The 138,411-nt window shown below is 44.0% G+C and overlaps 11 protein-coding genes and 2 pseudogenes across 22 annotated transcripts in view; 3 read left to right on the forward strand and 10 right to left on the reverse strand.

The window, feature by feature from the left end:
* Positions 1 to 1,652: 1,652 nt before the first annotated feature.
* Aoc3 (amine oxidase copper containing 3) lies at positions 1,653 to 9,295 on the reverse strand. Its single transcript, XM_027947110.2, has 4 exons — positions 7,210 to 9,295; positions 4,806 to 5,091; positions 4,281 to 4,410; positions 1,653 to 3,567 (listed from the first exon to the last, which is right to left on the reverse strand). Exons 1-4 carry the CDS (start codon positions 8,807 to 8,809, stop codon positions 3,292 to 3,294), a joined length of 2,292 nt encoding a protein of 763 aa, XP_027802911.2. The 5' UTR covers positions 8,810 to 9,295; the 3' UTR covers positions 1,653 to 3,291.
* A 159-nt stretch (positions 9,296 to 9,454) lies between these two features.
* Aoc2 (amine oxidase copper containing 2) lies at positions 9,455 to 15,888 on the reverse strand. Of its 2 annotated transcripts, none has more exons than XM_071603423.1 (4): positions 14,013 to 15,888; positions 10,729 to 11,014; positions 10,391 to 10,520; positions 9,455 to 10,107 (listed from the first exon to the last, which is right to left on the reverse strand). In XM_071603423.1, the coding sequence occupies exons 1-4, from the start codon at positions 14,641 to 14,643 to the stop codon at positions 9,841 to 9,843; spliced, it is 1,314 nt and encodes a 437-aa protein (XP_071459524.1). In that variant the 5' UTR covers positions 14,644 to 15,888; the 3' UTR covers positions 9,455 to 9,840. The 2 variants fall into 2 exon arrangements, with proteins under 2 accessions (XP_071459524.1, XP_027802913.1); XM_027947112.2 differs by having other exon boundaries at positions 13,056 to 15,888.
* A 106-nt stretch (positions 15,889 to 15,994) lies between these two features.
* Psme3 (proteasome activator subunit 3) lies at positions 15,995 to 22,389 on the reverse strand. The gene is made up of 11 exons (XM_027947146.2): positions 22,108 to 22,389; positions 21,377 to 21,409; positions 21,189 to 21,251; positions 20,894 to 20,998; positions 19,994 to 20,042; positions 19,285 to 19,397; positions 18,991 to 19,059; positions 18,792 to 18,859; positions 18,639 to 18,693; positions 18,435 to 18,521; positions 15,995 to 17,735 (listed from the first exon to the last, which is right to left on the reverse strand). The coding sequence occupies exons 1-11, from the start codon at positions 22,147 to 22,149 to the stop codon at positions 17,655 to 17,657; spliced, it is 765 nt and encodes a 254-aa protein (XP_027802947.1). The 5' UTR covers positions 22,150 to 22,389; the 3' UTR covers positions 15,995 to 17,654.
* A 9,804-nt stretch (positions 22,390 to 32,193) lies between these two features.
* Positions 32,194 to 34,801, reverse strand: LOC114101910 (exonuclease V-like; annotated as a pseudogene).
* Becn1 (beclin 1) lies at positions 34,558 to 47,590 on the forward strand. 2 transcript variants are annotated; one of them, XM_027947123.2, is made up of 12 exons: positions 34,558 to 34,683; positions 34,943 to 35,071; positions 38,845 to 38,912; positions 40,212 to 40,270; positions 41,180 to 41,270; positions 41,377 to 41,513; positions 41,658 to 41,852; positions 42,928 to 43,074; positions 44,319 to 44,468; positions 45,437 to 45,497; positions 45,945 to 46,087; positions 46,798 to 47,590. In XM_027947123.2, the coding sequence occupies exons 2-12, from the start codon at positions 34,945 to 34,947 to the stop codon at positions 46,964 to 46,966; spliced, it is 1,347 nt and encodes a 448-aa protein (XP_027802924.1). In that variant the 5' UTR covers positions 34,558 to 34,683; positions 34,943 to 34,944; the 3' UTR covers positions 46,967 to 47,590. The 2 variants fall into 2 exon arrangements, with proteins under 2 accessions (XP_027802924.1, XP_034491092.1); XM_034635201.2 differs by lacking the exon at positions 34,558 to 34,683 and having other exon boundaries at positions 34,978 to 35,504.
* An 816-nt stretch (positions 47,591 to 48,406) lies between these two features.
* Positions 48,407 to 56,312, reverse strand: Cntd1 (cyclin N-terminal domain containing 1). The gene is made up of 7 exons (XM_027947138.2): positions 55,871 to 56,312; positions 52,197 to 52,272; positions 51,605 to 51,779; positions 50,507 to 50,669; positions 49,894 to 50,038; positions 49,167 to 49,263; positions 48,407 to 48,577 (listed from the first exon to the last, which is right to left on the reverse strand). The coding sequence occupies exons 1-7, from the start codon at positions 56,037 to 56,039 to the stop codon at positions 48,407 to 48,409; spliced, it is 996 nt and encodes a 331-aa protein (XP_027802939.1). The 5' UTR covers positions 56,040 to 56,312.
* Positions 56,313 to 56,394: 82 nt separating this feature from the next.
* Coa3 (cytochrome c oxidase assembly factor 3) lies at positions 56,395 to 57,277 on the forward strand. The gene is made up of 2 exons (XM_027947165.2): positions 56,395 to 56,644; positions 56,911 to 57,277. The coding sequence occupies exons 1-2, from the start codon at positions 56,431 to 56,433 to the stop codon at positions 57,015 to 57,017; spliced, it is 321 nt and encodes a 106-aa protein (XP_027802966.1). The 5' UTR covers positions 56,395 to 56,430; the 3' UTR covers positions 57,018 to 57,277.
* A 693-nt stretch (positions 57,278 to 57,970) lies between these two features.
* Wnk4 (WNK lysine deficient protein kinase 4) lies at positions 57,971 to 73,023 on the reverse strand. 2 transcript variants are annotated; one of them, XM_071603418.1, is made up of 19 exons: positions 72,335 to 73,023; positions 70,771 to 70,943; positions 69,632 to 69,852; positions 69,185 to 69,342; positions 68,529 to 68,617; positions 68,235 to 68,451; positions 66,298 to 66,562; positions 65,937 to 66,058; positions 65,651 to 65,709; positions 65,435 to 65,552; positions 65,060 to 65,176; positions 60,964 to 61,101; positions 60,334 to 60,388; positions 59,639 to 60,237; positions 59,499 to 59,559; positions 59,001 to 59,409; positions 58,715 to 58,914; positions 58,451 to 58,548; positions 57,971 to 58,343 (listed from the first exon to the last, which is right to left on the reverse strand). In XM_071603418.1, the coding sequence occupies exons 1-19, from the start codon at positions 72,947 to 72,949 to the stop codon at positions 58,341 to 58,343; spliced, it is 3,717 nt and encodes a 1,238-aa protein (XP_071459519.1). In that variant the 5' UTR covers positions 72,950 to 73,023; the 3' UTR covers positions 57,971 to 58,340. The 2 variants fall into 2 exon arrangements, with proteins under 2 accessions (XP_071459519.1, XP_027802894.2); XM_027947093.2 differs by having other exon boundaries at positions 59,639 to 60,240.
* A 1,039-nt stretch (positions 73,024 to 74,062) lies between these two features.
* Positions 74,063 to 79,559, reverse strand: Vps25 (vacuolar protein sorting 25 homolog). Its single transcript, XM_027947263.2, has 6 exons — positions 79,467 to 79,559; positions 79,108 to 79,253; positions 78,144 to 78,197; positions 77,575 to 77,663; positions 76,715 to 76,790; positions 74,063 to 74,687 (listed from the first exon to the last, which is right to left on the reverse strand). The coding sequence occupies exons 1-6, from the start codon at positions 79,517 to 79,519 to the stop codon at positions 74,575 to 74,577; spliced, it is 531 nt and encodes a 176-aa protein (XP_027803064.1). The 5' UTR covers positions 79,520 to 79,559; the 3' UTR covers positions 74,063 to 74,574.
* Positions 79,560 to 83,828: 4,269 nt separating this feature from the next.
* Ramp2 (receptor activity modifying protein 2) lies at positions 83,829 to 85,672 on the reverse strand. The gene is made up of 4 exons (XM_027947270.2): positions 85,480 to 85,672; positions 84,956 to 85,021; positions 84,373 to 84,481; positions 83,829 to 84,255 (listed from the first exon to the last, which is right to left on the reverse strand). The coding sequence occupies exons 1-4, from the start codon at positions 85,580 to 85,582 to the stop codon at positions 84,000 to 84,002; spliced, it is 534 nt and encodes a 177-aa protein (XP_027803071.1). The 5' UTR covers positions 85,583 to 85,672; the 3' UTR covers positions 83,829 to 83,999.
* Positions 85,673 to 98,898: 13,226 nt separating this feature from the next.
* Positions 98,899 to 133,871, forward strand: Ezh1 (enhancer of zeste 1 polycomb repressive complex 2 subunit). 9 transcript variants are annotated; one of them, XM_027947013.2, is made up of 23 exons: positions 98,912 to 98,964; positions 99,557 to 99,742; positions 100,335 to 100,593; positions 107,744 to 107,838; positions 108,844 to 108,971; positions 109,286 to 109,414; positions 111,013 to 111,132; positions 112,706 to 112,826; positions 114,928 to 115,104; positions 116,411 to 116,513; positions 117,142 to 117,305; positions 117,665 to 117,756; positions 122,549 to 122,729; positions 123,557 to 123,753; positions 125,087 to 125,178; positions 126,102 to 126,142; positions 126,727 to 126,852; positions 128,250 to 128,428; positions 129,013 to 129,108; positions 129,526 to 129,607; positions 130,529 to 130,609; positions 131,300 to 131,384; positions 131,614 to 133,871. In XM_027947013.2, the coding sequence occupies exons 5-23, from the start codon at positions 108,855 to 108,857 to the stop codon at positions 131,672 to 131,674; spliced, it is 2,244 nt and encodes a 747-aa protein (XP_027802814.1). In that variant the 5' UTR covers positions 98,912 to 98,964; positions 99,557 to 99,742; positions 100,335 to 100,593; positions 107,744 to 107,838; positions 108,844 to 108,854; the 3' UTR covers positions 131,675 to 133,871. The 9 variants fall into 9 exon arrangements, with proteins under 9 accessions (XP_071459475.1, XP_027802816.1, XP_027802814.1 ...); XM_071603371.1 differs by having other exon boundaries at positions 107,744 to 107,834; XM_071603373.1 differs by lacking the exon at positions 98,912 to 98,964 and adding an exon at positions 99,006 to 99,027 and having other exon boundaries at positions 107,744 to 107,834.
* On the reverse strand, positions 119,976 to 120,084 carry LOC114102056 (U5 spliceosomal RNA; annotated as a pseudogene).
* The window catches only part of Cntnap1 (contactin associated protein 1), a 17,990-nt gene continuing 13,111 nt past the window's right edge, over positions 133,533 to 138,411 (reverse strand). The window contains exons 21-24 of the mRNA XM_027947011.2: positions 137,032 to 137,125; positions 136,608 to 136,853; positions 136,472 to 136,519; positions 133,533 to 135,488 (exon numbers count right to left, since the gene is read on the reverse strand). Coding sequence (XP_027802812.1) covers positions 135,208 to 135,488; positions 136,472 to 136,519; positions 136,608 to 136,853; positions 137,032 to 137,125 — 669 coding nt within the window. The 3' untranslated portion in view covers positions 133,533 to 135,207. The remainder of the gene's footprint in view (positions 135,489 to 136,471; positions 136,520 to 136,607; positions 136,854 to 137,031; positions 137,126 to 138,411) is intronic.

A 138,411-nucleotide genomic window follows, 5' to 3' on the forward strand; every position in this document is an offset into this window, starting at 1 on the left:
ATCAATATAGACATCTTGGGAGTTGGGGATATAGCTCAGTTGGTAGAACTGAGGCTTGCCTCACATGCACAAGGCAATGGATTTAATCCCCAGCACCACACACACACACACACACACACACACACACACACACACATACACATACACCCCACACAATAGATAGGTAAATATCACATCCCTCAGGAAGCCTCCTCCAGCCCCCCAAGACTGGGTTAGGAGCCCTGCTATGGTCTTTTTCCATCCCTGATTGTAATTGTACCTGTTGCCCCTGAGGGTGGCAGTTGCCTCTATTCACTAGCACATTCTAGTGCTGCTCACATGGCCTGGCATTTGGAAGGTGCTCCATAAACCTTCACTGAATGCATGAAGTGATACTTCCTGACATTTGCCATTGGAGCCCTTCCTAGTGGTTCCCAAAGGAGAGGCAGGTGGGCACATGTTATTTTCCTCACAAGGGCTGCCTGTGTCTACATTCTTGAAGAAGTCCCAGTCATTTCCTTTGGCTTGGTGGCATGATTTCCTTCAATCCCTCATGACATCAATCCTCAGTCACTTCTCACTGCTAAACCCAATTTATAAGCCTGAAGACAAGACTCCAGACAACTTTGATGGTCTATGGAAGAGCTTGGATTGGGATGGGAGGCTGGAGTTTGACCTTGCAGTCCTCCTGACCTGAACTGGGATGATGTTCTAATAATGTGGAGGTCCATTCTGCTTCCCCTCATTGGGTTTCTGGGGCAGGTGTAATCATTTCTGTGGTGAGATGTATAGGGACACAACCAGTCGTGTTTTCAAATAAAATCACATGAGCACTCACACACATTCACACACACCACCACCACACACCAGCACTCCCACTCTTTGGCAGAGATGGGTTTCAAGGAAATGAGTCTCAAGTGGACATGATGGTGGTGGGCAGCATTCCTTTGTTCCTGTTCCCTCCAGCATCCACCATGGTACAACAAGCCATAAGAAGGAACAGTGAGGGAGTAGAAGCAAAAGGAGAATAGAGTCTCCTTTTGTTTAGAGTCTTCAGGTCAGAGGAACAGGGAGTAATGAAGTCAGCAAAGTAACAACTGGCCACATATCCCATTTTCTCCTCCATGTCATCTCAGTGTCTCCTTGTCCTTCCCTGTCCCCAACCAGGCCACATGATGAATGAAGCCATCCATTGTTGGCCTTCTGTTTCATACTGAAGTCTTCATTCATGTTCTTTGGAAACTACTTTCTCTGCAGCTGACTGACTTCCTGTTCCATTGACCTAAGGGATGGCCTGGACTTGGGGGAGAACAGACCCAAGTGTACAAAAGCTTTGGTGGTGTCCCAGCTCCCAGAACATGATCTCCCTCTGGTCAGAAGCTGAGTAGCATTCAAAACTGTTTCTTGCATTTTATCTCCTGACCTTTCCTGGGCTTCCAGCAAACAGAAGCCCCCCTACTCTATTCCTTCTCATTGCCCTCTCCTCTCAAAGGCAGATGGAGAAGGGTGGGTAGTTGACTGAAAATTAAAATTTGGGCAAAGAAAGTACTAGATGCCATACTCACTTCTCTGATTCTCAAACACTTGAAAATTGGGCCTACCCCTTCACTTTATTCTCCCCCTGACCACCTATCTCTTCCCCAAAAGCCTGTCAGTAAAGGAAAAAAGTCATCTTCCATTTGAGCCAATTTACTTATTTTTCCGAGGTAATACAGTTACATGGTTTGAAATTCAAAATGTACAGAAAGGTATATAGTGCTAAGTCCCCTCCCAAGCCTGCCCCCTCCCCAGAGGTAATCAGTGTTACTCATTTCTCTTAAATATGCGTACATAAGCAAATATGTATTTATATTCTCATCCTTTCAAAAACAAACAGGAAGTGTACACTATACATATTCCTGTGCTTTTCCTTTTTTACTTGAAGATTATTTATTATTAATATCTAAAGACACATGATTTTTTAGCTGGATAGTATTGCACTATAAGATTGCATCAAGTGCCAGGTGGGATGACACATGCCTGCAATCCCAGCTGCTGGGAGGCTGAGGCAGAAGGATCACAAGTTCAAAGCCAGCCTCAACACAATGAGACCCTGTCTCAAAATAAAAAACAAAGGGCTGGGGATGTGGCTCAGTGGTTAAGCACCCCTGGTACCAAAAAAAAAAAAAAAAAAAAAAAAAACCTGCAAGTATTGTTTTGACCAATTACCTAGGGAGGAATGTTTCTAATCTCTTGATATTACTGTACCCATCCCATCCCAGTCCAAACCCCAGGAGGGACAAACAGATCCCTCCAGGTCAGGCTCCTCCCCATTAGAGTCCCCAGCTCATTAACATGTCTGCACATGACTGGACAGTCCTGGCCTGAGGGTGGGGTTCCCAGGGTTTCTTGCATCTTGGTCACACACAACCCTGAGACAAGATAACCATTCTTCATTACCCAAAACCACCTGCAATGCTAGGTTGAGTTGCTGCTCACACTATGAACATTCTCATCAAGAGAGTACAGGGCCAGCAGATGAAATGGGCAGAGAGAACTTTCCAGAAACACATCCTGCTCCAGATCAGAAGTGGGGGCAACTCCTACTCCTGATATGTGACAGACAGGGATTATCCTCTTCAATGATTTGTCCCATTGCATCTTTGAGACTTCCACAAACTCAGGACCAGAAGAGACTGTAGTTGAGAAACGAGGACTAGAAAACATGGGGGCTAGGATAGAGGGAAAATCACTCAGGACTTGAGGGGAAATTCCAAAACACAAAAGCAGGCAGGCACTCAAGAAGGAGGTAGTGGGTAAGAGGGGGTAAGGATGAGAGAAGGAAGGGACTTGGATAGAGGGAATGTGGGCAAAGGGTCCCTTCTAGCTCATCTGTGGACATGCAGGACTGATGGGCATCCTGCCCTGGGATCTCTAGGGAATTATTTCCATTGCAGAGTCCTTGGAAATCGTCTAAAAATATTTGGAAATAAAAGATTTTTTTTTTTTTTTTTAAAGAGAGAAGCATTTGAAGAAAAGCATAGCTATTACTCCAGCCCCCTGGCTGGGTCATTCCTCCTCTCCCTAAGGTAGGAACTCAGCACAGCTGGGACCAACCAAGCCCAGTGTTCTTATGTCAGGCATCTCAGGATCACAATGCTCCAGGAGGAGGAGGCAAAGGAGGACAGTGGAAGAGAGAGGACCTTGACAGATACATCAGGGGTATAAGGAAGGAGAAGAAGGAAACAGACTGCCCTGCCCAGTGTCCAGTTGCTGCCCCAGCCATCCTAACCTGACTCAGCCTCTGGTCAGACTGGCCATCCCAGGAACCAACTAGTTGTAAGAGAAGCCCCCATGGGAGAAGGCAGGGAGGTCAGGGGCACAGGCAGCAGCCTGGGACAGGCAAGCCAGGGGGTTGATCCCACAGTCCCCAGCATCCTGGTCCTCCCGGAAGTAGACTGAGTCAGCAGAGTAGAAGGAAGGGTCCTCATCAAAGAAGTTGTAGGGTCGGAGGAAGAAGCCCACTCCATTCCCCACAGTCACCGTGTTGGGAATATCCTCTGCATGTGGGATGTGCAGAAAACCAGCTGTCACCCAGGCCACCAAGTCCTATCAGGGGGAGAAGAAAGAGGATCATGAGGTCAGGCTTTGCTAGGGATATGCCCTACCTCCCCCAGTGGCCCTTCAGGGAAGGCTTCAGCTCACCAACCCATGGTTCTTGAACCTTTAAATATTTTCCCTTCTGACCCCAAAGTCAAAGCATGAAGAGTCAATTTCATAGTGGACTGTACCTGGCCTGCACCCTCCATCTCTGATGCTTCCTATCCCTCTGCCCTCTGCCTACCAACCCGAAAGCTACTTCAGCTGCTCTCCCTACCCCCCAATTCTCTGAGGTTTCCCAAATTATAACTCAAGCCAGAAGGATTGAATGAGGGAAGAGCAGGGCTTGAGAAGCAGAAGCAGGCTGCCATGGAGACTCTTTAATAGTCAAGGAAGGAATGGAACAAGCTCAAAGTGCAGAGCTGTGGTCTTCTCTATTAATTTCCAGCCCTGCTTGAGTCTTGAGGCTTGAAAAGGACTCAGTCCATGAATTCAAGTGCTGTAGGGTTTGGAGGACAGGCCCTGCTCCTCACCCAACTGATGCATATGACTTCCCAGCTCAGGAAGGTTCTCAAGAGAAAAGGATCAGGTCCACTAAAGTGCAGAAAGCAGGTGTCCGCTCCACCTGAGATCCCGTGGTTTTCAGGGACTCTCCCAAGAGAAGGTGAGACTCATCCTTGTACCTCCATCCCTCTGATATCCCGCCCCCCAAGTCAGCTCACCTCTCCAGCAATGGTCTCATTGTTGATGAAATCATTGAAATCCACAGTGGGAGCCCAAGGGTCATTTTGATTAAAGATGCTGGTGCTACTGGGCTCCTCCTCCTTCCGCTGGGTCACCGCCAGATGGTACCTAGAGGGGGACTGCTCAGGACTCCATGGTCACTAACCCCATTCTGCTGCCTGATCATGATAAAAGGAATCTGGGTGCTCAGACTTCAGCTTCTTCCTGTCATTCACATACCAACTCAGGACTGCGGAATTCCTGATGTCATCCTAGAGGGTTCCATCTTCCTGTTGGTCACCCTGCCATTTTACTGCATGGTCCCTCCCCCATCCAAAACAGGAATAAGTCTTCACTTCTCAGTTTTAGTCTTCCAAAGAGAAATGAGCCCCATTGGGCACACTGATAGCTAAGAAATGCTGAGATCTCATCTCAACGTGAGTACAGTCCCAACTGATACTAGTGTCCCTCCAATGCTTCCCTCCCACTCTCACCTCCTGCAGCCCTGACAGCCCACCACTCACCTCTCCCAACTGAAGGCTCTCTCCATGGAGCTGTTCTGGGGCAGTGGCTCCCCTGCAAAACTAAGTATCTGGATGCGGTAGCCTCGTGGGTGACCCCACTTGTTGCTGTGGTTGCTGGCCAGGTACAGGTAGCGGGGAGTGGCCCCTCCCAGGGGGAAAGCAGCCTGTTCCTCTGTTTCCAGCAGCTTTCGGGTCACCTGCATTCTCTGTACCTGGTGTTCAGGATGCCAGGGCACAGTCGTGGGGACAAAGGCCATGTCTTCAGCCCAGACCCAGTTCTCCAGTCCTGTGTGGGGTGGGTGAGGGTGGAAGGCTGATCATGTAGTTGCCCTGGTCCCTCTGGAGTCCTCCCCCACCTGGATTCAGAGGGGGGTCAAAGAGCATCCCAGGACAGAGTGTGGCCTCTGTTTCCTTTCCCTCTGAGACAACCCCAACCTGCCAGTCGAAGATGTTGATCTCTAATTAAAATATTTTTTCAATATTTCATTCATTTTCCTTTCAGCATTCTTATTATTATTATAAGTTGTAGATGGACACAATACCTTTATTTTATTTATTTATATGTGGTGGTGCTGAGGATTGAACCCAGGGCTTCACACATCCTAGGCAAATGCTTCACCACTGAGGCACCACTCCAGCCCCTTTCAACATTTTTTTTTTGGTACTGGGAATTGAACTCAGGGGCACTCAACCACTGAGCCACATCCCCAGAGGTATTCTGTATTTTATTTAGAGACAGGGTCTCACTGAATTGCTTAGTGCCTTGAAGTTTCTGAGGCTGGTTTTGAACTTGAGATTCTTCTGTCTCAGCCTCCCAACTGCTGGGATTACAAGCATGCCTGGTCTTTTCAACATTCTTCAGCAGACAGGACTGTGCTTGCCCCTGGGGACAGAGATGAATGAAACACCATCCTAACCCTACTGTTGTCCCAGGGGACAAAGACAGGAAATCACTGCCTACCCTATAATGGGAGAGGGGCACGGGTGAGGCAGAGTCAGGGTTACAGGAATATAGGTGCAGGCAGTGATATGGCCCCTCTGGGGCAAATTTTCTGCCTAGCCTGAAGGGATGTTACCAAAAGAAATGACATGGAGGGTCATTCTAGGCATGAACAAAGCCTAAGCCAAAATCAAGAAGACTAACTATAACCTGTTTGCTCAGGCACAGGGAGGATGTGGGTGTGGCTGTGGTCAAGCAGGGCAGGTTGGAGCTCCTCCAAGAGGGGATGACCCTCGTAGTTTGTTCTGTAGCTGATGTCCTGCAGAGGCTGGGTAAGTTGGGAGCTATGTAAATTGCAGGCTGGCACGGGTGGCCCTCTTGGCACAGAGTGGACCCTGGATCTGAGAGCATCAAGAGGGGAGGCAGCAGAGAGAGGGCTGACATCTATAGGGGTTACCAGTGAGGGTTCTGAGATATTGCAGAGGCAGAGCAGGGGAAAAAACAGTGATAATGAACTAAAGGAGGGAAGTGAAAAGACAAAGACAGAAATTTCAAGAAATCATGTAGCCTTGACTCTGACCAACTTCAGGAAATTCCTGGAATTCTCCACAGTATTCATTCTACCTCTCACATTGAGGTTAATTGTGGCCAGAATGAGTAATAGAAAATCAGGAAAGAGGAGGACACATCTCCCAGGAAATGTACAACCTAGGTTGTTCCATGATGGTCTCCTTGTGCCAGGGACTCAGCAGCATGCAAACAGATCCTCTAACATACCAGCACTATGGTCCAGACACAGAGAAATGAGCCGGAAAACCAAGAGCTGCCTCCCTGAAGTGGGGCCCACATAAGTGCATAGGAGATAATAGGGAACAGACCCTGGCTCCATCCTGACTTAGCCATTTCTCAATATTTTCTTTCTTTCTTTTTTTTTTTTTCTTTTACTGCAATACTGGGGGATTGAACCCAGGGCACTTTACCATTAAGCTGTATTACCAGCCCTTTTATTTTATTTTCAATAAATTTCATTTTATTAAACTACTGAGGGTCTTGTTGGCCTTGAAATTGGGATACTTCTGTTTCAGCCTTTGTGGCATATGCCACAGAGCTCAGATGTTTATTTTTTGAGACAGGATCTCTCTAAGGTGCTCTGGCTGGCCTCAAACTTGCTATCTTTTTACTTCAGTCCCCCATGTCTCTTGGATCATTGGCATGCAGCATAGCACCCAGCTGATTCCCAAGATTTTCTAACGGGGTCACATGGAGGAAAGCTGGCAGTTGAGCTCCCAGCCAGCAAGCTAAGATCCAAATAAAATTCAACAGCCAGCTTTCTCCCATACAGCCAAAAGGGAACCATGAAAATCAAAATTCTTTCTTTACTGCATAACCTACAAAAAAATCCCAAACAAATGGAACTCTTCAGTCCTTCTTGCACAATCCTTGTTCCCCATCAAGATGTCTTACCTGCCACATCCAGATCCACCTTGAAGTGGGCACTGTGGGTGTGAACCGTGCCTAGCGTGTGTTCCCCAACTCGGTTCCCATACTTTTGGGCAGCACCAAAGAGGAACGAAGAGCTGATGTAGCCCGTGGCATGGACTTTGACTTCTATGGCCCCGTTGGGGTGGAAGATCATATCCCACACATAGTCATAGTTGAGCAAGGTAGAAACAGATCTGAAGACCAGCACTGTCTCCGCAAGGCCCCCAAAATAGTAGGAGTTGAAATCTGAGTGATGTCGCCGCAGGGGGAGGCCCTGATTCTGTTCAAACACACAAAAGGCATCATGTATTGTCTTGGGGGTCTGGGACTCCAAAAGGAAGTGCCAGTCCACATATGTGGCCAGGTAGGGGCAGTCCACCCCACGCATCAAGGGTGTGGAGTACTTGCCAATGCCAAAGCTACCATCCATATAGCGGGTCAACATTGCAGCTGGGGAATTTCCACCATAGATGGCCACGGCCTCCTGGACGCTGACTTCATAGGCCACCCTCTCCCCTTGGAAACGGATGTCAAAGATCCTCGGGCCACTGAAAGCTCCAAGGCCAAAGGAGAAAGTCCACATTGAGGAGGCCACTTGATTCCCCTGGACACTGAAGCGGGGACCCTGGGGATGGAACTGCAGAGGTGGAGACAGACCAGGGGGCACTGGGGACTTCAGGGACCAGGACCCACCTGTGCCATTGTCTGGGATTACCACCACATTCACCAGGCCAGCCTCAAATTGGTCCTCTAGCTGGGCCAGACTCTCATAGTAGCGGCCTTGATAGAATACCTTCTGGATGGTCCAGTGGGCAGGGTTCAGGGCCTTGTGGTCCACCAGCAGCTCCAACCCCACAGGGTGCAGGAAAAATCCAGCCCCTGAGAGGTTGTAGTAGAGGCCAAACCAGGTGGCCCGGTCCCCTGATTGTAGACCACGGGGAGCCGTGGTCATTGTCACCAAGTTTTTTCTCTGAATTTTGTAGAAGCAGCAGTGGTGAAGGAGTCCCTTAGCCTGGGGCAGTTCTCTGTTGAAGATCATCTGGTCTATGTCCAGGTATTCTCGGATCAGCACAGGGCGTCGGTGGTAGGGCAGGGGGCCCCCATGACGCTCCACAGTCACATCCCGCATGTAGGAGGGGTGAGGCAGTGGCCCCACCACCAGCTCACTTACATTGGGCTGGGATTGTCCACCAAAGAAGATGATGGCCAGTGCTTCTCGGGCAGGTGGCGGGCCCCCTCTGTCCAAGTGGGTCAAGGCAGCAGCCTTGGGGGGCAGCTGCAGCTCCACTGAGAAGACACAGTTGTCTGAGGGGCGAGCCTGGGCTGCATCCACCAGCCCTGGCCCCAGCTTCTGGGCCAGAAAACTCATCACAGCTGTCAGCTCCTCTGGGCTCAGGTCTGCAAACAGTTGGCTCTGGGCAGGGTGTGTCCAGGGCTGGGCACTTGGAGATACAGAGGGGCAATGGGGAAGTTGGCTAGGTTCAGTCCCATCTCCACCCCTGCCAGCTAGTAGGACACAAACCAAGGCAAAGATGGTGATGATGGCCAGAGCGAGGAGCACCAGGGTGGTCTTCTGGTTCATTGTCCCTTGAGATGGGGCAGGATTCTACCAGTGTGAATCTGTATATTCTCAGGCAAGCATGAGAGGGGCTCTCTTGGCTGCTGGACCAGGGGCTCCGGGACTCTGGCTGCAGTTCCTGGTAGTCAGCTGCTTAGGCTGAAGGCTGCCGAAGAGGAGGAGGCAGGCAGGGTGGGGCGGGGGGAGGGGCACACCAGAGTTGGGGGGCGGTCTCAGCAGGCTGCAGCAATTTCCACAGACCTTACATGGCTTTGTTTTCCAGGCTCCAAATCAGACTCTGCTCTGTAGGTCAGGGTTGGAGTTGGGGAAAGCTGGTGCTGGCGGAAGGGGGAAAAAAGAGCTTGTGCAGAAAAATCCACCACCAGCAAAGAGGTGGGTCTGCCCAGCAGTCCCTGGGCCTCTCAGCCCGGTTTCTTCTATAAGCCCCACCTTCTCTGGGCCAGATGTTCTCTTTCCTGTAACTGGGAACTATTGTTCTCCTCCCAAGCAAACCCTTATCTCCAGCCTCCTCAGCTTCCCAAGCAGCATTCCTTGGCCAGGTCTACCCCCCTTGCACTCTCTCCTCCATTGCTAATTTCATTGGCATGAGTCCTCAGTATTCCTTAGAGGACTCTACACACTTAAAAAGTCAAACAGAACAAACTCAAGTGAAATTCTTATAAGACTTTTTATTATCAATTACACATAACAACCATTCCTTTTTAATACACATGCATAAAGGAATGCCTGGTATGATGCAAACATCAGCTAATTCTGAGTGGTGGGATTTGTGGTGTTTTTGCTTGAATATTTCAAAATTGTTTTTATAAATTTGTCATTTACAAAATGAGCAGAAAGTAAGAATTAACCAAAGTGACACATGGAGATTTTATAGCTTGGGAGGAGGATATTCCCTAAGGAGTACGGAGGGTAAAGAGTCTGAGGAGCAATGTGATAAAAACACAGGGAACTGAAGGGGGAATGGAGAAGGCAAGTGTCTCTCATCAGATGCTGCTCCCTACCCCTACCCCCTATGTTCCCCCCTACTCTCAGATCTAGAAACCTTGATAAGAAAAAAGGGGAAGGTCTGGGATACAGGCTGCCAAGTTGGGGGTGCAGGCCACAGGGTTGATACTGCAGAGCCCAGCATCCTGGCCCCTCTCAAAGTAGACACTGCCAGGGGAGAAGATGGAGGGGTCCTCATCAAAGAAGTTATGAGGTTGGAGCAAGAAGCCAACTCTGTTCCCCAAAGTCACCGTATTGGGGACATCCTCAGCATGGGGAATGTGCAGGAAGCTGGCTGTAACCCAAGCCACCAGATCCTGCAGGAAAAAGGAAGAGCTGGAGGATTTTGGAGGCAAAACCCAAAGAACCACCCCTCAGTCACAACTCCCTCAGGCTGTTTTATGCCTCTGCCCAGCAGCTGGAAAGTGGGCAGTGTCCCATGACTAATCTCACCCTAGGAGGGATGACCCATTCGGTCAACAGAGAACCCCTTGCCCCCAAATCAGAAATAGAAACCATTCCCTCTAACCTATGGCTAGAGGCTGGGCAGCCAAGATGCAGGCATAGAGGAGCAGCCCTCCTGAACCTACAGCTACCAACCTCTCCTAAGAGGGTTTCGTTGTTGATGAAGTCAGCGAAGACAATTGAGGGTGTCCAGATGTCAGACTGGAAATAGATGCTGCTGCTCTGCGATTCCTTCTCCTTCCTCTGGGTCACCACAAGCTGGTATCTGACCAGGAATTGTCATAGGAAGGTGGTGTTGGAAAATATCAAGAGCCATTACTAGCCCACAAGTCCTTTGGATCACATTCTGAGAGTCCATTTCCCACCCCATTTCTACTTGGATCTGAGGGCAGGTCCAGGGATAAATGGTAAGCCATGGGTAGTGAGTTAGGGCCAGTCCTTCCCTACCACCCACTGTCCAGGGCCCTCCTCACCTCCCCCAGCTGAGGGCCCTCTCCATGCTGCTCTCCAGGGGCATGTGTATGCCAGGGGGGCTGTGGATCTGGATTCGGTATCCACGCTGGTGACCCCAGGCATTAGTCTGGTTGCTGGCCAGGTAAAGGTAGCGGGGAAGGGGGCTTCCCCAGGAAAATGCTGCCAAATCCTCCCTTCTCAGGACCTGCCGTGTCAGTTGTGGCCGCTGCAGCTGGTGCTCTGGGCTCCAGGGGACTGCAACAGGTTTAAACACCACGTCTTCTGCTACCACCCAGTTTTTCAGCCCTGTCAGGGTGAGGGAAGGGAAAGGAGTTCTACACCAAGTAAGGTGGTTTGGACAGGCCCATCTTCCCCACAATGCTAACTGCACTGGCCTGACATCAGAGAGTACCACCCTGTGCTAGCACAGTGTTACCCCACCTTCTTCTAACTTGCCCTGTCCAGTAGGATAACCACTATTCTCATGTGGCTTTTTAAATTGAAAATTCAGTTCCTTGGATGCAGTGGCCGCATTTACTTTGTTTGGTAGCCACATATGGCTAGCAGCTCTTATATATAATGACAGCACAGATACAAACATTTCCAGCATCGCAGAAAGTTCCATTAGCATTTGCCCACCAGCAGATCTTATACCAATATTTGCTTCTCTGATTCTTTCTGAATCTCTACCCTAGGCATAATCAAAGCAGTTTTATTGCTATTTTTCCAATAAATGGAAAAACACATGCAACTGGGTAGTAACATTCTTTTAACTATGAAAGGAATCTGTCTTGGAGAAACTAGTTAGGAAAACTCAATCCCCTCCCACAGTCCCAGATCTCCAAGCTCTGTGACTGCTTTCTACCAGCAAGGTAGGGAAAGCTTCCAATCATTTTCAAAATCAGCAGATTTGTAACTCTTTCTTTTTCCTTGCAGTACTAGGGATGGAATTTAGGGGCGCTCTACCACACCAAGCTACATCCATGGCTCTTGTTATTTTTTGACAGTCTCACTCAGTTGCCCAGGCTAGCCTTGACTTATGATCCTCCTGCCTCAGCCTCCCAAGTTACTTGGATTATAGACATGAGCCACCATGCCCGGCCAGATTTGTCTTGTTTGGGAGTGCCTTGGAATTCTATTGCACCCACAGCCTGCATTGCCCAAAGCAGTATTTGATCACTCTCTCTTCAGGTTGAGACTGTTAGTTCCTTTAAATGTGACCTATGGAAGGTACCTGACAGTGAGGCACTCCACTGGGGCTAGCACCTCTGCCAGCTGCAGTTCTGTGCTGGCACCTAACTACCAACTTCTGGTCCCACAGCAGCAACCTGGGCTGCACACACTAGCAACTCAACATTAACATTACCTGACTTGACTTCCCAAAATAAGCCTCTTTAATGCCAAAAACACTGAAGTGAAACTTCCAATTGGAAAAGTCATAGTCCAATTATGTCAGAGTAATCTAGCTAATATGATTATTTCAGATGTGTTTTGGCTTGAGTTTTTCCTCCGCCCACCCCTCCACAAACTCAAGCACAAGCCTATATGCATGCAGGGTACAGATTTTGTACATAGGAGGCTAATGTTTCACAAGAAATACTTAGTTATACTGCATTATTCTTGAGCAGACACTTCCTGCCCCATCCTCCTTAATTTCCCCAACTATAAAATGAGGAGGGGCTGGTGGATATCTAATTTTCTTTCTGGGTCTAAGTCTGTGATTTGACAAGTTTGCTTTCTGTCCTTGAAAGATCTGTCAAGAGCAGCAAGTCTTCTTTAAGAATTCCTTTATACACTTGCAGCAAGCCTATCACATATCTGACTCATCTCTGGAAAGTTAGTTCATTGTGATCACAGGTATGGGGCAGCCCTCCCCACAAGGCCAGTTAGCACTGTGGAGAAACCCCTAGTATGAGACCCTGTCCTCCAAGCCCCAGGTTGCTTTCTGCCTATGCTCAACTCTGCCCTCCCCACCCCCACTCACTCTCAGGATTACTGAGCAAGTAGCAAAGTGCATAACTCCAGCCCCATCCAAACTGACAGGGCTAATTCACTCTCCTAAGGTGTCACCCAAGGCTAAAGCAGCCAGACAATACATTTAAACTAGTTTCACAACTGCTGCTGGTCCTGGAGGTTGGGGCTGGGTGGAAGAACCCTTTACACCTTTGGCCAGATACCCAGAAGCCCAGACATGGACTAGCTGACTACACAGTCCAGGTTCTCCCCTTCCATAATCACTGTGGAGTTGGCATAGTTGCCTTGCTGTTCACAAGACCTCAGCTTAACCTAAGGGATTCCCTCCCCTCCCCTAACCCCACCCCTCAATTTTCACACCCTGAATACTCACCTGCCACATCCAGGTCCAGCTTGAAGTGGAAGGCGTGCGTGTGCACCGCCCCCAGCACCCGTTCCCCTACACGATTACCAAAGAGGAGGCTCTCTGCTCCTCCACTCAGGAAAGCTGTGTTGACATAGCCTGTGGCATGGACCCGCCCTTCAAGCGCCCCATTTGGGTGCAACACAAAGTCCCAAATGTAGTCATAGTTACCCACAGATGACACAGACCTGACCACAAGGGCTGAGCTGGCCAAACCACCATAGAAATGACTCTCAATGTAATTGTGGTGCCTTCGAAGAGGTAGTCCCTGAACCTCCTCAAATACACACACTGCCCCTGGGAGCAGCTGGACTGTCCCTTTGCCTGCTAATATATGGATGTCCACCATTGTGGCTTGATAGGGGCAGTCCACACCCCGTACTAAGCCTCGGCTGTTACGGCCAAGTCCATAGCTGCTATCCAAATATCGGGTCATCATTGTCTTGGGTGAGTCAGCACCATAGACAGACAGGCACTCCTGGACACTGACTTCATAGGCCACTCGCTCACCCTTGAACCGAACATCAAAAATCCTTATGCCACTAAACACCCCATGGCCAAAGCTCAATGTCCAGAGGGGGGATACCACCAAGTTCCCTTGTACATTGTACTGAGAACCCTGGTGTGAGAAATGAAGAGGTGGAAGAGGGCCCAGGGTGATTCGGGACCTGAGGGATGAAGACCCATTTGGTGTGGGTAGAGGCACTCTAACCACTTCTAGCCGGCCAGCTTTAAACTCCCATTCTAATTGGCCCAAGTCTGCATAGTAGTGCCCAAGGTAGAAGACCTGCTGGACAGTCCAGCGGGCAGGGTCCAGGGCACTGTGATCCAACAGTATTTCCAGCCCCACAGGGTGAAGGAAAATACCAAGACCTGAGACATTATGGTAGAGGGCAATCCAGGTAGCCCGGTCCCCTGAGCGCAAACCTCTAGGGGAGGAATGTAGAGGTGCCAAAGTGGAGCCATTGTAGTTCAGGACAGAAGCCAGGAAGACAGGTGCCTTGGGTAGTTCCACCTCTTTCAAATGCCTCCATGTCTGTACCAATTCAGATCTCAGCATGGGACGTCGGTGATAGGGCAGTGGACCACCATGACGCTCCACAGTCACATCCCGCATGTAGGAGGGGTGAGGCAGTGGCCCCACCACCAGTTCACTCACATTGGGCTGGGGTTGTCCACCAAAGAAGATGATGGCCAGTGCTTCTCGGGCAGGTGGCGGGCCCCCTCTGTCCAAGTGGGTCAAGGCAGCAGCCTTGGGGGGCAGCTGCAGCTCCACTGAGAAGACACAGTTGTCTGAGGAGCGAGCCTGGGCTGCATCCACCAGCCCTGGCCCCAGCTTCTGGGCCAGAAAACTCATCACAGCTGTCAGCTCCTCTGGGCTCAGGTCTGCAAACAGCTGGCTCTGGGCAGGGTGTGTCCAGGGCTGGGCACTGGGATATACGGAGGGACAGCGAGGATGCTGGCTGGAACCACCTTGCCTGGTCAACAAGATGTAGGCCAGAGCGAAGATGGTAACAAGGGACAGCACCAGGAATACCAGAACCACCTTGAGCTTCATGGTAGATGCTGAAAACTAAAATCAGAATCCTACCAGCAGCTCCTTCCAGTTCCTGACATCAAGTCAGTGTTTATATTCAGTAGGATGGATACGAATGGAGAAAACTCCACCCTGTGGGTTGGACAGGAAATGTCTAACCTGATTTGCATAATTTTGTTCCAATTTTCTGCCCTGTGGTTTGGCTTTTTCCTTGTCCCTGAACTCCTACTAGTAGCAGTAAGTATCAACCACTGATTCCCATCACTTAGACCAGTTGAGAATGCATCTGGACTAATGATACGAAACTTCACCTTCCACCCAGAATAGGTCTGAGAAGAAAGCAAATCTCTGGTGCCTAATTCAGTTCTGCATATCACATATATAGGCAACCAAACCATTTTTTTTTTTTTTTAACTTTATGCCAGGCACTAGACTGCACTATACTCCAGTAGCTCCAGGATATACTGCCCCGTTCAGCAGTAAGCACTCAGTTCTGCCTGTGACCTAATGGCAATCCCCTCATTTAGCTTCAGGCTTCTTCTATCTAATCAGTGAGAAAGGAGGAGAGGTTGAGGGCCTGGCCTTTGTATTCAGATTCCAGCTTCCTAAGCTGTGTGATCTTAGGGGAGAGACTTAAATTCTGAGTCCTCACCTATACAGAAGGCATACAGAAGGCATAAAACTACCCAATAGATTCTTAAAGATTAAATGTGATCCTGCACATCAAGTGCTTACCAACCCAACACAGGGTAGGTAGTCAAAAAATTGCTGGCTATTGGTACTAATCTGTGAAAGAGAACAGAGTAGATGTACTTTCATTGTTTAAGACCTTAAAACTCTTTACAGAAACAATGGGATCATTGGAAACCATAAAGCTACTTGCAAGATGAGGAAACTTTATTTCAGAGGGAAATAAGAGTCCTAAGCAGCCCTCCAAGTAATTTTAAAACCAAGACCAGAATCTCCTCAACAATTTAAGACATTATTCAGAGAGGAGAATTAATATAAGGTAAAGAAAATGACTGAGGATATTCCTTGACCACATCATTCCCCACATGGAACTATAGCAGCCTCTACTGGCAGCTCATGGGAAGGAAGGAACTAGGATCTTGTGCAGGTAGGACAAAAGGCAGCTAAGGTTTGGGAAGAGCTAACTTTCACATAATTTCAAAATGAACACAAAAGAAGGACCCACCCGTCCCTCTTGGTGGGCATGTCTCAGTCTTTCCACTAACCTAGAAAAAGAGGCAGCTCAGTTGGCAAAAGGACACACAATAGCATGGCTGGAGGTGTTGTGGAGGCAGGTGTCCGAATATGCATGCATGAACCAGTATGTCCCTTGCCACTAGAGCATGGCACCAGGGTCTCCAGCTTTAGAAAGAGGTCAAAGTACCTGTATTTTTAATAATTTCTTGACATGGTAAAAGAATTTTACATTACAATCCAAGGGTAGTAAGGTGAGGAGGCAGCAGAACAATTGAACAAAAAGGGAAACTGAGAAACACATGGTGGGAGGAGGGAAGGGTTTTAGTTGGAAAGGATGCAGGGGTACGGGTAGGTAAGGGCACTGCCCAACTAAAATGCAATTGGTTTGTTACTGAACACTATTCATGGGAAGACAGCATCCCGGCTCCTTTTCTACAGAATACTGGGAGTAAAAATGATGCATCCCAGATGGATATGATTGGGGTTGGAAGACAGAGACAGGGAAGAATAAAATTCAGAAATAGACACTGAGAGTCACTGGCAGACTGACACAGATATCAACTCTCATTAGCAGGAAAATAAAAGCTGGGGGAAAACGGGGGTTAACAAAAAAAGCTGTAACAATAAATGATATCTCTGGAAGGTTCAAGAGAGGCAACTGACTCTTCTATGGTTTTGACTTGCCTGGCGTATTCCCACACGCACACATATATACATCATATGTATGTGCACACACACACATATACACACAAATGACTGCTTTCCCCAGAAGCACAATACTATAAATAAGAGAAATATTTCCCAAAGGAGCAGCAGCGTCTAGACCTCACAGTTGCAGACACCCCACCCCAATGTACAACTGGCCTGGGAAAAGGCAATCATGAGTCAAAGGACCAGCCATTTCATAACACCAGAAGGACCAAGTCAGAGAAGAACAGGCCTAACCCAGCCCTTTGATCTCCACTCTTAGTTCTCCTCCAACTCACCCTGGGCACCAAGCAGCAACAATATCAGGAGGGAGGATGGCTCCAGGACTTTTCCCTGGGTATATGACAACTAATACAACTATCACCTCCTGAAAGGGGTGTGTGTGAAAGGGACTACAGAGGAAGAGGAAGGTATGCAAGGTACTGGAGTAAGAAGGTGTGTGTGCAAATCCATATGTGTGTGTACAACACGTATATACATGTGTATGTGAAACCCCCAGTTATAAAACATCTGAGGGTGTTAAGGATATTGAAGGCCTAAGATGTTGTTTGTCACGATTAGGTTCAAGGTGGGATGTGAATAAAAGGGAAACCCTAGGTTATCACCAGGGCAACTGTGGCAGGGAGAATTCAATGTCCCACAGATGCAAGACACACCATCTAGCCTTACAACAGGAAGAGAGGAGATGGTTCCCCCCACACACACACACTTCAGTTCCTAAAAAAACCACCTAGCATTCTCCCTATAGTTCCCTCAGCTTCTAACCAATCAATCAAAAGGAAGAGAACACAAAGTCTGACAAGCAGAGTGCGAAAGGGGAGAGAGAAAACACAAGTGTTCTTGTGCCAATATCCTGTAAGCACAAACCTGGGAGTTCTCCAGAAATTAGGACAAGCTGGGTGTAGGGTACTAGGGAAGGACAGAAGAGTTCCTGAGGCCTGAAAAAAGAGGTAAACACATCACGGAACTAGATGAGAGTTTCATTAGATTCTAACTAAAAACAGAGAGGTGTGATTACTATTTCCAGCCAGTTTCCCCATCACGATAGTCATGTAACAAACCAAGGCAATGTCGGTCTTGAGCCAGACTCACAGAGTCCCCTGGCCCTGGCCCTGGCCTCAGTACAGTGTCTCTGCATTGCTACTCCGGGGCCGTTTGATCTTCTCGATATTTTTCAGGATCATGTCATGTAGAGTGACCTGGGAGAAGAGGGATCAGGGAATCACACATCTGTTCAACCCTTACCTCACCAAGAAAATGAAATACTGCCACAAATCCCCAAGCTATCATTCATGTCATCCCAGTCCCACTCACTGAAACTGCATTCAGATTGGCTGTACTACCTCTCTTAAATCACTCAAGTGGGTCTGACTGAGCATTGCCCCAGAGTCTAAATGTACGATATCCCTTATTTTAACAACTTATTTTTGTATAGTAGATATTAAATCCCCTTTTAGAGATAAAGAAACTGAAGTCAAGCTTGAACAAGGCAGAAGTCACATATCATAAATGGAATTTGGTCCTAAACCTAGGTCTTTCTGACTCTAAGACTCATATCTAACCATTACACTATATTTCATATACACACCCACCTAGATAGAAAGGAGATACCCAGGTAGACCCCCCTCGATGATTTTATGTTCCTAGCACCCCTTCATGAGCAGAATTTGTTCTACAGTTTTGTTTTTTGTTTTGAGATGGGGTCTTGCTGTTATTTAGGCTATCCTTCAACTCACCATTCTCCTGCCTCAAGAGTCCTGAGTGGCTCAGATTACATGCACATGCTACTGCATCTGGCTGTTTTATTTATTTTACCACCAACCCTCAGAAAGTTTTAAGAAAACTCTCAAAAGAAGTAGAAGTCAAGGCAACTTCAGGCAAGAACCAAAGTTACTCACATATTGATTCCTCAGCTCTGATATGATAAGCCGAAGACTGATGTATTCTTTCTCATCAATCTCTGTCACGGTGCGGCGATAGTCCTCCTATGAGGAGAGGCAGAGAAAAAGGCTAGTCCCCAAGATCTGACTGTTCAGATAGCTCATTCCCAGTAATGTCACTCCTCCTTATCCTGCCTCCACCCTTTGGCCACAAACACTTACCACATGGGGATATTTAGCTATTTTAGAAACCAATTTGGCTCTTGTAATATAATATCTGGAAGGAGAAAGAAGAGGAAGAAGCTGCAGGAGATCCTGAATAGTGCCTACCACCTCACCACCGCAAGTTATTGGGCCAAGCATAAGCAGCCCTACCTAGAAATCTGGTCCAGATAAGATGCAGCTTCACTCTCAACAGTTCTTAATTCTGCAACTGTCTCCTCCTGGGGAAAAGCAAACAAAAATAAGTGAGTCAAAAGCCACTTCCATGTTACTATACAGCAATCCCAAAGAGAAAATAGATAAAACAGGGGAGATGACGTATCTCCCCAACCTTGTAATATAAGCATCTTACCTGAATGGACACACCAAAGTTGTTCCCATCTTCTATCCTGGGAATCAGGAGCTGTACCCACATTTTGACCTGGAAATTGCGAGATCAAAACATACATATGACGACTTTGGCCTTTTCTGCTGAAGCCCCGAAGCCCATGATTCATGATGCTGGAGCTAGATGCTAGGGACACAGGACTCAGGATTACCTAGTCTGCCAACCCCTACACATGCCTCCAACCCTGCATCCATCAGTTTTCACAGTTCAAGTGGAACTATTTAAGGCCAGCCCACAGGTCACTAGCCCCAGCCTTACCGTGTTACATTTCTCAATCAGCAGCCGGATCTCAGGTTTCACTTTCTCAATTATGTCCACCAGCTGCTGGTTGCTTTTTAGCATCCCATTGGGCATCACAAACACCTTTGTTCCTGGCAGAGATAGGAAGGTCAAATGATTAGGGTGGGAGGAAAACCTCAGCATCCTCTACCTTTTTCTCTTCTTCCCTGCACTCGTGAGATGCTATGACCACTCCTTTTTATCTGTCACAGTCCTACCACAATACCACTATCAGAATAAGAGAGAGACGCATGCATTAATAGATGAATAGCTAAAGTATGCCAAAAGCTTTTCAGAATAAGGAAATTTTAAAAAGAAAGGAAAAAAAAAAAGTATATATATATATATATATATATATATTTGTGTGTGTGTGTGTGTATATATATATATATATATATATATAATCAGCAATTATAATTAAATGAGAAAAAAAAACCCAGAACTGGAATTTCCACAAAAAATCTGAGATGTGGAGTTTCAATTTCTAATTGTTCTCTCTTGGCAATCCACACTAAATCGAATACTCTGTTTTTTGGAAAACCAAGTTTAGAGCATTAAATAATGGCTACGTTTGGAGGACTGGTGACTACTCGATGAGAAATAAAATCAGATCTTGCTTCCTGGCTGAAGACTAGATCCATCCTATTTCTCAGGGCTGCTGTTGAGCTGGGGTAGAGGCAGCTCTTACCTTGGAACGCCTCTTCACACTCATCCAACCTTCGCTTCTTATAAGTGGGCTGAGGAACAAAAAGGCAGGAATTAGCCTGCCTTCAACACTGACATGCCCATCACAAGATACCCTTTAAGCAAGTTTACTCCCTTCCTCAATCCCATAGATTGTCTTTTAATCTCTGCATAAATTCCCAAGTACATATAAGGCTTTCAGAAAAGGTTCTTGCCACAAAGCAATCAAGGGAGAGGGAAGATGATAAAGTACAGGAAAAATAAACTAATCAAGGCATGGTGAAAATAATCAAAGAAATATGCACAAATCTGCTGGTTCTACAAATAAAGACAATATTCAATCAACAAACATGTAATTAGCACCTGCTATGTACCAGGAACAATACTAGGAGTTGAGAATACAAAGTGGAGACAGTTCCTGACTTCCAGATGTGCAAGGTCTATCAATCAGACAGTGATGCAAGCAAAAAACAATACAACTTCATTGGTATTATAACAGAATGTGGACATATGACTGATGAGGACTAGGTGCTAAAGATGCACAGCAAAGACAGGGCCTGTACTTATATAGTAAGAATTTCTCATCCCATAACAAGACTCAAGACATTGAAAAGAGGTATGAAAAGTCTTGTTTAGAGCCATGGAAAAAGGCAGGCAACCTGGGGTTAATCCTATTTGAAACTCGCTCAAACACTAAAAGTAGCAATAACATATTCACCTCATGTTATAAGTGAGAATCAGGGGTTAAAAGGAATATACTGAACCATCATGTCTATAACACTCAAGAATCCTAGTCCTCATATCTGATTCCCATTGTCTTCTATGTACATCTTCAAGTTACCAGGAAATAGAGGATCAAGAACCTACTGCTTAAGAACACAAAGATAAATAGTAAGACACTTACACCATCCAGTCCATCATGGCTATTCGTGAGAAGAATGGGATCAGGGACTGGGAGATTCATGTCCGAGTGGATCTGAGTTAGGTCATGGATGTTTAGGATTGGTTCCTAAAAGAGAGACACCAACCCCAAAAACCATATTAGTTTTTTCAAGCTGAACAAAGAAATACTTCATTTGAAGGTCAAGGAATGAAGTGCTTTACAGTACAAAACAAAGCAGAATCAACACAATTTGTCACTTATCAGAAAGATCAGGACCCCAAAAATGGGGAATTTAAGAAAGAAAAAGGTCTCTCACCTTCAAAAAACTATCAAGTTCTAATAACTTCTTTGGGAAAAAATTTGCCACCAAGTCTTCTGCCTAGATGAGGGGAAATACAGCTGAATTAATAATTGTGGGAAGGTCTCTCTCTCTCTACAGATCTCTCTTCTCTGGGAAATTACCAACTATTAATCAACATTCATTTTTCTATTTATTTCACTTACCTCACTTGTGATCCGCTCCCTGAAAGAATCAACCTAAAATTAACAAAGAGAGTTACTCAGTAGGAGCAATTCAGTACCTGGGCAAAAGAGGTAAAGGCAGGATGGGAAATCCCAAACCCAGCCGTCTCCCCCACCTTGAAATTGTAATGAGAAGGTGAGAGGCCCCCAGACTGCAGATACTTTATTTTTTTGAGGATCCATTTCTCCATCTCAGGAGAGGGAAAGTCGGGGCTTGAGGGCACCCGTTTGTGTCCTCTCCTCTCCCCTTCCTCCCTCCCTCCTCCCTGTGTCTGAAGCTGTTTGAATTTGATTAAGCAGACAAAAGACAGGTAGATAGAGGGATGTGAGCTCACAAACGTGCCAACTCCCACCCAGGCCTGGCCTATACACGAGCCAGGCGGGCCTCCAAGGGCAGGGTCAGCAGCAGCGTCTGGGGGCGGGGACGTTGCTGGGCTGAGGGACTTCCAGCTGTCACTGGCCTAAAGTACTGAGTCCAACTCGCGTCCGCGGAGGTCTCCTCCGGACTCTCCAATACCATACGCAGTACAGAAAGCCACCCAATGTTATCCTTTTCCCCATGCCATCTCCGGGAGTGGGGGGCTGGGCTGAACAGAGCGGAAGCTCAGAGCTGATGTCCCCAGGGAGACAAAGACGCCATGGAGAGTGGGGAGCTGTTCAGGCTACTGCGGGTTCGAAGCCGGGGGTAAGAAGTGCCGGACCGGTGCGGCTACCTTGAGCTTCACTTCCTGATCCACTTTCAGCAACGAGGCCATGGCCGGGCCGGGCCGTGTCCGCTCCGCTGGAGACCGGAGGCGCTGTGGGCTCCGGGGAGGGGGCCAGAGGGACCTGAGGAATCTCGGCAGCCCTCGGGACCCCGCCGCCCTCTCTGGCTTTCTCACTACTCGCTCGTACCCTCCCTCCGTGCCGGCCGTACGTCCGGCGGCCCGCCTGCTGCCTGCTGCCTGCTCGCTCCCTCGCTCGCCCTCCCGGCTTTCGCCGCTCACGCCGGAAGTTACGTCACAGCCAATCGCCGAGACTCCTGCGAGGATGTGCACGTGCTCCGCGCAGCCTCTCTGACACTTAGCTCGGTGTGCTCCTGGGGTAGCTCGTCTTACCCGGGCTCCTGTGCTGAGTAGTACTGAAATAAAAAGGAGGGTGGGAGGGGTGGAGGGGTTACTGAGTGCCCAAGAGATTTAGGAATGTTTGACCCTTCATTGGCCCGGAACTCGCCTTCACCAAAGGGACCTTCTGAGCCGCTGCGGACCGGGGAACTACGCTGTCGCGCCCCAGTGACGTAAACCCAAGGAAGCCGGCCGCCTAGGTTCTGAGTTCAGGGGTCTAGTCCGCTACCTTCTCCCTTGGGCCAAGGCTTAAGTATTTAGGCTAGAGCTAAGTTCCGTTTTTTTCAGGTTTCCTGGTATAATTCTGCGCCAGTTATTGTTACAGACTTCCAGACCTCAAAGATCAACAACCTGATAGGTGAATTTATGCCCAGAGCAGGGTAGGGTTTGTCCAAGGCAACACAGCGTTTCCAGTATACTCTGGACCACGACCTAGATCTCCTGACTTCTAGGACAAAGAGGTATCCGTTTTCCTAGTAGAAGACTACCTCTTCGTTCACCAGTCATTCAGTATATATCTTAAGATTGGTTATTTCACTCAAAAAAATGGGCCCAAATTCTGTGCTAGGCTCTGGAATAGCCCTGTCCCAGAGCCAAGAAATATGTGAGTTCCATATGTAGGTTAAACTCTCTTAGTAGCCACATTTCCTTTCAAAAATGAAGGTGAAATTAATTTTTGCTATATGTTTAGTAGTTTATACAAGTAAGTCAGCCTTCTGTGTCTGTGGGTTTCAAACCACAGGGTTCAACCAACTGGATGGAAAACATTCAGAAAAAAAAAGTTGCATATATATAGACATTTTTTTCTTGTTTTTGTTCCCTAAGTAATACATTTAAACAATTATTTACATAACATTTACATTGTATTAAGTATTATAAGTAATCTATGGGTGATTTAAAACATAAAGGAGGATGTGGGTAGGTTGTATGCTAATACTATGCCAATTTCTAAAAAGGACTTGCACATCAGATTTTGTTATCTGCAGGGGTCCTGGGATTAATCCCCTGGGGATACTAAGGGGAAAGAATATATTATCATTTCAACATGTAATCGATATGAAAAAATAATGCAATATTACACATTTCTTTTCTCATACCAAGACTTTGAAATCTGGTATATATTTTACCATCTCAATATAGAGGTGCCACTGGTACTCAAGAGCCACGTGTTTAGTGCCCCCTCTATTGAACAGAAGAAATTGAAGATAAACAAGATTTTCAAGGTCTCTGATTTCATGGGGTTTATTATTTCAATATTTCCTGACTCCAGAAATTAAGCCAACAGCATAATTAGAAATTTTGATGAATGTTAGGAAACAAATGGATAACAGACAATACCAGGGATCTGTTTTAGATAGAATGACCAAGGAAGTCCTCTGATGAAGTGAAAATTAAGCTGAGAGCTAAAGGATATAAAGAAGTTAGCTTGGGAAGAGTGAGAAGAGCCTTCACAGGAACAGGCAAATAGGGAAAGGAAGAAGTTGAAGTAAGTGAAGTAGTGAGCTGGGGGTGTTGGAGAAGGTTGTTAGGAAACAATTTGGATTAAGTGCAAAGATTGGTCATTAGGTTTACGTTTTGCAGTCACTCTTGTTGCTGAACATTTATCCTGGGCTGCTATTGGTACTAAAGGCTAGGGAAAATGAAGGAATAGTCAGTTAATTGAAAAAATGCATAAGAAACACTGACTATGGCCTTTGGAATCAGAGTGAACTGTCTTCAAATCCCACGTCAGGTCCTTACTAACTGGAATCTTGGGCAAATTACTGAAATACTGAGACTTAATTTTTTCTTCTGTAAAGTAGAATTTTAATAATTATTGATAAGTAATTAATGATATGTAATTTTGTAGGGTTGTTGTGTGTATTAAAAATTACATATGTGAAACAACTAGCACATTGCCTAGACACAGTGAAGGCACCAGAAAAAATAATAGCCATTGTTAGATAAGTGATCTAGTGCTCAGCATGAAGAGGTTGTTACTTAAGCTGTAGTAGTGTTTTTTATTCCTGTTTTCAAGCTCAAAGTCCTTTTCCACTTATTCCTGGCCATAGCCCATACTATCCATCTGGCTTATTATTAACATCTAGTAATTTTGCCCCTTTTCATCTGCTTTTTGTTAACATGCCCATAGTAATTTTTGAGATCTGATCTGAAAATTCAAGAATTCTTTCCCAAATTAACTTCATCCTATTTTAAATATGCCATTATCCTACATTTCTTTTAGAATTTATAACTTCAACTTGCAAAATTAACATGTTTGTGCTTATATTCTCAAATAATCATTTTTTGTCTCCTTCAAGTAGGTTGTAAGAAGACATATACATTGTTTATTTCCCTTCTTCCTTCCCTATCCAAGTTTAATATAATATTCCACCAGTGTGCTTATTCATTGAGTGAACAACTGGAGGGTATCATTATATTTAATAAGCACTACTTGTCAGAGTGCTTATAACTCACACGTAATCACTGATGACTGGTTTCTTTTTAAATTCTTGTCCACAGATCTCAAGTGAAAGCACAATACTGCCTGACCTCCTACTCTATGCTCCTGACAAATTTTCTCTTCCATACCTTAAAAGGTCATTATACTTTCTCCCAGAACCTCCAGTATTCCTTCCCATTTGCCTTGAATTTATGGTCTTGGCTCATTCTTCGTTGAGAAGAAAAACACAAATGAGAAGTTTTTTTTTTTTTTTTAATATTTTTTATTTTTTAGTTATCGGCGGACACAACATCTTTGTTTGTATGTGGTGCCGAGGATCGAACCCGGGCCGCACGCATGCCAGGCTTGCGCGCTACCGCTTGAGCCACATCCCCAGCCCAAATGAGAAGTTTTTTATTCCCTCCCACCATCATATCTACCAACCTGCAAGTACTTTCTGCTTTTCTTCTTTTTTCATTGATGGAAACATCACTCTCAACAAAACCCCTCTTTCATTTGGCTTTTTATCTCATCCCTTTTTACTTTTCTAGGTCTGCACCTCAGTGATTGCCCCCTTTCTATATCACATTTGCCTTTTTTACTATATCATTTTCAAACCTAACCTAATAGTGCCCATCTTTTTAAAATTATTTATTTGTTTATTTATTTTTTATAGTAGAATGCATTTTGACATATTGTACACAAATAGAACATAACTTCATTCCTCTAGCTGTACATGGTAAAGAGTCGGTCCAGTAGTTTAACTATACTTGTATATAGTGTAATAATGTCTGTCTCATTCTACCATAGGTAGGGCCTCACTAAGTGACCTAGGACCTCCCTAAATTTCTGAGACTGGCCTCAAACTTGTATTCCTCCTGCCTCAGCCTCCCATGTGACTGGGATAACAGGCATGAGCCACTGCACCCAGCTCCTCTACTTCTTAGCGGTGGCATGCTCCAGGACTCGAGTCTTATGTTCGAGTCCTCTCGAACATCTCGAACTCTTCTCTCCTCACACTTTCTTTCTCCTTAACAGTAATTTGTATGCTGATGGTCCCAAATTTATATCACCAGTCTGAACTCCAACTGTCTATTTGACATCTCTACTTGTATACTTAATAGGTATCTCAGAATTAACATGAGCAAACTAGAATTCTTTACTCATCTACACACTTGTTATTTTCCTGTTTTTCTACATCTCAGTAACTGACATAAATATCCACCTATTTGTTCAAACCAAAATCCTAACAGTCAGCCTGATTGCTCTGTTTCCCTCATCCTCCCATAATCAATTCATTAGCAGGTCCTGTTAGAACTTGTATACCTATATAGTATATATTGTATGAGTATACTTTTCTCTATTTCCTCACTTGTTATCCCAATTATAGCTACTGTGATTGTATGCTAGGACTATTACAATAGGCTTCTATCTGGTCTCTCCATTTCCACTCTTGCCATCTCTCCAACTACCATTCTGTTATTACCATTCTGTATATAGTATTATCTTTTAATATGTCAACCACAGATATGGCACTATCTGTTCAAGCTGAAATATATATCTGTGATCCAGAAATCTCAACTTTAGGGAATATACCCAACAGAAATTAATGAATATATTCACCAAGGCACACAATGCTCCAACTAGAAACTACCCAAATGCTCCTCATAGGAAGATAGATAATTACACACACACACACACACACACACACACACACACATATATATATACATATAAGTATATATTTTATTTTTATTTGTAGGTGGACACAATACCTTTATTTTTATGTGGTACTGAGGCTCGAACCCAGTGCCTCATGCATGCTAGGCAAGCACTTTACCACTGAACCACAACCTCCATACCAATAATTACCTTTTAATATAGTTACACAGCAGAATACTGCAAAGTATTGAGAAAGGATGAACTAAAATCATCTGATGGGTGAATTTCATGAACATAATACTGAGTGAAAGAAACCAGAAATGAAAGAGTACATAATGTATGATTCCATTTACATGAAGTTCAAGTGAATCTGTTGTCAGAATTGAGGGTGTTAGTTACCCTTGGGGTAGGTACCAACTAAAAGGGGTATAGGGAAGGGGAGTTGAGTACCAGAGAGTTTTTTTTTTTGAAAAATTCATTTTTATACACTTAGGATTTGCGTATTTTTCTCTATGTATTTTATCCTTAAGTAGATAGCTTTTTTAATATTTATTTTCTAGTTGTAGTTGAACACAATACCTTCATTTTATGTGGTGCCAAAGATCGAACCTGGGGCTTCCCACGTGCTAAGCACGTGCTCTACCACTGAGCCACAACCCCAGCCCCAAGTAAATAGTTTTTTAAGAAGCCAGCCAGATCATGTCTCCTTCCTATGTATTACCTGAAATGGGTTTCCCAGACAACAAAGCCCTTTCTCAATTTCCCAGTTTAAGTAGTTCCACTCACCCTTGCCTTTATTTATTCTCTGTCACATCATTCTTTTTTATTTACATCCTACCTACTATATTAGTTTGCTAGTGCCACTAGGAAAGAATCTGTTCCAGACCTGTTTACTAGCTTCTGGTAGCTTGGTTCAAGATGACCCTGTGTCTCTTCACTTCATCTTCCCTCTGTATATGTCTGTGTCTGTCTAGGTTGTCCATTTTAATAAGGATATCAATCATGTTTTAGGGATTATTTAGCCTAATGAACTCAAGAACTTGATCATTTGCAAAGACTCTATTTCCAAATAAGGTCATATTCAACATTGTGTCAGCACCCACCGTTATCTGAAATGATCTTACTCTCTCCTCTAGAATATAAACTATTATAGCAGTTTACTAGTGTGTCCTCAAAGGTGTAGAATACTGACTGGCACATAGTGGGAACCTAAATATTTATCAATATTTATCAAATATATTTATCAATATTTTATAAATCAATGAACTAGGATATGTTGATTATTCACAATCCCATAAGCACTATATATAGCAACTATCATATACTTTCCAAATATCAGGGACAGGGCATTTACTATGTGCTAGGCATTGCTCTTTGCTTCACATGTATCAGCTCATTTCATTATTACACTACACCCTATAATATAAACTACTGTATAATATTCTTATTTTGTAAATTATAAAACATAGAAGAGAGCAGTTCTTTCTTTTCTCCCCCCCCCCCGCCCGCCCCGGTGTTGGAGGTTGAACCCAGGGCCTCATGCAAGCTAGGCAAGCACTCTACCACTGAGCCACATCCCCAGTCCTGGAGCAGTTGAATAACTTGCTCAAAGTCACAGGTTTTGTATATAGCAAAGATAGGTTTTGAACCCAGGAAGTCTGGGCATCCAAACCCTCATTTGTAAACCTACCTCTCCAGAAGTCCAATAATTCTCTAAGCCTTTCTGAAATAGTGTTAGTGACAGCCATGCAAGAAGAAATCTAAGACTGAATCAGCCACATCAGGCCTAGGTGAAAATTCTTATGATTCCACTCATCTCCTCTAGAGGGGGTCTCATGCTGAAAGATCCAAGAGGAAGAAAGATTGTAAAAAGTCTAGTTAGCAAGACCAGGAGAAAATTAACCTAGTTTCACATGTCATATCATTAGAAGGACAATATATATTTAAAATAATAGGAAAGACACATCTGGAAATGGGAATAACTTTGTAAGTCTCCAAGAAAAATAGACAGATTTGACTTTATAAAATTTTTAACCTTTTGCTACATCTGGATAATACCTTAGCTAAACCATTTATGAAAATTGCTAAAATTTTTTTGAGAAAAATATTAGGAATCCAGTATATGGGCTGGAAATGTAACTCAGTTGGTAGAGTGCTTGCCTAGCATGTGTGAAGTTCTAGATTCAACACCCACCCACCCCCCACACACACACACATCCAAGAGATAAAGTGAAAAATGCAAACAGATGGTTCATAAAAGAGGAACTACAACAGGCAAACATCTGGCAAAATTTTCAGCCTTACCAATAACCAACAATGCCAACTAAAACAGAGAAGTGTATTTTTGTTTTGTTTTGTTTCCCAAAATATGATGCCAAATAATGTCAAAGCATCATGAAACAGACTCCCTCAAGCATTTCTGGAGGCAGAATATAATTATCTGTAATAACTTTTTGCCAGTGTTAACCAAATGACATAGAATAGCCACATTTTAAGTCATTATTACCAATTTTGAAGCTCTTTAATAAAGAAACATTCATCTCTTCATTGTGGCATTATCGTAATCACCAAAATTTGAAGCAAAAAAAAATTTCAGCAATAAAGAAATACATTAAAGTGGCATATGTGAAGTAATATAATGCAGCCATGAGAATGTTAATGACGAAAACTAAAAGCAGGGTATAGCCTGAAGTGTAACTCAGTGGTAGAGTGTGTTTAGCATGTATAACATCCTGGATTCGATCTCCAACATCACAAAAACCAAAAGAACAACAAAGCCACAAATAAACATGCACACAATGACTATAATCAAAAGGAAAAATAACAAGTGGTAACAAAGATGTAGAAAAAAAGGAACCCTCATACACTGCTTGGTGGAGATACACGACGGTGCAGTCATTTTGGAAGATAGTCTGGCAGTTCTTCAAAAGGTTAAATGTAGAATTACCATACAACCCAGCAATTCCACTATAGATATATACCCAATAGAAATGAAAACATATTCCATATAAAAAATTTGTACACAAATGTTCACAGCAGCATTATTCATAATAGCCCCAAAGTGGAAACAACCCAAATATCAACTAAGGAGTGGATAAATAAAATATGGTCTGCCACACAATTAAACATTATTTGGACATAAAAAGGAATAAGTGCTGATAAATGGTACAACATGGATGAATTTTGAAAAAGTTATTCTAAATAAAACTAGTCACAAGACATTATTAATTGTAAGATTTTGTCTTTATGAAATGTCTACAAAAAAGACAAAATCTATAGAGACAGAAAGTAGAGTAGGAGTTGCCTAGAACTGAGTGATCTGGAACAAAATGGGGAGTAACTGCTAACATGTCTGAGGTCTTTTGAGAGGAAAATGAAAATGTTCTAAAACTGATGGTTACGATGGTTGCACAACTCCATGAATATACTAAAAACCTTTCAAGTCAGGTGCAATGGTGCAGGCCTGTAGTCCCAATGTCTTTGGAGACTGAGGCAAGAGAATCATAATTTCAAGGCCAGGCTCTGCAACTTAGTGAGACCCTGTCTCAAAAAAATAAAAAGGACTGGGGATGTAGCTCAGAGGTAAAGCACCCCTGGGTTCAATCCCCAGTACTGTAAAAACAAAAACAATAAACATTCAAGTATACACTCTGAATGGGTGAATTGTATATTATGTGAATTATATCTTAATAAAGCTATTTAAAGGAAGTTAAAGGGAAATTTATTTTTATTAACATAATTGTCACACAAAACAAGTGGAAAAGGACAGACAAAAAGACCATATATCATATGATTCCATTACAAGGAAATGTTTGAAAAAGGCAAATTTATTTTGAGAAAAATATTAGGAATCCAGTATATGGGCTGGAAATGTAACTCAGTTGGTAGAGTGCTTGCCTAGCATGTGTGAAGTTCTAGATTCAACACCCACCCACCCCCCACACACACACACACATCCAAGAGATAAAGTGAAAAATGCAAACAGATGGTTCATAAAAGAGGAACTACAACAGGCAAACATCTGGCAAAATTTTCAGCCTTACCAATAACCAACAATGCCAACTAAAACAGAGAAGTGTATTTTTGTTTATTTAGTTGTAGATGAACACACAGTATCTTTATTTATTTTTATGTGGTGCTGAGGATTGAACTCAGTGTCTCCCTTCCACTTAGGAGGCAAGCACTTTACCTGAGCTACAGCCTCAGCCCCTGAAAAAGGCAAATTTATAGGGATAGAAAGTAAATTAGAGGTGGCCTCAGGCTGGAGTAAGAATGAGGATTACCTATAAATTTCCCAGAGAGTGTCAGGAAGTATTCTAAAATTGGATTTTAGTAATAGTAGCACAACTCAGTAAAGTTATTAGAGATCATTAAACTTTACAGTTAAAATGGGTGATTTTAATAAGTTCCTTTGGTTGAGACCCAGACTCATTCGCAAAGAAAGCCATATCCTTTCTCTCCTCTCCTTGCTCATCCTCTAGCCACACCAGTCTCCTCACTATTCCTCAATCAGACACCCTTTGTCCTTAGGGCCTTTGCTCTTGCTGTTCTCTTGGCCTAGAATGCTCTTCCTTCAGATATATACAGAATTTCTTCCTCATTGTCTTCATTTAAATCTCTTTCTTCATGAGACTTTCCTTGAACACCTTCCTAAAATCATACGCCAGCCTCAACCTACACACATTCTTAAATCTCCTTTCCCTAGTTATTTTTCTCCTTAGTAATTTTCTTTTTTATTTTATTTTGAGACAGAGTCTTGCTAAGTTGCTTAGGGCCTGGCTAATTTGCAGAGGCTGGCCTTGAACTTGGAATCCTCCTTCTCAGCCTCCCCAGTTGCTGGGATTACAGGCATGTGTCACCACGCCTGGCTCTTAGTAATTTTAATTATATGACAACATACTATATTTGTAGTTCTTCTTTCCCAGTAGGACAAAGCTCTGAATGTATTGATAGTTTTCTGTTGTTAGTTGTTGTATATTCAATGCCTAGAACAGTTCTTAGCACATAGTAAGCCCTTAATAAATTTATTGAGTGAATAAACAATATTTCATAGACTTCTTTCCATATAAGTTTACTTCATTCTTGGGCTGGGGTTGTGGCTCAGTGGTAGAGCGCTCGTCTAGCATGTGTGAGGCCCTGGGTTCGATCCTCAACACCACATAAAAATAAATAAATAAACAAAATAAAGGTATTGTATCTAACCAAAAAATAAATATTAAAAAGAAAAAAGTTTACTTCATTCTTTTTAATGGCTACATAGTTTCTTCTCCTTCTTCTTCTTTTTTTGGACAGCATTTCCATTTATTTTATAATGTAAAATATAGAACTTTGAGAAAACAATAAGATTTATTAGAACCTAAAGAGTTTTCTTAGGAAAGTAATGCTTGCTGAAGGTATTGCCTTTGCTCCAGCCATGATAAGCATCTTTACTCTTGGCAATCCTTGTCAAAGCTCAGAGACAGTAACTCCAGATCTCTCCTACTCAGCTGTGAACCTTGGTCCTGGACTGAATGTGATTAGAGGTTGTAGAAATATTAAAAAATAAGAACAATATCCATGAAAGCCATGCTCAGAAGCCAGTCCTCTTTTCTTCAGGAAAACATTTTTTCTATTCATTTGGCTTTTTTGGCTTGAGGTTCCAGTGTGGAGCTGAGCACTCCACTGCCCTTCCTCCACTCACAAATGTCTGCATAGTTGCATGTACGGCACTTCCAAGCCTCTTCCACATCAACCCCTTGAAGCTCTCGGTGGCCCATCCAGTAAGCCATATAATGCTGTACCTTGTCTCTTGTCTCCTTCTCTTCAAAGGCTTCAATCTCTGTACCTAATGCAGTGGCAGTCTCTTGATGGATATATTCAATCTTTAGAATATCAATAACTGGGAGGTCAGATAGTGTGATACACAAGAAGACCAGTTCCATGAGGTCACCCGAAGACTTCACAGAAAAGCCTCCCTGCCAGGCATGCAGCAGCACTGAAGGCCCCAGTGGCTTGTCTGGACACAATTTTGTGTGGTGGATTAGGATCTCAGGGGTTACTTTCCCTTGCACCATGCATCAAAGATAAATTTGTATAGCCTAACTTGAAAACAGTCTTTCTTATTTCTGAGCTTCCAGAGGGAGTATGGGGCGCTTACATGTCTTGAGTTCAGCCAGATCCAGTTCCCCTTTGGCTGTATAATGGCTGCATAGTTTCTACTGAATTAATAATTCCATAATTTGTTTGAACAATTCCTTATTACTGAAGGACATTCAGTAGTGAAATTTCTTGTATAATGAGTCAGCCCTTCAACTTAGGAGTCGACCAACCACTGACTTAAAATATTTTTTCAATTGCACCTGTACTGAACATATACAGACTTTTCCCTTATCACTATTCACTATCTAGTATAACAACTGTTTACATAGCACTTACTTGTATTAGTTATTGTAAGTATTCTAGAGATGATTTAACAAATACAGGGGGATGTGCATAGATTATAAGCAAATACTATGCCATGTTATATAAGGGACTTGAGCATCCATAGATTTTGGTATGTGAAGGGGATATTGGAATCAATTCCCTGCAACACTGAGGGACAATTATATATATTTGGGCACTCATCTATTCATTATAAAAAATTCGTAGAAAGAGATTTTGTGAGTCAAAGACTATGAACAAAATTTCAATAAATATTCCCAAATTGATCTCCAAAAAGATTACACTAATTTACACTCCTAGTCAATATTATTCAAGAGTTCCTCAATCTGTCATCCACACTAGATGTTATCAACTGGTTTAGTCTTTACCAATCTCATTAGAAATGTTAGCTCACCTATAATTTAATTTTCATCAATTTAGTTAAAAGTGAAATGAGATATATTTTTAATCAAACATTTGTATTTCTATGAGTTGCTTTTATTGGTATTTTAATTGATAGATCAGAGTTCTGGATATTAGGGAAAATCACCTTCTATCTTATAAGCTCCAACTATTTTTCACATTTTTCTTCCATAAATTTTGTTTACAATGCCTCAGATAGTTGGTCAACTCTTAATTTTCAAGGAGTGAAATAAATATTTTCCTTTTTGGATTCTGATTTCATACCATGCTTAAACAGACCTTTCCTATTCCAAGATTTTATATATATATTTTTTCCACTCATGCTTTCACTTGATGCCTTTAAACTTTTTCTTTCTTTCCTTTTTTCCTTCTGTTTCTTTTTTTTTTAATTGTAAGTGATGCTGGGATTGAACTCAGGACCTCCTGCATGCTACAAAGCACAAACTCTATCACTGAGCTACACCCCCAACCCCAAATATTTATTCTTCATTAAAATTTGTAGTAAACTTGAAATTTATTTTGGTGTAAACAGTACAATAGAAGATTCAGATCCTGCCTGGATCCCAACTGGCCAGACTTGGCCACAGGCCTGCATAAGAAATAAGCTAACTATGTGAAAGGTTACATCAATTTCATGCAATTGCATTAATTAAAAGTTGCATTAATTTCATGCAATTCTATCAAACAGGAAGACATTGCTTATTTCCTGCATGGGCAAGCAATGGTTTCCAATCGGCCGGATCCAGGCATGTCCCGTCACTTGGCTACTAGTACAACTCCACTCATTTATTAAATAGTTCATTCCTCACTGATTCTAAATACCACTTTTATCACATAATTCTCCATATATTTGATCTAAATTTGAACTCATTGATCCATCTATTCCTGCACCAAGACAAAATATTTTAATTTTTCTGTTTTGTTTGAATGAACGTGGGAGTGACAAATCTTTAGAGAATAGAATGAGAAAACAGTAGACCCTCCTCATTCTCTTCAACCCAGGGTTTCCCTTCCCCTGCATCCTAGTTACACCTGCCTATGCCGGCTGCTCTTCCCGGCTCAGCCTCTGGAGGCCGCAGCCGGGAGGGTAAGTCTGCGAACCAGGACCTTCCACGGTCTTGGCGTCACATCCGGTCTCTAGCGGAAGTCTTCTGCTGGCGGACCAGGAAGTAGCTGCAGACTGGGCGATGGGAGTTCAGGAGGCCTCGCTCCGGACGGGACCCGATGCTACTGTGCCCCCGCGGTAGAGCAGACCTGGGCGGCAAGCTCCGGGTCCCGAGGTGAAGAGCTGTGGGGATGACCTGGGACCTTAGAGAGGAGCCTGAGAACCCTTACGGCCTCTTTCCTGATCCTGGCCTCTAAATTGCCTTTGCCAGGCTGCCCCAGAAGCAGGTCCATTTGATATACCGCTCCTCAGAGAACGGCGCGGACCAGGATTTTACCCCCTCATCACCGTCACCAAGGCTGAGGGTAGCCCCGGGCTGGAGGTTCAAGGGCGCCGATTCTGCCTTAACAACAATCTCCTCTCCACCGCCGCAGGGATGGAGGGATCTAAGACGTCTAGCAGCACCATGCAGGTGAGCTTCGTGTGCCAGCGCTGCAGCCAGCCTCTGAAACTGGACACGAGCTTCAAGATCCTGGACCGTGTTACCATCCAAGAGCTCACAGGTCAGCAAGACCGTGGAAAGAGGGTGGTCAAGAACGTGAAAAGTGGGCAACTTTGGAGACATAGGTCTTGTGGTGACAATCTGTAGACTGCCTTAGTCTCGCCACGTGAATCTAGGAAAGTCACATCATCTCTCATCTCTCTGGCTCCCTGTTTTCTCATCGGGAACATAAAAGAGTTCTGACGTTGTGTGCTTTCTGAAACAAAACAAAGGTCCTTATTTTTCTGCTCCTGCTGTCTCAGAGTAAAGGAATATGTATATATAATAATAAATGGCATTTGTTGAGTACTTACTCTACATCTAGCGCATTACATGTATTGCTTCACTTATTCCCTTCTGCAACCCTGTGGAGAAGTACCATCATTGCATCATTTTACAGGTGAAGAACTGAGGCTTAGAGAGGTTAAAGTGACTTCCCCGAAGTCCAACACCTGGTAAGTGGATAAATAGAGACTCAAAGTCCCAAAAAGCGAGATGAAGTTAGAGGAGACTTAATAGGCAGTTTAAGCTCATGGGCCCGGAGTCACACTGCTTGTGTTTCAATCCTGGCTGTCATGCACTGAAAGACTCTGTTGCAGGTTTTTTTCCACTAGTACTGGAGATTGAACCCAGAGGCACTTTACCACTGAGCTACATCTCCAGCCCTTTTTCTTTTAAGAGGGTCTCAGTAAATTATCTACGCTGGCTTGTAACTTGCAGTCCTCAACTTCCCCAATTTGGGATTACAGGCATGTGCCACTGTGCCTGACTTTGCAAGTTATTTTACCTCTCTAAACCTTGGGCTTTTTTTTATCTTTAAAATGTAAAACAGCCTCATAAGTTAGTTGTAAAGCTCATACATGACAAAGCACATAAGTACTTAGGAATATGCAAAGCAAGTAGTACTCAATAAATGTTAGATATTATTATTACCTCATTTCTCTATTTTGCCAAGTTTTCCTGACTGGGCTCAAACTTGTGATCTTCCTCCCTCAGCCTAGGAGGAGCTGAGGAGCTGAGTCTCAGTAACTACAGGCTTGAGACACTGGATCCTGATCTATACCTCCTCTCACCTCCCATCTGTCTCTTAATATGTTTTTAACACTTTTTAAAAGTTTAATTGTGTGTTGAAATGTACAAATCTTAGCTCTGTGTGTTTGTAAGAGTATGTTGGGTACTAAGGATTCTACTGAAAACCTGTAGCATGCTAGGCAAGCATATTACCACTGAATTTCACCCTCAGCCCTCCAACTTTTTAAAATTTGGTACTAGAGATTAAATCCAGAGGCACTTGACCACTAAGCTACATTCACAGTCCTTTTTATTTTGAGACAGATTCTTACTAAGTTGTTGAGAGTCTCACTAGGTTTCCAAGCTGGCCTTGAATTTGTAATCCATCTGCCTCAGCCTCCCAAATCACTGGTATTATAGGCGAGTACCATCATACCCGGCTTCCTAGCCCTTTTAATATTTTATTTTGAGACAAGGTCTCATTAAATTACGCAGACTAGCCTCAGTCTTCCTATCCTCCCTCCTCCCAAGTAGCTGGATTTATAAACATGGACCACCAAGCCTGGTTGTTTTATTTTGGTGTTTTTTATTGTTGTTGGTTTTTTTGTGTGTTTGTGTGTGTATGTGTGTGAGTGTGTGTGTGTGTGTTGCTGGGAATTGAATCCAGGGCCTTGTTCATGCAAGGCAAGCACTATACGAACTGAACTATATCCCCAGCCCTATTGTTTTTTTGATTATGGGGATCAAACCCAGATCTAATGCATTGTATGTTTTACCACTGAGCTACACCTCCAGCATCTACATTTTTATTTATTTATTTATTTATTTATTAGTTATAGATGAACATAATACCTTTATTTAATTTATTTATTTTTACATGGTGCTAAGGATCGAACCCAGTGCTAGGCAAGCCTCACATGTGCTAGACAAGCGCTCTACCACTGAGCTACAGCCCTTTACCTACATTTTTTTTTCAAAACATGGTGTCATTTTTTTAAATACCTTTATTTTGTTTGTTTGTTTGTTTATTTATTTTATTTATTTTTATGTGGTGTTCAGTATTGAACCCAGTGCCTCATGTGTGCTAGGCAAAAGCACTCTACCACTGAGCCATAACCCCAGCCCCCTTTACTTACATTTTTTAATTGATATATTTATGTGGTGCCATGTGTTGTTTCAGTGTGTGTGTGTGTGTGTGTGTATATATATATATATATATATATATATGTATATATATATATATATATATGTATATATATATATATATATATATGTATATATATATATATATATATATATATATGTATATATATATATATATAGTGTAATGTTCAAATCAGGAAAAGCATGTCTGTCTTCATCAATGTTTATCATTTTTTTAAACATTTATTTTTTATTTATTTTAAGGGTGTTTTTTCTTTTTATTTGCAGGAGGAGTTGAAACAAATTTTAAGGGTTTTTTAAACATTTATTTTTTAGTTGTAGGTGGACATAGTACCTTTATTTTATTTTTGTGTAGTGCTGAGGATTTAACCCAGTGCCTCACACATGCTAGGCAAGTGCTCTACCTCCGAGCCACAACCCCAGTCCAATATTTATCATTTTTTGTGGCAAAAAATATTCAAAATTGTTTCTTCTAACTTTTTTGAGATATAAAGTACATTATTGTTATCTACCATCACTGCACTGTGTGATAGAACCCCAGGACTTATTTCTCCTATCTAACTGTAACTTAGTTCCTATTGGCTAACCCTTCCTCATCTCTCCAGCTACCTCCCCTCTACTCTTCCCCAGTCTCTAGTAACCACCATTCTTCTCTCAACTTCTATGGAATCAAATTTTTTAGATACCACATATAAGTGAAAACATGCAGTATTTGTCTTTCTGTGTCTGGTTATTTCATTTAACATAATGTCCTCCAGTTACCTTCATGTTGTCACAAATAATAGGATCTCATTCTTTTTTTATGACTTAATAGGATTCTGTTGTGTGTATATTAGCTGTACATTTTTTACAAATGGATACACTTATGTAATTCTGATCATTACGATGTGGAAAGATTTTATCTTCTCAGAAAGTTCCCACATGTTCCTTTGTTCCTTCCCTGTTATTCTAGGGGAAAGGGAATATTACCTTTTTTTTTTTTTCCCAGTACTGGGGATTGAACCCAGGGACGCTCTACCCCTTCTACCACTGAGCCACATCCCAGCTCTTTTTATTTTTTATTTTGAGACAGGATCTCACTGAGTTGCTGAAGACCTTGATAATTTGCTGAGGCTGGCCTCAAACTTACAGTTCTCTTGCCTCAACCTCCCAAGTTACTGGGATTATAGGTGTGTGTCACTGCAGGCAGCAAGGATGTTAACTTTTATGATAGAAAATTTCAAATTGCTATGTATCCATCACCTAGTTTCAACAATTGTCAACACATATTTAATCATGTTTCATCTACAGCCCCATCCATTCCTCCCCACCTTGAATTATCTTGAAGCATATTCCTAACATACAAAAGTTATACATATTTCTGTAAGTATTTTTGAAAAATAAGGACTCTTTTTAAAAAATAATCATGATACCCATTACCCTTTAAAATTTTAACATTTCTTTGATCTGATTTAATGAGGAGATGGGGAAAGACATTCTTCTGTGTGTAAATAGTAACTTTAAGAAAAAAAATTAAGGGTGGGGGTAATGATGAGGATATTTTAGATTCTTTGCCCATACTTCCCTAATCCCTCCAGCTTTGATAAGACGTTTCTGACTCAGAATTTTCCTTGTTCTTAGCTCCATTACTTGCCACAGCCCAGGCAAAACCAGGAGACACCCAGGAGGAAGAGGCTAACTCAGGAGAGGTAACAGATGTGCCTTCTCCCCTGTCTTCCTCATACAATAAATATGCTTAGTGGGAGATTTGATATGAAAGTACAGGCTGGATTCCTGCAGGGTACTTGTGCTATAAGAGCTCCCAGACTTTGAGGGTTAACGAAGAGTCTGGTTAACAAGAGATGATATACATGATTAGGCCACTGCAGATCATTGAAGGTATCAAAGTACTCCTAAGGTCATAGGGTTACTGAATAAGGCATCCATTAAAAAGTAGGATTAAAAGTTACTAAGGTGATATATAGGTCATTCCAGGGCATTCCTGGTTTGCGTCTGTTGTTCTAGTTAGTTTTTCACATCTACTTCTCCCATTCATAAAGGTACCTTGGTTTAGACAGTGAATTATATGATTACCCTAGACAGAAAGGATTATCAGTGTTAGAGAATATTTAATTTTTAAACTCTGACAGTGCTGGTGATAATTTGCATTGCCAAAGGCAGATGTTATGAGATTTTTTTTTTTTTTAAGTACAAGTCATTTATTTGGAGGCAGATCCCAGGAAACTCTGGTAGGAAGCAAGGATGTGAAATGGGAAGTAAAAGAAACCAAGGAAAGGGATATGGTCAAGCCAGTAACACCTGTGGGTACTTTGAATTCCATCCTGTGAGATGGTGTTAAACACATATCTGAGACTTATCCTGCCTGAGTAACAAGAGGGCTGTAGTGTCCACCCACTGTTACCAGTGTGTGAGGGCAGGCTGACCTCAGGTGGGATGAAGGATTTTAATTCTGGCTAAGACCTTTTGCAGACAGTGCAGGGGCAGGAAGGGGACAGATAAAGCTTTCAGCAAAGAGGCACATGGGACTGGCAGTTGAAGTTAGCAGACGTCATATAAGATTTTGATCACATAAGTGGTATGAATATATAAATTATCCACTTTGTCTTTGCTGAGAAATTTCATTGCAGTCAGATCTGGCTTTTTCCTTGTACCATGATTTAGGGCATTTTCTCCCCTACCCCTGATTGATAAGTGTTGAGAAAATGCAAAATTAACCATAAATAAAGTATAGCATAGCTAGAAAATGCTGCCCCCCCACCCCCCCACACACACACAAAAGCTGTCAAATGGACATGGGGCTTGTTTTCCTTTCATAGTTCATAAATATAAGGATTAGATAGATAGTAGCCATTTCTTAAGTTTTGTGGTTTTTCTTAAGTCTTGTGGTTATCAATCAAGGGTGAAACCAAGTAGTTCAGAGGCTATTTGGGAAACAGACTCCATCTCTAAGTTTCCAGAACTCTAATGCCCACCTGTTTCTTTCCCAGGAGCCATTTATTGAAACTCGCCAGGATGGTGTCTCTCGCAGATTCATCCCCCCTGCCAGGTGCCTACTACTCCTTGGCCCCTCGTTCCTTGCTAGTCAAATTTTAATTAAAGGCAGAAATTGAGACCTAGGGCTAGGTGATGTAGACAAATCATCACCCAGCCTGTTGGGTCTTCTAGAAAAAAATGTACTCCCTTATTCCTGGCCTAGTATTAAGTTTTTCATGAAGCCATTCACACAGTGGGAAGGGATAGTAGCTTAAATGTGAAGAATTGAGAAATATTGAAGGAGTGATTGGGCTCTTGAGAAGTTTGAAAATAGCAAATGTGGTCAGATATTCAGATCCTTAGTTCTCATTAATACAGCAAGTTAAAGGTTGATGACAATGAGTGTAATATTAAAAAAAAAATAGTCATTCTTAATTCTCCTTCCATTTTTACTATAGACACATGTCAGTTTGTTGTTGGGTTTTTGGGGTTTTTTTTTTTTTTTTTTTTTTTGATATTGGGGATTTAACTCAAGGACACTTTACCACTGAGCTGCATCCCCAGCTCTTTTATTTTTATTTATTTATTTGTTTGTTTGTTTATTTATTTATTTATTGAGACAGGGTCTCACTAAGTTGCTTAGGGCCTTGCTAAGTTGCTGAGGCTGGCCTCAAACTTGTGATCCTCCTGCCTCAGCCTCCTGAGTCACTGGGATTACAGGCGTGCACCACCATTCCTGGCCATATATCAGTTTTTGGTGCTCCCTCTCCTTCCTTAGTCCATCCAGGCCAACCTTTTGCTGTGGAAGACCAATATGACCTTATATTGGGAGAGAGGTGCCCTTGGGAGGTGAGGCTAGGAATGGATGTGTGCCTTGAGGCCCCTCACCTGGTGCTTGAGAGTCTCTGCCACTGGCAGCACAGTAGGTGGAGGAGACCTCTCTGCTCCCTCATGTGGCCCATGGGCGGGGGGCTATCTGCAGGATGATGTCTACAGAAAGTGCTAACAGCTTCACTCTGATCGGGGAGGCATCTGATGGCGGCACTATGGAGAATCTCAGCCGAAGACTAAAGGCAAGTCGGCCTCATTCCAATGTCAAGCAGTTGAACCAATTGGTAGAGGGTGTGGCTGGGCAGGTATTATAGAGGAGACCCTACCCCACCTCTCCAACACTTCTAGGTCACTGGGGACCTTTTTGACATCATGTCGGGCCAGACAGATGTGGATCACCCACTGTGTGAAGAATGCACAGATACTCTTTTAGACCAGCTGGATACTCAGCTCAATGTTACTGAAAATGAGTGTCAGAACTACAAGTGAGTGTCTCCAGAGCTAGGGCCCGGCAACTAAGACCTGGGTCTGGAAGGCTATTTATCCCTTAGCCAAGACCTCTGCTGCACTTGGAACACACAGAACAACAGGTTCCTTTGGTAAGTATATTCTGCCTGCATCCTCGGCAGATGCTGTCTGGAAATCCTAGAACAAATGAATGAGGATGACAGTGAACAACTACAGAGAGAGCTGAAGGAGCTGGCACTAGAGGAGGAAAGACTGATCCAGGAGTTGGAAGATGTGGAAAAGAACCGCAAGGTAGTGGCAGAAAATCTGGAGAAGGTCCAGGCTGAGGCTGAGAGACTGGATCAGGAGGAAGCTCAGTGAGTGCTCACCCTCTTCTGTCTTCCTGCCCTCCAGGCACCAGGAGAGGGAAGGGTTCCCAGCTGAATGTGTCTGATTAGTTTTGTAAACTGTAGTTGGCTGTCATTTGGCAGCATGTCTGCTCCAGATCCTGCATGTTGTTTCCAGGCCCTGTTTCTAGAGGATTGTTTGGAAGGTTGTATATGAAGAGTCAGCATGATCAAGTGAAAAGGTGTTGGTTAGAGGGTGCCAGCACCAGAACACTGGTTTTGGTTCTGTCCTGGAGAGAATGGGCCTATTTGGATAATATACTTTGCAGCCATCATCTGGAAAGATGAGCCTGTTAGCCTACATTTGGTTCCTCCCAGAGCAAAAGTTTCATGGGTGTTGTTTTTTTTGTTTTGTTTTTTGTGGTACTGGGGCTTGAACCCAGGGGTGCTCTACCATTGAGCTACACCCCCAGCCCTTTAAATTCTGTTTTGAGGAAGGATCTTGCTATGTTGCTGAGATTGGCTTTCAACTTGATCTCCTGTCTAAGCCTCCAAGTAGCTGGGATTACAGGCATGTGCCACCATGCCTGGCTCATGGATGTTCTTGACCTGAGAGAACCCTCTGTTGAGTGGAGGACATAACAGTGTCTGCACTAAATTTGGGGAAATGAAGGAAAGAGAAAAAAGGTCAATTTTTCACAGTGATATAAAAGTTGCACTGGAAATGGTGTATACTAACTACTTAAAGGATAATAAGTGTAGAAGTGAAGTTATAGGGGCCAATTATTGCCAATTCATGAGAGAAGCCCGTCTTAATGCATTCACCTCACTTTTGAAAAAGATTGGAAATATCAGAGTTTTTTGGTCTAGTTCAGAAGAGTCTTTTTTCCTCCACCTTTACACATATGGGCCAGCTGGAATTTGAGACATTTTTTTCCTCCTAGGTAAAGGCATGTATGTTCCTCTGAGAGGGATCTATGCCAAATATAGAAAATGCTGTAACTAAATGTAACTGTAATCATTAGAATAAGTTGTTCAGAGGTGTGATTGGAGAGAAATCAGTCCCCAAACTAACAGTCTTCAATGGCCCCCTTTGCTCTTACAGGTATCAGAGAGAATATAGTGAATTTAAACGACAACAGCTAGAGCTGGATGATGAGCTGAAGAGTGTAGAAAATCAGATGCGGTATGCCCAGATGCAGCTGGACAAGCTGAAGAAAACCAACGTCTTTAATGCAACCTTCCATATCTGGTAATGAGGCTGGAGACATGTCTGGGCAGCACTGCCAACGTGGACCTTAGCTGTTGACTACTAAGTCATGGTGTCTGTCTCCCCTAAAAGAGAGACTGTAGATCATTTTCACCCCATCTAAGTTTCTCTCATTCCTTGTGATGGGATAGGCACAATCAAGGGCTTAGAATTCTAGAGCTTGGTGATATCCACTCATCCAAGGAAAGGGAAGGATCTGAGTCTTCCAGCCACCAAGTGAGAACCTGGTCAGCTTCCTGGTAATTTCTTACCCCAAGGTCTTTCATGTATTCATTTCATGTTTTATCCACTTAGCTAGTAACTGTTGGCATGCCTACCTTTTGTAGGGGCTGTACCAGAAAGGCCACAGCAGACAATATGCAGTCTACCTTCAGGTTACTTATAATCTGGTGGAAGGGATGGATAAATAGTAGGCAAGGATAATACAGTATAAGAAAGGTGCTGTGGGAACTTTACCCAATTCAGGGAGGCAGCATGAAAATTCCCCCTAGAGGTTGATGGTTTAGCTGAGAGGTGAAGAAGATGTCTGTAGAGGGGGAGTTGTTCCTGGCAGAGAGAACATCAGGTGCAAAAAAAATAGGAATGAGGGCATGGTAAATTCAGAGAAATGAAAGAAGCTTATTGTGACTGAAGATTGAATGTAAAGGGGTGAGTGATTGGATATGAAATTAGAGAGTTACCATTTCCTAAAGGATCTTGTAGACCTCATTAAGGGGTTTGCACTTGATCCAAAAGACAGAAGGAACAATTGAAGCATTTTAGATGAGGAACTGACATCATTGAATTTTTATTTGTAAGGAGAGTCTTACCTACTACGTGAGAAATGACTTGGGAGAAGTAGGTTAAGGAAATTTGTCAGTAGGAATCTAGACAGGAAAACAGTGGTTGGAGAGAAGAAGACATAAGAGCAGTTGAGTTGGAGATAAGTGGACAGATTTAAGAGATTGAGGAGTTAAAATCAACAGAACTTGATGGGTTTTGCTGGGAGGGAGCTGAGAGAGAGCATTCAGTGGTGACACCCAGGTTTTTGCTTTGGCATCTGTGAAGCTAGGAGAAAGTTGATGACTCAAGTTTTGGGCATGTATTTAAAAGGCCAAGTAGAGGTTGGATACATGAATCTGAAGATAGGGAGAGAAATTTATGCTGATTTGGGAGTGAGAGTGGGAAATATCAGAAGTTTTATTAATCCCTGTATTTTCCTTCTACCTTTCTGCCTTCCTCTACAGGCACAGTGGACAATTTGGCACAATTAATAACTTCAGACTGGGTCGTCTGCCCAGTGTTCCTGTGGAATGGAATGAGATTAATGCTGCTTGGGGTCAGACAGTGTTGCTGCTTCATGCCCTGGCCAATAAGATGGGTCTGAAATTTCAGAGGTAAGAAACAGTCCTTCCTTGGGGTGTGGTGTATCTTTGACATAATCTGTATCTCCCACCTGCTACTTCTCTCTACTGTGGCAGGAGCCCTTGCTGCCAGCAGACTGAGAATTTTCTGTAGGTGGAGGCTCTGTCTCCATGAGGTTCTTCCTTTATCACAGGGCTCGTTCCACTGATAGAGCAGTCATTAAGCTATATGATGGGAGTAGTGGTCCCCAACTTGTAGTCTCCAGAACCTTAGTGTCCCTCAAGACACTAAGTTTCAGGGGTTTTTGTTGTTTTACGGTACTGGGGATTGAACCCAGGGTCTCATTCATGCTTTGCAAGTGCTCTACCACTGAGTTACAGTGGTAACAGCACTTTTTATTTTTAAAAATATTTTTTAGTTACAGATGGACACAGTACCTTTGTTTTATTTATTCATTTTTATGTGGATTAAACCTAGTGTCTCACACATGCCAGGCAGGTGCTCCATCACTGAGCCACAACCCCAGCCCCCCTTTTTATTTTATTTTGTTTTTAAAATTTATTTTTTTTTTTATATATTTATTTTTTAGGTGTAGATGGACACACACAATGCCTTTATTTTTATGTGGTGCTGAGGATCGAACCCGGATCCCGCCCATGCTAGGCGAGTGCTCTACCGCTGAGCCACAATCCCAGCCCCTTTATTTTTTAATTTGAAGCAGAATCTCACTAACTTGCAATCATCCTGCCTAAGCCTCCTGAGTAGCTTGGGTTACAAGCATGTGCCACTGGAACTAGCTCAGTTTTTTCTAAATTCTAAACTAAAACATATATTAATTTTTTCAGTAAACAAAATCTTTTAAACATGGATCTATGGGCAGCTTGGAGAGAGGGTTGGGAATAATAAAAGAGTCCTTGGGTAGGATGCAGATCAAAAATCTACAATTTCCCATTACTCTTTAGGAGTCCTGTATCCATCTCTGTCTGCATCTTGATTTTAGGTATCGACTTGTTCCCTATGGAAATCATTCATATCTGGAGTCTCTGACAGACAAATCTAAGGTACTATGGGAGGCCCCTTTTTCACTGGAATAGAGTTCCTGTTCCTCCTAACTAAGTGGTTTAGTTTGATATTGGTATTATTCAGTTTCTTTCTTAAAATGAGATAATCAAAGAGTCAATGTCTTGTTCAGGCTTAGCTCTTTGGGGGCTTATAGAGAAAAATTAGGTTTTTAGAACTTGTTGAGAAGGAATTTGGGCAGATCAGAGGAGAATGTATGTACTAGGATGGAGAAGGAGTCACTGTGAGGTAAAGTACATTTCCACTGATGGGAAAGTAGTTCTAGGTGCCTTGTTAATTGTATTTGTTCAAGGTTATGGAAGATACAGCCCAGCCCCGAACTTGTTGCCAGTGGATACAGACAGAATATGACTTGAAAGATTGATAGGACTTAGAACAATCTCTGGTGGCCTTTCTTGGCTTCCATCCAGTTTTCTTTTCTTGGACAGGAGCTGCCATTATATTGTTCTGGGGGTTTGCGGTTTTTCTGGGACAACAAGTTTGACCATGCAATGGTGGCTTTCCTGGACTGTGTGCAGCAATTCAAAGAAGAGGTGGAGAAAGGTGAAACACGATTTTGTCTTCCTTACAGGTCAGTATCCCCCAGTACCGAATGAGCTTGTAGTAGGACCCAGCAGAACAGAATTGAGGGACAGTCAGAACAGAGGGGAAAACACACAGATGGGGGAAAGCAAAACATGGTGTGGAAGCACGTGATACTGATGGGCAAGACGGATCCAATACTGCAAGCAAGATAGTGTGACACCTGGTCTTATAGTAATATAATGTTGTTTTTGGAGATTTTCTTGGCACAAATCTCAAGCCTGATTTCAGGAAGCTTTTTCCTTGAAAACTTTGAAAATATACAGGAATGCTTTGGGTCAGATTTGGAGGAGCCTCGTAATAGGTGGAAACCCTAGTTCAAGAGAGGAAGCTTACGCCACTCCTATCACCCTGAAATAAAGCATTTTTTCTTTTGCTTCCTTCACCCTTTATGAGTTCAGGGATTGCCTAGGAAAACAGTGAAGAGTACTGTAACCCTCACTTACCCCTGCTTCTGGCTTCTCATGTGTTTGGGTGTGTGTCCTGTCCCTATACTCCACAATGACAATGAGGCTCTTGTGACAGCCTTCTTGATTTTTGGCTTTCAAGCAAATCCAAAATACACTACCATTTCTCGCCAAGAGTTCTTTATTAGATAAGATGACGTGAATGGTCCCATGATCAAATCCCTGTCCATTTGCTTGAACTGACTTAACTCAGATCTCAGTTACTAATGAGTTCTGCTGTGTCCATCTGCAGGATGGATGTGGAAAAAGGCAAGATTGAAGACACAGGAGGCAGTGGCGGCTCCTATTCCATCAAAACCCAGTTTAACTCTGAGGAACAGTGGACAAAAGCTCTCAAGTTCATGTTGACGAATCTTAAGTGGGGTCTTGCTTGGGTATCCTCACAGTTTTATAATAAATGACTTTCTTGTTTTCTTAGGATACTTGTCTTAAAGGCTTTAAATTTTGTTTTTGTTTGCAAAAAAAAAAGTTTTAAATTTGGAAAATATTAAACAGCACATGTTTACAATACCAAAAGAGATAAAAGCCACTTTATTTTAAAATATCATATGACAGATAATTTCCAGAGCTACAACATGCCATGTATAGTTACCAGCCCTTGTCACAATTTTGCTCCTAATCCCATGCCTTCTCTTCCCTTTATCCCCTGAAAAAACAACTAATTTAAGTTTGCTTTTTTTTTTTTTTTTTTTGAGTTGAACTGAGACTGATGTGTTTTCACTGGATTTTATCTCTCTCAACTTCCTGCACTTAAAATATGAAATACAAGCTTTTGTCTCCACTGAGAGGATGAGATGTTTGAAATACACAGTTGGATAACGTGGGAAAATGACATCTAAGCTTTGCCTGGTCACCATGTGATGTGATCAGAAGCTTGAAATTTAACACTTCTCACTCAGTTCAAGTACTGAATGCCTATTTTGCTCTGTGTTAAGAATAACGTTATGAAATGGTGTTTGATACTGTTTGAGACATTATGGAGAAATTTATTTGTAATAAAATTTTGCTATAGTCTAATAACTGTCCAGAGGTGTACTGTTGAGTTTTTCTTTAACTAAAATAGAGTACTTTGTATTCTGGGAGAATTGAATTCAAGTGCAGGTATGTGGAAATTCTTTTGAAACATGTTTAGAGATGGTATGGTTTTAGAAAATAAAAAAGTAGTGAAAATAGCTATAGAGAAAGCCCTGTTTGTGTAGACCTTGATAACAGAGAGAGATATTAAACTAAGTAGAAATAAATAAACACTGTCTCCTTGATACTTAGTCAAGGTCACCCAGATAGTCTGTTTTGAGACTCCAGTTATGCTAATCTCTATGTCTTATTGTCCCGATTAATGAAATTAAGTCAAAAGCTATGAATATACTCTTAGATTAAAATGAACCAACTTCACTAATCTATATCCTCCAAGCTCTTTGACACTTTTAGTTTTATATGACAAAAAGGACATTCTTATCCACCCTGACTCTCTGATGTAAGAAAATGTGCATGAATTTGGAATAACAGCCAGGTGTGGTGGCACTCACCATAATCCAGCTACTTGGAAGACTGAAGCAGGAAGATTGCCAAATTTGAGACCAACCTGGGCAATTTAGCAAGACCCTGTTTCAAAATGGAAAATAAAAAGTATTGGGAATATAGCTCAATAGTGGAGCATTTGCCTAGCATACAGAAGGTCCTGCATTCAATCCCTATTATGCAAAAAAAAAAAAAAAAAAAAGGAATACAAAATACAGTTCAAAAGAGACTTGGAACTTTTGTACACTGAGTATGAAAGTAAACAAAGGGAGGGGTGAGTACAGTGATGGAAGGCTGTTTATATTTGGTGGATTCAGCCTGCATCATGTGTTAGAGGAAGCAGCAGCCTTCAGAGCTCTGGCTGCCAGGTGGGGAGGAACAGGCTGCTGTCGCCCTGGAGTGTTGGCTCCCACGCTGTGAGTCAGGATTGCATAAGAGAACTCAGCAATGCTCTCCGAGGCAATACCAGTGATGCTCTGCAAATGTTCCACAACCTTCACAAATAGAGACAGATTTTGTATTACTAAATAATCTCAATGTGTTTTGTGCACATGTGCGTGCGCATGTGCACACAAACACACACACACTGCTTGGGATGTTCTCTTAAGCCAAATATAAACTTTTTCATTTCTCTGAACTTATGGGGAAGAGTCTAGATTCCAGTGTTTGCCAGTGGCCAAATTACATTAGGATACCTTTGTCCTGCTAGTGTTGGCATGGAAATTTTCTGGTGGACATATCCCTCTACTGGAGATAAATTTTGAGAATATAAGGGGATATTTAGGCTTTGACATTTCTTTTGGGGGAGGATATACTTATTAGACTTTAAACATAATAGTGGGTCAGAATTTTAAAGGGAAATGAACATGCTAAATTTGAGCATCTATTTCCAATTTCATAAGGGGAAAACTAGAGAAAATATTTCAATCCTGCCTTAGTTTTTCCCCTCCCAAATCCTGTTCAATCACCCCAGTTCTGGGTCTTGGCACCTATCTTTTGTAGGTTGTCTTCTGTTTAACTGATGGAGAAATGCTTTCTATTAAATTAATTCTGACCATGCTGGTCCTGCTCAGTGATGCATACCTGGCTCCAACATTCATGGTTTTGGATGAAAGCACTTGCTGCAATGATTCCTACTGCCAACAGCATGAAGTCTTCCTTTACTGAAATAAACTTTTCCCTGAGTGATTAAAATCATATTAATTTTGGAGCTAGAAAGAAATTTCCAAATCCTTGATCTTCCAACTTAAACTATAAATTGCTTATATTGATCATCTTGGATGTTTTGAGACATGGAAGGAAATGGTCAAGTAATAGCTAATTGACCTGCTCCCCTATCCTCCCCCAACTCAATTGGCATTAAAACATGCCCTCATGTCTTTGAGTGATAAGGCTTTTTATTGTTCCATCTGTCTCCCTACAAATGTATCTGTAAGGCCTTTGAGCAGCCCGAATTTACAGTAATCAAAAACTTTTGTTCAAGTTGCAACCGTATGACTGTTTCCCCCCCAAGTAACTATAAAAACAGTCTACTAACCTAAAATTATAAGCAGCTATAAAGAAAAACCTAAGAAAGTAAGTTAATTACTTGAAGTAATTTAAATCCAGAAGTAAAAGCTTTTAGAGTTTTCCTGATTGGGTTCAGTCATCTGCATCCAAGCAACATTTAAAAAGTTAATAAGAACCAGTAACTTGTGTAGGTTTTCAGTGGTCTAGATGCCTTACTAGGGTAATTCCATTCTCCACAATCTTGTGATCTATCCCCCTTTCCCTGTTCCTGGAAGGAGCCAACCCTAGAGGAGTTGCTTACCCTTGGAGTTGACTGGGCGTAGAGTTCTCAATTGAAGCCCTCAGCAAACTTTCATATATGGGTTCATGTAGAAGATAGACCAGGTCAAGCAGGGTCAGGCAGGTTGCATGCAGCTGTGTCGCTGGGACCAAACAACCATTGTATCCTAGATGGAGTGTGAGCAGAGTAGGAAGCATTAAGTGGTTGTTCTCTAATTGTACTGACCATTGTCTTATGACATAAAGCTGTTTAGCTACTAATGTGCTTCCTGGTTCCTACATTCTATAAGCAAGTCAGTTGTAAAGGACAAAGGGACAGGTAGAGAACCTCCATCTATAGTATACATACAATTACAGTATATTTGTTCCTATCTTATGTCTCCATAAAATCAACCCTTAGATCCTGCAATAAGAAAGTACCTAGCGAGTCCAAACAGAAACCAGTTTCTGAGACTTCTGGCTCCTTCCCCTATCAGGTGCTGGAGGGAACACCTTTTTCAGTCATTTAGAGACAATATCAGCTTCCTACTGCTCCTCATTGGCGAGTTCTGCCTGCTGTTCCCACACCCCAGGCACGTATTTTTATTGCCTTCTATGGAAATCTCCAACCCACATTCCTTGACACAACAAAGTACCTAAAACCTCGAGGAGCATTTCTACATATGCCAGGGGAGTGGGTAGATTGATTTGAAAGTTCAGGGACTTCAAAACATCAAGCTCTGACTCCAGCAGTTCTTCTTTAGTGTATAGATACCCCAGAGCCTGGAGGAAATTCAAGACTGTAATGTTGCTGATTATCTGAGCAAAGAAGAACAAAACAGGGAGGGAGAGAAGGATGTCAGGATATAGGTCATCTTATCTTGGCAGACTGTACTAAGTTCTTCACAGCCCAACCCATGCCTTCATTACTAGTCTCCCCTCTTGGTAATTCTCTCTTAAACTCTATGCTTATTGCACAGAATGTTTGCTGTTCCCAAATCTACCAAACTGCTTCCTGGACCTAGATCTCACTTTCTTCCCTCCCCTTCTTCTCTCACTGCCCTCCCTAACCCTCTTTTCTTGGGATTCACTCTTCTGCCACCCACCCCTACTTCAAGAAATCATATTCTCTAAATACACTTCCTTAACTCTCCAAGGCCAATGAGGTAGTCTCACCCTCTATTGTTTATATTAATCATAGCACCTTTTTACCCTGTTTGCATATTTGTCTTTTCTTATTAGATAATAAATTCCTTGAGAACACAGATAATATATTTACTGTTGTGGCCATGGTACCTAGTGCAACATCTGGCCATAGAAGAAACTCAATAAATTTAATGTCATTTTGCTGCACAGGCACTGGGTAGTCATGTGGTAACATTTTATCCCGTTTAAATGTAATACTTTTCCTTAAATGGTGATAGGTATGTTGGCAAATCAGGCATCTTATGCAAACTGTCCTTGAATCCAAGGAGAGGAAAGGTGACCTGTATGAATGATGGCATCTGTCCAGTAATTATACTTTGGGAACAGAACCTCAGGTTATTTAATAACTACTTCGGTGTGAGTGTGTGTGTGTGTGTGTGTGTGTGTGTGTGTGTGTGTTTAGGAGGTATGCTTAGGAAACATAATTAACACTCTGGAATTTCCACATGAGCAGTACCACCTGGCCTAGGAGTAGGTTTCTGAGCCACCTTCAATGAACTGGTTTCTTTCTAACACTCAGGTGCCCACAAGCTACCCCAGCTCCTTACTTTGTAGTGGAAGGAAAGTTTGCTGGCCAGCTGAACACATGACACCAGGCGAAGGATAAACTTATTGAAAAGCTGCTCTTTCAGAGCCCTCCAATTCTGAGACTCTGTCTTCTCATTACCCCTCAACTGGATTGTGGCTTGCCTACAGATGTTCTCTGCCTGCTTAACCATAAACCTGCAAGGAAGGGAGAGGGAGAGGAGAGAACCCACACTTAAACAAACTAAAGGGAGTTTGTGCTTCAAACTATGCTATATTTTAACTTCTCGGGTATCAAGTGCTGGCTAAGAAATTTATACTTGCAAGTAAAAGAGAGAGGATGTAAGAGTAAGGGGCAACTAGTACTTTTCTGTTTTGTTTTTCAGTACTGAGGATTGAACCTAGGAGTGCTCTACCACTGAGCTGCTTTTTGAGACAGTCTCAAGTTGCTGAGGCTAGTCTCAAATTTGCCATCCTCCTGCCTCAGCCTCCCAAGTTCCTGATATTACAGGCATGCACCGCCTCCTCTGGATGAAATTTTTTTTTTTTTTTTTTTAAGATTTAGGCACATTAGCCATTCTGAGAAGTACCACTCACAAAGGCTCAGGGTTTTACCTTTCTAGGATTTCTACAGCTTGGTAGCTCACAGATTTCTCCAAACACCATTGTTCAGACAGGAGAAAAATAAACTCTGCCAAAACAGGAAAGAAGAGCTCATTTACAAAATGCAACCAAAGCTACTCTGTGAACTCTTGGTGTTGTGTAAAAGCCATGATGGGGCTGAGAAGAGGGTCAAGAGGTTAGAAAGATGAGACAGAAACAACCAAAGCAGAGCTTGATTTCCTTTGCTGCCAGTAAGGCAGATCAGAGGCATGAAAAGGAGGCTGACTCGGTCATGGGCTTCACAAGCGCCCTCAGTGGCCCAAAAGCATTCTTGTGGGTCTCAGCTGATAAAGGCCTTGGCCAATTACACATAAATATAGCAGTTACACCATGCTAGGAACTCGCAGCTTCAAGGAAGATTCTCTGATAGATAAAAACCCTAACCTCTATATTCTGTTTTCAGTGGAATATTGGCAGGGAACAGAAAGGTCCCTCCTGGGGCTGTCTTTATAACACTGTTTGTTTAGTAACCACCCTCTGGAGAACTCCCATTGCTTTACAAACAGGATTCACCTTACAGCTGGACACTACCTCCCCACCACCAGTTTGTTGGGTAAATCTATGGTGGCTGAGCCTCTCCCCAGGAGCAAACTTATTACTGTGGAGTGACTTGTCTTAAAGAGACATACCCTAAATCAGAGCACATAGTTCAATTTAGTGGGAAAGAATCATTGGGAAGGTGAGAAGACCAAGACACTTTCGCAAGATTTTAGTCTGCCTGTTACTCTTTAAAAGAACATCACAAATATAATTCTATTTAGCTGCAATATCATTAGAAGGTGAAAACAAGGGTAAATGTCCATTTTCAAAAAGCAAAGAAATCTCCTACAGACCTAAGAACTTTTAACCTTGATGACCAAAGAGTACAGATTGAGTATCTCTTATCTGAAATGCTTGGGACCAGAAGAGTTGCAGACTTCAGGGATTTTTGGATTTTGTAATATTTGCATCCCTAATCTGAAAATCTGAAATGCTCCAAAATTTTTTATGCATGATGTTGGCACTCAAGTTTTGTGTCTGGGGATTAGGGAGGCTCAATCTGTATACATGTAGTTGAATTATCACTTGTCTTTAGAGAAAAATCTCTCTTAAAAAAAAAACTATTTTTAAAAAAGACACATGATCAGTTTAAAGATCTACCCAACACACATTACACACATATATGTACAAAACCTTATTACAGACTACAGCTTTGCTAGCAATGTCCAATGCAGAATAGAATTAGTTTAAACAATTCAGAAAAAAAAAATCCCTAATTGTGTATTACTAGCCAGTCTGGACTTCAGGTTTTATTTCTTAGTAGTTTTGGGGAGTGCGTGTGTGTGTGAGCATGCACGTGTGTTTGAGTGTGTGTGTGCATGCACAGGCATGCCCACATGTGTGTGTATGTTTACATTTGTTTTGGTTTTGGTCTGAATCATCTAGGCATTCATTTCTGGTTTCCATTTTAATTTTCCAAGAAAACAGCTTGGCTTAGGAGGAATGGATGATGGTTACATCTCTCCCTCAATACTGGCTCCACCTCTTCTTCTTACAAACATATTCATATCTGCTATTAAATAAAAAGAAGCTTCCCTACCATGCTCATAAGCTGAATCTCCATCTCTCTCCTTCCTATCACTGCTGAATTTCTTACACACCCACTGTTTCCACTTTGTCACTCACTCCCTAATTTCCTGCAATTTGGCTTCTACTTTCCCCAACTTGCTGAAATTATTATATGTCCAGATTGTTAAATATCATGGCTTTCTTTGCAACCTTCATTCCTGTTGATATTCCTAAAATGTCTGAACCTGCTGACATCATCTTTCTGGAAACTCTCCTCTTGGCTTCCAAAAGTCCTTGGTTCTGCTCCTGTATCCCCCCCGCCAACCACTCCATTCCCTTCACAACTCTTCCACCTATTCTAATTCCCTCAACACAAAATGTTTCCCAAGGAAATGTTCTTGACCTGCTTTTCTTTTCTCCTACACATTCATCCTCTCCCACAGTTTCAACAATATCATTATGAAGATAACTTGCAAACCTTTATTTCTAGTTCTGACCTACTTCTGTGTGTGTGTGTGTGTGTGTGTGTGTGTGTGTTTTAAATGATTGGTAAGAGGGGCTGGGCTTGTGGCTCAGTGGTAGAATGCTTACCTCGCATGTGTGAGGCACTGGGTTCAATTCTCAGCACTGCGTATAAATAAGTAAATAAAATAAGGGTCCAACAACAACTAAAAAAAATATATTTTAAACAAATGATGGGGGGGCTGGGGTTATAGTTCAGAGGCAGAGCTGCTTGCCTCGCATGTGTGAGGCCCTGGGTTTGATCCTCAGCACCACATAAAAATAAAGATATTGTGTCCATCTACAACTAAAAATTTAAAAAAAATTTTTTTAAATGATTGGGAGCTGGGATTATGGCTCAGCAGTAGAGCACTCACGTAGCACGGGCAAGGCCCTGCATCAGAGCCTCAGCACCACATAAAAATAAATAAATTAAATATATTATATCCAACTACAACTAAAAAATTTAACAAAATGATTGGAAAGCACCCTACCACTGAGCTCTCTCCCCAGCCCCTGATCTGCTTTTTAAAACAGCCTGTTAGAAAATTTCCTCTAGATGTTCTTCAAGTACCTTAAACTCAATAGATCAGAAACCAAAGCAATTATTTTTCTCAAAGTCACAGATCTTCCTCTTTTGGTTTTTGGTGTATGTGTTAATGGCACCATTATACTCCCAGTCTCTCAGACTCAACCCTTTGGCAGAGTCATTTTTCCTTCTTCACTTCTTTAAGTCACCTAGGGAAGAACCCTAGATTTTGCCTAAATGTTTTTAATCCATTCTCCTTTGTCATTTTCTCCATCCTGTCACCTAGGCTCCTCTGGTCTGCCTACTTCCCATCTTTCTCTAGTCAAATCCATCCTTTACATAACATCCAAAATGAGTTTTGCCAAGGCAAAAGTTACAGTCATACCACTGCCTTATTTCAAAACCTCCAACATCTTCCTATTAAATCAAATATAAAATCCTCCCCCTTGACATTCAAACTTCTACATGGAACTTCTCCAAACTACCTTTCTGTCTTCAATCCAACAACTCTTCCATGAACTCTGGCTGGTGGGCTACCCTGACCCCCACACATCCTAAGCTTCCTTCACTTTATTCCTGCTATCCCATTTTGGTAGAAAGGCTGTCCCCCTCCTCCACCTTCACCAACCAACCTTCCTTTAAGGTCTACTTCAAATGTCACAATGCCTAGACCACTCCTTAATTCTCCCTATTACCCCATCCCTCCTTTCAATCCCCCTAAAAGTTTATCTCTTATGTCACTTATCTAACCAAGCTTGTACCTAGTCATTTACCTATTTGTCCAAATCCCCCCCCCCAAAGATTGCACATAGTTTGAGAACAAGGGCCACCTGTTTCTTCTTTCTATGGCAGGCAATGTCTAAGTACTCTATTTATGTTGGAGAAGTGAAGGTGTTGGAGAAGTTCATCACTATGGCCCTAGCACCCGGCAATAAAGCAGGTACAAAGTAACAAAACAATTTTTTTTGAATAAATAAAATTAAAAGAATCTTAAGGTTGGTGCCTCAAAGGCTCCCATCAACCCCACTCCCAGGCCCTGCATCCACACCCACGATCCGGGTCTCCCTGAAGCTGCCCATGCGTCCCCCAGCCGCCTGCACTGCTTGCTCATTCTGCTGGGCCAAGTGAAGCAGGGCGTCTTCAATAGTTTCTGTGGCAACAGCCCCAAACTGAAAGTCACCGAGGGAGGTCAATCTTGGCCTCATAGGTCCGTCCATATTCAGAAGCCTTTGGGGGCCCTGGGACAGTTCACTGGATCCATAAATTCTCCCCCTTAGCTTCTCTCAGAAGCCTTCAGCCACACCCTGGGTTCCTCGTCCCCTTCCAATGTGTCTGTCCCCGCCTCAAGTCTGAGGAAAACCCAATTCCCACCACAGCCTCGAGCTCTCCACAGTTTTTCCCCGCTCCAACGGCCGGCCGCGGGACCCTCAGCCAATCAGAAAGCACAGCCCCTTCCCGCCATTCCGGGCCTTCGCCCTAAGGCCCAAAGCCTCGGCTCTCCCCGGGAAAGTGAATAAGGACTACAACTCCCAGCGTTCCTGGCGGTGGGCAAGGACTACTTTCCCAGCGAGCCCCGCATCCCGGCACTGCGAAGGGCGGAGCGGCAACATGGCGGCGCCGGGTGCTGGTGACCCTGTCGATGCCAAGAACGGAAAGGCTCCTTTTGCTCAGCGCATCGACCCGACCCGGGAAAAACTGACTCCCGCGCAACTGCAGTTCATGCAGCAGGTGCAGCTTGCCCAGTGGCAGAAAACGCTGCCACAGCGGCGGACCCGGAACATCGTGACCGGCCTGGGCATCGGGGCCGTGGTGTTAGCTATTTGTATCCTTCCTGATAAGGGCAGGGGAACAGAAGCGTGTGGGAGGACTGAACCAAGCATTTAATGTTTGGGTGAAATAGGGTTAATACCAGCTGTTCTATTTTTAAGGTTCTCTTTTAATGTGATTTGGGAATGATGAGGGAGTTGTTGAGGTCAGGGTTCAAAAAGAGCAGTGTGAGATTCTGGAATCACTGATTTGGGAGAATAAAGGGTGATAGGAGAAGGGAAAATCTATATTCCAAGTAACTTCCTGAACCCACCTCTCTAGATGGATACACCTTCTACTCAGTGTCCCAGGAGCGTTTCCTTGATGAGCTGGAAGACGAGGCTAAAGCTGCCAGAGCCCGAGCTCTTGCGAGGGCATCAGGACCCTGAATGGACGGACGGGCATTATCTATCTTCAATCTGGTGGAGCCCCTTCACAAGATGGATGATACCCCATGATCCTGTAGAAATTGCCTGCTCACAGCCTCACTGGCCTACTTACTGACTTTGGATCATGATTGAACCCAAGAGACTATGCATTTGGCCACTCTCAATGGAATCTTGTCTGTTTCCTATGCACTGTGTACAGTAACTCCTTTTTGTTTTTTTCCTTGCTTGAGCATATGCAACATTGGCTTTTCTCAAACTTTCTTTGTGGTTTAGCCTCCTTCACTTTCCAGAGGCCCAATCGTTTGGGGTGGGGGTGGCACTTCTGTGCAGTGTTAGAACCTAAAGTGGAAAAGGTAAGGTCAAGTTAAGAATAATAAACTGAGTCATTTCTCCTGGAGCTATGCTGGGGTGGGGGGCTGAGAGATGCATGGTACTTAATGCTGGAAAGCTCCATGGGCAGCAGTTACCACAGTGGCATTGCCTCAGGGAGCTGTAAATGTTTAACTAGAATCACTTTTTCTGTGAGATCTTTCCGCCTGATTTAAGGGAGAGATCATTGGGCTGTTTGAGACTGAACCAGGTCTTAGAGGAAGGAAGGTCACTCTTCTGCCCTCTACCCTCAAGAACAAACTTACTCAAACTCAAACTTTACTGCCTTTTCTTATCCTTAGGTAAATGGATGAAGGATGTGAGACAAAAAAAAAAAAACAAGCCTTGTCTTTTAACTTTCACTGGTACTGGCCTTTACAGGCTTAGGGTGGGATCTGAAGGGGATGTTAGCTTAGTCTAGTGGATCACTGACCTTGCAATTTCCTCATGACCTCTGTGGCAGGAAGCCTGCTCGGCAGCTTCCACCCTGCCTCCTATTGTGAAAGAGAGTCCCTTTAAATCCTCCCCTGACTCAGTGCACAAGACTTTGCCCCCAGTTCTAAAACATAACAAAGATTCGGTCCTTATTTCCAGCATTTTTTATTGGCTGCCACTAATTCTGATATGAGCACACCGCCTACACTCTTCCATCTGGGAGTGAGCCCTCTAGAAGCATCCGAGCTTGTGTGGGATTGCTTAGTGGTTGGCCTTTGGCTGGGGAGGGGTTGGAAATGAAGACGGTAGCTGTAGAACTGACACCTCCACAAAGCAAACAGTTGCCATGTTTGACTCATAAAAAACAACTGCATTCTCCGTGCCACCCTGGCTGTTTGCCCCTCAGTACTGGAGTCTTTCTTGCCGAGTTGAGTTGGTCACAAAAGCATCAGGTTCAGAGAGCACAAGCACCATGTTGGGCCATGGTGTGGGGGGAGACAAATGGCTTCTGTTCTGAATTCACTGGAAGGAAAAAAAAAAGCACTGAAGAAAACTTGAAGGTGAGAAGAAGGCAAAAGTGCTGCCAATTACCATTCCCTGGGCTCTCCCTCCCTTGGGCCCACCCTCACCATCCTGCTAACTTCCCCGGCGAATGTCACCCCTTTGCTTGCCCGCTGCTCCTGGGAGCCGGTGCTGCTGCCACTTAGGGAGTTCCTTCGCATGATGCCTGGGAGCAGGATGGAGGAGACAGAGCACTAAGTGAGGGAAGGGCCAGTGAGAAGAGGGAAGCTAGTCCCCTCAAATCAAGAGGCAGACCCCAGGGCCTACAAGAAAACTGAATTGATAAGGAAGGGGTCTTGGGAAAGATGGAAACTGTGCAGCTGCAGTCTCACCGGGGCCTGGGGGCTCTGAGCGCTGCAGACTGTTGCGGCGCGAGGTAGGGAAACTGCCCTTGGAAAGGCGACGCTGGCGACTGGACAGCATAGCTGCGGGGGCCACAATACCAGGTGGGGGCTGCTTCCCAAGTCGGCTGTACAAGTCCTCAATTTCCTTTTTCTGTAGTGTCTGTAATGTTTCCACCTCTGACAAGTGCCTGAGGATGTACCAAGGGCATGAGAGAGCTCTCCCATGTTGTTCCTCCAAGTTCACCTGTTGCTCCACCATCCTCCCCAGACTCACTTCTGCCGAAGATTCTGCAGCTCAGCCCAGAATTCCTCATCTTCCCCACTGCTTTCTGACTCCTCACTGCTTAGACACAGGCTGCTGTAGGAGTAGTTCATCCACACTGGGCTGGGATGGATCAGGGGTTGGGGGCTGCCCCCAACTCGGGGTTCCTTCCCATCATCCCCTTCCTCCTCAACTCCATCCCCCAGACCCTCAGTTGCCCTGTCACTCTCAGCCAGAGCCTCCCTGGTCTCTGGCCCACTTCCAGCACCATCCTCTGTGTCTGAACTCTCTGAGGTCAGCTGAGGAGTTGGAAGCTTTACAGAACTGGAGAGAGTTGGGGATGTTGGTTGCAAGGAAAGAGGTTCCGTTGGTTCCTTAGATGAAGTCACATGGAAACGCCCAACAAGCTGTGGCTTTCCCTCTGCAGGAAGACAAGGAGAGAATGAAGAGAGAGAGAAATCTGGTAGGATATAAAGCAGATTGGGAATAATGGGCAGGCAGAGGCCTCACCTTCAGAGATGGGTGCCAGTCTGGCTTCACCCAGGAGTGGCCAAGCAGGATTTGGGGAGGCCTACAAAGTGTGGGTTCATGAGGAGGGAAATGATCCAGAATGGAGACCCCCTAATCATCCCTCTTGATTTCCTACTTACCTCACTCTCCATCTCGGCTGCTTGAGGTGAAAGGCTCTCCTGGTCACAAGGAACAAGGGCAGTGGACAGGCTAGGCAGTGGATCAGGAGGGGCTGGAGGAGACTGGGAAAGGAGCCCCGGGGAGGGGGACAGCAGGGACTGGGCCACAGTCATCACAGCCAGAGAGAAGGCACTAGCCAGAGAGAGGAGAGGGGCTGCTGTAGTGGAGGGGAGGGGAGAAGGGGAGGGGCAGAGAGGAAAAGAAGGAGGATTAAGAGTGAGCTGGGAACAACTAGGAGAGAATGGGGGTGGAGAACTGGTAGGGAGAGAACTCAGAGGAAATGGAGAGGATGGAATTGGAAACTGGGATGCACTGGAGGAGAATGGAAGTGGAGAGCTGGGGGAGTGTAGAGTGGGATTTGAGGAGACCTGGGAGAGTGGGAAAGGGCTAGGATGACACAGGGGAGAAATGATGGGAAAAATGGGACTTGGAAGGATGGGGGTTCCAGGGGAAAATGGGTTTCCAGGAGACAAGGGTGTTCCAGGAGAAAAGGGTGTTCCAGGAGAAGTGGAGAAGGTTGCCCAGCTTCTCTGTTCTGGGAAGGTGCTGCACTGGGGCTCTGCTGGGTGGGGAGAAGTAAGTGTTGAGATTCTAGTCCCCCATGCCCTATGTCCTTCCCAGAAGCAACCCTAAGAGTGGGATACTCAGTACATACCAATGGATGGGTCTGGGAAGGGGCCTGAGAGGGCAGGCAGTGGTGGTGGCTCCTCCTAAGGGGAAAAAAAGATGTGGTGGCACAGTCACAGTGGGGAAAGCTGAGTCTTAGATGGAAGGTTTCAGACTGGGATTTTTAAGCAAGGATCCATGAGCCTCTAGAGTCCAGACATGAGTTTCAAGGGATTCAAAAGTATGTGCTGAAATATTTAGGGGTAAAGGGGCATGAGGTCTGTAACTTACTTTCAAGTGGCTCATAAGAAAATTATGTATATTTATATGTACGTACACATACATACAAACAGGGAGGGGAGAGAGGAAGAAAGAATGATAATGCTGATGTCATGAAACAAAAAATTGGCAAATTGCAAATTCTCTGAGTAATTCTTGCAACTTTGAAAGTCTGAAATTATTTCAAAATAATGAGCTAAAAGAAAAGTATGCATTCAACACTTTTTTTTTTTTTTTTTTAACGAGTCCATGGCTTTCATCATATTCTCAAATGGGGTAAGAGCCACTGTTTCAAGGTCCCAGAGGTAAAGAGAAGTTAATCCAAGGGGACTGTGGAGGAAAGAGTAGTGAGCTCTGGCAGAAAATCCATTCTTCCTGGAGATGTCTAGAAGGGCCTGACCTGGGGGCTTAGTGCATCTTCAGCAGACTCAGAGGGGCCATTATCTCTCTTCAACAGGGTCTCTACTCGCTGGATAATCTCCCGAATCCGGCTCAGGAATCCATCTCTCTCCGAAGGCAAAATGAACTCATTATACACCTAACAAGGGTTAATAGGATAGGAAGGATACTCAGTTATCTCACTCATCCCTGGCCCTTGCTCTTGCTCTTTAAAAACCAACCATTCGCAGTGCCATTTCTGCCAACCACCAACCTAAAACAAGTATTTACCAATATCTATTATGTGACAGACTAACACTCAAAGGATGCATGTACTGTATATACAAGATGCCTTACATATATTATCACATTTAACACCAATAACTTTCTGAGGTCTGTATTAACTTCCTCAGTTTAGAGTAAAGATAACCAGTGCTCAAACAGGTTGAATTCAGGCTGTCATAGGATTTGAACCCAGGTCTACTAACTAGAATCTGAGTTCTTTCTTCTGTTGCCTGGCATGCTTTTGGACATAACTCCTGCCCGCTTAGGATTTATAAACTATACCACACAGGCTTACATACACACACATGACAAAGTGAAATAGGAAATAAGGCAATAGACGGTAAATATCACATTCAACTCCACACATATTTAGTACCTACTACATGACATGCATTGTACTAGGTACCATGTAATACATGGAAACATGAAGCAAGGTCCTAATCGTGAGCCCAAAATCTAGTGGAGGGGACAAACAAACACAAAGGCTACTGCAAGTTAGCCTCATTGGTAAGGTGCTCATAGGTAAGCTGCTTATGAGCCTTTCTTAGATAAGGACAGATAGAAATACTACCCTGCGGCTAAGGAGAGCTGTTTCATGGATGTTCCACAACAAAGTGAACATACCAAACATTACTGCACTGTACACTTAAAAATGGTTAAAATTGTAAATTTTATGTTGTATTTTTTTACCACAATAAAAAGATGCTAGGGCTGGGGCTGGGGCTCAGTGGTAGAGCCCTTGTCTAACATGTGTGAGGCATTGGGTTCAATTCTCAGCACCACATATAAATAAATAAAGTCCACTGACAACTAAAAAAATATTTTTTTTAAAAAATGCCAAAAGTCTGTTATTTATCACCCTCCTCCAAATGTTATTCCCATGAGGGGACAGGTCACACAACCCTGGGAATGGGAGAACCTGGGACAACTTTACGGAGTAAGTCTTTGGAGCTGAACCTTACTTTGTTGGAGTAAGAAAAGCAACCATTTTTTGAGCACCTACCATAAGTGGCCACTTCTCGTGCATTATACCATATCATATCAGAACATCTTTGCAAAATGAATATTACAACCTGATAAGCAAATGAGATTCAGAGAGGTAAAGAAACTTGCCCAAGGGACTGGTGATGTTAACTCAGTGGTAGAGCACTTGCCTAGCATGCACGAGGTCCTAGGTTAGAGAGAGAGAGAGGGAGAGGGAGAGAAAGAGAAAAAAAAAAAAAAAACTTGCCCAAGTTCACCAAATTTCAACAGAGCTGAAATTTACTCTGAAGTATTTACACAAAAGCCCACCCTTTGCCAGGCATGGAGGCACACACCTGTAATACCAGCAACTCAGGAGGCTGAGGCAGAAAAATTGCAAATTTGAGGCTAGTCTAGGCAACTTGGTGAGTCCTTGTCTCAAAATAAAAAATAAAAAGACTAGGGTGTAGCTCAGTGGTAGAATACCCTGGGTTCAATCCCCAGTGCCCAGGGTGGGAGCTTGGAGGGAACAGGGGGAAAAGCCCACCCTTTCATCTGTTCCGCAGTTTAGGCAGAGAGAACAGTAAAACAGCTTTGAGGCATAAGCAAGGCACATTCTTCAAATAGTGAGGACTCAAGCATAGCTGAGCAAGCTGTAGATGTTAAAGGCCATGCTTTGTCATTTGGACCTTACTCTACAACCAAAGCAGCCACTAAAGATTTTGGGGTGAAAAGCAACAAGATCAGATCCAAGTCTCAGGAGAATTGGTAAGAAGAAAATAGAGGGGGATTGACCTTGAGTTCAGGGGCAAGGTCACTTTAGTTGTATATGGTCTGAGTGGGCATGAGAGCCTAGTAGAGAAGGCTGTAACAGTGACAGATACCTGAGCAGATGGAGCAGAGGCAAGAAGGCACCCAGCTTCTTTAGAGGACCACTCAAAAACCAGTGTGGTTTGCTGTGCATAGTGGTACATGCCTGTAATCCCAGTTACTCAAAAGACTGAGGCAAAAAGAATGCAAGTTTGAGGCCAGCCTGGGCAACTTAGCAAGACCCTGTCTCAAAATTTCAAAAAAGGGCTGGGGGTATAGCTCAGTGGTACAGAGTCCCTGGATTTACCCTGGTAGTACAGAAAAAGAAAAAGAAATCAGTAGTGGCTGGAGGGAAGACTCTAGAAGGGTTAAGTGGCCTGATGGAAGAAGACAGACTTGTGTACAGGGTGACATTTTTCTTTGTCCTAGACACAGGTGAATGACATGATGAAGATGATTTATAGTTTCTGAAGCCTGACATTTCTCTTAATGCCTTCACTGCAACATCCCAGAAGCTTGTGTCTACCTACTCTATTCTATTGAAAATAGTCTCCCACAAAGACCTTCTCCTAAAAAAAGCTAGTGTGGTCTTGCCTCAGCCTTCACCCTACATCACTAGAAACTCTCCTCACTCAGTTTTTACTAACATCTTCCTACCTCTTTGGCTCCATCTCTACGCCCTTTAATAACTTAGTTTCACCCTTCTAGAACAGGTGGTATCCACTGAGATGCACTCAAGTCCTATATGTCTCTGACTTTGCAGGCCCATCTCTCTTCAATCTCAACTCTGTACTGATGACTTCTAAACCCACCTCTCATTCCAAAGCATACCTGTCGCCAGGAGAAAATTCACTGCCAGGGCCAGTCCAACCCATATTCTGTTGCTATGGAGGATCTTGTCTTGGCTGTCACTCAAGCTCAACATAGCCCCTTAAAAGCCTGCTTTTAACTCTCTCTCTCTCTCTCTCTCTCTCTCTCTCTCTCTCTCTCTCTCTGGGTGGCCTGCTCCTCTTAGTTCTGCCAAGCTACAAGTCGTCCTTGACATCACCCCTCCCTAACTCTCTATCATATCAACTCAGCAAATATTTATTGGGCATCTATTACCTTCACTGTACTATATCAACAGGTTACTAATTTCCTGAAACAACCCTCAGATTTACCCCTTCTTTTCCTATCTCTATAATCCATCTTCTCCTTCATCCACATCTAGCTTTTCTTTTCTTTTGCACTGGGGGTTGAACCCAGGAGCTTTCTATTGCTGAGCCATGACCCCGACCCTTTTTATTTTTTGAGACAAGGACTCACTAAATTGCTGAGGCTGACCTGAAATTTGCAATCCTCTTGCCTCAGCCTCCTGAGTCACTGGGATTTAGGCATGTGCCACCACACCCAGCCACATCTGGCTTCTTGTGTTTACCTTCTAGCTGGATTCTCTACCTGTAGTCCCCTCCCATATCCTATGGCAGAATGGTCTTCATTCTTCAAAACCTTCTCTTACTGTATTACACCCTGCCTAACTCTTATGACCATCTATAATCTGTGCCCACTCCAAACCCACCTCTACATCCCACAATTTTCTTATAGCATTTACTTCCAGTGACAGTAGTTGCCTCATGATGTCCTCATAGCCCCATACTCCAAGTGACTCCCTACTTGGAATGCCTTTGCTTATGCTGCACCTCCAGCTAGGCATACCCTCCTTTCCTTTCTTATTTATCTTTCAAGACCTTGGGTAAGCCCCACTTGTTCCACTGCTGCCCACCCATGCTTTTCTTACAGCCACAGTATCACGTCTAGCATGCAGTTCACATGCAGCACTTGTGTACACCCAGTCCCAAATAGCTCCAGCTGAGGAGCCAATCCTGACCAGATAAACAGAAATCTTCCCCAAAACAAATGCTGAGATGTCTTCAGAGTCACTGTGCTCAATGCTAAGCAGGGTTTTATATTCATCCCCCTTGCTGTGGGATCAGGCGTTTCAGCACCAATACACATCAGGAGGGAGACTCTTTTTTTCCCAGATGCATACACTCTGTCCTTATCTCTCTCACCCCCCTCACCATGGCAGCTGCAATTTCTTCTGGGCTGTCCCCATCCAGATCAAATCGGAAAGTCACCATCTTGCTGTTGTGAGTCTGTAGCTGGCACTCGACCACTCTGTCATTCTGGTCTGAGACCTTCAGAGTCAAAGTCAGGAGAGGGGATGTGGTCAGTGCCTCTGTCTTCATCATGTGTTCCTACTCTACTCCAGCCAAATGACAGTGCCAGACTGGACTTGGAGAGAAGTAGACTCTACCCCCAAAGTCTAGTATTAGAAACTAGACTAGTTGCTTCATGGCTAGTCCTTTACATTATTCTGCTTTCTTGGCTGACCTTCCCCATCCACTGAAAGTGCCCTCCTAGCCCTGTAGGTCATTCTCCATGTTCTTTCTTACACTAGTGACCCTTAGCCGGGATCGGGGTCTACGCCGGAGATTCTTCCCTGGAGGTCTCCTCATCTGTCCCATCCCTTCTCCTATGTCGCTGAGGCCTGATGCTGCATCTGAGGCATAGCTAGAAAAGGGAAGGGAGATGGAAGAGTCTGTGTAGACAACGGGACCCCAGAGTTCCAAATATCTCATCCTGGCACCCCAACTCATTCCAAAACATACCTGTCCCCAGGAGAAAACTCACTGCCAGGGCCAGAACGTGGAATGGACAAGGCAAAAGCCTGAAATAGGATAAGGGTTCATGAAGTCAGGGGAAGATAACTATTGAGATCCAGAGAGACCACAGCAAGGATGTTGGGAGGATAGTAGGGATAGGGAATTGGGGAAGGTAAGGACAAAAGTAGTGAATTTCCAGGACATGGGGACAGGTTAGGGGGTTGGGCTTTCAAGGAAAGAGATAGATCATTGACTTGGAATGGCTGGGAGCCCCCATGTAATCCCTTCTCACCGAGGGTAGGCAGAGATGGGACTCATCGGGGCTGGATGGCACCCCCCCAGGGGGCTGAAGGGCAGGGTCTGAGGCATCCAGGAAGCCAGAGGAGCTGAGGTAGCCATCAGTCTCACAATCCGCTAGTGAGGGAGGGAGGGAGGGAGGGAATCAAAAAAATAAAGGGAAGTAGTGGCAGAGAAGAGGCCCTGTCTGAGCACAGGGGTCTAGTGCAAAAAGGGAGCTGTGGAGAGTTCTTTCCCAGAGGGAGCTTCATGGCTGGGGTGGAAGGCAGGATGAGTGACAGTGCTTCTGGGTTGGACTTGTAGGTGGGGTGCAGAGAGCCAGAGTTGACCTAGGTCCACCATCAGACATGACTTACAAGTGGTAGATGAGTAGCTGGCATGGCGGAAGAGGAAAGACTGGTGCTGGTCTGCCTCTGGCTCCTCAGGTTCTAGGGGGAAGGTAACTGAGGGACCAGGAGCCATGGGAACAGTTGCTGGCAGAGGTCCTGGCTCTGGTGGGAGGGCTTCCAACTCCCTAGCTTTTCGAAGCTTCTCACGCTTTCGCTGGATGGCAGCAACCCGTTCACGTACCGCACGGGCCACTGGCTGGTAATCAGCTTCGCAAACCAACCCCAGGGCTACCTGGAATTGGAAGAATGAGGAAGACAGTGTGGGATCCCCCTCAAAGATCCAGTGGGACATCTTGAGGATAAGGGAGGAAGAGAACCATTTATTGATTAGTCACTATGTCCATTAATTGGCAACTCCTTAACATTGTCATCATTAAGTCCTTCCAATAACATTGTGAGATAGGTCTTATCAGCCCATTTTAGAGAAAAAAAAATTCAGTCAGTGACCAGTTCATGTAAGTCAGTGGCTCTTAATAGGGAGAGAGCTTGACAAAATCTAGAGTCTTTTTTTTTTTTTTTTTTTTTTGTACTGAGGATTGAACCCAGGAGCACTTTGCCACTGAGCCACACCCCCAGCCCTTTTTACTTTTCATTTTGAGATCGGGTCTTGCTAAATTGCTGAGGCTGGCCTCAAACTTATGATCTCCTAGCCTTAACCTATCCAATCATTGGGATTATAGGCATGTGCCACAATGCCCAGCTGCAAAACATTTTTAATCATCACAACTACAGTGTAGATGCTACTGCACTTAGTAAGTAGAAGCCAGGGATTCTTTCAACATCCTACAATGCACAGAACAACAGAAAAATGTCAGTAATGCCAAAGTCAAGAATCCCTTGTACATACTCAAGTAGGGTTTGATGTCAGATCATATTGGGCTGTGCTGTGAAGAGCTGCTGTTATGCCACATTCCAACTGTCTCAGGTTCTTCACCCACCTTCAATGATCCTCACCTTAGCAACTGCCATTTCTCTATTGAATATCCCATCCTCTCTCCCTTTCCCCTACTCAGGCCTTCCTAAATCTCTCCCATGTTTCTGCCCTGGCATCTTCAACCTCCATTTATTCACACACACCCTCTTCCACCAGCATCTATTCATCCCTCTTCTTTCCTCCTCATTAATATCAACTGTGAAATTTGTTGGGTGAGTAGAGGTGGTAAATACAGGTGATCTGACTGCAAATTTAAACTACTTGAGTTTAAATCCAGATTTGCCACTTACTTGGCCTCTTGGACAAGATATTCAACCTCTTTAAACTTCCGTTTCCTCATCAATAAGTTAGGATAAAATTACTCTTCCTGCAGGATTGGTAGCAATGATCAAATGCATTTTAAAGTTCTTTAAACCATATAGGAATGTAGGCTACCACATGCCAAACACTGTCATGGATGGGGGCGGGGGGAAACAGTCTCTGTCCTCAAGGAGTTGATAATCTAATGGAGGAGAAAGACCAGAATGTATCCATACAACTAGACCCACGGCTTGAGGGCTACTCAAGGATGCGCTGCCATGGAAAGAAGCTTTTAATTTTGATTCTAGAGGGGAAGCCTTAGTGAAACCGAGGGTTCTGCGTATAGAGAAAGAAGGAGGGTGGAAAAGAAGAAGAAGAAGAAGAAAAGCATGGGGGAGGGGAAGGGTGGAAAGGAAAAACAGGTAAAGGGCATTCCAAGATAAACACATCTGCAGGAGCTAAAGCAGGGGAATTAGAGGATCCAGGCTTTTTCTGGAAAGAAACACTGAATGTGTTTGCAAGTTCATTAGGACAGGAGAGGCAGGGAGACACCTGTAGGAGATGCCACAAAAGTGGGGAGAGACCACCTCCTTCCGCTTCAGGGTCCCTCTGGTCAATGCCAACCCGCCCTTTACACGCTCAGCCACAGCACAGTCTGACCTCCGCTCACCATCTCCTGTGCCACCTCCTCTGCCGCGTCCCGGCCCAACTGGAAAAGGAACTCAATGGCCTGGTTGTCCCGCGGGCGCCCCCCGCGTCGCGCGCCCTCCATACGCAACCAGAGCTTGAGCCCGGGTTTCTCGCCGTCGTCCTCCTCCGCCAGCTCCACGTGCACACCGCGCTCCTCACGGAAGAAGGCGTGGGCCAGGAGATCCTGGATGGTGAACCTGTGAGTGGTTCGGCGGTGAGCCGAGCCGGACAGTGTTTGCACCTCTTTCCCACCCAGCTGTGCCCGGTACCCCACCTCTCATTCTTATCAGTACGAATGCAGCCTTCAATGATCTCCTTCACCTCGGGCATCTTCACTTTGTAGAAGCTGTTTGGTTTTGTACCCTAGGAGAAGGGGTTGCTTGACGTCTCTGGTCCTTCACACCTCAGCTCTCTGCTAGACACCCCCCAACACACACCCCGCTCCAGTGCAGGCAGCAGTGCAGGCATTCACCAAAGCTTGGCAACTACTACTTAAAGATTTTAATTCCAATCCTAGTCCTTAGGGCTGGGGGTGTAGCTCAGCAAATCAAGCACTGGACCCTGGGTTCAATCCCCAGCACCAGGAAAAAAAAATAAAAGTTCCTCCATTATTAACAGTGTGACCTTGAACAAGACTGACTGTTTTATTTGTAACATGCAGGATAGAACATTTGCCTCCCTCAACTTGCGGAGTAGCTAGAAAGACTGGATGAGAGAATGGATATGAAATCCTTTGTAAATTTCTAGATATATTATTAATATTATTAGCTTGCGGGGATTGGGGGAGGCATTGTACATTCAATATCCTTAAGTGTTCACTAAGGTATCTTTTTCTTTGGGAAGGGAAAGGGCATTGACCACGGGCTAGCTGGGGCAGGAAAATGAGAGGGGAATCTGGAATCCCTTCTCCCCTAGCCGCACCCCTCTCACCGAAGTGACCTTGCGGTAGATTTGCGCAGCATTTTGGCACTCTGAATAGGGATACTCTGAGGTAGCCATCTCCAGCATGCACATGCCAAACGCGTACACATCCACTGCCTCATCGTACTTTTCCTCGTACATCTCGGGGGCCATGAATTCCGGGGTCCCTGCAGGATCCACAACAAGGATCAGGCTGCCAAATCTTCCTTCTGACCTCATCCCTCCACATGGGCATATCATGGGCTAGGAAGTGCAGGGGCAAACCCAGGAGTTCTGAAATGCAAGTGACCAACCCTTGCCTATAATGTGTGTGGGAGGGATGCCATAGGTCTCCCCAATTCCCCAGTGGGCTCCTAATTCGTGTATCTCTAAAGCTCTGCTAGGGAAGGGAGGATCCCATTTCTCTTCTGACGTGGGGGAGATATTAATGGCAAGGACCCGCCTGGAAGGACGCACCAATGACGCTTTTGGCGAAGGAGGCGCGCTTGAGCGTGGCCAGGCCCAGGTCCCCAATTTTGACAGAGCCTGTAGGGCCTGTGATGAAGACGTTGTCACACTTGAGATCGCGGTGCAGTATAGGGGGGACCCGGGAGTGTAGAAAATGAAGCCCCCGGAGAATTTGGCGGCTCCAGCGCTGAAGGACTCTTGGTTTCATTTCGCGGAACCTTCTCAGGTACCTGGGAAAGGGTGCATAACCAGGGCCGTGGTGCAGGAAAAGTAAGCAGGGGAAGGGCTCCCACTGAGAAGTTCGCCTTCATCCCACCCTTGCCTCTGCACCTTCTACCAGCCTTTTTCTAGCTTAGCTCCACACTAGGTCCCTGGGAGAAACTAAGTTGGGTGTGGTAGATAGCCATGAGATTACAAAATGGGTCTGATGATAAATAGATAGGGCCACAGCCAAAGTGTTTGTGGGAAGGACTGACTAACTGTCCCAAGCATGGGGGAAAGCTTCACAGAGGAAAAACTTTTGTATCTTGCAGGAGAGGAAGTTCAAGTGTGAAAAGGGTAAGGGATGGAGACTTTCCAGGCAGAGAGGACACTGCCCTCAAAGGAAGGGACAAAGCAAGTGACAGGGGAGGGTGGGAGGAGTTCCTGAGAATTCTGGAAGTCTGGATCTTTGGCTGAAAGCAGAGGAGGCTGAATCCTAAGGATTTTGGAAATGGGTTAGCCAGTATGGACATTACCCCCAGGGACATGGGAAACCTAGGAAAGATCCTCCAGGTTGCAGGAAGTTAGGAAAGCTCAGAGGGAGGGCAGAGCCAAGTGAGGCCCTTTAGGATACTGCTGCAGGGAAGGATGGGGTGGGAAAAGCCCAGTGTGGAGATACTGAGGAGGAACTTGGAGACTGTACTGATGAAGGTGAGGATGTAGCAGAGAGTGAGATGTCTGGGAAGACACCTAAGATTTTGACTGGAGTCCTGGGTGGACATTGCTATTCATCCAGGCAGGAACATAGGTAGGTTGGATGGGAGACGGTGAGCCTGGTTTTGGACCTGGATGTAAAAAATTTGTGCAACCTGGGAAAGTTCAGGATGCAGTGGGGAGACAGTGAGGAGATGTTCCACCCTTCCCCTCCCACCCCGGCCAGAGCTCACGTCTTGAGTGTGCCCGAGGTCATGAGTTCTGTGACCAGCACGATGCAAACCTGGCCCCTCAGCACCGATTTCCAGGAGTCATAAAAACGGACGATGTTGGGGTGCTGCAGCCCCTTGAGCATCTCCACCTCTTCGGAGAAGCGCTGCCGCTCAGCCCGAGACAGTTTCCGAGTCTGTGGAATAGCGAATGGGATCCCATTAGGCCCAGAGAAGGATGGGGCACCTAGAGTGGAGCAGGGGGAAAGGGTGATGGAGTCCATGGATGGGATCGGGATGATGGGATAGTTAGCCCAACGGACTGTAGACCCAAACTCCTTGTCAGTCCCTTAGGTTTGCTCCAAGAACACACCCATCCTAGGCCTGGGGCCGCCCCTTGGACCCCCTGCTGGACACAAGCGCCTTTATGCAGCCCGGTCCAGGAGCCCTGAGCTCAATAGCGCCTTTGTGGCCTCCCGGGCCTGCCGTGGGGCGGGAGGGGTGCCTCGGGGGCTGGCAGCAGGCGGACCTCAGGCAGGGAATTGGGGCCGTCAAGGGTTTGGCCCCAGATACTGGGAACTGCTAGATTCAGACAGAAGGCGGAGGTTGCAGAGGGACGTATAGAGAACGAAAAACTCCAAGACCAGGCGCCAGGAGCCCTTCCCCACCACCACCATGGCTGCCCCGCCCCCCTCTCCTCTCCCTCCCGTACCCGGGTTTGGCCTCCTCTGTTGGCCTGGCCTAGAGCCTGGGGCGCGGCACTGGCAGGCGCAAGAGGTGAGCCCAGTGCCAGGGCCAAAGTGAAGGGAACCTTCCCCCAGGCTCTGTCCCCCAATCTGAATCTGAAGCTTCTGACCAGAGTCAACTGGGTTCTCCCCATGCATATGCAGAAGAGTAGCAATAGGAAGATAGTTCTGCCAACCAACATCTTCCTGAAGTCCAAGAGCTTAGAGCCTTTGGGTCTGGTAAGAAAGAACCCAGGTAGGCGGAGGGATGAGAAGCAGGACTAAAACTCAGGCCAAGGCTGGAGCTTCCTGTTCTCAGGCCTTCCCCACTACTCCAGAAGCAGCCTGGGAAAGAAACATTCTGTGGAAACTGCCCTAAATCCTTCTGGAGATGAAGAGGAGAGGACCCTGACCCAGCTCCTGATCTCTAGCATCCCAGTCTTTTGTTCAGCAGAGGAGAAGGGGGAGCAAAAGGCTCAGGGTCACAACGGAAAGTCTCAGGACTTACAGAGAAACGATGGGGAAAGATTGTGGGTATTCAGGGAAGGAAATTGGTAGGGTGTCCCCTCCCAGATCTGAACTGGCGCCCCCATCCTATTTCCCATCCTAATTTCCAACTGTCAGGGATTTGCAGAGAGATTTTAAAATGAGAATGTCCATGCCCCTTGGGGAGCTACTATATACTATCTGCCTATTTCTCCTGAGTCCAGCCAGTCAGCCAGATATCTCAGCAAGGGCAGGGATTTCTGGGCATTCAGCAGGGAAAATACATCCTTCCCTTAATGCTGTCTGCCCAGTCTCCCATCCTAATACCTCCAAAAGGTCCCATCCCGAGGTGCCACAGAGGGGGCACCCAGCCGCACCTGCAGCTCACACCAGGCCACCTCCACCGTGGTGTCAGTGTCTAGCCCTCGATACACAGTCTTGAAGGAGCCACGTCCAATCTCAATGTCAAACTTGAGGTATCGGCCGTCTGGGGATGTTGCCACAGCCTGGGTCTCTGTGTCCTCCTTTTCTTCTTGCTCCCGCTGTCGCTCCCTGGCTGCAGCATCTGAGACTCTCGGCGGCTCCCCAGACCGTGAGCCTCCTGCAGATCCCGTAAACTCGGGATGCACTGAATCCACAGTCTTCACAGGGGCTGCCCCGGTCCGCGTGCCCTCGGGGAGCTCTTTGAAGCAAGGTGGTGGGCTACTCGAGGGGCCCGGAGGAGCAAAGTCAGGAGGATCAGGAGGTTCCGGAACGGGTGTCGCTGGCTGGCACCAAGAGCTCAGCAGACCCAAGTCGACTGAGCTGCGGCGGGTGACACGGGAAGAGCGAGGCCGGGGCTCAGCCTTCCCGGAGAAGCGGCGTGCTCTGCGAGGAGGGGGCCCGATGCGGGGTGGCCCCGTAGTGGAGAGAGACGGCGGGGGCAGCAGAGCTAGGTCAGCCTCGGTCTGGGACATGGGGACCGCGTTCTCCGTGGTCCGAGGTGCCAGCATGGGGAAGGACCGGGCGCCGCTGACCAAGCCCGACGACCAAGGGGAGGCTGCCTGACAGGCTGACTAGCTGGGTGCGCAGCTATCCGGCTGAACTGTAGGGGCCCCAAGCCCGGGTTGCCTACTCGCGGCCCCGCCCCCGGCACCGCCTAGCGCCCGCCCCCGACCTTACCCCCCAAGGCAGTCCACTCCCAGCAGTGAACCGCACCGCGGCTCTGAACCCGCGGAGTATCCCTCCTAGCCTCAGCAGCTGCCAGTGCACCCCCTCTGCGTGCGGTCTCCGAGCACTAGCCTTCTACCTCAATTCCTGGCAAGGGTGGAGTGTAAGGCGGCAGTGTGTTCTCCCGCACTGCGTGCGCAAACCTGTTTTGCGGGGGGGGGGGGGGGGGGGGGAGTGGGCGGGGCTTGGAAGACACTGGAGCAAACAGAGAAAGGCTCCGGGCCGGACCCTAGTGTGTGGGGGGTGGTTGGGGGAGGCCACTACCCGCCTGCACACCCCAGATAAGGAAACACTGCTCGGTTCTAATCATCTGGAGTAGCCCCAGGCCGAACATAGAGGTCAGTGGAAAAGTATGGTTCTCCAACTCTGTTGTCCTTCTGGTATGCACAAGGATGGGTGTGAGCACCCAGGACAAGGCCCTCCTCTAAACCAAGGGCTTGATCACTCATCCACTCTACCCCACCTTGGCCGCAGCCTGGTCCTGGCCAGAGTGGCTGTTTTTGCTATGGGCTTCTTCCTCCTCCTTCTGTTTGCCAAAGTCTCCAATAAACCGAAGTCCACATCCGGTTTACCCCCCTTAGCTCCTCTTGGCCATAACCACCCCACCCAGACCAGATGAGTGGAGGGAGGGGCTTCAGAGTAGTTCAGGATTTTCATGCGGGAGATGGTGAGGGAAGAGGGAGCCATTATGCCACTCCATTTCAGAGATCAAGCAGTTTTTCCTCAAGCTGTGTTCCATCAGCAATCCACACAGCCCACACAACAGATGCGAAACCATAAGCTCATTGGAGCCTGCTGGGCCCAGTCCACAGGCCTTCTTTTTTCCCCTGGGCTGAGGCGCAACACCTTACAGCCCTCTCCAACCTCATTTCAACAGTGACTTAACATGCAGGCAGTAAGATTTAAGATTTTAATATCATAAATCAGGGTCAGACCTGCCTCTCATGGCCAGGTCCCTTCTGGAGCCTCCTATCTTCATATTGCCTGGAAGGCTGCCTGCAGCCAGGGCTTCTCATTTCCTAGGAAGGACCAAGCATCAGCCTGAGAAAGGAGGCAACAGCAGCAAGGTGGAGACAGAAACTTGTGCAGGTGCATATGTATATGTACTTACTTGTGTGGACACATGTAAAGTGTCGGTTTACAGACCCTGGCTCAGGGACAGTCTAGGATGGGAGAGGAGGTAGGGCACAAAGAAGCATATCTTTTCTCCTTGGCACCTTGGACTCACCCATCCCAGGGACAGACATATGGGGTAGCAGGATACTCATCCCTGGGGCTCAGCCTTCAGGACTAGAGCCCTTTTAAATCTAGTGAAGTCACAGATCCAGTCTGTGGGGATACTAAGTCTGTCTTTTTTTGAAAGCCCTAGAAGGGTGGGAGGTAAGAAGTAAAGAGAGACAAGTCTCTTCTAGAAGAACTTGACACCACGGCCATCGCTGACGGTGATGATCTCAGCCTTGTGCTCCTGCTGTAGAGCCTGCAGAGCCCGAAGTAGGGTTGCCTCATCCAGACCATGGAACTCTGGACAGGAAGAGATGGACAATTAGGGAGGTTCAGTTCCTAGGTGCACTGAAGAGAACAGCCAAACTGGAAACTGAGACATTCCAGAGCCAGGGTATTCACATGCCATCTACACTGCTGCATACGCCACCCACATTTACTGGGCACTCCTTAAGAGTAAGGGTGGCAGGCCATTTCTTAAGGACAATACCTGATAAATCACCTCCCATTCCCCTAATCTTACCCCTGTTGCAAAATTCAGAGATTATATCTATCTGCCAGTCTTCCCTATTATGTAGTTCTGAATGTTGTGGGCATTACTAACATTTTTATTTATAACAACTTCATTAAGATATCATTGACATAAAAATTGTATAAGTTGTACAACTTGATATTTTTATATACATGTGCATTGTGAAATGATTGTTGCAATCAAGCCAATTAATATACCTATTATCACTATATTAAAAAAAAAAAAGTAAGGGCAGAAGAAAGCCTAAGTCAGCAAAAAGTGAGTTCAGGCTTATTTCCTCCTCTCTGGTTCTCCCGTAACCCCAGCCCCCACAGCCCTCCTGTCCCTTGCTCCCATTAGTGTCTGATGCACGTGAATGACACCATCTGCTTTTGGGGCACAAAGAAGGGGCCCTGCCAATCAGCCCTCTGGAAGCCAGGGCCCTTGTCACCAGATACTGACTCTAACTGCATATTTGAACAAATTAGGGTCTGTCTTAACACAAAAAAGTACAGCCACTAGCCCTCACTAGAGACTGTTAAAGTCCAGCACTGATATCCTTCTTAGTTGAAAGGGACAGAGCTAGGAGCCAAAGGCCAGCTGAGTATAGAGATATGGAAAGATATTGCAGGGAAATGTGAGAGGCACCAGGCAAGCCCTGACAGGCTTGCTCACCTCACCTCCTGCATGGGCCCAGCTCAAGTCAGGGAGACTGCATTCAGAAGAAGGCTCCAGCTTTGCCCAGCCTGAATGATGGACTGGGCCAGGCTACAGCACTGAAGTCATGGGGTGATGGTGGGAGTAGCAAGCAGAGGCCTGCAGGGCAGTGGAACAGCCAAGAGTAGTAAACTCTGCCGAAGCATCCAGGAACTAAGAGAAAGGGAGGTACCCCCTGTTGCCCCAGTAAAGACTGGAATGTTTGGTGATCCTGGGGATCAGGATAAGGAGTCAGAGAGAAAAAAACTAAGAAAGTGTTTACACTATGTAAGAATCAAAGAGACTACAAATCCTTGCCTGGCCAAAAAACAAAGTATTTAAATGGGTTGGGGGTGGGGCTGGGGGTGTTGGCCCAATTCCTTTAGCTGACACCCACAAATCTTGAGCCCTCTAAAAGAATAAAGGGTGAAAGAGAGCCTGAGTCAGCAAGGAACAAGAGTTCAGGCTTAATCCCCCATGCTGGCTCCTCAACTGGCATCTACAGCAGTAATTCTTAACTTTTCATGGGTAATACATGCCCTGGAAATCTTGTAATGTTAAGTCTATCCCTAGAAAAATGAACATATAGCCAGGCATGGTGGCAGCTAGGGAGAGGCACCTGGTTTTGAACTCACGATCCTCCTGCCTCCCAGCAGCCAGAGAGACCGAGGCAGGAGGATCATGAGTTCAAAATCAGCCTCAGCAACTTAACAAAATCCTAAGCAACTCAGTGAGACCCTGTCTCTAAATAAAATATAAAAAAGGGGTTAGGGAGTTAGGGATATAGCTCAGTTGGTAAAGTACTTGCCTCACATGCACAAGACCCTGGGTTCAATCCCCAGCACCACAAAAAAAAAAAAAAAGAGGGTTAGGTATATGGTTCAGTGGTTAAGTGCCCTTGGGTTCAATCCCTGGAACCAAAAATAAAAAGCACATATACCCCCATAAACAATACTAGGGTTTTGGGGGGGGGGGGGGTTGGATGCGAGTTTTTTTGTATGAAATCTTTGGATATGGGTTAAGAACTTTTGTATTGTGGAATTCAGAGGCATAGAAATCAAAGTAGGATTGGAGAAAGGAGGTTCCTGATGATAAAATTGAAGAAGGAAAAGGCATTTACCCTCATCCTCTGTGTCCTCCCCATTGGTCAGTTCATACAGGGTAAATACAGAGTTATTTTGGCCACTCCTGGAAACCTGTAGACACAGAAAATGAGGTTAAATAAGAATTAAGAGACTCCTGAGAGAAGGTAAATTCACAGCTCTACTGCTTTCATCCATGAATGGTACTTATTCCCAATCCAGAACTTATGGTCACTTCTGCAGAGTGGCCCAAAACCCACAATCCAACAGGTGCTATATTTATATATGTACACACACATTTAAAACCACTAAACCACAGGCCTTCACGTGCCTGGAGAGTGACCTCTCACTCTGGTTGTTTTCCTGTTTCAGGAATGGGTGGTGTGTGCTTGTTATATTTGGGTTGTTGATGCTTCCTCCCCTCCTTTCTCCCTTGGGAATGTTTGGGGTTGGTGGTGGCTAGGAATTTGGGGAGAGAGTGTATTCTGTCCCTAAACCCACACTCCTTCAGAAAGCCTCATTCATGTGGATAGCTCCATAAGAGTGCAGTGGGGGAAGGGCCCCAGGTTCTCCCCCCACCACCACCCTTCCTTTCCCCATTTATCTCCTGTGGCCAGAGGCTCCAGCCCACAATAGCACTTATAGTTCCCAGTACTGCATTCTCTAAACATGGCCTCATGTACCCTCTGGCCTCCTACAGCCAAAGAAAGGGAGGTTCTATGTAGCCAGAGAAATTGAGTCACTGAGGGTGTTTGCATGGAAGGCCTACACTTCCTCTCTGTCCCTTTCCCACTTTGCCAAGTCTGAATCTGGGAATACAAGATATCTGTTTGGGCACAGGTAAAATTTTCTTTTGCCATGGGTCACTTCTTAGTACTTGGCAGCAAGATGGTCTCACCCACTGATAAATGAGTTTCCCCCATTCTTCTGGCCTCCGCCACATGATCAGGAAGCTAGATTTGTTCTTATCCAACCACTCGAGATTCCCTGTAAAAACAGACACTTATGAATGCATCATGCTCTATAAGAGGGACAAGGAAGGCCGAGGTTGTGGCTCAGCGGTAGAGCACATGCCTGGCACATGCAAGGCCCTGGATTTGATCCTCAGCACCATATAAAGATGAATAAATAAAATAATGGTATTGTGCCTAACTATAACTATAAAATAAATATAAAAAAAAAAAAAACAAGGAGGACTACTAGGGTGGGATAGAGTGGAAGAGACTGCTTTCAGAATAATATTTTACTATCTACAAGGCACCCATTCTCCTTAGCCCATCTCAGACATTTCAATTTTGTACACAAATGAGGGGAAAGACTCAGGAACGAGGTTGTCAAGTGTACAGAGTGCTCTGGGCTTGCAGGCAAGGGACAGAAAAATTACTAAAGGGAAAAGATATGTCCTAATCTGCCCTCAGGAAAACCCAAGTAAGAAGAAAAATAAGAAATCTGGGGACTTGAACCCACCTTTCTTCCTTAGTTCCTCTAACACAATCTGAATTGATTCCACAGGAAGTTTCCCTGGTTTAAGGTTAAGGGAAAGGCATACATTTGAATTGGGTTGGATAATAATTCTCAGAGCTAATCCCATGCTAAGAACCACCTTCCTTTCCTCTCCCCACAAACATGCTTGCAATTTCTGGACAAGATATAATTGGATTTGAATACACAACTATAATCTCAGCAATTTAGGAGACTGAGACAGGAGGATTGTAAGTTTGTGGTCAGCCTCTATAACATAGGAAGAGCCTGTCTCAAAATAAAAAATAAAAAGGACAGGGATATGGCTCAGTGGTTAAGCACGCCAAGGTTCAATCTCTAGAACAACAACAATAACAACAACAAAAAAAGGCATTTCCTGGATATTCTGACACTTTTTTTCCCCCCTCACAGTACTGGGGATTGACCCTCACAAATTAGATATTCTAGGAAGAAAGGTTAAAAAAAAAAATTCCAGTTAGAAAGAAGAGCTTTCGAAAATGAAAGGTACTACTGTTCCTCATCCTGTGTTCTCATCTTTCTTCATCCTCTCTCCATAGATATTTAAGGGGTGAATCAGGCAGCAAAAACAAATGATCCTCACTTCAGAGAAGTGGGGTGAGTGGAGAAAATTATTAAAGATAGTATCGAGTTTGAGTCTCACACAGAGAAAACAGAGAAGATTTAAATTGTCAAAATGGGATCTGGTTGAAACGCTTGGCATCTGGCTTCAAGGCAGAGATTCTAAGATTGGAGCACTAATCGCTGTCAAGGACAGGAGGGTTTGGTACTACGCCTGGGAGGTAAAACGAAGGCTCTCGCTGTTTTCCAAGTTCAGTTTGGGTAGAAACCTACCTAATGTGGGGAAAGTGGGAGGGAGGTGAAGTCCGGACTTGTGGAAAAGTGTGGAAGTGCATGTGTGTGGGCTGTAGAAGAGCCTGAGGGAGGATACGCTGTAGCTTGACGTTGTTGAAGAGTGGGCTCTCCTGCGCTTCCATCACCGTCATGCTGGACTGTTTGTGCAGGCGGCAGAAAGACAGGACCAGCGAGCACCAGGCAGCCAGTTGCTTCTGCCGAGTGTCCACGTTCGGCTGTAACCTGCCGGGTGGAGGGAGTAGAGTGCAGAATTACAGGACGCTAGAGGCAGCACTTGCCCCTGGGCGCGTCTGGAGGAGAAACGTGGGGAACTAAGAATGATAGCGGCTGGATCCTTTCTACACCCCCCACCCAAGTGATGCATCAGGACTGAGCCCAGGGCCCCGGGGAGGAGAGGGGAAGGTACAGCGGGGCTTCTCGGGGTCCCAGCCTCACGTAAAGAAGGGCGGGAAGCGGTACTGCCACGGCCACTCGAAACTCATCGCCATCGTAGTAGCCCAGAAAACACGGAACCTCCGCACACGGGACTTCCGGCATCCGCATCAGCACGTCCGGGCAGGAGGCACAGCAGAAAGGTTCCGGACACCTTCTAGGAGACTGACGGCCCGACGGAAGGGCTTTCTGTGATCAGCCAGTCCTCTGCCATTATCCTTAAAAGCTTTATCTTTTAGACCAGAAAGAGCCTTATGAAGTCTTCTGGTTCGATGTCAGAAAAGGGAAGTGAGTTCCCCAACGCAGCATAGTTTGTTAGTAGAACACCAGTAGAACCCAGGTCTCTAGACTTAGTTCCACTGTACTACGCACCTTTTAATATTAACATGCATGTCAGTTACCATTTAATTAAAACTCCCCACGATTTTACAATCTCTTTGATTCCTGTGTCTTTGACTCCACCGTTCCTCAGTCTCCGTCTTTGTAAGTTGTATCACTAGAGACAGCTCTGCTTCCAAAGACAGGGCTGCTATCTTTCTCACCTCACCCAAGTCCTCAACCTCCTAGTCTCAAGTTCCAGGAACCCTTTTGATGTTATCTGCCTCCTTACACAGTTGGTCAGTTCCCAAACCAGAATTGTTGCTCTATGCCCCCCACCCCCATCCTCTTTTTTCCCTATTTTATGAGTTTGAGGTCAGGCATGTGAACCCTTTAGTCGTTCTCTCTTTGTCACTATATTTGATTCATACAAAGATTCCTCACCACTTTTACTCCTTCTTTTACAAGAGTCACCCTTAGACCTGTCTTCTCACCTCACCTTTCCAACTTCCTTCAGGACTTCTCTTTAATATTCTGTCTCTCTTTTCCCTGGTTCCTTTCCTTTAGGACACAAACATGTTTAGGCCATCCCTATTTAAATATATGCATACCCTTAATCCTGTCACCTCAATTTCCTGTCTGATCTTTAACCTTTATTTCACACCAGTCCATCATTGGGCATAGTTTATGGTCCACAGAGCAATCAACAAATATTTTTTTAATTATTATTTTTTAATATTTATTTTTTAGTTGGACACAATATCTTTATTTATTTATTTTTATGTGGTGCTGCGGATCGAACCCAGGGCCTCACACATGCTAGGCAAGCGTTCTACCGCTGAGCCACAACCCCAACCCTAATCAATCAGCAAATATTTGCTGAACGAATGAATTTATCAGCTTCCTCAGAGACCACCATTTTCTTGGCCTCTTTGATGCTTTTTTCTATGACTACCTCTTTGATCTTATCTCTGTCTCCATTTTTCCCCTCATTCTTCAAAGGTGGACATTTCCTTGGAGGTTCTTTTTTTAATTTTTTAGTTGTAGTTGGACATAATACCTTTATTTTATTTATTTATTTTTATGTGGAGCTGAGGATAGAACCCAGGGCCTCACACGTGCTAGGCCAGCACTCCACCTGAGCTACAGCCCCAGGCCCTCAACCTTCTTTTCAATACACCTTATCTCTTAGAGCTCTTATCCCTCCTGTGGGTTCATATTGCCTTTCTGTGCTGAAGACTCTCAAACCTCTATTTCCAGATCTAACCTTTTCCCACTGAACCCCATTTCTAATTCTTTGTGGGACATAACAGCTTGTTCCACTGTTTCCTCATATTGCACATCCTTTTCTTCAGGCCAATTCCTCCTCCTAATGGTCCTCTTCTATTATTACTGCTATCATTATTCTAATAACTCAAGTTCAATGTTTAAGTTGCCCCTAACTTCTCTCTCCTTTATCCCCGCCATATCCAAGTCCTACTGGTTTACTCCTTTTTTTTTTTTTAACTTTATTTTATTTATTTATTTTAATGTGATGCTGAGGATTGAACACAGTGCCTCGCACGTGCTAGGTAAGCACTCAACCACCAAGCCACAACCCCATCCCTGCTCCCCTGAGGTTTTTTTTGTTGGGGGAGGGTACTAGGGATTGAATTCATGGGCACTCGACCACTGAGTCACATCCCCAGCCCTATTTTGAATTTTATTTAGAGACAGGGTCTCATTGAGTTGCTTAGCGTCTCACTTTTGCTGAGGCTGGCTTTGAATTCAGGATCCTTCTGCCTCAGCCTTCTGAGCCACTGGGACTACAGGTGTGTGCCATTGCACCCGGCCATGTCTTCATTTTTCAAGCTTGGATTACTGTGATGATTTCCTAATTTATCTCTCTTTCTACTCTTTCCCCTTCAAGAATGCACTCCATCTAAGGCCTTGTCATATCCCAACTCAACAAACACCCTTCTGTGACCACACCTGTGATGGTTTCAGCTAAGTGTGATTCCCTCCTTCCTTTGCACTTGAATAAAATTTGGGTTGTATTGCTTACATGTCTCTCATTACATATTCCATCATTTTTATGTGTACATATGTCAAATTTCCCACTAGATAAAAGCCACTGAGGGCAGAACAGATTCTAACCTACCTTTCCAACAGCCACACCATACACAGTGTCTTATACCAATAGCCCCCAGATGTAAATCAATAAAACTTGGTAAAAGCAAATATGTGCCAAGAAGAAGTAGATATATTCTTGGGGAAGATGGTTGTATTCATAGAGATACAGCAAATATTTATTTCAGCTGAAACCTCACAATAGCTTAGGAGGGCTGGGGTTGTAGCACAATGGTACAGTGCTTGCCTAGCACATGTGAGGCACTAAGTTCCATCCTCAGCACCACATAAAAATAAATAACATAAAGATATAAAAAAGAAACATCTTTAAAAATATGTATCCTTAGGGAACAGATATGTCTCTATAGGGACAAGTGTTTTCTGAAAGAAGTATGTCTCTGGGAATAGGTACATGCCAGGAAACACAGACATATATCTATGGCATAGAGAGGCATGACCCAGGAAATGGACATGCATGTATTCGGAGAGGCAGATATTTCAACAAGGAAAGTTTCTAAGGTAGCCAAGTGTGCCACAGGAATAAACAGTGTCTCCATGGAGAACAAAGTTGTAATTGTTTTTAGTGACCTGGCAGGTGAGTCCAAGCAAGGGCTGGAGATGAGGATTCCATAGTGAGAACCCTTATTAACCAGGAAACATTGTTCATATAAGAAATGGTGAGTTTGGGCTGGGGCTGTAGCTCAGTGGTAGAGTGCTTTCCTCACATGCATGAGGTACTGGGTACAATCCTCAGCATCACATAAAAATAAATAAATAAAATACAGATATTGTGTCCATCTACAACTAAAAAATTAAAAATAATAATATTAAAAAAATGGTGAGGGCTGGGGATGTGGTTCAAGCGGTAGCGTGCTCGCCTGGCATGCGTGCAGCCGGGGTTCGATCCTCAGCACCACATACAAATAAAGATGTTGTGTCCGCCGAAAATTAAAAAATAAATATTAAAAAAAAAAGAAATGGTGAGTTAGACAGTTCAGTGTAATCCCAGTAACTTGGGAAGCTGAGGCAAGAGGATGGCAAAATTGAGGTCAGGCTCAGCAACTTAATGAGACCCTGTCTCAAAAATAAATGAAAAGGATGTAGCTCAGTGGTAAAGCACTTCTGGATTCAATCCCCCAGAACCAAAACAAAAACAGAAATGGTGAGTTGCATATAAGGGCTAGCTAAGTCCCTAGAAAGTATAACAGTATATCAAGGTGAAATATCATATTGATATGTCTCAGGAATCGGATAAAAGATCAAGCTAAAAGTCAGTGGCTACTACAGAGAGGACAGTTCTCTGACCCCAGGATCCAAATGCTCCTCCGCCTTGAGCTTCTTCCACATCATATACATCTTCTGGTCGTTGGTTTAGTAGACACCAGAGGGCAGTGTGTGGCCAGTCTATAGGCCACACCCTGTCCAGGACACTGTAGGATCTAAGCCAATGACCTGGAGCGGGAATGGTGAGCCTAGCTGAGGAAGCCCCCACTGCCTTTGGCATCAATCTGGAGGTCCTTAGGGATTGATTCCCTTCGCTTGTCAGGTTTCTGCTTCCCAGGTTCTGGGAGTAAACTGAGGCATGAAGAAGGGGAGAAGTAGGGGCTTCCAGGTAGCCACCCTTTCTTCTTGCTAAAGATTCTACCCTTGCCCCTCCCCCCACCACATTCTCAATCAGAGGCTCCCAGCTGCTGTCCAGACCGGAAGGGAGTCTCTTCCTGCTCCTTTCCTGGAGCTGGATTTGGACAGAGGCAGGAAAGGCTCCTCCCTGGGAGGAAGAACTATAGGGGTATGGCTTTCATGTGAGGGTGGGGGCAGGTGAAGTGAACAGAATAGTGAAGCCATCTAGAGTCTTCCAGCTCCTCTACCCAGAGCTGAGTGCCTGTGGGACTGGCAGTGACTGTGGACACAGGCACCACTTGAATGGGGTAGGGGACATTGTACAAAAAAACAGAAATTTTATTTTGAAGATTACAGAACTTGTGCCATGATGCTGACTCACCTCCATTTCCACCAATCCAAGGATTTGCAGTGGGTGTGAGAGTGAGAAAAGTGGGTAGGGAGGGGAGGAGAGAGAAGTAACATGAAGGTTTTGAAGTTCAGGCTACCCTAGGCCTGGGTCTCACTGTCTTTACTCCTCCATACCACAAGAGTGACAAGGAAGGGGATGAGGCAGATGGGGGCTATGATCATGGCCAAGAGCACATCCTCCGGGGGATCAGAGAAGCTGGGCTGCACCAGGGAGCAGTTGGCAAAGTGAATCAGGTGGGTATCAAAGATGATCTTCTCTGCCCAGGGATTGGGGAAGCCCAGGCCAAACTCCTCCGCCTCATGCTCCAAGCAATCCCGAAGTTCACTATAAGGCCTGCAGGGCAGTAGAGGAATGGAGTAAGGGAGGGGTTGGGTCCAGGAAGAGGAGGTTTACTCCAAACCCACTTAGGGTTCAACCCCTAGCCTGAGTCCCCTTCAGCACTGCCCCTACCTGCTAATCACGGTCCAGTCACACCAATCCTTTTCAATGGAGTCCATATACATCTTATAACCTTGCCAGCAAAGTAGGGCATTTGTCTTATAATCTTCCACGGTCTTTCCTGTAGGTACAAAAGCTGCATTATGACCACATCCCCTGGCTCTCCCTTCAAACCCTCTGGCCCAGGTATTTCCAACTGGAGCTCCTGACCTTGTCTTCAAGCATGGGAACCTCTCCAAAAGTTTCCCTAGAAGACACTTTGGCTGAGAGGAGAACCCAGCACTGGAATCTTTTAATGACTTCCACATGCACAGCACTTCTTATCCCAGCCTGAGGAGCTTCTCCACATACACCTTTTCCTGAATCTTCTCATTCACATGTGAGGTGGGCTAGCTCAAGGCTGGACAGGAGGTGTTTTTGTTTGTTTGTTTTGTTTTTTGTGGGATGAGAGGGAATAGCATCACAAGTAATCCTAAGAGAGGAGTTTAGTGAGGCACCAACTGGGATTGGGCCCGCCTTGTAGCAAAGAGACCCTCCCCACTAACCTGGCTCTCCTCTTGCCCTTGGCCACTCTCTCACACCTTTGGGTACCCACCTTCTGACTTCAAGCTGTCCTGGATGGGAGAAGGTTGAGCCAGGGATTCCTGGGGCTTCAGCAGAGCTGTGGGAAGAAATGGGAGAGAAGGGTGGAATGGTGGGTTCTGGGCAGTGGAGCCTGCTTGGGGATTGGGAGCTAAAATCCTGAGAAGTCAGGGCTACCTTGGAAGAGAAAGAGGAATAATCCACCCTCTCACGGGATGTCTTCGTGCGGGGAAGGGACAGGCTGGTACCAGCTGCTTCCCACTCGCATCCAGGCCCAGAGCCCCATCCCTCCTGGGCAGCCCAGGACCTCCCAAGACCTCTCTGCGGGGTCCCCGCTGGCACCCCAGCTTTCCCTGAGAGGGGAGCAGCTCGCCTGCGTCCTCCCCGAGGTGGGACTGGGGGCCGCCAGAAGGACAGCGCTGCCCTGCACTTCAGTCTGCACCCGTACTGGGGCGGGTGCTGGCCTCGGCCATCCAGCTCCCCTCCTCTCCGGGGCTTCCCGCGCCTCCCGCCCGGGCCCAGGGACGCAGCGCTCACCGCCCAGCAGGAGGAGGAGGAGGCGGAGCGCTGTCGGCCACCCCGCGCGGGTCTCGGGGAGCCGCGAGCTGCCGCCGGTGCGCTCCGCACGGAGCAAAGTCATCGCGCGGCGAGGAGGCAACGGGGAGCGGCGGAGCTGAGCCGAGCCGGAGCGGGGGAGCCTATATCCCCGGCCCCAGCCGCAGGAAGCCGCGCAGCTTCCTCGCAGGGGCTGGGACGGCTGCGGCCACGTGGGGGGCGGGGGCGACGCCCGGGGCCGGCGAGCTGGAGGGGGAGTCGCTGCCGCACCCGCGCCTGGCGCCCGTGGCTCCCTCCGCCTAGCCGGCTTTGGCCCACGCTCTTTTCCATCTCACCCTGCGGGGCTGGACAGCTCCCCTCATAACCTCAGTACGGGAATCTGTTTCCTGGGCCCGGCTGAGTGGCGCCCAGAGTCTCCCGTCAGATTCTTGTTGCCCCCTCCCTTTCGGAACGGGAGGGGTGGAGGCGAGCTGCCCTCCCCGACCTGGAGAGGAGGGAGGGGGCTGGGAGCTCCTAGGGCCTCTCAACGCAGCAGTATCTACGGCAGGGGGCTGGGGCACGCTTGGGCCGTGGGGGAAGGGGCGCCTGGAGCTGGGCCGGCTGCTCAGAGTTCTTTTTCCCTGGGAACACCCACTGATGTCAGCCTGTCTGCCAAAATCTGGGAAAAGAGGGAGCCGGCTCTACTGAATCTGGAGAAGGGGAGAAAGCCTGCGAAGCGAAGCGGGATAGCAAAGAAAACAGCCAATTACTCTCCCTTCAAGTCACCTCCCGGGTCCTAGACCCTCAAACCTGCATTGGCCTGTGGGAGGACAAAAGTAAGATGACTACGTTCCCAGGAGAAAGGTGGCCACACTTTTCAGGACCAAAGTTTCTAGAAAGGGGATTGAGCCACTTAATGTGTAAGGTGGAATTATTATTATTATTGCCTGAGTTCAAACTCAGGGCGTTGCATATATGCTTTACCACTCAGCTATCCCTCCAGCCCCAAAGCAGGTATATTATTTTCATCATTTTACAGAGAAAGAAGGTACAGCTCAAGGAAAGAACCCCACACTTGAATTCAAAACCTCTGGGTCCTAATTTTATCTTTCTACTTCCCAGCAACACAGCACAGATTTGCCTTCAGGGCTGCTGATGTAAAAAAATGTGGACATTGCCTTCCTCCCTAAACTGTAGTGAGGGTGCCATATGTGGAAGGGCATTAAAATCACTGCAAATACTAGTTTCCTCCTTTCCTAAGTGACTAGCCTAAGATCACACTGCTGGGAATCCTGAAGGCTGAGCCTGGGCCCTCAGAGGCCCTGCCTTCTGCCAGAGAACAGCTGCCTCTGTGTTCTCTCTGCTTTATTATCTTGAAGCAGCCAAGGAGCCCAGGAGCTGGTTTGGCCATGACTTTCAACTCCCAGACACACAGCTGTCAGCACCAACTTTGCTAATTACTCCCAGATTCTGACCCTTGGACTCAACTGCTGCTGTTGTCCCAGTTTACTGATTGCTGCCCATCACAAATTATGATCTTTCTTGAAGTCTTCATCTCAGAATCTCAAGCTCTTACATCCTGGCCACATGGCATGTTATCCTGCTCCATGACTAGAATCAAGAGATTGCTTTAGCAAGGCATCTGTGGGAGAGGGGAGATGGCCTTCTTGTTACATGCCCCAAAGCCCTCCTACTAATGATCATTCCTGCAATGGTGCAGATAAAAGCCAGGCGGCCCCACTTCAGGCTGGGGACCAAATCTGTCCCTTCTCTTCTTCCCAAGATTGCCCTTTCCAAGAAGGAAGCATGAGTAAAAGGGAGGTTTCACGGTGCTAAAATAGGAGGAGGGAGCAAGGAGCAACACAAGGTAAACAAGCCATTTCCACTGGATGGGCCAGAAGCACATGAGACTATTGTGGGGTTAGGAAAGAGGTCGCAGTCAAGATTAAATGTAAGAGTTCAAAGCCAGCCTCAACAGCTTAGCAAGGCCCTGGGCAGTTTAGCAAGACCCTATGTCTAGATTAAATATTAAAAAAGGGCTGGGGCCAGGCACAGTGATGCATACCTGTAATTCCAGCAGCTCCAGAGGCTGAGATAAGAAGATCAAGGGTTCAAAGCCAGCTTCAGCGAAGGCAAGGCGCTAAGCAACTCATTGAGATCCATCTCTAAATAAAATACAAAATAGGGCTGGGGATGTGGCTCAGTGGTTGAGTGCCCCTGAGTTCAATCTCCAGTACTAAAAAAAAGAAAGAAAAAGGTTAAATGTGATAAAAGCAACTGTTGGGTTGAATAGAGCAGTCTGGTACACTGGATAAAAAGATTCTGAAGGCAGACTCTGCCTCTGTCTTGCTGTGGAAACTTGGGCAGATCATTTTCCATTTCTGAAGCTCAACATTTTCATAGGTAAAATGGCCTTAGAATGAAAAAAGGAAAATACAAGCAACTTGATAGGAAGTGTTATTTTTGGCCTAGGGTTGGGGTTAAGTTTGCATCATGGTGGAGGACAGCTTATTGAATTCCTAAACTTGGGATTCAAACTCTCAAATAGGAGAATCTATAAATTTTCTCTCTTGATTTTTCTCTTCCCAGCAGCTGGATGTGTGGATTTGTTTTGTTGTTGTTGTTTGTTTGTTTTAAAGGGAGAGAGAGAATATATTTTTTTAAATATTTATTTTAGTTTTCGGAGGACACAACATCTTTGTTTGTATGTGGTGCTGAGGATCGAGCCTGGGCCGCACACATGCCAGACAAGTACGCCACCGCTTGAGCCACATCCCCAGCCCTGTGTATTTGTTTTTGTTTTTGGTACCAGGGATGGAACCCACAGGTGTTTTACCACTGAGCTACATGGTTATGTTGCTGAGGCTGGCTTCAAATTTGCTAGTCTCCTGCCTCAGTCTCCTAAATTGCTGGAATTACACCATCACATCCAGTTTGTGGGGATGTTTTATTGACCCCTTAGGGCATCCTAGTAACTGAGGATCTACTTTCAGGGTACTTTGGGGCTGACTGAGGACTGGTGACACATCTTCACCAGTCCTTCCACACATCTTCTTCTTCTCAGTAGTCATAGAAGATAATCTCATGATTGGCAACAATGGAAAAGGAAGGGCTTCATTCGGGACTGAGACTGATATCTTTCTAAGTCCACTTTTGCTTTAACTATTTAAAATATACTTTTTGCCAGGTACAGTGGCATATGCCTGTATTCCCAGCAACTCAGGGGGTTGACGCAGGAGAATTGCAAGTTCAAGGCCAGCTAAGGATGTAGTAAAGCACCCCTGGGTTCAATCCCCAGTACCCCAAAAATGAATAAATAAAAAAAACAATGTATGGCTGGGATTGTGGCTCAGTGGCAGAGCACTTGCCTCTCAAGTATGAGGCACTGGGTTCGATCCTCAGCACCACATAAAAATAAATAAATAAAATAAAGATATTGTATCCATCTGCAACTAATTTTTTTTTTAAAAAACACAATGTACTTTTTAATGCAAATATTACATGAATGTATACAAGTTGCAAAATATTTAATACAGGAGACTCTATTCCCCGACTCCTTTCTCACCTGCCCACAAATTTTGTATTTAAAAAAAATGAGATTTAATATCCCTGTTATTCAGTGACATTTTACACTCAACAACAGGTCTTAGATATCTTTCCATGACATTGTAGATGTGCCTCCTTCCTTTTCTTTCTTTTTTTTTTTTTTTAACATTTTTTAGTTGTATTTAAGGTTCTTAAAACTCCCGTATTCCTCTGTCCATGACTCCACCTCTCACCCCCTTTCAAAGAGAGGAATTTGATTCTGGTCTAGCTGGTCATTGTTGTGAGATATCTTGCCCCAATGTAGATTGATTCCTTCTGAGCAGAGACCCTGCTGCCTCATAAGTTTTTCTTCTTGTTACAGGCCAAGGGCCATCCTGCCTGGAACAGGAGCAGAGGTGACTCAACCCTTTGAAGGAATGCCATTTCTACTCTTCAGCCTCCCCACATACACCCACAGATCCAGAACAACACAGGAAGGAATCAAATGTACCGGGAACCTCCTACACCTCGAAATTCTACGGGGAACATCTTGCAATTAGTTTGCACATGCTGGCCTTTTCCCTAGCTGTCTGCAAAATAAAGAGCAGAGAACAAGAGAAGATGTGGGGGAGAGTAGGGGTCAGGGAAGCCAGAAGTCCTGACTGAGTCTTCCAAACCAGAGAGAGGAGATAGACTTCTTCAGAGGGAAGGAAGGCAGCAGGAAGAACCAGAGGAGCTGAGCTAAGGAGCAAGCTAGCTAAGAGACGGAAGATAAATGAAAGAGATACAACCACCCCATCTGTCCCCAGCTTCCTCATCTCCATAATGATGGCACACCTAGTATGAGGAGCTTGACCACCTCTGAGGGAAGAATGGTAATTGGAGAAAACTTTGTTTCCCAAGTTGGTAAAAAGGGGAAAAAATCAGCCATATTATTCATCAGCTGCTAATAGGACCTACCATTTATTGAAGATTCACCATGTGTTGGATTATGTGTTCTTTGACATATGTGCCAAGTGCTTTGCACACTTGTGCGTGTGATGCTGGGGATCAAAGCCAGGGCCCTACACGTGGCTAGGTGAGCGTTCTAACACTGAGTTCTACTCCTAGGCCCTTGGCACACATTCTTAAAGCCTCACCACCATAACATCAGAGTTATCTTTTTTACATTAGCAGAGAGTTTAAGGTCCCAGAGCTAGTAATTGTTAGAACCAGGACTTGAATTTAGGATAGCTTGATGCTAGGGTCCATGATTTAACCTTTATGATTTATTTCCCAAATCCCTCTCGCTCCAAATTGGAATATTGATTCCTTATTGTGTCTTTTGAGAGTAGGATTAACCCAGTCTTGTGCATGCTAAGCATGAACTCTACCACTGAGCTATACCCTCTTTTTTTTTTTTTTTTTGACTTTTTTTTAACTTTTTTTCTTTTTTAGTTGTAGTTGGACACAATACCTTTATTTTATTTATTTATTTTTATGTAGTGCTGAGGATCAAACCCAGTGCCCGGCACACGCTAGGTGAGCACTCTACCGCTGAGTCACAACCCCAGCCCCTGTTATTGGGTCTTCAGAGGAAGAAAGAATAATTTCCTCCAGAACCAGATGGACTACTCCAGAATTAAGAAGATTCCCAGACATCAGCATAAACCTCCTTCCCCCTCCCTCTCTGACCCAGGCTCGACTATGACATCACATAGTAAAGGCTGTTTTTCTGAAAAGAACCCAACCAAATTTACAAGAATGACACTCAGACAGCGTGACTGAGGAGGACCATTGCCAAGTGACCATAGCACACGCCCTTCAGTTTTGAGAACAGAGCTGGTCCCTCAGCACCTGGGGCTGACTCATCGTTGCTGTCAGGACCCAATGACAGATGCCAAGATTGCTCTCTCCCTCCCCCTGTTCCTCAGGGATGTCCTATAAAACCATCCCCAGGAACACTTCTGTCCTATCCCAGCACCCCAGGAGCTGGATGTTGTATAACATGGTGTACTCATGTTTATTTACCAAATCATGCCAAGTGCTTAATGCTTCATACAAATTGTTTCATTTAAAACTAATATCCCTATTAAATTAGATATTAGGAAGGGATAAGGAAGACTGGTCAGAAAGACAACCAGATAGGGATCCTGGCACAGAAAGCCTTCCCCACTGTGTACTTCCCCTCTCTTCACTGTGCTTACTTCACTGAAGGCAGTATCTTGTCACGTCCTTTCCCTTAATTAAGACCTTAGGGGCTGGGGTTGTAGCTCAGTGGTAAAGTGCTTGCCTCACATATGTGAGGCACTGGTTTTGATCCGCAGCACCACATAAACATAAAGATACTGTATGTTCATCTACAACTAAAAAATTTTTTTAAAAAAGACCTTAGTGCATTAGATGGACAACGAAGAAAAAAAAACTATGACATGAAATAAATTGTTTTCTAGATCATAACAAGAATCCAATGTATGTTAAACAAATACAATGCTCATAGACCATGTGTATTAAATGTGTGGTGTCTATAATATAAAGCTTAAGTAATATAAAGGCAATATTTTCCTCATTCCTAAAATGGGAATAATAATAATAAATCTCTTTTTTAATATTTATTTTTTAGTTGTAGTTGGACACAATACCTTTATTTCACTTACTTATTTTTATGTGGTGCTGAGGATTGAACCCAGGGTCTCGCACTTGCAAGGCGAGCACTCTACTGATGAGCCACAACCCCAGCCCTGATAATAATATCTCTAGATTATAAGATACAAAGCACTTAAAGCAGAACTTGGCTTATAGTCAATGTACATTATCATCATTGTTATTGCCATTGTGGTTAAGAACACACACTCTGGAATCAAGTAGACTTGGGTTTGAAGTTCAGATTCATTGCTTATTTGGCTTGTATGTGACTTTGTGCCAGTCACCTAACTCTTTTGAGCTTGTTTCTGATTTGCGAAATAGGGTTACTAGCACGTGTCTCACTAAGTAGCATAGATAATGCATGGGAAGCCTTTGGTCCCAATGCCTGGCACTTAGTAAGCATGCAATAAATAGAAGTTACTATCATAAAGTGTAACACCTCTACTTATGAAAACTATAAATCAAATATATTTTGAGATCTTTCCAGTCTCGTAATTTTGTTCTTTTCAGCAGTCATTTTATTGAAAAGAATGCAGATTTTGGAATCAGACCTAGGTTTGAATTCCAGCTGCCTTCTTACCACCATGTGGCCATGGGCAATATGGACAAAAGGGCCCAGTCTCCTTGTCTGTAAAATGAGAATAATAATACTTACCTTTCAGCATCTTGCAAGGCTTACATGGATTCACAAACACCGCCACGTCTAATGATTAAGTGAATGCTAAAAGCAATTGGTTAAATGTATAAATAAATGTGACTTATTTTTGTTCCTTTATATTCAGTATCATGGATGTAATCTGTGCATGTATGTATTTTGAGTAGTGGCCATTTATCTTGTTCTGAAAGGGTCTCTTTATCCTGGTGTCCTATCGTAACACACTGGGTTCAAAGGACTATAGAATCAGTACCATGAAGCCTTGCTGATAAGCCAGAGAACAGAGAAGGGGAAATCACAGAACCATGAGGAACTCCCCTTTCCTGCCTGGCTAGGATTTGTTTGTCTTCCTATACACATTGTTCCCTGCTGATACGGGATCTTTGGAGTATACAGCTTTGATTGGCATCTCTAGTACAGAGGAAGTAAGGAGCCTCTTAACTTACACAGGCTGTTTTCTTCTGGACTTTCAGATGAAAGTCCCAAGAACATTCTCTTTCTGGCACCACTGGTGAGAGAAAAAGCCATGGAGAGAATCCAGAATCATGATGTCAGAGACCTCAGGGAATGGAGGACGTAGAGAAGAGTGGTTCAGAGCATGGGTTGAAGGGTAAGAATGACTGGGTACAAATCCTGGTCATAGCACTTACTAGCTGCATAACCTGGGGAAAGTTCTGGAATCTGGAAAGTTTGGTGTCACACATCTATAATTCCAGCTACTGAGGTGACTGAGGCAGGAGGATGGTAAGTTCAAGGCCAACCTGGGCAACTTAATGAGATGCTATCTCAAAACAAAATTTTAAAAAGAAGCAGGGATCAGAAGACTGATGCAGGAGGATCCAAATTCAAAGCCAGCCTCAGCAAAAGCAAAGTACCAAGCAACGCAATGAGACCCTGTCTCTAAATAAAATACAAAATAGGGCTGGGGATGTGTCTCAGTGGTTAAGTGCCCTTGAGTTTAATTCCTGGCACCCTCCCCCACCCAAAAAAAAAAAAAATCAGGGCTGTAACCTAGTGGTAGGATAGAGCACTTGCCTAGAAGGCCCTGGGTTCTATCCCCAACACTACAAAAAACCAAACAAAAAAACCAAGAAGAAAAAAAGAAAAGCAATGAATCCCATCATTATGTATAATTATAATGTACCACTAAAAATATATTAAGGGGCTGGGGATATAACTCAGTTGGTAGAATGCTTGCCTTACATGCACAAGGCCTTGGGTTTGATCCTCAGCACCACAAAATTAGAAAATAGAATCTCTTAAAGCCTGGTTTCCTCAGTTGTAAAATGGGAACAAGGATATTTCTGACTTCATATGAAATGAGACAATCCTGTAAAGCACTTAGCACAGTGCCAGGCATATCATAAGTACTCAGTATTTGAAGGCTGCTACCATTTTTTCGAGTTCTGCCATTTCTCCTTTGCTTATTGAGGACCCTGAGAGCCAAAAAGGAAGCACAGCTCATTAGCTGTCCACCCGACCAGAGCTACTTCTCAGGCAGTGCTGTGCCAAAGGCGTGTCCCCAGAGATCAAGGCCCTGCATTAACTGTGCCTGAGAGAGCAAGAATGGGCAGCACCACCCTTGCTGAGGGCTTGGAGCTTTTACAGTATGTACAAAAAAAGGCATGAATCCCACCCAAGTAATCCCCAAAAGAGAAAGTTCCTTCCTGCTGGAATTATTTATTTTGTATTTAACAAAAGCTAAGAGAGCCCCATATAGTATTTTGGCTTGGAGGCTCAGAGTTTAAACTTATAACAAGCCACGGACAAGGGTTTATTGTGGGCCTGTTCTTACTTCCTGAATTGAATTCATTATTATGATCCCTAAGCAACTAGGGGTCAGGAGCTAAGTACCTAAGGCAGAAAACGTGTTTTCTGAGATCAGAGGACAAAATGTCCGGAATGGAAAGGTTTCAAAAATCGAGCTATGTTTCCAGGCTCCGTAATGTCCAGACCTCAACTTGCTTTGGAGTTGCCTTTGCCTCTAAGTATTCAGGGAGGGGTCTGGCACTTCAGCTAGCCCCACCAAGTCCTGGGCAGCGGCCCCAGTTTCTGGCGACCTTCGTGCAGACATTTAGGTTTGTGCTTTGCTTTGTTTTCTTGTTTGGTTCTTCACTGCAGGGTGGCCTTTCCCTGCTTCTGGGTGGGAACTGGGGGGAGGGAGGATGGTTTGCTCCCATCTCCACAGCTGTGTTTACACTTCTCTGTCAGGGACCAGTGTGGGGCCCAATCTTCCCTCAGTCCTCTGTGTCCCCTCTAAGAATTACTATTTAATATCTCTGTGGGCTTTACAAAGGAGGGGCAGAATGGGCCAAGGGGGCACCATTCAAAGGAGCTCAGGTTGTCAGGTTGGAAGGAAGGAATAGTGTACAAAGCCCCGAGTCTGGGAAACATCTTCTCCTTCCCTTTAAAAAAAAAAAAAAAAAAAAAAATATATATATATATATATAAATATATATATATATATATATATATATATATATATATTAGTTGTAATTAGAAACAATACTTTTATTTCACTTATTTTTGTTTATGTGGTGCTGAGGATCGAACCCAGGGTCTCACAAGTGAGAGGCGAGCAATCTACCACTGAGCCACAACTCCAGCCCTTCTCCTTCCCTTTCTACCAGTGGCCTGAGGACCAGCAGAGGATGAAAGTACACTTAGAACTCGGACATCCCAGAAAGATTAGAACATGTGATGTGTCATTTCTAATCACTGGGTTGAACAAAATCTTGCTTTGTGATGAGGATATGAGCACACAGAGATGGGAGTCTTTCCTCCAGCTTCATTATGGCCCGTGGTCAGAGATAACAACATGTTAAAGCCAGTCAGAGTATGCTAAAACACAGCAAATTAAAAAGGATTTAAGAAAACAATCCAGTAAATAATGCTCTTCTCCAGGGAACAAGTTGAGCTGGTATTAATCAGTATACTAATGTTGCCGGACTCTCAGCCAAGCCCAAGAAAAGGGCTGCCAAGGCAAATCAGGCATTAGGTTTCAGAAATTAAACACATAATTTTATTTTTCCGCAATAGAGGACTTTCAAAAAAGGAACCAGTCCTATTAGACTACTCAGCACACTTTGTCCAGTTTCTTGCAGCCCCAGAGGCCTCCAATTTAAGAGCAAGATGAGCAAGGAGAAGCCAAGAGTGACACAGTTATTCCTTTCTTCCATTAACTGCCTGGGGGTGGAGCTGGGAGGAGTGGGGCAGAGGTGATGGTACTGTTTTTTAGAGGTCCTGTTGCTGACCACTTGCCAACAGCTTTTCTACGAATTTATAGGACAAAGACCTGAAGGATTGGAAAGAAAAAGAGATGCAGAGCAAAAGCTCGCCAAACAAACGTTGGCTGATAGTGCCTCGTGGAACAGAGTCAGCTAAGAAAGAGCCTGGTCTCAGGAAAAACTGTCTCCCTGCAAAATGAGAGGAAATTAACTGGCAAACAAAACTTCCCTCAAAAACCCCATACCTAGCCAGGCTTAGTGGAATGTGCCTGTAGTCCTAGCATTTGAGAGGCTGAGGCAGGACGATGCCTTGAATCCAAGAGTTCGAGGCCAACCCAGATAACATAGTGAGACCTGTTTTTCAGAAACAAAAACAAAACCCACACTCACTGTGATGTAAAAGTTGTTTTTATAATTCTTCAGTGAATGAGGATTACTGAATTCTGTTTAATCTTATGCCACATATTATGGTGGATATGAAATAGGTAGAATGCGTGGCAGTAAGTGTAAAGTAGAACTGGAGTTGAAGCCTTAGGAAGGACCATGAGGGCAGGACTGCTGGTATTGTGTCCACTTAAAAAAAAATTCTGTAACCATACTTTCTTTGTTATCTTAAAAGTTCTCTGTACCTCTGCTCTCTTTTCTTGGCACAGTCTCCCAAAGTAATGGAGTACCCCTGTGGTTTCAGTTACTATTAATATATTGATGGTACTCAAATCTCTCACCAATCTCTCTCCTGACTTTCAGATTTTCTAGACTCTCCTTAGAAAACCCACATTCTTCTAATAATTATTAATGCAGTGCAACAGTTATCAAACTTGGCTACATGCTATAATCACTTGGAATGTTTATGTAATTCTTGAAACCTAGGCAATACCCGGGATCAAATAATAATTAATCAGACTTTCTGGATATGGGAAGCAGGCCTCAGTAGTTATTAGAGCTCTGTAGGTGATTTCAATGTGATCCTAGTTTGAGAAACACTTATCTAGGCAGTGGAAATGGAAAGGAACATCATTGCAAATTACAAGTACAATATAAAGGAGTAATTGTTTTGACTGGTAGTTAAACAAATAGATGCAAGGAGGATAGTAGCAAAATCAAAGATTTTGATATACTGACAAGAATAGTATATCTGGAATCCAGAGATTTGAGTATAAGACCTGACAGGGCAATTTTTCAACTGTGTAAGGCACATCATTTAACTCCCTTTTTGCCCGCATAGCCTGCTATGTAAAACTGAAATCTGCCCTACCTACTTCTTAAAATTGTCATGAAAATTATTGGAAAAAAAAGAAAATCATAAATTTTTATAATTATACACTTTGGGACAAAAATCAAGGTAGTTTTGTTTTGTGTTTATTTATTTATTTACTTTCAGTATTTAGGATTGAACCCAGGGATGCTCTGTCACTGAACTATACCCTCAGTTCTTTTTCTTGTCTTTTTTTTTTTGGTACCAGGAATTGAACTCATGGGCACTCGACCACTGAGCCACATCCCAGCCCTATTTTGTATTTTACTTAGAAACAGGGTCTCATTGAGTTGCTTAGTGCCTCGCTTTTGCTGAGGCTGGCTTTGAACTTGGATCCTCCTGCTTCAGTTTTCTGAGCCCCTCAGTTCCTTTTACTTTTTTTAAAAATATTTACTTTTTAGTTTTAGGTAGACACAATATCTTTATTTTATTTTTAAAATATGTGGTGCTGAGAACCGAACCCAGTGCCTCACGCATGCTAGGCAAGCGCGCTACCACTTGAGCCACATCCCCAACCCTCCTTTTACTTTTTTGAGACAGGGTCCCTCTGAGTTGCTGAGGCTAACCTCAAACTTGGGATCCTCCTGTCTCAGCCTTCTGAGTAGCTGGGAACACAGGCATGTACCACTGTGCCCAGATTAATTTCAAAATTTAACTTCATATATACACATGTATGCATATATATGTGTATGTGTGTGTGTATATATATATAATATATATATATATATATATATATATATATATATATATATATATATAATGTATAAATACATATTTTTGTGTGTGTGTTTGTGTGGTGTTCTACCACTGAGCTACATCCCCAGCTCTTTTTATTTTTTATCTTGAGAAATAAAAATAAGTTTCACTAAGTCGCCCAGGCTGGCCTCAAACTTGTTATCTTCCTGTCTCAGTCTCCCTAGGAGCTGGGATTACAAGAATGTGCTAAGGAACCCAGCTTAATATTATTTTTTAAAATAATTTTCACATTTACAAAATAATTAGAAAAAAGGGACAGTAATCCTGTATATTTTTTCACCTAATTTCCTTACACAAATGATCCAAATGAGGAATTAAAACTGATTTTAAAAACCCTATTAATCTAGAGGCCTAATTCTAACTCCATCAAATTATCCCTCTCATGTCCTTTTTTTTTTTTTTTTTTTTTCCTTTTTCCTGTAGTTGTATATGGACAGCATGCCTTTATTTGCTTATTTTTGTATGCAATGCTAAGGATGGAACCCAGTGCCTCACACATGCTAGGCAAGTGCTCTACCACTGATCCACAACCCCAGCCCAATCTTGGTACTTTTGAAGATACTGGTCAATTATTTTGTAGATTGTTTCTCATTTTTGAATTTGTCTGATGTTTCTGCATTAAACTCAGCTCTCACTTTTTATTTGCTTATTTTTTGTTTGTGGTCCTAAGGATCGAACCCAGTACCTCACGCATGCTAGGCAAGTGCTCTGCCCCAGCCCCTCCGCTTTTACATTTTTGTGAAGAATACCGCGGGAGTGATTTTGTACTTTCCTCATTGCACTATATTGAGAATCTGCTAAGAAATTTCCCATCACTAGTGATATTAACTTTGATCACTTGGTCAAAGTAATGTCTGACAGATTTCTGTAAAGTTATAAAATTTCCCTTAGTAACTAGTAAATATCTTGTGAGGAAATACTTTGATACAAGGCTATACGTTTGATTTTAAGTGACTGGGAGAACTATTGACAGAAACAGGGAAATAAGGCGTAAATAGAGCAAGAACTTAGAGCACATAAGTTTGCAGAATTGGTAGGTGTGTGGCATCTGTTTGACGGGGTTCTAGCTTGCCTTCAAAGGTGAAGTTAGATGTGGCTAGTCCCCAGCAGGGCTGGAAAAGATCTTCGAGAGATGTTATTAGTGGCTGTGGAAAGTTTACACAAAACCCTTCCTCTCCACTGACAGCGCCACCTTAGAAATCGTCAGGTTTGGGCTGCACCACCATGCCCTCCTGAGCCCTAGCAACCTGAGGCCAAATAGACGTTTTCCTTCTCCGGATCTCTCCGCTTAGTATCAAAGGAGGAGGACCAGGTGGGCAACCGGAGCGGCACTGGTGGCTCGACGCGCACGCGCCTAAGAGGGCGCGGGGCGGGGCCGCGGCGCGGAGGCGGGGCCGCGGCGCGCAGGCGTCCTAGCGGCGGGTCCCTGTGGCTCGGGATGGAGGGTGAGTGAGTAAACAAGCCCGGGCTGGGTGGTGGGGCCGGCCTCCGCACACCGCCGCCGCCGGGTCAGGAGGGAGGGAAAGGCGAAGTGATCTGGGAATCGGGAGGAACCCGAGGGATACACTACCTGCCTGGCCGCGGGTAGCAGGGCGCCCCTTCCCGTTCCGGGGTCTAGGGGACCGGGGGCGACAGAGTGAGAGAGCCCCCAGCGAGGACTGCGTCTGAGACTGGATGGGCTGTGTGTCCTGAAGGGGGAGCGGCGGGGGCGGGCCCCGAGACGGGGAATCCCGTTGGAAGGAGGGGTGGGCCGGTGGGCGGGAGCCCCAGCGCAGAGTGGGCCCGGGTGGGCGGTGGCACCTGCGGGGGCCCCTTAGCGAGGTGGACTCCCGGGGATCTGGGGCTGTGCAAGGGAAAGCCCAGAGACCTGGGCTGAGCTTGCGATGTCTTTGGGGGATGTTGAGGAAGGGATGGCAGTAAAAACAGGGCCGGAACTACAGCGAGGGGAGTGAGGCTAAAGAGCAAAGTGTAAGGGGGCAGTGACTCTCAGCATACTGCAAGTGCAGAGAGAACCCTTCCTTACATTTTGCCTTCCAGGAGCTTCTCTGGCCTCATCTGCCTTATTCCAAACCCAGCCCTGAATAAGAAGCTTCCTAACCTCCAGACTTAGGCTGGCACCAATTGCGCCCACCCAGAGGCTTCTCCCGAGGATCAAATGATATAAGTGAAAGTGCCTTGGAGCAGAGTAAAGCTGTCATATTTGGGACAAGCCCGTTAGAAAATGTAGGCCAAACTTTTATTTCGGTAAAAAAGTGACTACTGAGAAATTGTTTGGGGGACAGGGAGGAGAAGTGGTGTGAAAGGATGCCGCCATTGGAATATGGAGGGTGGACCTTTGATGGGTAAAATACAAGATTATAAGCAGAGTAGCCTAGATCTGAAGCCTAGGGCTTGGCGGGGAAAGATGAGAGAAAAGGGTCACAGACAGGAACAACTGGGTGGGCCCAAGGATGGAGTTGAAAGTGTGAGTCTTTCTCTAGTTTTCTACTCTGAATAGAAAAATGCTCCACTCGGTGATCTTAAGATAAGGAAACCAGTATTGAATTAAGTTTCCAGCCTGAGAAAACTCTAATTCTAAGGTTTCTGTAAGAGCTTGTCTGTTTTTAAAAAGCCCTGGGATTCTGTGTGGCATAGAGGAAAGAGATGACAGACTTACATAGAAGAGAGTGTGAGTAAGGAGATAAGTATTTAAAAACAAATAAAGACAGAATAAGGGGCTGTGGGAAGCCATTCTTGCACGTGATTGGGCACCTCCCTGATTGGGTGTGAGGCGTTCTGGCTAAACTGTATGGGAACTAATCCCCACCCTTTCCAGGTGCGAGAGCCCATCCGTGTGGGGGTGTGACTGACCATTGACCCTGAGACCAATTGCTGACCCTGACCTTGGAATGCTGTCCCCCTCGACCTTCATTGGATGGAATTTTCCCCTGAATTTCTTGTTCCCCAATAAAAGGCCACTCCCTGGCTGCTCTCTCTCTCTCTCCTGCTAGTCTGTGTAAACCTCGCTGCCCCACCAGGTGGCTTGAGGCAGGAGCCAGAGGGGAGAGCCATTTCAGACCTGGTCAAACAAAAAGGTAAATTGAGTTTGTGTGTTTATTTTGATCTCACTAGTTAACTTCTATGCTTCGAACCTCTAGTATGAAGCCAGCGTGCTGGTTGCGAGGTGGAAGGGGCCATCCATAATACTATTATGGGCAAGATTCATGTGTGGCCAGGCATAGATGGCCCAGGCCTCTAATCCCAGCGACTGGGGAGGCTGAGGCAGGAGGATCGCATTCAAAGCCAGCCTCAGCAAAGGTGAGGCGCTAAACAACTCAGTGAGACCCTGTCTCTAAAGAAAATACTGGGACTGGGGTTGTAGCTCAATGGTTGAGCTCTTGCCTGGCATGGGTGGAGCACTCGGTTTGATCCTCAGCACCACATTAAAAAAATAAAATAAAATAAAGATATTGTGTCTATCTACAATTTAAAAAATATTTAAATAATATAAAATACAAAAATAGGGCTGGGAATGTGGTCAGTGCCTCTGAGTTTAATCTGTGCCCCCCCCCCCCCCAAAAAAAGAAGATCCATGTATGGTGTATCACAGTGTGAATCAGTTCTGCAAAAAGCAAGAATGTTTGTTTTATTCATTGATGTACACCCAACCACCTAAATAGTGCCTGGTGTGTAGTTAGTAAGTGCTTAATATATATTTATGGAATAAATAATAGTAATAACATTTTTGGGACTGGAACTCAAGAGATAATGGATCCTAGTTCTGCCACGGAACAAGTATATGTGAGCCATTCCTGGAAGTTGATGCTAAAGCACAGCTTAAAAATTCTGAAGTGTAAACCTGGTGCAGTGGCACTTGCCTACTTGGGAGGTTGAGGCAGGAGGATTGTAAATTGAAGGACAGCCTCTGCAACTTAGTAAGACCCTATCTCAAAATAAAAAATGAAATGCGCTGGGGATGTAGCTCAGTGGTTAAGCTCAGTGGTAGAATGTTCCTAAGTTCAATCTTCAATACAAAACAACAACAAACTGTGAGGCAGGGGATGGACATATGGAGAAATGTGAAGATAATTATACCTGATAGGTGAAAAAGGAAGAACTGTGCTCTTAGGGAATACCTCCATGCAGGAACGTTCCAGCTTATTTTGTTTGTTTTCTTTCGTCCACACTGTGTTCTGGGTTCTTTCCTACCTTTGTAGCCCATCAGTGACCATCATTTGGGACTTCAGTGCTCCAAATCCTAAAGTCAAAAGTTACTTAGTAAGTAGTTGGCGTTTAGTGCTTCTGATAAGTTATATTCCCTGACTCATTTATCCTAATAATTTGATTCAAAATTGACTGAAGAGTCTTGATTTTATTTATTTATTTTTAGAGAGAGAGAACTTTTTAATATTTATTTTTTAGTTTTCGGTGGACACAACATCTTTATTTTTTATTTGTATATGGTGCTGAGGATCAAACCCAGTGCCCCGCGCCTGCCAGGGGAGTGTGCTACCCCTTGAGCCACATCCCCAGCCCTTGCTTTAATTTTTTTTTTTTATATTTATTTTTTAGTTTTCGGCAGACACAACATCTTTGTTTGTATGTGGTGCTGAGGATCGAACCCGGGCCGCACGCATGCCAGGCGAGTGTGCTACCGCTTGAGCCATATCCCCAGCCCTTGCTTTAATTTTTTAATGTTTATTTTTTTTTTATTTACTTCTTTGATAATACTAGGGATTAAACAAAAGGCCTTGCAGTTGCTAGGCAAGCACTATGCCACTGAGTACATCCCCAGCCCCACTCTGTTTTTATTGAATGAAAATGAGCAGTCACTAAATATTAAGCTTTGTGCTGGTGTAGTACAGCCAAGGTAGGGCTCTCACATGAGATTGCTTTAACTTCTCTAAATCAGCACTGTACACCCCAAGAGCTAGCATTTTCCTCTGGGTCTCCAAAAACTAATCTTACTTTGAGTTTTCTCATCACCATCTCCAGTGCAAATGACCTGATTCTCCTAATGAAACAACTCTAGAGAATATTAATGTTATTATTTGATTTTAAGTTAGAATTCAGGGTCACAGTTTCCTATTAGTAAGGTTCTTTATGTGTGTATAGTGCCCAGAAGCTCAAACTAATGACAAATGTAAATATCTTGCAGAATTGGGAGGGTATATATTTAAAAATGCTTAATAGCTCCTAGTTGAGGGATCTATCCAGCTGTGTACCTCATTGCAATTATTTAATAGGAATGTTGATGAAATTGATGATCATCATAATGACACAGTTAAGTCACTAGAGCTCTTTGCTGAGGTACCACGGAGCTATATCCCTAACCTAGTATATAGTTTATGGATGATTTTTTTTTGTTCCCCTGAGAATAGTACTTTTGAGATGTGTTGTGCATGTAATAGGAATTGTTTATCCTTTTTAATTGCTGAGTAGTATTTCACTGTGTGTGTGCGTGTGTGTGTGTGTGTGTGTGTGTGTGTATGTATATATGTATCCATTAGCCAATGTATTCATCTTTGTGTTTACCTACTTTTGGCTATTTTAAATAAAGAGGCTTGAACATTTGTGTATAGATCTTTGCAAGGATGTATGCTTTCATTTCTCTCAGATAATTGGAAATGTTATATATAATCTTATATTTAGCTTTACTTATTTATTTTTTTGTGGTACTAGGGATTGAACCCAGGGGCACTCTACCACTGAGCCCTACATCCCAGCCGTTTTTATTTTTTATTTTGAGATGGTCTTGCTAACTTGCTGAAGCAGGTCTCAAACTTGAAATCCTGCTGCCTCAACCTCCTACTGTGTCCAGCTTTAATTTTATTTTAGAAATAAAAACTGGGAGACTGTTTTGCCTAATGGCTATGCCATTTTGCCTTTCCACCAGCAATATATGAGGATTCCACTTGCTCCAGCATTTTTGCTGTTGTGACTAAAGGACCCAGCCAGCACGATTATAGAGGAGAAAAGGTTTATTTGAGGGCTCACAGTTTCAGAGGTCTTAGTCCATAGATGGCTGGCTTTATTTCTCGGGGCTCCAGGTGAGGCTGAACGTCATGGCGGGAGAGTGTGGCAGAGGAAAGCAGCTCACATCATCAGGAAGCAGAGCAAGAATTCCACTTGCCAGATACAAATATATACCCCAAAGCCTAATTCCCACCTTCTCCAGCCCCACCCTACCACTTCAGTTACCACTCAGTAAATCCCTATCAGGGGATTAATTCACTGAGTGGGTTAAGACTCTCACAATCCAATAATTTCTCCCCTGAACCTTATTGCATTGAGCTTTTGGGTGACACCTTACATACAAACCATAACAATGTTCCCACCCACAACTGGTATTATCAGTCTTTTCTATTTTTGCAAATTTAATTTGCATTTCTCTAATGGCTAATGATGTTGAACATCTTTTTTTGTTCTTATTTGCCATTTCTGTCTTTTTTTTTTTTTTTTTTAAATTTTTGGTACTTGTACTGGGTTTTGGACTCAGAGGCACTTTACCATGAGCCACATCCCCAGCCCTTTTTATTTATTTTATTTTATTTTTAGTTGTAGATGGACATAATATCTTTTTATTTAATTTTATATGGTGTGGTGCTGAGGGTCAAACCCAGTGCCTCACACGTGCTAGGCAAGCACTCTACCACTGAGCTACAACCCAGGCCCTATGTTTTATTTTATTTTTTTAAGATTTTTTTTTAAGATGGACACAATATCTTTATTTATTTAATGAATTTATTTTTTTATGTGGTGCTAAGGATGGAATGCAGTGCCTCACATGTGCGAAGGCAAGTGCTCTACCGTGAGCCACAACCCCAGCCCCTCTGAGCCCTTTTTATTTTTTATTTTGAGACAGGGTCTTGCTAAGTTGCTGAGGCTGGCCTTGAATTTATGATCCTCCTGCCTCAGCCTCCCAAGTCACTGCAATTGCCTCTGCACTTGGCATTCCTAACTTTTTTGGAAAAGTATCTGTTCAGTGTTTCCCTGTTGGGGGTTGGGGATGTGGCTCAAGTGGTAGAGCACTCGCCTGGCATGTGTGAGGCACTGGGTTTGATCCTCGGCACCACATAAAAATAAAATAAGGATATTGTGTCCACCTAAAACTAAAAAATAAATATTAAAAAAAAAAAGATCAACAATGTTTCCCTGTTGGGTTATTTATCTTACTCTTAGAATTGGTAATATAAAGATTCATGCCCCGGGGCTGGGGTTGTGGCTCAGCAGTAGAGCACTCACCTAGCATATGCAGGGCTCTGGGTTCGATCCTCAGCACCACATAAAATTAAATAAATAAATAAATAAAATAGAGGTATTGTGTACAAAGCAAAAAAAAAAAAAAAGACTCATGCCCCAAACAGCATATGTTTTGGTGTTTTGTCTTCAATGTACAAATGAATATAACGAAAGGCTCATCAGTACTTAACTGGAATATAAGTGCTGTTTTGCATATTTAAATAACTAAAAACTAGTTCTAATAGAAATATGAAGTGTTTTTATGTGTGTGCTATTCCCTTTGCCCAAGATGGATGACCCCATTTGTCTCCAGAGTGTTCTAGTGAATGTTGATTTTTTTTATTTGCCTTTTTTTTTTTTTTTTTTACTTTGATATGATAGTTGTTGGTTAGGATCCAGATGCTGTGACATCTTATGGCTGTGTTTATTTTAATCATATCCATCTGTTCCCTACAGTATATTTCATCTTCCTCAAACACCCTGTGGGGACTGACCAACTGCCAAATAAACTTTTAGAGACATTGAAGACCCATTAAAAAGCCAAGTGAAATAAATATTGACTCATGGACACAAAACATTCAAATATTGCTTTAATTGTAAAAGGAGGAAGTATGGCTTATTTTACAATGTGACTGGTTAAAACTTAATGGCATTTTAGTGTATATGTATATATTCCTCTGGCCAAATAAAACACTTGAGAGAAATTAGAAATGGTGACATTTAATTGTTGGATTATTATGATGTGTTTGCTGTCATCTATATTGTAGGAGATCACATTTCAGTTATAACTCCTTTCTTTAATAAAAGTATTGATATTTTCCTGTGGCCATTTCCTCTAAGAAATCTACACAGACACCCAGCAGCTATGGATAGAATAAGTTCATTTCTTACTTGATCTCCAGTTTTTTTTTTAATATTTATTTTATTTTTTTCATTGTTTTCGGCGGACACAACATCTTTGTTTGTATGTGGTGCTGAGGATCGAACCCAGGCCGCATGCATACCAGGCGAGCGCGCTACCGCTTGAGCCACATCCCCAGCCCCGATCTCCAGTTTTAAATGGATGGAGCACTCTGCTCTAAGTTTGCTGTTTTAAAAAGAGAAATCAGTCCAAAAGGACTGACTGAGAGAGGGATTGTAGTTCAAAATAATTTTTGTGTTTTTTTGGGTGGGGGGACCCAGGATTGAACTCAAGGACACTCGACCACTGAGTCACATTCTCAGCCCTATTTTTTGTTATTTTATTTAGAAACAGGATATCAGTGAGTTGTTTAGCTCCTCACTTTTGCTGAGGCTGACTTTGAACTTATGATCCTCCTGATTACAGACGTGCACCATCCAGTCTGGCTCTCAAAACCATTTCTTAAAGGAGGTTGTGTTGTTTCTGTGAGTTATAATTTATAACAATTGGGTCATTTGGGTCTTAGGTAAAGTAATATAAGACTTTTTTCTTTTCTTTTTTTTTTTTTTTCCCTCACAGTAATGGGGACTGCCACTGAGCTACATCCCAATTCTTCTTATTTTTTAATTTTGAGACAGAGTCTGGATAAACTGCTAAGGCTAGCCTCAAATTTATGAATCTCCTGCCTCAGCCTCCAAATTGCTGAGATTATAGGCCTGCAGCTATAATCTGTTATCTAGTTAGCCTAAGATTTCTGAGAGAGCTAGTTTTATCCTTAATTTGAAACATATTTCATTTCCTGTATCAGACTACTAGTAAGTTTTTGAAGGCAGAAGTTATGTGAACAATCACTTAATATTACCTGTGATTATGAGGTATGGCCTTTTCCTGTGTGTATTGGCACCAAGGATTGAACTTGAGCCTTGTACATGCTAGCCAAGGGCTCCAGCACTGAGTACCATCTCTGGACCCTATTTATTTATTTATTTGTTTATTTGGTACTGGGTTTTAAACCCAGAGACGCTTAACCAGTGAGCGACATCCCCAGCCCTTTTTTCATATTTTTATTTAGAGACAGGGTCTTGCTAAGTTACTTTAGGGCCTTGCTAAATTGCTGAGGCTGGCTTTGAACTTTAATCCTCCTGCCTTAACCTCCCAAGCTGCTGGGATGACAGGGTGTTGCTATGTTATCGCCCAGGGTGGTCAGGAACTTCTGAGCTCAAGTGATCCCTCTGCCTCAGCCTCCTCAGTAGCTGGGAATACAGGCATGCACCAATGACTACACTGGCTGGGATTCAAATTCTTACATTTTGTTGTTATTTCATTCCCTTCCCCAGAAAGATAACATTTAACTCAGGGGAATTCTGTTTTGTTTTGTTTTCTTTTCTTTTTTGTGGTATTGGGGAATGAGCCCAGGGGTGCTCTACCACTGAGCTATATCACCCACCCTTTTTATTTTGAGATAGGGTTCTGCTGTGTTGCCCAGGCTGGCCGCAGACTTGGCAATCCTCCTGACTCAGCCTGCTGAGTTGCTGGTATTATAGATTTGTGCCTCCATACCTGACTGGACTGTTTTAAAGGGCTTAAATCACTTGGTTTGAGTTAGTAGGAAACAGAAAATCTCTCTGCTTCTTTATTATTCTTTCTTCTTTTTCCTTTACATTAATTCAGTATTGGGGGTTGAACCCAGGGTCACTTTACCACTGAGCTACATCCCAACCCCTTTTATTATTTTTTTTTAATATTTATTTTTTAGTTATAGGTTGACACACAATATCTTTATTTTATTTTATTTTTTTTATGTGGTGCTGAGGATCAAATCCAGTGCCTCACGCGTGGTAGGTGAGCGCTCTACCTCTGAGCCACAACCCCAGCCCCACAACCCCTTTTGTTTGTTTGTTTATTTATTTATTTATTTATACATGTGAATGGAAGGATAAAATAACATCAAGTATTATTGAGACCTGACTTGCATCTAAAAGCAATGGTAGCAGACACCTTCAAGACTTCCTAGTTTGGGGGAAACATCCTACTTAAGGGCATCAGGGTCTAAATCTACTACAGTGACTTAATAAAATCACTATCTGTTTTCTTTTGCAAAGCTGAACATTTGTTTTGCCTTTTTGTCTGGCCATTCCTTTGAAGAACAGAGACACATCATAAAATCGAGAAGTTCTCCTGGTATTCTACAAAGTAGGTAAAGTATGTTACAGTATGTCCTTTAACATTTTGAACCTTAATTTCAGTATTTAAAAATGTGACTTTCAGTGTTATCAATTTCTATATGTCTTGCTGCTGATGGGAGATAAGATTATGTTGTTGTCATATTCTACTTTTATTACTAGACAGACATGGAGTAGATTTAGGTAATTTAATAGGTAACAGTTTTTTAGTGGGTGGGTCTTTCTGTAAAGCTCTTGGATATGAACTTTGCTCTGTTAGTCAAAGCAGTGAATAGTTTTCCCTATGTCCAAGAAATCTAACTTCCTAATATCTCCAGGAGAACTCTGTGTGTGTGTGTGTGTGTATGTGTGTGTGTGTGGTCTTAGGGATCCAACCCAGGGACTCACATGTGCTAAGCGCAGAGCTCTTGCCACTGAGCTATTCTACAGCTTGAAAGCTTAATTTAAAATGAGTCACACACAGGACAGAAACTAAGCATTTTGACAATTGGACAAGGAATTGCTGATTTGAAATCTTTTAAAAATTGATACTTTTATTAGACTAGTGTATTTAAGTTCTTTAAATGTTATGTTTTAATGAATAAGTTTAGGGGGAATGAAAGCATAATTTGCAGGCTGGGGATGTGGCTCAAGCGGTAGCGCACTCGCCTGGCATGTGCGGGACGCCAGGTTCGATCCTCAGCACCACATAAAAATAAAATAAAGATGTTGTCCACCAAAAACTAAAAAATAAATATTAAGGGCTGGGGATGTGGCTCAAGCGGTAGTGCGCTCGCCTGGCATGCATGCGGCCCGGGTTTGATCCTCAGCACCACATACAAACAAAGATGTTGTGTCCGCCGAGAACTAAAATAAATAAATATTAAAATTCTCAAAAATAAATAAATAAATAAATATTTTAAAAAAGAAAGCATAATTTGCTATATTTATGCAAATTTGAGGAATGCTTCATTTCAGGGTATAAAATGCTATTTTTTTTTTTTTTTTTTAATAAAATGCTATTCTTTCTCTCTCTTTAGAGTATAGCAAAATGGATATACCAAATCCTCCAACTTCCAAATGTATCACTTACTGGAAAAGAAAAGTGAAATCTGAATATATGCGACTTCGACAACTTAAACGACTTCAGGCAAATATGGGTGCAAAGGTAAAAAACTGTTCTCAAGTGGGTGTGGTGGCAACATGCCTATAATCCCGGATACTCAGGAGGCTGAGACAGGAAGTTGGAAAGATTGAGGCCAGCCTGGGCAATTTAGGAAGACCCTGGCTCAAAAGGAAAGGTAGTGAGCTGACAGACTGAGGATTTGCAAGACCCTAGTAGGTTCAATCCCCAGTATTAATAAATAAATAAATAGCTTCCAAGTGAAAGATTGCAGATTTCATTATGTTTCTTCAGTGTTGAGGATTTGAAATTTTTTCACTTGTGCTTTGATATCTTAATCTTTTTCTTGGCTTTGCTAGGCCTTATATGTGGCAAATTTTGCAAAGGTTCAAGAAAAAACCCAAATTCTCAATGAAGAGTGGAAGAAGCTTCGTGTCCAACCTGTTCAGTCAATGAAGCCTGTGAGTGGGCATCCTTTTCTCAAAAAGGTACTACAGGGGTCAAAACCTGGCCTTTCCCTCTTTCTTGGACATAAAGTTTTTTTCTGTTAGAAAATAAATAAATAAAATAGACACAGCTATTATAGTCAACCTTGAGCAATTAGGAGAGTAAATCAGTAAAGAGTAATTTTGTCACCTTTTTTCTCTTCAATTGATAATTGTGGGGGCTGGGGTTATAGCTCACTGGTAGAGTGCTTGCCTAGCAAGTGTGAGGCCCTGGGTTCAATCCTCAGTACCACATAAAAAATAAATAAATGTATTGTGTCCATTTACAACTAAAACTATTTTTAAAATAATAATAATTGTGATTTTTTTTTTTTAGTTAAAAAACAAAGATATTTAAGGGCTGGGGTTGTGGCTCAGTGTAGAGCATTTGCCTAGCACATAAGGTACTGGGCTTGATCCTTAGCACCACATAAAAATAAATAAGTAAAATAGAGATATTGTGGCCATCTATAACTAAAAATTAAAATATTTTAAAAAAAGACATTTATTGTCTGCTTCCCTGGACTCTGTATCCAAGCTCCAAATCAACTCTATGACTTGATCCAACTCCTAAAGTACTTTTATATTGGGAAATGAATGCTCTGGGTAATGGACAGGAGTATATTGATACCTTATTGTAAATTTATTTATTAGGTTGAATTATCATCATAAAAATAATTCTAGTTTCTCTAGATTTGTGTGTATGTGGGGGGGGGATGCGGGGAATAGAACTCAGGGCCTTTTGCATGCGAGGCAAGCACTCTACCAACTGAGCTACATCCCCAGCCCAATGTTTTTTATAAATAAATGAATTTTATTTATTTGTTTATTTTAATTTGTTGTTGTTGTTGTAGATAGACACAATACCTTCACTTTATTTATTATTTTTATGTGGTGCTGAGAATTGAACCTAGTGCCTCACACGTGCTAGGCCAGTGCTCTATCACTGAGCCACAACCCCAGTCCTATAACTATAATTTCAATATTACTTTGTTTTCCTGGGTACTGTCCCTATCAGCTAAGTCTTAAAATTTACATCCTTAGGAAAACTTCCTCATCTTCATCTCATCCTTTAGAACTTTCAGAGGCCCTTTTCTATTGTGTACACTCCAAGGAGACCAACAGTTTTAATTGAAATAAACATCAGTGGAGTATGGCAATCACTGGGATGGACTCTGTAGAGTATGCAAATATGAATAAGAGACAGTTCCTGCTCTCCACAGGAGCGATGCTAAAAAAAACACTCAATATATTAATTTGTAAGAATTATAAGAACATGGCCAGGTGTGATGGCACATACCTGTAATTCCAGTTACCCAGGAGGTTGAGGCAGGAGGATCACAAGTTCAAGGCTAGCCTGGGTAACTTTGAAACTCTGTTTCAAAGCAATATAAAAAGTGCTGGGGATGTAGCTTAGTAGGAGAGTGCTTGCCTATACTCTGAGTTCAACCCAGCAACCCACACGCACACACAAATAAATAAAAAAGAAAAAAGAATGAGAATATTATAAGAACACTGGGGACTTTTGGAAGGAAACTACATAATATTCTCTTGGGTTTTGTTCCTGCCTTTCTCTGTCTATGTCATTTCTCATTCTTTAGTGTACCATAGAGAGCATTTTTCCAGGATTTGCAAGCCAACATATGTTAATGAGGTCTCTGAACACTGTTGCATTGGTTCCCATCATGTATTCCTGGTCCCCTCTTCAGCAGAACTTTATGGTATGTATTAAAAGCAGTTGTTTAATCTGTATGATTTACTTATATTGATATGTGGAAGCTCCTCTTAGGAGAATACTTACCAAAGCTTGAATATACAGCATGGTACATTATTGTAATTTACTTACTCTAAAAAATAGTAAGTTTTTCTAATGTATTAGATTTTAGTGCTTTCTAAAATATACTTCTGAATTGATTTTTTATCCTTTAAATGAATGAGGTTGGGCAAAACTCCAATTTTCTCTTTCTACTTGGATCCAATTTTGTAACATTATATGCAGTCTAAATCAGATACTTGAGGCTTAAAAGTAGGTTGTCAACCCCCTGCTGATGGAGTAATTCTGTCTGAATCCTCTAAAGGCAGGATAATATGAAAGCAACTGAGATAACAGAGGTGCACATGGTTACACAGTCCTTTCATCCAGGGCTTTATGCTGACTCCTGCTAGGATTATTTATTGTTCTGATGATCAGTCCTCTTTAAATACTGCTATTGCTTATCATCTGTCTGGTGACAGGTGGCCATACTGTTGATCAGAACAGGATATAGGTCTATATAAAAGAGTAATCTCTTTAAATAAAACCTCAGAGTAATTACTCTTGGAACTTGGGGATTTAAGAATAACTATGTTGGGGCAGGAATTGCAGTTCAGTGGTCAGAGTGTGCTTGCTGTGTAAAGCCTAGTGTTCACTCTCCTGCACCTCCCAACCAAAAAAAAAAAAAAAAAAGAATAGCTATGTGTTCTGTATTCTCAGATGAGTGTCTTGCCCCACTCCACTCCTCGAGTATTATTTCCTTGATTTTTTTTTTTTTTTTTTTATGGTGCTAGGGATTGAACTCAAGGCCTTGTGCGTGTGAGGCAAGCACTCTACCAACTGAGCTATATCCCCAGGCCTCCTTGAGTATTATTTATCTCCAGAAAATATCCATAGCCTATTCTGCGATTGCCTTTAGGTTCAGATTGAGTATGATAGGCATGAGTTATCATAATTTTTTATTATTGCAGAGTAATTATGCTTCATAGCATATCCCAAAATTTTATGATTGCTCTGGTGCTTGTGTAGTTCTATTGTAAATCATACCTGTGGAGGCCTTCCTTTTTATTTATCTCTCTATTTACTCATGAAAGCCACTAGAATAAAAATATAATAAAGAAAAAAAGAAAATTAAAGAAAACCAGTGGAATTGGAGACTTTTGACTGTTTTTTAGGTGATGTTCATAACTATATCACAAAGAAGTGTAGTGGATACAAGGAGAAAATAGATGGAAGTACTGTGAAAAATAAATGGGCTGTCAAATTCTAGGTGTTGGCGGAAATACCATAGTTGATATTAAGGGATATGTTACGTAGTCAATATCAACCAGACTGACTTTTATCTCTCTAAGAGTAGCATCACCCTTTCTTTGTGAGATTTTAATTGACCAGTCTTTAAAGTGCAGAAAAATCTATGATTAAAGGAATTTTCAGGAGACTCAGAAACAAACAAACAAAAAAACTAAGCAAAGATTCCACTAAATAGAAAAGAGGAGATGCATAGTGCCTCGTGGAATGAATTACATCTGGTTTAATTTCAGGTAGAAGATGAGACAGTTTTGTGCAATATCCCCTACATGGGAGATGAAGTGAAAGAAGAAGATGAAACTTTCATTGAAGAGCTGATCAATAACTATGATGGGAAAGTCCATGGTGAAGAAGGTAGTGGTGCTGAGTTCTTTAGGAGAAAACTATTTTTAGAATAGTGCCTTTTCTACTAGGTACAGTGGTACATGCCTGTAATTCCAGTGACTCAGGAGGCTGAGGCACAATGATCACAGGTTCGAGGCCAGCCTCAGCAACTCAGCCAGGCCCTAAGCAATTTAGTGAGACCCTGTCCTAACATAAAAAGGACCTGGGGTGTGGCTCAATGGTAAGTAAGATGCCCCTATGTTTAAGCACCAGGACCAAAAAAAAAAAAAAAAAATCACAGATAATTTTAAAAGGAGATGAGACACAAAAGAATTATTAGTAATCAGTGGCTAGAAAGAAAATTCATTATACAGATTTCTTAGAAGTCCATCCAAGGCCATTTTGTGCTTCATTTCCCATTCTTTCAGAATGGCAATGAGCAGCCGGATGTGGGGGCGCATGCCTATAATCCCAGCGGTGCAGGAGTTTGAGGCAGGAGGATTATGAGTTCAAAGCCAGCCTCAGCAAAAGTGAGGCACTAAGCAACTCAGTGTGACCCTGTTTCTAAATAAAATACAAAATAGGGCTGGGGATGTGGCTCAGTGGTCAAGTGCCCCTGAGAATTTAATCCCTGATAACCCTCCCCACACACATACACACACAAAAAAAGAATGGCAATAAGCATAACTTCTGTTTCATACTACTTTGATCCATGTATCCTCTGAATTTCTACGAAATTGGCTTAAATGTCTTTGGTTTCTAAAAATAATCATTTGGACTTGTTAGTAGTTCTAGAAAAGGTTGTCAGTATATAAGGTAAGAAGAGGCAGAGAGACTTCCTAGGTGTTTGCCAACCAGTAGCCCCACATACTCTTGACAGTTGTGGGTACTGTTATAATGCTTTTCAAATACATTGTTTATCCACAGCACCCCCTAGTGTTCAAGGACTTTCTTCCAAGTTGTAGTATAACCCCATAAAGTATGATTTTAGGAAAAAATGCTGTCTTTTGATTTAGAGAAGTTCCTATCCATCTATCCGCAGCAAAACCAAGTGAATTTTCATTTGATTATCTTTTCTCTGTGCTGTGTGTGACTATTGGTATACTCTTTTGAACCATAAATATTGAATTGACCTTTGACTAAGGAAGTAAAATATCCCAATAAGAATGAAACCTGGAGGGCTGGGATTGTGACTCAGTGGCAGAGCGCTTTCCTAGCATGTATGAGGCACTAGGTTCAATTCTCAGCACTACATATAAATAAATAAAATAAAGGCCCATTGACAACTAAAAAAATTTTTAAAAAAAGAATGAATCCTGGGGGGCTGGGGTTGTGGCTCAGCTTCAGAGCGCTTACCTAGCACGTGTGACGTCCTGGGTTCGATCTTCAGCATCACATAAAAATCAATAAATAAAAACAAAGGTATTATGTCCAATTATAACTAAAAAATAATTAAAAAAAAAAAAGAATGAAACCTGGGTAGAGGACGTAGCTTAGTGGTCGAGTACTTGCCCACCATGTATAAAGCCCTAGGTTTGATCCCTAGCACTGAAAAAAAAAAAAGAAAGAAAGAAAAATAAAAGAAAGAAGCTTATAGATGTTTTCCTGCTCACGCAGCTAAATTGTTGCAATTAAGAGTAGGTCAGCGGGCTGGGGATGTGGCTCAAGTGGTAGCGCGCTCACCTGGCATGCGTACAGCCCGGGTTCGATCCTCAGCACCACATACAAACAAACATGTTGTGTCCACCAAAAATTAAAAAATAAATATAGGGGGAAAAAAAAAAGTCAGTCAGATGAGGTGGGCACACTGGCACCCACCTGTAATCCCAGCGGCTCGGGAGGCTGAGGCAGGAGGATCATGAGTTGAAAGCTAACCTCAGCAACAGCAAGGCTCTAAGCAACTCAGTGAGACCCTATCTCTAAATAAATTACAAAATGGGGCTGAGGGTGTGACTCAGTGGTCCAGTGCCCCTGAGTTCAATCCCTGGTACAAAAAAAAAAAAAATGATTGCAGTACCCTGATTGTTCATATGAAACATATGTGCCTTAGGAGTGAGTATAAAAAACCTGCCCAGGAGGATGAATGGAATGTGAAGCAACCACTGCTTATCCTTCTAATCTTGTGTTTTAGAGATGATTCCTGGATCTGTCTTGATTAGTGATGCCGTTTTCCTGGAGTTGGTAGATGCCCTGAATCAATATTCAGATGAGGAGGAGGAAGGACACAATGACACCTCAGATGGAAAGCAAGAAGACAGCAAAGAAGATCTGCCAGTAACAAGAAAGAGAAAACGACACGCCATTGAAGGTACATAGCATTGCTTCCACATTCCATTTTGAAAATGACAGAGATACAGAAGAAGGGAAACCTAAAATGGTATATTGCTTATTAAAGATTGTTGGTGCTTCTCTTGGTCCATTTAAAAGTTAAATATGGCAGGCTGTTGTGGCATATGCCTATAATCCTAACAATTCAGGAGGCTGAAGCAGGAGGATTGCAAGTTCGAGGCCAACCTCAGCAATTTAGCAAGGCCCTAAGCAACTTAGCAAGACCTTTTCCCAAAAAAAATAAAAGGGACTGAAGAGGTCTGGGGTTGTAGCTCAGTGGTAGAGTGCTTGCCTTGCATGTGTGAGGCCCTGGGTTCAATCCTCAGCACTACATAAAAATAAATAAATAAATAAAAAGATATTGTATCCATCTACAACTTAAAAATTTTTTAAAAAGGTGGGGGGACTGAAGATATGGCTCAGTGATTAAGCATCCCTGGGTTCAATTCCTAGTACTCCCCCCAAAAAAGCTAAACATGATCATTAACCAATAGCTTAAGTTGGCTATAGCCTAGCTGAAGAAGAAAGTAGAATTTACAAATAATCATCATTCATTTCTAAATATGTGAGTAATGTGATTGGAAAACTGAGACAATATAAAGAAGGAAACAAAATGACACTATAATCCTGCTTTGTAGAAATAACCAGATTAATATTTCCTTCTAAACTTAAAAAATGTATTCATGTAGGGCTGGGATTAATGCTCAGAGCTAGAGTGCTCGCCTCGTATGCATAAGGTGCTGGGTTCCATCCTCAGCACAACATATATTGTGTCCACCTACAACTAAAAAATGAATATTTTCTTAAAAAAATGTATTCATGTAAATCAACATGTTTATATTATGCCAAATTTGAATGAACTCTGTATAAATTTTTAACTTTTTTGTTTAATTGATTATATCAGCATTTTTCCATGTCACTAATATTTATTTAATCAATCCAATATTTAATCACTTAATTATACTGTATGTTACTTAATTATACTATATATCTAGGGACATAGTATCTCTCTGCTATAAAATAGTTATAGTATCCATCTTGTTTTTAAGCATTAACATTATTATCATAATTCAGATTCTTCTATTTTCAGGTCTCTCCATGGAGACTCCTTTTTACCTCCAGATTCTAACAGGGACTGTGGATTTTGTTATCCATATGTAGTCTGTGATTAAGGTTAACAAACCAGCACTTATCAAAATGCTAAGACAAAGAGGGAAAAGGTCAGACAGCTTTGTTAGCATGCTTTGATAAAAGCACTCAGGAGTTTTTTGTCATTTCAAATTCAGGCAACAAAAAGAGTTCCAAGAAACAGTTCCCAAATGACATGATCTTCAGTGCCATTGCCTCGATGTTCCCTGAGAATGGCGTCCCAGATGACATGAAGGAGAGGTAGGGAAAAGCTGTTCGGCTTAGGCCATACACAGAGTATGGCCATACACAGACAAAATATTTATTCAAGTCTATTTTTTGGTTAATAAAAAGCTTGTTTATGGTAAGTGTATTACAGTTTGCCTGCACTTCTGATGATTTATTGCTTACTTCTTTTTTAAAAAATACTTTTTTAGTTGTTGGTAAGCCTTTTATTTTATTTATTTACTTATATGTGGTGCTGAGAATCAAACCCAGTGCCTCACACTTTCTAAGCAAGTGCTCTCCCACTGAGCCACAACCCCAACCCTCTTGCTTACTTAAATGCCCTCTTGATATATTAAAAATCACTGTGCTGGCTTTTGAGTGAATCTGGGCAAGGAACTTTTACTCTGCTATTTTGGGGAGAGTTACTCCAGCACTATGCTGATCAAATCTTTCCCTCCTCTTACTTTTAGACATATGTCTGGCCCTGTGTAATTACAGTGGTGTACCCACTTAGTTATTCACCATCCCCTCATCCACGAGACCCATAAAACACACAGCCTCCCTTGGCAGACCAGAACTGAGTGACTGTTGATACCCAATCCACATTTTCTCGGTGGAGACATTCCCTTGGAGGAACTCTTCTCTCTTTTTTCTTAAATAGGTATCGCGAACTAACAGAGATGTCAGACCCCAATGCACTTCCTCCTCAGTGCACACCCAACATCGATGGCCCCAATGCCAAGTCTGTGCAGCGGGAGCAATCTCTGCACTCCTTCCACACACTTTTTTGCCGACGCTGCTTTAAATACGACTGCTTCCTTCACCGTGAGTGCGGCTACTGTTTAACATGCTCTCCTCTTTCCCATCCCTGCCACCATTCCCTTCTTTCCGTTTGTTCTGGGTTTGTCATATGTATAAGTTCCCAGCCTCTGATCTGATGCAGGTTTCACAAAAGGACAGTTGTTTTCACTTGTTCAGTTTCGTCTGTCTGATAGAGACAGACGAATCAGCAACCTAATTTTCCCTCAACACCTCTTAACTTGGGAAGAATTGTGTTGACATAGAAAATGGCTAAATTTTGTGTACCTTGATGGGCACTGTTTATATCAAATTCCAACTCCCACAATAGCTCCCTAACTCAGTTTTGTTAGACCACTGGAAACATTATGATTTTTCTTTTCCAGCTTTTCATGCTACTCCTAATGTATATAAACGCAAGAACAAAGAAATCAAGATTGAACCAGAACCATGTGGCGCAGACTGCTTCCTTTTGCTGGTAGGTTCTTAAGCTGTTCTGGCATTGTTGAGTCTGTTTAAAATCAGGCAGGAAATGGTCCTTGGGCTTTCTGTCTCTGGGAACACAAGCCAAGTGAGGCAGTACACAGCATTCCCAGGATCATAAAACAGTTGTTCTGATAGAGTGAAATTTGAAAAACATTAAAGGCTTACTTGCTCTAAATATCTACTTAGAATTCAGAGTCTAAAATTTATTGTTAGAATTGAAACAAAGAAGTCTGGGTGTGAGGTCAGTATTAGAGCACTTGCCTAGAATGATCAAGGTACTGGGTTTGATCCCCAGCACCACAAATAAAACAGAACAAAAGAGTTGGAGCAAAGAGTAGGGAATGGTTGTATGCACTTTATTTTCTTTTCTGTCTTCCTTTATTTATTTTTAAAATATTTTTAGACACAATACCTTTATTTTATTTATTTATTTTTATGTGGTGCTGAGGATTGAACCGAGTACCTCACATGTGCAAAGGTAGTGCTCTACCTCTGAGTCACAACCCCAGCCCTTGGCCACATTTCTTGATGGGAGATGCAAGGTCTCCTTGGAGAAGGGCATGTGAGGTGGGAGGTATTGTTACAGCCATCTGTGGAAAGCACAGTTTACCTAGCATGATTGTTTATAGTCTTTCTGTCCTCTCTCTGGATCCCACTAGAATACAGGAGGAATTCATAAGGGCAGACATCTCTGTCCTGCCCATTGATCTATCCCAAACTTCTAACATTAGTGTCTGACATGTAAGCTGCTCAACAAATATTTATTGAGTGAATTAATAAATGAAGAGGAACAGAAATGAATGGAACCTGACTATACTTTTGATCCTCCTGACTCAGCCTCCCAAGTAGCTGGGCTTACAGGTGTGTCCCACTGTGCACAGCTTGGAATATTTTTATTTATTTTATTTTATTTTGTATTTTTGGAATTTTTAAAAATGTAACACAAAGGAAAGAAAGTCTAGCTCTGTGGTTTGTGGGGTATGTGGAATCTGCACTGGTGGGGTTGACCTAGGACTGCCCTCTCCATCTGTAATCCCAGCAGTTCAGGAGGGGTCTGGATGTCGGACAGAGGGGACTGTTACACTATCTTTCTACTTTTTTTTTTTTTTTCAGTTGGAGATGGATACAATACCTTTGTTTTATTTATTTATTTTTATGTGGTATTGAGGATCGAACCCAGTGCATCACACATGCTAGGCAAGTGCTCCTCTACTGCACTACAACACCACTGTGCTACAACCCCAGCCCCTTCTGTCTTCCTTTAAATGCATGTAACCATAGAGGGAAGAACACATGAAGGCACTGATGTCTTACTGTATCAACCAGATGGACCCTCTCTGATAGACAGACCTTATGTGACTGTGTAAATTGTCCTGCTTATCTGGGGGAAGGCAGTATACTGAAAGCCAGAAGAAAATAGATCAGTTGAATTTTCTTAAGTTTTTGACTTTCTACACAATAGGTTGAACTAGGTACTATTTGTTATTTATCAGAAAAATACACCATACGTATAATATCAAAAGAATAAATCAACTTTATCTTATTTATTTTTTCCCTAACATGTATTGATTCCTTTCTATGTGCAAAGTACCATGCTAGGCCCCTAACATACATTGTCTTACTTTTAACCTTACAACAGTTCTCTGAGGTTGAAGGGACTATGGGTTATAGAAGTTACATATTATGCCCAGAGTTTGTTAGTAAGTCAGTCATATGGCAGCAATGAGACTCAAGCCCTGGTCTGACTCACACTCCATGCTTTTTAAATTACTCCATGCTTTTTTTTCTTATTTTTTTTTTATAGTTGTATTTTATTTATTTTTATGTGGTGGTAAGGATCAAACCCAGTGCCTCACACATGCTAGGCAAGTGCTCGACCACTGAGCTACAGCTTCAGCCCCACTCCATGCTTTTTTTATTATACTATGTTACATGAACTTGCCAACATTTATGTAACCTGAAAGGGCATTGTCCTTCTCTCAATTGTCACTCTGGAAACCTGTACATGTATTATAAAGATGTTACCAGTAGCCAGAGTGTATGTACGTGCGTGTGTGTGTTATGTGTATAACTTACAGATATACATAATATGCACAGCTTTTCTTTTATTACTTTTTAGATATGAGTACATATTTAAATATAGTGCAGGACTAGTTTTCCTCAGCTGTGTTTTTTCTGAAGGATAATGTCTTTAATTACAACAAGATGACTAGCCATGCCAGAGCAATGCCTCCAAAAATTAGCTAGAAACTGAATTGTTCCTCTCCACAGAAATCTTTAGTAAAAAGCAAAGATTTATTCAGTGAAGAGAAGCCAGAACATTTCCCAACTTTTATAGCACTTTTTTTTTAATTAAATAACTTAATTATTCTAATTTGTTATACAAGATGGCAGAATGCAATTCATTTCATATTACACATACAGAGCCCAATTTTCAAGGCACTGATTGTACACAAAGTATTTTCACACCATTCGTGTCTTATACATGTACTTAGGATAATGATGTCTAACTCATTCCATCATCATTCCTACCCCCTTGTCCCCCCCTTCCCCTCCCTCCCCTTTGCCCTATGTAAAGTTCCTCCATTTCTCCCATGCTCCCCGCCCCATCACCATTATGAGTCAGCATCCTCATATCAAAGAAAACATTCGGCCTTTGGTTTTTTGGGATTGGCTTACTTCACTTAGCATTATATTTTCCAACTCCATCCATTTACCTGCAAATGCCATGATTTTATTTTCTTTTAATGCTGAGTAGTGTTCCATTGTGTATATATACCAGTTTCCCTATCCATTCATCTACTGAAGGGCATCTGGGTTGGTTCCACAATTTAGCTATTGTGAATTGTGCTGCTATAAACATTGATGTGGCTGTGTCCCTCTAATAGGCTGTTTTTAAGTCCTTTGGGTATAAACCATGGAGTGGGATAGCTGGGTCAAATGGTGGTTCCATTCCAAGTTTTCCTAGGCATCTCCATACTACTTTCCAGATTGGCTGCACCAATTTGTAGTCTCACCAGCAATAGCATTTTCAATAGTACAAAGAAGTCAAAAGATGTCTTCTTCCTGGATTTGAGATATGTTTTCCATATTTACCTTATTTATATATTTGGGGTTTTATTTTGTTTTTGTTTTTGTTTGGAGGTGGTGATACTGGGGGGAACCCAGGGCCTTGTACATGGTTGGCATGTGCTCTGCCACTGAGCTACACCCCCAGCCCCATCCATTTATTTGTGTTTGTGTACTTTTGCTAAATCATTTGAAAACAATATTGTGATGTTTCTTTGTTAAATATTTCCAAATGCATCTCCTAAAAATAAAGACATTCTCTTACATAATCATGTTATTACAGTTAAGATTAGTAAGAATTTTATAATATCAACTATTATCCAGGCTATTTTCATTTTTTTCAACTATTGCTGTTTGGGTTTTTATTTTCAAACTAGAACATCACATATAGTTATTATGTATTTCTAGTGTTGTTTTTTGTTATTGTTTTCTTTCTTTTCTTTTTTTTTTTGATACCAGGGATTGAACCCAGGGAGACGCTTAACCACTGAGTCACATCCCCAGGCCTTTTTATTTTTTTATTTTGAGACAGGGTCTCGCTAAGTTGCTGAGGCTGGCCTCAAACTTGTGATCCTCTTGCCTCAGCCTCCTGAGTTGCTGGGATTACAGGTATGTGCCACCCTGCCCGGCTATATTTTTGTTCTTGATCTCAAATAATTCCACCACTTTTTTTTTTCTTTTTGAAAGTTTCAGGTTGATTGTCTTGTAGGATGACTCACATTCTAGATTTGTCTGTTATTTTCTCAGAGTGTGACTTAACTGTTCCTCTGAAGGCTTGATTTTATTTGTTTAACCATTTTGATAAAAAATACTTTATAAATGGGGGCTGGGGATGTAACTCATATGTGAGGCCCTGGAGGCCCTGGGTTCAATCCCCAGTGCCATAAAAAATAATAATAATAATAATAATTCTGAGGATTTCAAATTGTAGCATAGATATGTGCTATCCGATTCAACCAATCTCAAAATAACTTTCTTTGAATTTCCTTTAGGACCTACATATATTATTCCAAATATCCTTCGTGATGATTAACCTTTATCCTTTACAACTGTATTTAGTTTTTAGAAACAACTAGAAGTCTTTGGAAAACAAACCTTCTAATTAGAAATGATCAAGCTGAATTATTTGATCTAAAAAAAAACATAATGAAGAGTAGTGGAACAGTATTATGAATTTCATATGCAGCTTAGGGGGTTTCAAAATTAAGTAGTAATAGTGTACAACTTGAAGGATTACACATTTATTATTGAAACAGAAGCAGAGTGTAGACTGTAAATAGCAGTGGCATGGTACCTACTCTGACTCTTGTACCTACTTTGGAGCAATAAGCTGTATATTTTCAAGCAGGTATCTTTTCCTCTCTGAACCTCATTTCCTCATCAGGAGAATAAGATCTCAAATTCCAAACATGTGAATCAATTTCAGATATAACTTTCTGGAAAGTTGAAGATGCATAGATACATAGGTTATATCTTTTTTTTTAAGATTATAGGACAACCCTTTTGTGAAAAGGCATAAGTTTGTAAGTCTTAAAATGTTTGTTAAGCCGCTAGCTGTCCCATTATAATATGGTCACACTTATATGGTACAGATGAAGAAAAAGACAGTAACATTGCATAGATGTTGATGGAGATAAAGGTTTATATAATGGATGGCATCAATATAGTGAATCTGGGCCTATTCCTATTTCATACCTGTAATATGTCCGCTACAGGAAGGAGCAAAAGAGTATGCGATGCTCCATAATCCTCGCTCCAAGTGCTCTGGGCGTCGGCGGCGAAGGCACCATGTGGTCAGTGCTTCCTGCTCCAACACTTCAGCCTCAGCTGTGGCTGAGACTAAAGAAGGGGACAGTGACAGGGACACAGGCAATGACTGGGCCTCCAGTTCATCAGGTACAGTGAAAAGAAATGAAGATTATTTTCTTTACATTGCAACGACTCTGGTAAACCCAGGATTACTGCCTGAATTTTTTTTTGGAGGGGGATTGGCACTAGTGATTGAACCCAAGGATTGAACCACATCCCCAATCTGTTTTTTGTTTTTGTTTTAGTTTTTTTTTTCTTTTTCTTTTCTTTTTAATAATTATTTTTTATTTGTAGTTGGACACAATACCTTTATTTTATTTATTTTTATGTGGTCCTGAGGATCGAACCCAGGGCCTCACACATGCTAGGCGATCACTCTATCATTGAGCCACAAGCCCAGCCCATCCCCAACCTGTTTTATATTTTTATTTTTGAGACAGGGTCTCACTAAGTTGCCAAGGCTGGCACCTTAGACTCAAAAAAGAGACTCTTCAGCCCCAGTCCACTCCACAGGCTCTGAGGCTGGCTTTGAATTTGTGGTACTCATGCCTCAGCCTCTGGAATGGCTAGAATTACACATACATGTCACCATACATGGCCACTGCCTTCCTCTTAAAACTTCTTTGAGGTTTTGTGTTTTGGTTTGTATTTGGTGCTGGGAATCAAAGCCGGGGTCTGGCATGTGCCAGGCAAGCACTTCACCACTGAGCTATGTCCCAACCCTGACTCTTAATATCTCTACTTTTTAAAAATTGTTAATTATCTCCATAGTATACCAGAAAGCAGTGGAGATGGGGAATATTTTCATCCTTAACATTTCTGCCTTTTAAAGTAGAACAAAGTACTTCTGAGTTTGTGACAAGTTTCTAATGACAACTGCATTCCACTTCTGTTTCTCTTTCTTCCTTGCTTAGAGGCTAACTCTCGCTGTCAGACCCCCACAAAACAGAAGGCCAGTCCAGCCCCACCTCAGCTCTGTGTAGTGGAAGCCCCCTCGGAGCCTGTGGAGTGGACTGGGGCTGAAGAGTCTCTTTTTCGAGTCTTCCATGGCACCTACTTCAACAACTTCTGTTCAATAGCCAGGCTTCTGGGGACGAAGACATGCAAGCAGGTACCGCCTGAGAGTAGCAGAACAAACGTGGGTCCTCCTTTCATCCATTGCTTTGTTGTTTTTTTGCCACCTGATGTCACGTGTCTGGAGAGAAATTGTCTTAGGTTCAGTCTCTTGTGAGCCAATGCTTCTGGGTCATGAAGTAGGTTCCCAAATTTGGGCCCTTCTGTAAATACCAGGCCTAACAATGCTTAGGGATCTATTCTCCTCTTTGCCAAATTCTTCTTTCTATGTCTAGCCACTATATAAATCTTCTGGTGGTCCTACTTCCTTTAAGCTGCTTTTAGTGATTCCCAACCACCTTTCTAAACATGTACCCCATACCTAGAGGGAACTTCTGGTCTTCTGTGTGTGTTCTTAGCAGCACACTCCGGCTGCTGCCACTGCCACTGCCACTCCCTCCCTCCCCTCCTTTATTCTCCAGATTTTTAAATTACCAGCTCCAATAACTGGGCCTAGACCTCAGCCTTTTCACTCATGCCATCATTGGAAAGGCAGTTGATACAGCCACTAATGCACTGAAAGCAGGAAAAGACTGTGGTGAGAAGACAGTGAAGAATAGAGACGGGAGTCAGGTGTTCAGACCAGTCTTTCAAGCAGTGCTGGATCTCTGTTCACATGGCTCCCTAACTTCTGGAGGTATCTTGTGATCTCTTCACACCTCTTTTAGTTAGAACAGTTAATATAATCATGGGTTTAAATACCCTGTTGTTTTCATTTTGGAGCTCATCCCTATTTCCTTCAGGCAAAAAAATTTTGTGTATTTTCTGGACAATATTTACAGTTTCGCAGAATCCCATGTAGCCAAGAAAAAGAAGAAGAAAAAAGCTAAAAATGAGTGATATCAGGGAGAAAGGTTAAAGGAGAACCATCTTTCCTCAGACACTGCCCTGCTGAAATAGTCAAGGCTCTGGCATCTTTCTGTCAACAGAGGGAGCTAGTATTAAGCCCAGTCCAAGGGCTCCCATCAGGCCTTACACTCAGTTACACAATGCACACAGGCAGCTGCCCTTCCTTTCCTAAAAGAGGTAGACACGCATGGTAAGGAGCATGGTGGCTTGGTGGAAAGAGTGGGGATGAAAGCTGTTGATCATGGAAGGCATTACTGTGCTCAGTATATCTCCCTTCCTGAGTTAGGGTGAGTGATATAGAGTTAACTTCAGAGCCAGGACCCCACATCCAATGGGACTCTTGTCTATCCCTGACTGAAAAGATGCCTAATCATCTGTCTGTAAATTCTCGAGAACTCTCACAAGCCCAACATGTTACTGAACACTTACCTGACCACCTAGCTCCAAAAGGTGTAACGAGCCCTGCCGGATTTCTCTTCCAGGTCTTTCAGTTTGCAGTGAAAGAATCACTTATCCTGAAGCTTCCAACAGATGAGCTCATGAACCCCTCACAGAAGAAGAAAAGAAAGCACAGGCAAGGGTTGGACGAAGAACCTTTTATGGGAAGGCTGTTCTCTGTGCTCTGACCTCCCATTGGGCTTCCCACCTGCCTCCCTCTAGGCCACTGAACAGGGCTGAGTGAGCCCATCTGCTCACCATCACATGGCTGAGGGCCAGAATTCTCAGTGCCACCTGAGTGCCTGTGCCTGGGACCGGTCCTGCCCCCTGCCCCTACATGCTGCAGACTGGACCTGAGATAGCTCTCTGGTTTTCCATTTAAACTTCTGGCCAATAGGCCCATGGCTTTACCCTGAGGCCATTTCTCCTTGTTGGGCCATTAGTTACCACTTACTTCCTTATTTCTCAATTATGATCAGAGTTTATTCCTTTTCTTTGTTTTTAGCACAGGTTGTTTATCTAATAATACTGTCATGCAGACAATCTTTATTTAGGGGTAGAAATTTGTTTTTGTTTTATTCAGCATTCTACCTAGCTCAGTAACCTAACGACTGTCACTGAAGGAAGGAGCTGATGCCAGTTCTAGATACTGAAGCCCCTGTGACTCCTCCCTTTCCATTCCTTCACTCAAGAAAAAGATTCCTGAAAGGCTTTTTCACCTCTTGTCTTAGAACTCCCCTACATCTCCTCTTCCACAAAGTAAGGGAAAGAGAAAGTGGAGAGAGAGGAACAGTAATATTATAATAGATATATACACTTGAGTTTTTGGTTTTTTCTTTTATAAGTTTGTTTGGGAGAGATTTAAATCTTGCAACATAGTCCAGCTGGATTTAAGATGGGTCCTAGCTTCTGCGTACCAAAATAGAGGGCCTCCTGTTAAGGGATTTTGGAAGAATATTCCACAATTATCAGAGCCCTTTAGAGCAGGTCACTCGGTCATTTGCCTGCAACAGCAAAGCTCCCAAGATCTGTGACCCAGAACCATCCCTTCTCTTTCAGGTTGTGGGCCGCACACTGCAGGAAAATTCAGCTGAAGAAAGGCAAGTTCCAGGCTGGAGGCATAGCTCAATGGTAGATAGAACACATGCTTAGCATGGAGAAGCCCTGGGTTCCATCCCCAGCATTGGGGGAGGGGGTGAGAAATGTTAGTTCCCCCAAGGCGGTCTTCAGCAGTTCAGTCTGAGGCCTCAGCCTGTGGCCATCACTCTGCCCCACCTACAGCTGCACTTGTTGTTGACCCTGGCTGCTTCCGCAGATTGCAGATTTCTGTGCAGAGCTAAGAACAGCTGAGCTTCTTACTGCAGCTAAGCAGACCTTTTATGAAGTACAGTTAAAGGCCTTGTGGTCTCTGAGTTTCCTAGAGTGACATTTGCCAGGTTCCAGTCCTTTTTTAATGTTCAGAGTAGCTGCCCTAGACCATCTCCACACCCTTCCCACAAAACAGGTCACCCCACTATAGCTCGTGCACTATGGTCATCTGTGTTATCTTTTCACTCCAGGTGCTGTGTGTGTGTGTGCAAGGTGATGGTTGAAATAAGCCTGCTTTGACTCAGGGCAGTGGGAGGGGAGGGCAGCAAGGGAACCGAGTCACAGGAGAGTCCTGTTTGATTCTTCTCTTTTCTAGATAACTCTTCCACACAAGTATACAACTATCAGCCCTGCGACCACCCAGATCGTCCCTGTGACAGCACTTGCCCCTGCATCATGACTCAGAATTTCTGTGAGAAGTTCTGCCAGTGCAACCCAGACTGTAAGAGCACTGTGCTTTCCGTTAGAGTCCACCAGAGTGGCCGGCCTCAGAGTGCCCAGGATCCCTTCCTCTTCCACCCCCTTTGCTGCCTCCTGGAATTCCCTTTGCTGTGCTTTAGACATTCTAGAGGGAAAGTAAGATGCTAAAGATCTGGAAAAGGAATTTTTTTTTTTAAGAGATAGGGGCTTGGGGCTAGGAATATAGCTTAGTGGTATAGTACTTGCCTGGCACTTGCAAAGCCCTGGGTTCCATCCCTAGCACCCACCTCTTTAAAAAAGGAAAAAAAAGAAAGAAAGAGAGAGAGACAGGTTTCGTTATATTGTTCAGGCTGGTGAAGAACTCCAAGAGTCAAGCAACCCTCCTGCCTCAGCTTCCCAAGTAGTTGGGACTACAGGCCATACCATTGTTCCTACCTGAGAAGGCTATTTTGAAAAGCCCTTAGGATCTTGATTCCAAAAGCAGCAAATAGGAAGAGGAATGCCTTCCCAACTTGCCCTTCCAAGAGAGAACTAAAAAAGGAATCTTTTTCCTCAAGGTTCAGCAACAGTCTCCTTTTTAAAAATATTGTCTTTAAAATGTTTTAGCCAGGGGCTGTGGTACATGCCTATAATCCCAGCATTTGGGAAGCTGAGATGGAAGGATCTCTTGAGCCCAGGAGTTTGATTCATAGTGCACGAGGTCTGCCTGGACTATATAGCAAGACCTTGTCTGAAAAAAATTTTTTTATTAAAAAATTTATAGGTCACAATTCTGTCTATGTCTATTTTCATTTACTAGCTGGAGTTTTAATATCATGTAGGAGATACAGGCCTGGACATCAGCAAAGGCTAAAAGTGGTTCTTTCACATCTTATCCTGCCATGCCCTTGCTCAGGTGGGGCTGAGCAGTTGGTTGCAGTCCCCAACTTGCAGAAGGGCTTGCCCCCAGGCAGTTGTGCTATAACTATTTCCTAACAAAGAGAAGATACTGATCTAGCCACAGCAGAAAGATGTTGATGCTGGGGAGGGCTGTGGGTGGAGGAGGATGGTGTAGAACGGATGCATTCTGTTCTCAAAATGATGCTTGTTTTGATGATGAGAATTTACCAGTGAAAAGAACTGATTTCATTTTCTCTGGGGCTCTCTTCACCTTCCTTCCAAATTCTGCCTTCAGGGATGGGGGTAGGGATAGGGTGAGGACCACTGTTGGGAGATACTTCTCAATGGTCACACCTGCTTTTTTTGACTCTCAGGCTTTAGTGTTGGGAGGCACTTTGTTTTCTAAGGAAAATACTCCAATGTATGATCACAGGGAAGGAACCTTCTGTCCTATTTCACCAAACACTCTTGAACACATGTGCTTCTCTGCTGTCCCTGAGTTCAACCAATGCTCCAACACTGACCTGCTCTTCTCTCTAGGTCAGAATCGTTTCCCAGGCTGTCGCTGTAAGACCCAGTGCAATACCAAGCAGTGTCCTTGCTATCTGGCAGTGCGAGAGTGTGATCCTGACCTGTGCCTCACCTGTGGGGCCTCAGAGCACTGGGACTGCAAGGTGGTCTCCTGCAAGAACTGCAGCATTCAGCGTGGCCTCAAGAAGGTGAGGCCTTTTTGCAGATCGAGATAATTGAGTAGGAGAGACACAACAGTCTTAGACATTCTCTTTCCCTAACTCCTTAGAGAGTGCTTGATAAGTCCTAATGGACACACATTGCCAAATTAATAAAGTTTCTGTTCTAATAAAGAGTCAGAAAAGTGACCCCTCAAACAAAGGCAAATGTGTCATTAATGTTGTCCTTTTTTTTTCTTTTTCTTTTTTCCTTTTGTGGTACTGGGGATGAAACCCAGGACCCTGCACATGCTAGGCAAATGGTCTAATGCTAAGCTATATCCCTAGCCCTCATGTTATCCATTTTGACTTCCCACGAAGCAGTGAATACCCATGGACTCAAGCCCAGGAGATCCCCAGGGGAGAGGAAGATGAGTCCTGTTTCCTTTTACTACCTCTCCTCCTTACTTCTCCCCCACCAGAACAGAATAGCTTGGACCTTTTTTCTGTTCTCAGATCCTCTTCACAGTTGCTAGTTCTCTCCACTGGTGCCCATAACACACGTGCACATTCAGCATGCTCATCTACTTGCTCACACATGCCCTGTCATCTGAGTTTTGACTCCCTCTCCTCAGCATCTGCTGCTGGCCCCCTCTGATGTGGCCGGATGGGGCACCTTCATTAAGGAGTCTGTGCAGAAGAACGAATTCATTTCTGAATATTGCGGCGAGGTGAGTGCTATGGGTTTGGCCCACGTCCCTGCTGGGGAGATGCTGATGAGAAACTCTGATTTTCTGTGGGCCAGCCTTCTGTGAATTCATCTCTAAATAACTCAGCCGAGTTCTCATGTGGCCTCTCGGGGGATCCCACAGAACTGTTTGCAGTCCTGAAACAAACCACTGTTCTTCAGTTTTTTGTCATCTCAGGCCACATGAGGGAGTGGGGGCAGAGAGGGTCTCTCTTTGGCCTGAATGCTGTTCAGCCTGAGTGACAGTGGGAACAACATGGCCTGGGTACCCTGTCCTACAATTCTCATGATCCTCAGCACCTATAGGTGACACTGCCTTTTCTCAGCCCTTTCTGGGGGCAGGGAACCATGCCTGAGCAGACAGCCTGACACCCTATTTGTTCCTTTTCTGTTTGTCCAGCTTATCTCTCAGGATGAGGCTGATCGACGAGGGAAAGTCTATGACAAATACATGTCCAGCTTCCTCTTCAACCTCAACAATGGTATACTACTTGGTGTCTTTTTTGTCCTCCCAAGGTGGTTTTATGCAGGTCTTTCTTTTGGAGGAGGGCATTAGGTATTGAACCCAGAGGTGTTTTACCACTGAGCTGCATCCCCAGACCTTTTTATTTTTTATTTTAAGACAGGGTCTCACTAATTTGCTAGGTTGCTGAGGCTGGCCTCAACCTTGCAATCCTTCTGTCTCAGCCTTCTGAGCTACTGGGATTACAGGTGTGTTCTATTATGTCTGGCTTCTGCAAGTCTTCCTACCAAGTTGTCTGTGCTGTAGTCCAAGTTCAGATCACCTCCAACAGATGCAATAGAGCCTGGTCAAACTCAAGAGACCCTGCAGGCTATGGTTCACTTGATTTGGGAGGATCTCCATTTTGGGGTTTTTTGGAATAGGAGCATTGAGCACTCACACCTCCGAAACCTCCCTACCCACCATGGCACTATGGCATATACCTGTAATCCCAGCTACATAGGAGGTTGAGGCAGGAGGATCACAAGTTGAGGCTAGCCTGGGCAACTTAGTAAAGTCTGTCTCAAAATTTAAAAAGAGCTGGGGATATAGTTCAATGATTGCCTAGCATGTACAAGGTCCTGGGTTTAATCCCAGTACCAAAAGACCAAAAACAAAAAACAACAACAACAACAAAAAAAAAACTTCCCTACCAAGTAGACTGGATGGGAAGACATTAGTAATTCAAACCAAGATGGGGAACCTAAAGAGAGAGTGCCCACATGAAGCAGAATTCTCAGACTTTGGTGCTTTACACATATCCTATTACCACTCCAGGCTTCAAATTTCTGTTGCACTAAATTGTTTCTGTTACCAGTTAGTTAACTGATTTTAAATTCAGGCTAAAGAAGTGTGGAGTTTCCTGGTGCCCTCAAGGTCTTCTTTGATTTATATCATACAGATTTTGTAGTGGATGCAACCCGGAAAGGAAACAAAATTCGATTTGCAAACCATTCGGTGAACCCCAACTGCTATGCTAAAGGTGAGTCCTCAGTGACCTTGGAGGTGGGGTCAGGGTGGACACTTTGTTGACTATGATTTATATTTATGTTCAGTAGTCAAAGCTACTTTTTGGTCTAAAGATAATCATGATTAATATCTGGTATCATTTTAGGCCCCCTTCTCTCTCCTCTTCCTTCCTCCCTTCCTCTGCCTCATCTTCTCCCTCCCTCTGCCCCATCTTCTCCCTTTCTGTATTATAATCTTTTTACACTGACTATAAAAAACACTTCCCACAAACGTGATTTATAGGTAATTCTTATGAAGGCCTGGTTCATCCCCAGGGCTAAAAAAAAAAAAAAAGGCTGAGTACAGTGGTGCATGTCTGTAATCCTAGCCACTTGGGAGGCCAAGGCAGGAGGATCACAAGTTCAAAGCCAGCCTCCGCAAGTTAGTGAGACCCTGTCACTAAATAAAAAATAAAAAGGATTGGGATGTGGCTCAGTAGTTGAGAACTGGGTTCAATCTCTGGAACTAAAAACAAAGGTAATTCTTTCCATGTATCACTAGCCAGAATAATAGCTCCAAAAGCATAGAGAATGAACTACTTTCATTGACTGCTTGTTAATTCCATTTGATTACACTGAGAATGTAGAGAAAATTAGCCCAGAATCCTCCTGAATATTTACTTGCATTGATTAGAAACCTAGCCTTGGGTTTCTCCTATTTGCAGTGGTCATGGTCAATGGAGATCATCGGATTGGGATCTTTGCCAAGAGGGCAATTCAGGCTGGTGAAGAGCTCTTCTTTGATTATAGGTAAGAAGGTCAGCAGTGATCCTTGGGAGATGGCCCTGGAGGCAGAAGAGGTGGCTGTGGGAATTGATTTGGGGGGCTTACTATGGGTACAACAGATGAAGGAGAGGGTCTGAACACCTCAGAAAAATATTGTTGAAAACTGCTATTAGGAAGCAGGAGGGGAAGTGAAACGGGAGGGGACCCCATCTTGTAAATCATTTTTTCTTTTCTCCTTCCTACTCTGGGACAGGTACAGTCAAGCGGATGCCCTCAAGTACGTGGGGATAGAGAGGGAGACCGACGTCCTTTAGCCTTCCTGGCGCTGTGGTAGCAGCACTGTCTTTGCTTTCATGCACACACCACTGCTGCTTGAGTTCCTGCACTGTGTGTCTTCCACGCCGAGAAACCCCAACCATTCCCTCTGTAGTGAGGCCTCAGCTGTGTCCCACAGGCACAAAACCATCTCAGTGAGAGGGGAGCCAGGCAGCTAGGGCTTGGTCTCCTAGGAGAGAGTTGCAGAAGTGGGAGGCTGCTTCTCAGGCCTCAAAGGAGGGCACGGGCCAGGGCAAATGACTGCTTGATTTCTCCTCAGCTTCCCAAGCTGCAGGCCTCAGGAATCAACTTAGGCAGTTCTGAACAGGCTCTGTCTTTTAGCTTTCCCAGCCAATGGTCCTTATGCAATTGGGTGCCAGACATAGCTGAGTGAAATCTGGTCTCTGGAGCCTACAAGTGCTCTGGGTTAGAGGTGAGCCTGGCAGGCAGCACACACTGAATTCAGAGGGAGATGGGTCACTTTCCTACCTCTTTCCTCTGGCAGGGTCCAAACCAAAAGGGTGTGGGTTCTAAGCACAGGGATTCAAGGCTAGAAGAGGGAAAGCTAAGTGCCACCCTCCCATGGACAAGGAGAGAGCCAGCTTGATGACAGCAGTTAAATTGCCAAGCGTGGTCCAACAGACTTTGAGAAAGACTTCCTTGTATATTCTGGAGGTGAATGGGTAACTGTTTTCAGATTCCTGGGAGCAGGTGCCAGTATTGCTTCCAGAATTCTAGCTCAGCAACTGCAGGCAGGCATTGTGCTGCTACTGACCAAATGTGGGAGGCATGTCTGGCAAGAGAGAGCACTCTGGTCTGCTGGATCTGTAGTTCTTTTTAGGCCTCTGTGTTCAGAGAGGCCAGAGTTGCTTATCTCCTCAGGGTAGAGGGGCCCAGGTAGATAGACTAGAGGGAAAGGTTGTTGGTGTGATTTACTTCCTGTCTGTGGCACCTGCTGTTTAGAAAAGTGGGCTGGCAGTATGTGTTTGCGGGTGGGTGAGGGGCACAATTGCACATGTAGGATGGCAGCACAGAGCAGGGCAGACTGGCAGAGGGTATTGCAGTGTTGAGAAGAAGCAGGCAGACCACCTGTCCCAGTCTATGGTGTCATTCTCTCTGGGATTCATGCAGAGCAAAGCACTTTATTTCTTTAGAAGTTCTGTAGATTGGGGTGGAGTTTAAGCCAAGGCCTCTGGGGTCCATGCCCAAATCCCACTTCTCAAGAGAGGGGAAGAAAGGGGTAGAAGAATCTCCAGTCTGTCTTATTTTCTAGGGGAGGCAGGAGGAGCTGATGTGGCACAGAAAATTTATTAAACTGGATCTAGCAAGAACTGCCCCATGTCTGTGGCTGGCGTGCTGAGCTGGCTGAGCTTTGTGCTAGGTAGAAAGGACTCAGGTGGGCAGGTACAGATTGGCCTAGGGAGTGTTGGGATGGGGAGCGGGCATCCCCTCTTCTTCCTGGGGAATCCAAGCCACTCTTCCCCGTCTGTGCTGCCCACTCCCTTACTCCCACCCCAGTAGTTGTCCCGTGGAAGAAGTGGGGCTGTCTCTGGCCAAGTTGCCTCTTAGGGATTTGTGTAAAATGTGCATACGCACACACACACACACACACTCACACTCACACTCACATAATCTCACCACAATGGTGGGCACTGCACTCAGCACACACCCAGCCAGCTCCCGACGGCAGCCTCTCCCGCCTGGTTGGGGCAGCCCTCACCATGATTCCGAAGTGTACACCTGCTGTGGTTTGTTGTAGTCATTGTATCGGGGATACCCTCAAGCTGAATTACTCATTATTGGGGAAAACCAGAGACATATAAAGAAGGAGTCAGGTCTGTTTGAAATGTCAGGGGCTGATGGTAAGGAATAGGTGACAAAAATTTATTTCCAGACTTTGAGTTAGACTGACCCCCACCTTTCCCTCAGCAAGCAGAAGCACTGGTCAATCCCCTTCTTCCCCAGCTGCAGACCACTAATACTTATATTCCTCCAGCATTCCCATCCTTTGTCCCTGCTGTCCCCTACCTTTAATGACGGGTCTCAGCTTCTCCCCCCCACACCTAAGAATTGACTGTGCAAGGTGATGGGACTTGGGGGAAGGCTGGTGTACATGTGGCTTTATTGCCAGTGAATTTCACGCACTTTAAAGTCCTGTGGCTTGTGACCTCTTATCTAATAAAGTGTTAGAATCCATGTTGACAAGTTGTATAGTGTGTGCTTTGGGACTTGGAAGGACCCAGGGATGGTGGGCTTCAGCATTCTGATCCGCAGTATCCACAGAGAGCAAAGGGGAAAAGTGGGTGGTCATCATGCAAGAGCCAGTCAGGCCCCTGGCAGGTGGTGCAAAGATTCTGAGAACTCTGCCTAAAAATTCCTGAGCCCTCAGATTAGTTCCTTACAATCACCCCATTTATCCCCTAACCACGACGACAGCCACCACACACACACACACACTGGGGCTCTGCCACTCTGCTTTATTGGACTGGCACGTAGTCAAGGGCACAGCTGGCTCCGCCCTGCTTCAGAGTGGAGGCCAGAGAGCGGCCTGTGAGTGACCAGCCGCACTCATGAGACATCTGACACAGGAGACGCTCACTACGAACTGTGGGCACAGCACAGCACAGGACAGGACAGCCGACTGAATTTTTCTTTTATATATAAACAGATAATTTAAAAAATTAGAATAATATAGAGTTCCTCTAGAGAGAGACTTTGCAACAAAAAATATATATAAAGAATATGACCTCCTGGGCAAACAAAGAAGCATCTCTGAGCGAAGGAAAGAGGGCTCCTCATGCATTGGAGAGGGGGCCGAGCCGTGGACAGGCACCAAGGCTATTGCATATCTTGGAAAAGGATAGAAAAGCAGAGAACTGGGTAGGCAGGGTGTCTGCATTATTTTCTCTACATTGATTGCAAGGGTTTTTATGGCTTTGGCTAAAGCATGTGAAGCAGCGGAGGTACTAAGGTGCTAAACTGAGGCCTCTTGGTCTCTGTGTAAAAACAAAAAAAGGGGTGGAGGACAGCAGTGAAGCCCTCCTCACCCCCAGCTGAGAGGAAGCAGATGGAAGACTTTCTGTAGGGCAGGAGGGAGGCTGGGGGATGTTGTAGCAGCCTCCTCCCCCCGTGCCCTGTGCAGCCCTGTGATTCTACACATCTGTCCCTGCTGATAATGTACATGGATGGGAGGCCGTTAATCTCCCCTACACTCTGTTGTTAATCCCTGGCAAGGGCTGGGACAGGAATGGCAGGAAGGGCCTATCTCAACCCCATGAGGCTTCTCTTTTGGAGCAAGCAAACACCAGGGACCTGGGGAAACAGATGAGCAGGGCATTGGTTTAGGCAGTGAGGCTTGGCCACTCCCTTTGGTCCCATCTGTAGCTCTGCCCACCAAACTTGGCAGGAGGGGTATCCTCTGGATGAGCAGAGCCAGCTAAGAGGAGCCAAATGTCCCTGATAGGGTAGGGGAGAGACAGGAATTGGGGAATCCAGAGGAGTTGGACTTGGCCCCTGAAGCCCTTCTCCTGATTCATTCAGATCTGGATTCTTCCAAGATCTGGGGTAGGTTCTGGTCCCGGGGGCCTGGACCAGAGGCAGGGGCAGGGGCAGGGGCTGGAACTTGGGTGGGAGCTGGTGTGGGGGTGGGGGCCTGGGCAGGGCCCGAAGTAGGGAGGGGAGGTTTGCTGCCAGAATGGTAATCATGGGTGGCCTTGGGCTCATTGGTGTGATAGGAGCCCTTGTAGCGATGATTTTGCAGATAGAAGAGCACCAACATTCCTACCAGCCCCAGCAGCAGGAAAGCCACCAAAACTGAATGAAAGAAAAGAAACAGGGGGAAAGACCTTTGGGGTTCAGCTATACATCACATATAGACACATACTTTTGGCCAAAAGCATTCATGTAAGACTATACAACCACAATAAGCTGTTAGATAGGTTGAGTTCTTGGTTTATCCTCTGCCAACTTCTATTTCTGGTATTCTCTTTTCATATCCCTGGTATTACCCCAATTTCTAATCTCTCTAGATGTATACCCCTATTTTTTTCCTCAACCTTTAGCTATGGCTGCATTTTAATATTTCAATTAAAATTCTATGGTGGGCTGGTTGTGGTGGTACATTCCTGTAATCCTAGCAGCTCAGGAGGCTGAGGCAGGAGAATTGTGAGTTCAAAGCCAGCCTCATCAACTTAGCAAGGGCCTAAGCAACTTAGCTAGATCCTGTCTCTAACTAAAATATAAAAAAGGGCCAGGGATATGCTCAGTGGTTAAGCACCTCAGTACCAAAAAAATACGAAAAACCACCATGGCCTGGGGTTGTAGCTCAGTGGTTGAGCGCTTGCCTTGCATGCGGGAGGCACTGGATTTGATCCGGAGCACCACATAAAAAAAATAAATAAATAAAACAAAGCTAGGAGGCTCGATTGATATTCTTAAAAAAAAAAAAAATACAAAGAAAACTCTGTGCTGAGGCTGGGGGTTGTGGCTCAGTGGTAGAGCACTTGCCTAGCATGTGTGAGGCACTGGATTCGATTCTCAGCACCACATAAAAATAAATCAATAAAATAAAGGTATTTTGTCCATCTACAACTTAAAAAAGAAACTGTATGACATGCTCAAACATAAAAAAATCTCTAGCACAATCATATACTACCTTCAGCATGGCCTGTCTCATCCTTCTTTGTACTATCACACCTCTAACTCCTTTGCCACCCCTCAGCATTGGGGACAGGGGCAAGGAGGGAATGCTGACAGGGTAGTTTGGGGAGGTGCAATTAAGTGGTCACTATACTTACAGCCTAAAAGTATGGCGACCCATCCATCATCATGGTAGTACGGGAAGTCTACAGAGAAGAAAGCACCAGTTATGAGATACTTCCTATGTTTCTCTTCCCTGTCATCCCTCCCTTCTGTGTCCAAGAGATGACGTACCTGGGGGCAGATACCAGGGATCAAGCTCAGGTGGCACCTCTGAGACAAGGCGTGGCATAGCTCCACAGTTAGATTCGGACAGTTCTCCCTGAACTCGAAGGGCCTCTGCTAGCTCAGCGGTCATGGGCCGAGGGGCTCGGAAATGGGTCTTGAGTGGAGCCACATTGTTGAATCGAACACCAGACAGGCAGCCTGAGAAACCTGGGGTGTTGTAACGCTGAATCTCTGGATCAATTACACCCGTCTCTAAGGGAGAAGGCCCAGAAGAAGAAGGGTTTGAATCACTCGGAAGCCTCTTGTCATCAATCCTTCTGTTCTCATCACCCACGTATTCTTCTCGCCACCCTCACTGCCATTCCCAGGTCTTCCCACTCCTTGAGGCTCCAGGGACTTCCCCCATAGCTCATCCTCACCCACAGCTTACCCATCACACGTCCTAGATACAAGGCTTTAGGCGAGTCCAGCTGGCTGTCTACCAGCAGAGAGAACTTCTGTTCTGTCAGCGGGAAGTAGTCCACCTGAGGCAGGGATGGGGACAGTGAGGGAGGGAGGACCTTGCAGGCACAGCCAAGACCACAAGGGAACTCTTATTCTATCCAAACCTGACCTGCTAGCTGGTGAGTCCCTGCTCAATCTGAAGTGGGCAACCCCTGGGCCCAGATGTAGGATTTGCTACCTGATATGGTTTGATTAGAGGTGTTCTCCAAAAGTTCCTCTGATGGCACAGTTATTCAGATGAAATGATTAAATTATGAAGGCTTATAACCTAATTTGTCATTCTAGTTTGAATGGACTGACTGGGTGTAGGCAGGTAGGGTACCACTAGAAAAGGTGGGTCACTGGGGGCATGCCCTTGAAGGGTTCATCTGCCCCATGGCCCCTTCCCCTCTCTGCTTCCTGGCCAGCTGTAAGTGGAGCAGCACTCCTTACAACACCCTTCTGCCATGATGTCCTACCTTGCCTTGGGCCCAGAGCAATGGAATTGGTCCACCAAGGACTGAATCTCTGGAATTTTCCCTCCTCTAAGTAGTTCTTGTTGTTCTTTGTTGCAACACAAACCTGACTAAAACAGAAATTGATACGGAGAAGTAGGGTCATTGCTGTGGCCATGCAACTAGTTCAGAAGCCTTTGGAACTGGTTTGTGGGAAGCATTTGGAAAAGTTTAGAGATGCAGGCTAGAGAAGTCTTAGAATGTTGTAAGCAGAGATAAATGAGTGATTCTGGTGGGAGTTCAAAAGAGCAAATGCCAATAGGAATGTAAACTGTGCTCATGAGGTTTCAGAGGGAATGAGGACTATTGGGAATTGGAGTAGAGGCCATTTGTGCTATCATCTGGCAAAGAACTTTTCATCATTTTGTCCATGTCCTGAGACTTTGAGACTGAAGTTAAAAGTAATGGACAAATTAGTCTGTTGAAGGAAATTTCATTTCACAGCATTCATTCAGTGGCAAAGATATTGCTGGAAGCTTTTGGCCAGGCTTACTGTGAGAATTAGGAGCAAAAAGAAGAGCTCACAGATTTTAAAAACTTGCAGCTTGACCAGAAAGTACATTTAAAACTGGGGCCCAAAAAAGTTACACTTGTTGAATAGATTATAGCCCCTGAAGAGATGCTAGGTACTTTGTACAAAGACAATAGGAAAGATGGTTTGAGGACATCTCCAGGATTTGCAAGACTATACTCATTGCAGGCTCAAGGATGTGTACAGGAAAATTCCCTTGAGAAGAGATCATGGGGATCTCTTCTCACCTGAGCAAGAGCTCACCCTTGTACAAGGGGAGCTAGGAATTTGTTTCACTGGG

Source organism: Marmota flaviventris, chromosome 17, assembly GCF_047511675.1.
Source record: "Marmota flaviventris isolate mMarFla1 chromosome 17, mMarFla1.hap1, whole genome shotgun sequence".
NCBI classification, from domain to species: domain Eukaryota; kingdom Metazoa; phylum Chordata; class Mammalia; order Rodentia; family Sciuridae; genus Marmota; species Marmota flaviventris.

Coding starts and splice junctions, on each gene's coding strand:
- Aoc3 (XM_027947110.2), bottom strand. CDS start 8,809: ATGAACCAGAAGACCACCCTGGTGCTCCTCGCTCTGGCCATCATCACC. Junction 4,411..4,805: donor AGAGCCTTCAGTTGGGAGAG/GTGAGTGGTGGG, acceptor GTCCCCCTCTAG/GTACCATCTGGCGGTGACCC. Junction 3,568..4,280: donor ATGAGACCATTGCTGGAGAG/GTGAGCTGACTT, acceptor TCCCCCTGATAG/GACTTGGTGGCCTGGGTGAC.
- Aoc2 (XM_027947112.2), bottom strand. CDS start 14,643: ATGAAGCTCAAGGTGGTTCTGGTATTCCTGGTGCTGTCCCTTGTTACC. Junction 11,015..13,055: donor GCTGGACCTGGATGTGGCAG/GTGAGTATTCAG, acceptor TCACCCTGACAG/GGCTGAAAAACTGGGTGGTA. Junction 10,108..10,390: donor ACGAAACCCTCTTAGGAGAG/GTTGGTAGCTGT, acceptor TTTTTCCTGCAG/GATCTGGTGGCTTGGGTTAC.
- Psme3 (XM_027947146.2), bottom strand. CDS start 22,149: ATGGCCTCGTTGCTGAAAGTGGATCAGGAAGTGAAGCTCAAG. Junction 18,694..18,791: donor TATCTGGACCAGATTTCTAG/GTAGGGCTGCTT, acceptor TTCTCCTTCCAG/ATATTATATTACAAGAGCCA. Junction 18,522..18,638: donor TAGCTAAATATCCCCATGTG/GTAAGTGTTTGT, acceptor CTCTCCTCATAG/GAGGACTATCGCCGCACCGT.
- Becn1 (XM_027947123.2), top strand. CDS start 34,945: ATGGAGGGATCTAAGACGTCTAGCAGCACCATGCAGGTGAGCTTCGTG. Junction 44,469..45,436: donor ATGGGTCTGAAATTTCAGAG/GTAAGAAACAGT, acceptor TCTTGATTTTAG/GTATCGACTTGTTCCCTATG. Junction 46,088..46,797: donor CGATTTTGTCTTCCTTACAG/GTCAGTATCCCC, acceptor GTCCATCTGCAG/GATGGATGTGGAAAAAGGCA.
- Cntd1 (XM_027947138.2), bottom strand. CDS start 56,039: ATGGACGGACCTATGAGGCCAAGATTGACCTCCCTCGGTGACTTTCAG. Junction 50,039..50,506: donor AATGCTCCTCGAGGTTTTAG/GTACTTTGTTGT, acceptor CACTCCATCTAG/GATACAATGGTTGTTTGGTC. Junction 48,578..49,166: donor ACCATGAATGTTGGAGCCAG/GTATGCATCACT, acceptor CTATTTGTGAAG/GTTGTGGAACATTTGCAGAG.
- Coa3 (XM_027947165.2), top strand. CDS start 56,431: ATGGCGGCGCCGGGTGCTGGTGACCCTGTCGATGCCAAGAACGGAAAG. Junction 56,645..56,910: donor GGCCGTGGTGTTAGCTATTT/GTATCCTTCCTG, acceptor CCACCTCTCTAG/ATGGATACACCTTCTACTCA.
- Wnk4 (XM_027947093.2), bottom strand. CDS start 72,949: ATGCTGGCACCTCGGACCACGGAGAACGCGGTCCCCATGTCCCAGACC. Junction 69,853..70,770: donor ACCTCGGGCACACTCAAGAC/GTGAGCTCTGGC, acceptor ACCCTTTCCCAG/GTACCTGAGAAGGTTCCGCG. Junction 69,343..69,631: donor CTTCGCCAAAAGCGTCATTG/GTGCGTCCTTCC, acceptor TGGATCCTGCAG/GGACCCCGGAATTCATGGCC.
- Vps25 (XM_027947263.2), bottom strand. CDS start 79,519: ATGGCGATGAGTTTCGAGTGGCCGTGGCAGTACCGCTTCCCGCCCTTC. Junction 78,198..79,107: donor CAACAACGTCAAGCTACAGC/GTATCCTCCCTC, acceptor ACCTTAAACCAG/GGAAACTTCCTGTGGAATCA. Junction 74,688..76,714: donor GGAGGACACAGAGGATGAGG/GTAAATGCCTTT, acceptor CTTCCTGTCCAG/AGTTCCATGGTCTGGATGAG.
- Ramp2 (XM_027947270.2), bottom strand. CDS start 85,582: ATGACTTTGCTCCGTGCGGAGCGCACCGGCGGCAGCTCGCGGCTCCCC. Junction 85,022..85,479: donor CCTCCTCCTCCTGCTGGGCG/GTGAGCGCTGCG, acceptor TTCTTCCCACAG/CTCTGCTGAAGCCCCAGGAA. Junction 84,256..84,372: donor GACTGGACCGTGATTAGCAG/GTAGGGGCAGTG, acceptor ACTGCCCTGCAG/GCCTTATAGTGAACTTCGGG.
- Ezh1 (XM_071603374.1), top strand. CDS start 108,855: ATGGATATACCAAATCCTCCAACTTCCAAATGTATCACTTACTGGAAA. Junction 112,827..114,927: donor GAAAGTCCATGGTGAAGAAG/GTAGTGGTGCTG, acceptor CTTGTGTTTTAG/AGATGATTCCTGGATCTGTC. Junction 129,109..129,525: donor TTTCTGAATATTGCGGCGAG/GTGAGTGCTATG, acceptor CTGTTTGTCCAG/CTTATCTCTCAGGATGAGGC.